Below are 104,067 nucleotides of genomic sequence, written 5' to 3'. Positions count from 1 at the left end.
CAAAAGTTGAATAAAAGTCACATTTTGCATTAAATCTGGTGTGTTGATTAAAAAATTAGTTTACATGTAAATGTGGGACATTTGGGGGAGAGAGTGAGAGAGAGAGAGAGAGAGAGAGAGAGAGAGAGAGAGAGAGAGAGAGAGAGAGAGAGAGAGAGAGAGAGAGAGAGAGAGAGAGAGTGTCGCCATTACTGTCTCTCTTCTCTCGCCGGAGGAGGAGGAGGAGGAGGAGGGACTCGGACTCGGGAGCTCGGCTCGGCTCACTGAGGCAGGTTTCGCCTTTCAGCACACACCAGCCAGCGGCTCCAAACTCCCCTAGAACCCGGGCCAGGCGGCCGTTTGGGACCCCCGCGGACCGCAGCGCTCCCGGACCGCGTCGGAGCGCCGCTCCGGCCACTCGCAGTGGATTTTATCGGGACTTTGTGGATGTGGGAATGCTTTCTCCTCTGCTTTTCCGTGGTATGTGGATCTGGGAGCGACCATGTTATTAGGTGGGTAGGGGAATGCGCTGGGACTTCATTAGCTCAAATATCACTCCTCACCGCAGCGACCCGGGACAAAGAGCCGCGTGCACGGCTCCCTAATCCCGGGTTAACCCGAGGTGGGAATAACGAGGCCGGTTTGGTAAATTTAGCCCAGGTTCTGATTTTTTTTTTTAACCCGATGTGTTTCCCACGACTCTGAAGTCAGATTCCGTTTGGGAGCTGCCCATCCGCCGCTTAAGGGGGGATTTAAGGGAAAACTCATCGTATGAATAGATGGGAAATGACAAGCTTTATTTAAATTTGTAAAACATACATTAACTCACGTTAAGGTTCATGAATCGTGTGTATTCACTTGTTTTACCGTACATTCTTTTCTACGTGTGATGCGTTCAAGTACCTGAGCTGTGGGAAAGTTCCGAGTTGGGCCACTCCCATTTCCCATTTTGAATTACTCATAAGATTACATGAAATGTGTAACATTAAAATATGCAGATACATTCCCCACAATTTATCCAGAACACGGGTTGAACTGTGGCTCTGAAGTCGGATGTACCTTCTACCGGCAGAGTTAAATAGGTTAGCTGGGTTAAAATTCTTTAATTTCAGTGCTGAGTGGTGTCATATGAGCCTCCAGTTTGGGACATTCCCAGTTGGTCAATGCTCATATTTTAAGGATTGATCAGTGGCTCATTCTCACGTTGCGGTGTGAACTATTACTGGTTTCAACATGTTACGTGCTCATTTTTTGATTGTGGAGGTGGAATATCTGAAAGGTACCACCTGGGAAAGTTCTGTTTTCCATTCTGGATTTTGATATGGCTTTAACAGGTTCACGTTTAGATAAATGACAGCTCAAATAATACAACACACAGGTGGAATTATGTTTTTAAATGATAGATGCCACTGCTGTAGGTGTGAGAATATTTGTAGAAGCAAGTTAACTATTTTACCTAAGTGAATTAAGGTCACATGTTTTTTTTTTTTTTTTTTTAATCTATCTATCTTTTTATGGGGTGTAATAACCTGAAATACTATTCCCTACCTCTACATACCAATGCTGAGGTGTCACGCTTCGCTCTCCTCTTGGAGCGAATTCAAATCTGAACTGTTTCACTTTCTCATTGAAAGGTTATCCGTTGCTCAGTGTTGAGTTGAGTTGTTGAGCCGTTCCACTTCCCTGTTTTCCCAACTCTTCCCTGACTGTGGATCTTGGTATTTATTGCATGTTTGTAGATCTACAAAGTCATTTTTTTGTTCAAATCCCATTTCCCGGATTGGACCATTGAAGTGACACCCTGGAGTAGATAGCTGATAGCACGTGTGGGACTTTCCCACCTGGACCAAAGCTGGACTTGTGCAGTCGTAGACCTGTCGTAACATTCCCACTTGTTCACTGCAGATGCTGTCATCAAGCTGGTAGTTCAGGAAGTGAGCAGCGTGTAAAGTTGGAAGCGTTCCCACGGCAACAAGAAAGAAATGGCCAAAGAATCGAATGCATGAAAACCTGCAGAAAGACGTTGTTACGATGTGTGCGAGCCACAAGGGATTTACAAAAAAAAAGCCTGTAGAGTTGATATCTGGAAGCTCTGCGGAAATACTGCGTCTCATGCTAGCTAGCATGCTAAGTAGCCTGGCGTAGTATTTCTATGACGCAGTAGTAACAGTCAGACTCAACATGTAGCTGCACAAATATCAACGTGTTGATGCATGTTTGATGAGCTGACTGGAACTTTCCCACTTTTCCAGTTGGAAATTCCCACTTCAGCAGCGCTCAGTCACATGTATTCTATATTTCCCGTTTATCTTGTCTTTCCAGAGATGGAGGATGGACATCGTTGCTTCACTTCCTTGAATCTAGGTCAGGATGAAGGAGATCCAGTATCTGGTTAATTAGACTCATTTGTTCTGCTGATTACGACATAAATGACTTTTTATTCTCCAAACACAACGAACCAGATTCAAACCTAAACCCCATTTTCCATCTGAGGATTACCTGTCACATCTTCAGCTTCATTAAACAGTCATACCTCGTCAATATTCCCTTAAAAATGCAAAAATTGACATTTTTTTTAGAAGACTCAGTTGGATGTTGTCCTCATGGAGAGCTGAGAGATGATAAATAAACCAGATTGTAATGAAAAACACCATCATGCTTCATGTTGAGTTGTAAAAGAAACAACTTTCCTGGACTCCTTGCATGTAGCTCACATGAGAATCAGTCCAAACTGAGTTAATTAATCCCATCCAATCTTGATTTGGCCACAAATTCATGAGAACTGACTTTTCTATTGAGGAAAACTGTGATCTGAATCTGTGAAAATACAGGAAATGGTGTTTTATTTTAACATGAATGCTTCCTGTTGCATCATTGAAGAGTGGATGAAGATTAGTTTACTTCCGCTTACTGATTCCTAAAATGTCCATCTGTTCAGTTACGATTCCAAAAGACAGAAAACAGCATATTTTTTGCAGTGTTCATGTCACTGTATCAGGTCTAAACCAAAAGCCCCGATTCTCGCTGCACATCTTGATTACTTTATCTGAAATGGACTGTCGATTTCCGTCAATACAGTTTGTTACACTTAAATCTGATTGACAACTTTCTTTTAGGAAGTGGGCGCATCAGCTATTTGCACAAGTAGAACCACACTGAGCTTGGTTTAAGATATGATCTGCCTAATTTAAAAATGTCAGAGGAGCGGGATTATTCCCCGAGAGGTTAAGAAGTGACATTAAGCATGTCCCTCTGCAGCTAAACCGGAATAATATTCCCTGAAGATTAAACTTTGAAGTTTACATTCATTGCAAGTATTAAATCCTTAAAACCAGTACTAGATTAAAGTTAAGTCACTTCTTTGATAAAGTTGTGTCGTTAAGTTTTAGTTAAGAGTTGATAACCGACATGCAGACATTTTTTATTTATTTATTTTTTTTTTAGAAAATGTAGGTAACAGCTATCAGAGCTTGCTAATGCTAATCACAGCTACTGTTGATACAGGCTACGTCAACAGATCTGAATTAGTTCAGGATTATTGACTTTCTAGTAAATAGTTTAGTGAAACAGTAATAGAGATGATGCTCTATTAACTGGATGTTAGAGGGAGGAAGATGCTCTATATAGAGGACGATGCCTCAAATAAACTTACAAACATTTTTTCCAGTTATCTCAGGAAGCCAAACAAAGGAGGCTGTACCCACCCAACACATAAAACCTTTCAAAATAAAAGAACTGGGTGCTTTCACAAGTGTTTTGTTCTTTTATTAAGTCTGTGAATCGAATTTCACCTCGGAGCAATCGAAAACCTGAACTCTAGTGTCCTCTGCAAAGGCAAAGGCAGCATTCAAAGCAGTTTATACGTGAACTAATGGATAAACGAGCCTTTTTATTTCTCTTTAAATGCAGGTGTTATGAAAAACCAGGATATGGTGTGAATGACCAAAGGGGTCTTCCTGTGTGGAAAAATGAGAAAATTGTTTTATAACTGCAGTGATGTGAACACAGCAAACCTTTATTGCAGTGTGACTATTTATATAAAGCGATTTGATTCACGTTAGAGCTGCAGAAAAAAGTTAATTTTTTCCCCCTCATACTTTTCCCTTTAATTTTTCCCTTAATTTTGCCTGCAATAGTCCAATGGGAAGCCCCAATGAGAGGCCAACTTCAGCTCAGACTGCTGCTTAGCTTTAGCACGCATGCTAACTCACTCCGCTCGGCATGCTAGGCTAACGTTAGCTCGTTGGGGGCTCGGCTTGGAAAGGTGGGCTTCGTTTTTCGCCCCCCCTCATTCCGGGCCGGGCCGGGCCGGGCCGGACCGGACCGGACCGTCGCGTCGCTCTCCGCTCCGGGGACGAGCGAGCAGGCTCCGGGTGGGAGCGTCGCGGCTGCCGGTGTTAGCCGCGGAGCATTGACGCATTAAGTTCACGTTACCGTCCAACTCATTAACTCCCCCCCGACTCGGTGTCCCCCTCTCCCCGGCCGAGCCCCCCTTTATCCCCGCAGACTGCGAAGCCTCGCCGCCCTTCCACCGCAGCCCCGTTCCCCGAATCCCACATAAATAGAAACGAAGGAAGATAAACGAGCGTCGAAACGGGTCCGGAGCTTCACGCTGCGATGTTTAATTGTTCCCTGGAAGTTGCTGCTTTGCTGGTTTTTAGCCACATAATCCTGTGGATTAATAATCCAGATTTTTGACATTTTTTCTGCAGTGTTCTGACTTAATTCTGCCCATTCTCAACCTGACTGCCTGTGTGAAGGGTGGAAGATGGACCCCTGAAAAAACCCCTTCAATATTTCATCTTTTATCATCCAAAATTGGACATTTTGTACATTTATCAAATGTCTGCATTCAGATTCCTGGGTGTTAAAAAGTAAGAATATGGCTCTAAATGTTGTACAGTTGTCTGGAAGCATGACATAAAGATTGATTTGCACCTTTGTGGTGGTTTTCTAGCTTTTATCAGGATTTTTATTGATTTTTCTACCGTTTTGTCTCTGCTATTCTTTATTTAGTTCAGTTTGCACTTGGATGAGAACTTTTTGAGACTTTCTCTCCTTCTGTCAAACTTCACGTCACTAGTGGACTTTTCTTTATTTTTTTGCTCTCATCTGATGTTTTTCTTCGGTTTATAGTTATCTGTTTTCACGTTCAGCGTCATTTTGCAGCACTTTAACTCTTGTTTGTTGCACTCCTCTTGTCATAGTTGTGCATCTTTCTGTGATCATTTCTGGATCTTTCACTTAATGTTGTGTTTTCACTGTGATCCCATCGAGCTTTCCGTGGTTGTTTTGTCCTTGAAATCCAGGTTTCCTGGTTGTTTCTGGGTATTTTGTGTCCAGTCATCATCTATTGAACATAGATTTCTCATTTGTTGTACTTCTTTAATATCTATTATGATAGTTTAGTGTTTTGGGACCAGTTTTCATCACTTTCTATTGGTAAATTTCTTGAGTTTTCATGGCCTTTGTGGTGTTCTTGTGTATTTTTTGTTATATTTGGCCTGCTTTCTTGCTGATTTGACTGTTTTTATTTATTTTTTTCCATAGTTTTGGATTTAATTTAGGTTTTTGGACAATCTTTTGGTCTTGGTTGAGTGTGTGAATGAGGTCTTGCTGTTTCTTGTGCATTTCTAGTTAGTTTCTTCTTATTGCCTTTAGTTGTGGTTGTTTTGTGTTTCTGGTTTCTTTCTGTCCTTTTGACAGTGTTTTGTGCCTATTTGTTGTTTCTGTTCAGTTTTTTGTGTTGTGTCTCTACTGAAGATGTTTTATATCTATTTCTTTATATCTTTGAAAGTCATATTTCTCTCTATAAGATACATTTCTGTGTATTTGGGGGAGTTTCATGGCTATTTTGTGAATCAGTGGTTGTGTTCTTGTCAGTTTGACCCATTTATGTTGTTTTACATATCCTGTTTTGTGTGTCTGTTACCAGAACATACCAATTTAATTGAGGGCTTATTCCCCATTTTTTCAAATGATTTCGATCAGTATTTTGATAAAAAGTAACGTTCTAGCAGAGCCAAAGTGACGCTCCGTCCCTTTAAACTTGCACGTTGTTGCTTTCAGGTCAGCAGGTTCGTTCTGCTGCAGCGACTCGCATTCAAGGCAGATTTCACCTTTTCATTGCGTCCGTCCTGCTCCGTTGTCATTGGCTCCCGCAGACCTGCGGGTGTCACGTTTGCCCCGACACAGACTTACACAGATCGTTAAAAGCATCAATTATTACCGGGACTCATCAACGTTTGAAAAACAGCAATTAGGTTCTTTGTTGTTTCCACTCGGCACGCGCCGTCGTCTGCTTTCAGAGCTTTGATGGGACTCCTGAGTTCATCGCTGTCAGAGCCGCGTCAACCTCAACATGCCACAAATGCAAATGTTATCTCCTGCCAGCGTTGCTTTCTCGCACAAAAGCAGCGGGAATTGATGAAGTGAGACGTTTATGCAGCAAATGTCAGATCAGTATGTTTGCAGGGCAAAAAAAACCCTGATAATCTGAACCCTGAATGTTTATTTTTCCTCACATCCACGTACGTCACAGCTGAGCGATACAAACTGTGTGTGTGTGTGTGTGTGTGTGTGTGTGTGTGTGTGTGTGTGTTATCTAGTTTGATCTTAGAGTTTACTGCAGACTGATTACACGCTTTCACCTCCTTAAACGTGTTAAACCTCTCAAACACACATGTTTTTTGAACGTTTTCTGCCACTTCAGTAACAGGTACAGTGTAAAGTTTAGTCCCATTTTTCTCCAGGAAATGTGAGGCACCTTTTTTTTTTCATAGCATACTTGTGTGTAATCTTGTTGCCTGTTAAAAGCCTCCTGGGAAACAGTCACGCAATCAGAATTGATGGAAAATTGTGTAATTTTTGCATTTGAGCAAAGTTTAGTTCACAAATGCATGAATGGAACAAATGTGATGAACGCTGCAGGTTGTGTGTTCGATTACGAGCTGTGTTTTTCTGACACAATCCCACATTCCAGCTCATTTAAAGTCTCTTTCTCCACCTTACAGGTCCTCTTTCTGTCTATGTATCAGAAATGGGTTTCTAGTGTTGCAGTCAAGACGGGAATTGATAAGACTTTTAACAATTCCGATTTCATTTTGATTTTCTTATCGAATCTCATTTGGAAAAGTGCTTGAGGAGGCATTTCTGTAATGCTAACAGTAATAGCAGCTTTTACAATGAGGCAGTTAGGACGTGCTGATTGTGCTGCTGAGTTGAGATTCACTCCAGGTGGATGGAAAAAGCAACATTCACTGAAAGTTATGTCATGCTGTGTGTGTGCACGTTTTTGCACCTTGGTCGCATTTCCCTTGATGAAATATCCACTATGCAAGTAACGTAACCAAACTTTGAAATGTTTGTGCTGCTTTGGTGGCACTTTTCCTGCCGGCTGCGCTGGTGAATGATGCCGCCATGCACGTTGGGAAACTTGTGTGGTTGAAGTAATTTTGGAATCATGCTGGAATCGATTAGAGAATAAACAAAGACCATGAATGAACAAAGACCAAGACCAGAGCTCCCCATGAGCAAGACAACCAAGACTTTCGGAGTTCGGGACTGAGTGAAGACCAAGACCGGAGCATGCTGAGACCGGGCCAAAACCAAGACCTTGAAAATAGACTTTTCTGGAGTCCTGCAGCAGGAGTCTCCACATATGCAGATGATGGTCTGGTGAATGTTGATGAATGGACACTGTGCTGGAGAAGAGCTGTGAAACTCTGAAGAGCACAAACACTCTGAATCTTCTTTAGTTCTTGTCGGTGGGCTCGCAAGTGCAGATTTACTTTATACGACCGTAGTACTCTTGTGCAGAACTCCTGTAAAGAAGCCCCAGGCTCTTGGAATTCAAACGTCCTTGCTTGGAGAACACCATCATGGACATCCTACAGGACTTGTTCCCAACCTGAGTTCTGGGACTCCTTTTGTGGCACGAAGGGGGAAATTGAATCATGTTACGGGGGCTTCAGACGTTCATCCTCCTTCCCAGAGAGTCACATTGTCTCCAACACCAGCTTATATGAGACTGAAGGCTTCTGATTTAGTGTAAATAACTAACTGAATGTCTGTAAATTGGGTTTGTTGCATCAGTGTGCTGGTTGTTCGTTTCTTCCACCTGAAAAAGTAAAACAGTTGAAGTTATTTTGATTGATGTCTTGTCCACCTGAACCTGCACTGCTCTGGAACCTGAAACTTTTTTAAATCTGTGAGACCACTTTTGTTTTTTGGGTCGATTTGTGGTAATTTTGCAAAGTTTTTTTTTTTTTGCTTGTTTGTGGTAGTTCTGTGGCCATTTTGCTCACAGTTGTAGGTATTTTTCTTTTCATCCAGTTTTAATGATGTTTCATGTCTTTTGATAGCTGAGTCAGCGTTTACTGTAGTTCTTGGGCTCATTTCACACTTCATTTGTGTTTTGTGATTTTTTTTCTGGTTACTTTTCGTTCGTTAGATATTTCTCTTGGTCATGCTGTAGTTGTGCCGTTTGTTCACATTTTAAGCCGTTTTGATGGTTTTGCCACAGTTTCTCAGATAATTTGCCTCTTTTTTTGTGGTTGTTTAGTCTTTTCCATCATGTTTTGATTGCATTTGATTCCTTGTAGTTATTTTTGTTTCATCTGTGGTTGTTTTGCATTTTTATGGGATTGCCTTTATTTTTTTTTTTATCTCAGATTAGTTAGTTTAATTATATGTTTTGTGGTTGTTTCTAACTTTTTTTTAATCTTTTCCTGTGTCTTTGTGGTTGTGGTGTGTATTTGTTTATGGTGTTTTTTAATTTCTCAATCGTAATTTGGCAGCTTATTACAGCTTTTTTGTATCAATTAGTTTTAAATTTTAGTATTTTTGGTGGTGTTGTGTCTCTTTCAGTGTAAGAGTGGTCGTTTTCTGCCTTTTTGTGGTAATATTGTGCATCGTTTGTGCTTCGCTTTAGTTATATTGGAGATATTGTGGTTATTTGAATCTTATTTTTATACCTTTGTCAGCCCTAAAGGATCTTATTACGATCTACCCACTATCTTTATAAATAATCCTATGTTGAAACTTGAAGCTGTAACTCAATTTAGCTTTGTAACTTTGGCAGATTTGAATGGAAGAGGTCCCTTCCCTCCTTTCAAGTTGAATTTCTTGACCTTCTGAAAGTCTGATGTGAATGAGGGGTTTATTCCAGAGCGCAGAAACACGTATTGGTATTGGCGTTATGTTAATATTGTTGGTAAAATTCCAGTCCAGCGCTCGACTGTGGTGCAGCGCGGCGGTGACAAACGCTGTGAGTGATGACAGCGAGGATAGCGGCGGACGGCCCATAAACTCGCCCTTACATCATGGACTGGAGGACCAATCAGACGCCGCCTCTTCGGGTCCGGATCCGAGGCTCAGGGGACGTCACCAAGCTGTTCCGTCAACTCGGATTGCATTTCAGCGCTTCTCGAATAAAGGAAATCATCCATCAGCGGCTCGGCGTCTGCTGGAGAGTTCGGACTGAAAGTAATTGAAGCTGCTCCCGACTGACACCAAGGATGTTTTAAGGAGAATAAATGCGCAATAACATGACAGAGAAACGTCTCGGAAAGCTCCACATCTGAGTTTTCACACAGATAAAACAGAATTATTGATTGGAGAGCAGATTGGCGCATGCTGCAGGGTTTTAATCAGATCAGTTGGAGCCATTTCTCTATGATTATTCCCTGCATGTACACCGTTTTTCATGAGGGTTTTTACCTTCTTCATCTTTATTTCATCTGTTTGTTTGCATCAGACCCAAATTTTACTCAATCCAGAAACATTTCAACCTTTTAAAATCATGATGCTTGTTTACATGCACACAAACACTCTCTTAATCCGATACCTGGAGTTGTGGGATTTTTAAAGTGATCTTATCATGTAAGAGCGGAAATCAGAACTAAGTTGTTGGTGTATGCATGCAAATTTTAAATTTGAATCGTTCATTTGTTGATGTATTTCCTCTCTTTTGCATCTGCACTTGGCAGAATATAGAAAACAGAGGAGTTGTAGTCGAGGGATATAAGCTGTTAAAAGTGTTATTAATCGGGTTTCTGTTTGTAGATTTGGACATGAGGTTTGACTTTATTCCCTCTCCTGTATGTTTAGCAAACGTGAGTTTTCTGAACGCCTCCCGTGTCGACACACAGACGGTAATGACAGTGAGACAGAGCCGGGATGCTCAGCGGAGTGTTTCTCAGAGAGATGGCGTTGGAGCTGTTCTCACTGCGTTCAGCAGGACTGCAGCTCTTAATGATGATGGGTGAAACTTAAAACCCTGTAATACAGTTTTGCCGCTGATAAATGGCAGCGGCTGCTTTTGTTCAAAATGTTTCCGGCGTTGAAGAGAAGGTGAAGTGTTTGAAGTCTGATTTATTCTCCTGAATGGACCGCTCCTTCTTTCTCCTCAGATTTCAGGAGGCAGTTTGTGTTTCTCTATGGAGTTTTTTGATCCCTTTCTCCCGTCGGGAGGAGAATTCATCCTCGCTATAATGAATCAGCAGCTTTCTCCCTGCTGGAGTTTCGTTTTTAGATTCAGTCCGCCGCTATAAAAAGGTTTTATTTTTGAAGAAGTTTCCAGCCAAAGCAGCTTTTTAAAAGGTTTCTGGTCCCTTCCTGGCGGGGTGCAGCAGCGCTGTGTTTCAGGGCTTAACAGCATTTAGTCATCTCTAAAACAGGCCTGCCAAGTGATACCTTAATCCAGGCTGCAGCCGCGCTGTGAATGGAGTAATCACCATGCAGCGCCGCGCACTTTTAGCCGGAGCTGCACAGACGCAGTCCGGGCTCCGCAACAATAACGCCATCACCAATAACACGTCTCCGTCCAGGTGTCCACAGAATGGAGCTGATTGGCCGCTTGTCTCTGGTAAGACACCGGCCTCAAACAAAATGCAGAACAGATGCTGGGATCTGAGTGAAAGTCTCAAACAATGAGGTTTGGATGGGAGTCAGCCGAGGGAACGTACGGCCGCAATCATCGCTGGGTTAGCCCAACAGGGAGTTAATGGAGTTCACATTCTGTGAGTGATGGCTCCAGTAATCCCAGAAGTGAAGATTGAAAGTGTTTTCAGGTTTTGGAGTCACGTGTAGGAAGAGTTCACTGTGATAAATGTTTCTTTTATTAAATGTTTCGTTTTGTTTTGGCTGCTGAAAAGATCTGAAGACATAGAAGCATGGATATTTTCTAATGTTAATGACAAAATACATGAGAAACTCTGCATTTGAATCATTCCAAGGATTCAAACCAGGCACCTTCCTGTGTGACTGCTGCCCATTAATTTGTTTAAAGAATCTCTGGATGAACTCTAAAAATGTACACAGCGCAGATAGCCAAGCTGCTGTTATTCAGGCCCTGTTTACGCGATAACGGTGGTCGCTGAAAATGCAACTTTTTAAAAACCGCTCACTAAATGTACCCTCTCAAAAATGCTCCGACTCTGTGTCCGTTGAAATGGAAATAGCAAAAATTATGCTTATTTCTTGAAATGCCGTATAAATGAATCCTGAATCAAATTTTTCTCATCTTTATATCTCTGGAACAGCTGTAAAAATCTTCAGCTTGCAACAAACATGCGAAGTCTTCAGGTTCCTGTTACATCTTGTGTAACATTCATGTTCCTGGTTATATGAACCATAACCGGATATACATTGGTCAGGAGCCAAGTTATTCTAGTTCTACCCACTTATCTTCTATTTCTATCCCAAAAACAACTGTGAATACGTTTAGTTCAGATAATACAAGTAATGCCAATTGTAACATAATGAAGCTCAAGAGTTTCAGAGATTCATTCAAATATTTTGACTTCTTTGTGCTTCAGTAGTTTTCCTGAGGAGATTCTGATCATGTGGCCAACAGAATTTCAACAGTTGAGCTCATGTCAGTTCCCATGATAGTTTATTAAAGTAATCCCCGGTTATATCAGCAAATGCACTCAGCATAAGATCTGAGTTACTCTGTGTATATTTATATAGTTACCCCATTTCTTTTTTTTATATCACTCTAGCAGCTGTGAACGCTTTTAGTTTGAAAGAACAAATATAGCAAAATGAAGTCTGCACATTTCTGTGGAGTCTATTTAAATCGTATTTCCTGATCTTCAAGTTTCAAATGTTTGTTAAAAGAATCCTTGCTCCCCTTCTTCATATCTCTAGAACAGCTGTGAACACAGACCCTGTTTACACGACGACATTTCAAGAGAAAACGCACTGTCTTTGTGTCTCAGAAACGCTTTGCGTTTACGCGGCAGTAGCCTCTTGGTATTCTCTCCACTGTTTAACAGGAAGTAAAAAAAAAAAAAAATCAGAAGTTAGTTCAGCTGCTTTCCGTCACACACTCTCCGGAGCCATAATTCCCTAGCTGCAGCGGTGCTGCCTGCAGGTTCCTGTGCAGCGCTCATCAGCTTGCTCGCTCGCTCGCTCGCTTGCTCGTCCTCCTCCCTGCATTGCTGCAGCCAGGCGTGGCTGCACACAAAGAGCTGCACGGGAGCTGTTGTAGTGGCGAGCGGTGGCGGCGGGAGCGTTGCGCCCGTCAGACCGGCCCGTCGGCTTTCTCTCCTCCTCTGGGCGTGTTTCCAGCTCGTGTTCAGAGGCGTCCCAACTGTACATCAGGTGGACATTTTGCAGCTCATTTCCCAGACAGTTCTCATCCTTTTCCCACTGATATGCTGGCAGTTGTTCTTATTGAGACTGAATGAAGCGGCGTACTGGCTTCAAGCTGATCACATTTTGGAGTTTTGGGTTTGATACCAGCATCAGAAGGTGTAAATATAAGAAATGGCTCAGGAGGTGTTTGCTTTTAATGAGGATTTAGATTATCTTCAGTTTCATTGATTATGTTTCAAAACTGGTTCCTCGGGGACTTTTTCATATTTATTTTGTTATTGATGCTGTTTTCTGCCTTAATCTGGTTTTTTATTGCTTACATTTTTATGTTAATTCAATTTCTTACAATAATTTACATCTTTTTTATTATCTTAGATGCTGTTAATATTAATTTGTTTTCTTGTTTCATGGGAAACACACTGGACTGCAGACTTTTTGAAGTGTAACAAATTTCTTCTTCTTCACCTCAGTATACGTCCCTGTGGAACACCGCATCATAAATGATCTGTCTTCGAAACATAATACCTATTAGCTTTCCCCTGTTTTGAGATATTTTTTTAATTATTTCTAATTTTGGAAATTAGTTTAAGACTTCTTGAAATGAGCGAACAATTCACTTTAAAAACAGTAGCGGCGACAGTAGCTCAGATGGTAGAGCGGGTCGTCTCATAACTGGAAGGCTTGGCGGTTCGATCCCCGCTCCCGCGGGCGTAAAACTGTCGTCGTGTCCTTGTCGTTGTGTTTCACCCACCTTGCGTAGTGTGAAAGTGAATGGTTGGTGGTGGTCGGAGGGGCCGATGGCGCAGATTGGCAGCCTTGCTTCTGTCAGTCTGCCCCAGGGCAGCTGTGGCTACAATAGTAGCTTACCACTACCCAGTATGGAGAGAATGAATAATGTAATGTAAAGCATCTTTGAGTGTCTTGAAAAGTGCTATATAAAACCAATGCATTATTATTATTATAAAAAGAACCAAAAATCACGATGATAGTTATTTAGCACTTACTTAAAAAAAATGAAGCTGACTTTTAGCTCCAAAATCTCCCATTGAGTGTATTTGTTGTGACAACAGGTGGATGATGGGAGATCTTCCTCTTTGATTAGTGTTTCTTAAAACCCAGACATATTTTTCTTGTACCAGCTTAAGACTGTGGCTGGAGTTTATGTTGCTGCTCAGGTTCTGGCTCCTCTTTGTTATGCTAACGGTGACTCCTGAGCCTGTTTGGGCTGGGCACATTTTTGGATTTATCATCATGGAGTGATGAAGGTCTCTTTCTTCTCCTCCTCCCATGGCGCAGTGTAGAGACAGAGAAGGAACGTCCCGCTGTCTGTTGTAGGAGTTAATACCGCAGATTTAAGGATCTTTGTGTGAGACTGAGCGGTTTTGTTTATGAGCACACAAACGTTTAGCCGTGAATTTGTGGTCCTTTAGTGGCTTATTAAAGGTGTACAGCTGCCCACAGTTTCAAGACCGCAGTGTTTACATGCTGGTTAATACTTCTGAGAAACTCTGGGCTGAGATGGACGAATAGAACAAGAGAGTCCAATTCCAGGATACGCTTAAGTTTAGAATCTTGAATGAATAAAAAATGATAACTAACCAGCTTAATTGACCAATCACCTCACTTGCCAATCGTCGCTCTGAATAACTAGCTAACCAACTAATTGGCTAAATAACCATAAGACAAATAACTGACTAACCCGATATTGACTGACAAATCAACTAATGACTGGTTAAATTATCAACTTAGTAATGACTTGGTAGATGATGAGCCAATCAGTGACTGACTTACTCTTCAACTAATTTAACAACAGACTAACTTATCGGCCAACCAAGGACTGTTTGACTGACCAGTTAACTTATTTGCCAAGCAATCACAGAATAATAAACAGGTCAGTTGAGCAACTGAACAATCAACTAACTGACCAAACAGCTAAAATACAAGTTAACTGACCACCCAACCGTAGACTGAGTGTTCAATCAACTCCAGACTGACTGACAAAACAACTATCTAGCCAACTGACGAATGAATAATTTACAATGACTGACCAACCACGTTTAGACTGACTGAGCAATTGAGCAATAAACAAACTGATTAAACTGACTAACCAACAAAATCACTCACTGACCACCCAATCAATGTCCAATCAAATGTAGACTGACTTTTCACCTGATTGATCAACTAACTGACCAATCAGTTCACCAGCCGAGCAATAACCCACTGACTCACCGAATAATGACTAACTGACCGAGTGGACACCTTTCCAACTCGTTAATGACTAACCAGCTAATAACTGAGCTTACTGACTGAATAACAACAAAACGCGTTATCATTCTTCCTTTTTTTTGGCAAAACAGTGTTAGAGAATCGTAGCAATGAGCAGAAGCCGTCAGTCTTTCAGTCATTGTTTCTGTCCGGGTGCCTCTGTAAACGGTGCAGGGCTGCTTAGGCTCTGGTCGCCGCGGCTGCAGTGGATTCCTGCTCTGCTGCAGTTTCCTCCGCACGCCGTCGCGCTGCAGCTCAGATCTGCTGGCCGATTGCCACCGTCGTGTGAAAAAACAAAGAGCGAGCGAGAGTCTGTGTGCAGTTATCGGTTATCAGCCTGCAGTCAGGTCACGGCCGGGTTCAGGCGTGTCAGACTGTGGCAGATAAAACTGGCAGCGCTCTGCCGTCCTCACATCACAAACTGTTTGTCACAGTTCAAAAACAGAAAAACAAAACATCAAGCAGGAGCGTCATCGTGCTCCACACGTGCTAATCAGGTTTAACAACAGTCACCGGGATTATACATTTAGCTCTAATTACGCGGCCCGGGGTCGCGCTCGTGATGAAGAAGATGATGATGATGGTAAATCTGCGAACTGATTTATTTTCTCTGTTTTACTCTCACAGCAAAGCAAATCATTTCTAGGTCAGTGGCTGTCAAAGGGCTGGAGTTGCATGCCATTTTTATCCTGCCTCGGCACAAATTGGTTGAAAGCACTTTTTTTTCCCTCTCTCTCTCTGCAAGGGGAGAAGTGACATTGCCGAGCGCGCTCCGTGATTGAATTACCGCCCCCCTTCCTCCTCCTCCTCCTCCTCTTCCTCTTCTTATATAAACGTTACTGTCATTCTTTTGGTTTTTGTCCTCTTCGAACAACATTTTCACATTTGCATGTTTTAAAATCGCCCCAATTCCCTGTATAAATCTTAGAAAGCGGGTTGTATGCCGCCGTCTGTTTTTCTTAGAATGCACTCAGAAAAAGTCAAGTTGGAGCATTACAGGTAATCTAGGGGAAGTTGCTTTCTCTGAGCTTTATATGTGAGTCATTGAAAAGGTTAAAAATGGTTATTTTTTGCTGACATTCTGTGTGCAGTCATGTGGAAATCTGGATCGGAAGTTCCAGAAGAAGTGCTAATTCTCAAAATCTTAGTTAAGTTAAGAACTTCTGCGACTTCATTTACAAACCAATTTGGAATTCGAATTGGAGGGCGGAGCTTTTGATCAGAGGTCTCGAACTAAAACATTCTGACGAGCGCAAATTCGTTGTCATGTTTTGTCAGCATAACAAAAGGCTCCAATAGGTTTTGAGAGTAGTAGAACGTGTCTCAACTTCTGTGGTTCATCTCAGCAATATCTCTCAATTATTACTTATCATGTTGACAGAATTTTAGCTTCTTTTCAAACCTTCATCTTTGCTGGAAAAAATCCTTTCCAGCTACTCAATTAGTGTCAAATAAGCTTAATTACTGAATTGTGAACATTTAAAGGGTAAAACATTTGATAAACCTGGGAATAATCAGAATTTTTCCATCATGCTTTTTCAGATTGTCAATCATATTATTTTCCCATAAATACCATGAGCTATTGTTGCGTTTTTGGACAGAATATCAACCAGTGAGTCTCAGTTTATGTCCAATATAAGGAGCAACATTGATTCACTTTATTTTCCCCATGAATAAAACTCTCCTTTACTACAATGAAACAAGTGCATTTTCTAAACAAAAGACCAGTAATACAAGCTTAAATTACACTTCTCTAAACAGAATTGTAATTTCTTGGGTAGCACATAATGCTAAAACACATAGCACACATTTGAAATGTACTTACAAAAATCTGACTCACACTGAACCACAATATTGACTGCCTGAGCCTCATTTTTCTACCTCTCTGCAGATTTTCAGATGATGGACATGTAAACACAAATATTAACCAGGAAAAGAAGCCTTCCCAGCTACCTAATTATGCCAGTCTGTTGTATTATTTACACATGAAAGACTGCTTCACAACCTTATTAAACTTGGCCATTACAGAGGGATTATTTAGTCCTGTGCAAGTGTGATAATGTGTACGTTTGTCTCAATTTTCTGATAACAGTATGTAATGCCAGATAAACATGTGTGATTAGTTTTTAAATGTGTGTACACACATGTCCATACATGTCCCAGAGGGGTGTACTTCCAATAAAAGAACTAATTACATTATTGGCGATAAGGAAGTGCTCTGAGGAGAAATCGATGCAAATACGCATTTGTTTGTTTCTCCTTTTTATCCATTTCCTAATAGTGATTTCTCTGTCTTGCAGGCAGGTGATAAACGGAGAAGGCGGCTGATCTGTGCCAGCTTAAAGAAGACCTTGGACAGAAAAGAAGAAAGATACACAGAGACGCACACAGAGTTGGAGGAGGGGGCATTCAGTAGAAACGGGGGTAAACAAGGATGAAAGTGCCTCTGTACCACTGACAAGCAGAACTGGAATGATATCGTGACCTTATTTTCCCTGAAAGTGACCAAGTTAGCAATGAGTGGGGGGATATAATGGCCAAGAACAAGGATGCACGCCCCCCGACATTCGCCGTCAGCGTGGTTGGCCTCTCGGGGACGGAGAAAGAGAAGGGAAACTGCGGCGTGGGCAAGTCCTGCCTGTGCAATCGCTACATACGCCCCGATGCGGATAACTACTACGTGGAGCACACCTCGGTGCTCAGCACGATAGACTTTGGGGGACGTGTGGTCAACAATGACCACTTCTTGTACTGGGGGGAGGTGTCCCATCGAGGGGATGAGGGCCTGGACTGTAAAATTCAAGTCATCGAGCAAACGGAGTTTATCGACGACCAGACGTTCCTCCCGCATCGGAGCACAAATCTTCAGCCGTACACCAAACGGGCGGCAGCCACCAAGCTCCAGTCGGCGGAGAAGCTGATGTACATCTGCACGGATCAGCTGGGCTTGGAGCAGGACTTCGACCAGAAGCAAATGCCCGACGGAAAGCTGAACATAGATGGCTTCATGCTTTGCATCGACGTCAGCAAGGGTTGCAATCGCAAGTTCGACGATCAAATGAAGTTTGTAAACAGCCTTTACTCTCAGATCGTCAAAGCCAAGAAGCCAATTGTTGTTGCCGCCACAAAATGCGACGAGTGCGTGGATCAGCACCTTAGGGACCTTCAAGCCTTCGTTGCCAGCAAGAAGAACCTGATGCTGATTGAGACGTCGGCCCGTTCCAACGTCAACGTAGAGCTTTGCTTCAACGCCCTCATCCAGCAGCTGGATAAAACGAGAGGAAAGCCAAAAACTGTGCCATACCTGGAGGCCTATAAGATACAACGACAGCAGGTTGCCTCTGTGACGGACAGATTCGAGAAACTCATGGTACACACGGTGAGGGATTATCACACCACATGGAAAACGGTAGTGAATAACATGAAAGGCCAGTCTGACTATGACGAATTCATTACCTTGGAGGGCTCCCGAAAGGCGCGCAACATGTTCACAAAGCACATTGCACAACTGAAGCAGGAGCACATTCGCAGGAGGAAGGAGGAGTACCTCACGACACTGCCAAAAACCCTCAACAACCTCCTCAACAACCTGGAGGAGGTGGAGCAGCTTTCGTGGCCGGAGGCGCAGAGCATCATCCGGAACCGGCCTGATTTCCAGTACTGGTTTGTGATACTGGAACAGACGCCATGGGACGAGTCGGACCACATCAATACCAGTGACCGCAGGATACCCTTTGACCTCCTCGACACACCCGACGGTGAGAGAATCTACCACAACCACGTCCAGCATTTGCTTTCAGAAAAAAGACGAGTAGAAATGAAAGAGAGGTTCAAGAAGACGCTAGACAGAGTGCACTTCATCAGCCCCGGGCAGCCCTGGGAGGAGGTCATGTGCTTTGTAATGGAGGATGAGGCCTACAAGTACATCACAGAATCAGATAGGAGGGATGTTTATTGTAGACACCAGCAGGAAATAGTCGAAAGGGCCAAGGAGGATTTTCAGGAAATGCTTTTCGAGCACGCTGAGCTCTTCTATGACTTGGACCTTAATGCAACGCCCAGTTGCGACAAGATGACTGAAATACACAGCGTGCTGAATGAGGAACCCAGATACAGAGCGCTGCAGAAACTTGCCCCAGATAGAGAGTCGCTCCTCCTCAAACACATTGGCTTTGTTTACCATCCCACTAAAGAGACATGCCTGAGCGGGCAGAACTGTGTGGATCTTAAAGTGGAGCAGGTTTTAGCAAACAGACTGGTCCAGCTTGACCATGGCCGCTCGAACCTCTACTACAACAGTGCCAACATCGATAAAATCAACCTCTGCCTCCTGGGAAAGGAGGGCCTTTCACAGGAACTGGCTAACGAGATCCGAGCTCAGTCTACAGATGACGAGTACACCCTGGATGGTAAAATTTATGAGCTGGAGCTTCTCCCAGTAGATGTGAACTCCACGCTGCTCTTCAGCCACACGTGGGTCACAACTTTCAAGCCGCATGGTTGCTTCTGCGTATTCAACTCCATAGAGTCTCTGAACTGTATTGGCGATTGCATAGGCAGGATCCGAGCAGAGATAGCTCAGAGTCGGCGAGACAGATTTGCTCAGCCTCTGCCTTTTATCCTCATTCTGGCAAATCAGAGAGACAGCGTTTGCAAAAACATACCAATCCTGAGGCATCAGGGTCAGCAGCTGGCAAATAAGTTGCAGTGCACCTTTGTCGACATCCCCTCTGGGGCGTTTCCACGCAAGTTCACTGAGTTCCAGATCAAACAGGGGCTTCGAGCGGTGTTGGAGGGGCTTAAGCATAACTTTGACGTCTTAGCCCCACTGCCGTGCATCAAAGACATGTCGGAGACCGATCTGAGAATAGTCATGTGTGCCATGTGCTGGGATCCCTTCAGTGTCGACCTCATCCTCTCACCTTTTCTCGACTCGCATTGCTGCAGCGCTGGGCAGCCGGGTCAGCCCAACACGCTGATCCTGGACAAGATCATCGGGGACAGTCGGAGGAGGATCCAGGTCACCATACTTTCTTACCACTCTGCTATCGGAGTCCGCAAAGATGAACTGGTGCACGGCTACATTTTAGTTTACTCTGCCAAGCGCAAGGCCTCCATGGCAACCCTGCGGGCGTTCCTCGCTGAAGTCCACGATGTGATCCCAGTCCAGATGGTGGCAATCACTGATAGTCAGGTTGATTTCTTTGAGAATGATGCCATCAAGGAGCTAATGACAGAAGGGGAGCACATTGCCACAGAGATCGCCGCCAAGTTCACGGCTCTGTACTCGCTGTCGCAGTATCATCGTCAGACAGAGGTATTCACGCCCTTCTTTAACGAGGTTTTGGAGAAGAAGCCCAGTATCGAGAGCTCATTCCTGTTCGATAGCTCATCAAGAGAGTGCACCACTGGAGCCAGCGAAGATGTCTTCCCCACCTCGCCACATAGCCACTCCCCAGCCTACAACACCTACAATTACCCAGAGTCTGACGACGACAATGAGGCCCCCCCACCTTACAGTCCAATCGGGGACGATGTTCAGCTGCTCCCAACGCCCAGTGAGCGAGCAAAGTACCGGATTGACCTTGAGGGGAATGAGTACCCACTCCATAGCACGCCTGTCGGAGAACATGAACGCAACCACAAAGTGCCTCCACCTGTCCGGCCCAAGCCTGTACTCCCCAAGCCTAACGTCAAAAAGCTGGACCCTAACCTTCTCAGAACCATCGAGGCCGGCATGCGGAGCAACCGCAGGATGCCACGTGGCCCGACTACGCACACAGAGGAAGTGGAGGCGTCCGATAACTATGCAGACCCTGTGGACACCCTGTTCAGATCCAGAGGTTTCCACAACGACGACATTTACGCCGTGCCCGAAGACTCCCACAGTCGCTTGGTCAAAATCCGCAACTCATTCGGCGGGCTGCACAGCCTCCACGGAGGAGGAGGAGAGGAAGAGAACGGCTTTGACAGGAAGTTTCAAGCCGGCAGGCGGCCATCAAAATACAAGCATCGCTCTAAAATCCTGTTCAGTAAGACGAAGGCTTACCAAAGACGCTTCCACTCCGACAGTGATGGCGAGGAATCTGGCCCTGCAACACAAAAAAAGAAAAAGGGAAGAGCCCACCGAGGCAGTGAGGAAGATCCACTGCTCTCCCCCGCCGACCCTTGGAAGGGCGGCATCGATAACCCCGCCATCACCTCGGACCCCGAGCAGGAGGACAAGAAGATGAAGAAGAAGAAGCCTAAGATGCCAAAGGAACCCAAGAAAGTAAGTCCATCTGTGTCAATAAATTCATTTCTCACCTCTATTTTGCTTACAGTACAAAAGATGCTTTGAAAAAAAAGTCTGACAAATTTAACAGGGAAAGGAGAAAAGAAAGCCAGGTTACAATTGAGAGCTTCAGCAAAAGTCCCCAAGTGTCCATGACTCCCTCAGTTCTCCTTTCAGTAGAGCAGTGAGTTGTGTGATAATCAAAATAAATCGTAATCAAAATATCAGGAAATTGTTGAACATTTTGTCTCACACACAAACTATTTCGAAGTTAATCAATCTAACATGGTGAAAACCTCAAAAGAAAACAGAAGAATCAACTGAAAACAAACCCAAATCTTTATTAAGAGTTTTCCGTTAATATTTTTTTTCAGCATTTCAATTCACTTGATGTCCTTTCTGATAATTTTGCATTGCAGCAGTTTGTCATCTTGATTATTAATTAGTAATAAAGAACACAAAACATGATCTGTACAGAGATCCTTGTTCGACAATGATTCTCACCATTAGTGATCATGTCATCAATTATTTTCACGGCCATTACATCATCATTTGATTCCTGAGACGGCTAAAACTTCAATATGATCACATCTGATATTCTGCAGGATTAAAGGAACATGAGAAAAATCCTGTTTTGCAGCTTGAATCTGTGAATATTAGACTTAATAGTTGTGAAAATTAATACTATCACTGCCTCTTGCCCTCAGTGTGTTTCTGAATCCAGGAGAGAAACTGAATGAAAGTGCAACTGAAAGCAGCAGTGATAGTGTTACACTCCTGCCTGAGCAGATCGGCGTGTGTGGGGGTGTTTGAGCAATGAGCACGTTTCACTTTTGAATAGGCCCAAGACTCATATTGAGAACAAACTAATTTGATAATTGATTGATCAGCCGCGTTGCTGAAATACTTTATGAGCTTGCACAGCTCCTCGGGCTCCCACAGAAGCAGTAAAAGCGCCTGATAACACGCGTGCTGTTAAAAAGCAGCGGGGCTCCGGCGCTCTAATCTCCCAACAAGAGGCTGCGTCTCCAAAGCACGTCCACAAACACAAAAACATTTCATTCAGCCGCCTTCATCTAAATGCCAAGACAAATACCGCCTGCATGAATAATGTCGCAATTAAATCACCACCTTTTCATTGTCAGACGCACAAAAAAGCATACGTGCACCAGTCGGTGGTGTTTGAAATGCACGTAAAAGCGGATATTAGCATACAGAGCATGTACACCCCCACACCGTCTCATGCATCTCAAACATTACTTACCTGCAGGCTCCTGTGCATTAGAGAGCTACAAAAGACGATCCGTCTTCCACGCCGCTCTATCTAACGCAGGGCCCCGAGTTACAACCTGTTAGCCACTGTAAGTGGATCTGAGCTGCGTTTTTGGTTTGCTCAATCAATCTTGTCCTACAGTGCTGAAACAAGTGCACATTTTGAGGGAAAGGTTTCCGCTCAGAATATGTGAGTACTTGAGGTTTGTCTCTGGTACTGTAGCAGCATTCTGTTCTAGCAGTATATTTTGACATTTATATCTATGCACACACAAAACACTGAAAATAATGGTGTCAACATGTCAGGCCACAAGTTGGTGCTGCAGGTTGTTTTTTTTAGTGAAACCACACACGCATTCTGCAGAGAACAATACACTATCAACATTAACAATGGCAGAACACGGACTGTCGTACGGACATACCACCAGTTGACCGTCAAGTCTGAAACAACATTGAACAGAACAACTATTTACTCCGACAGTGGTGCGTCTGACCAGTCGCAGCGTCTCAGAAACAGTCTTTTCCCCTGTTTCTATGGAGTTGGAGCACTTTCATATAGTTTCGTTTTCCTCCGTTTACACAGAGACGGAGTTAGAGCATTTTCCAAATGTTGCACCTTCTGATCTATTTTTAAAAAGTAGCATTTTCAGTGACTCTGTACCTGTATGTAAACTGATCTCCAGAGCGCTAGCAAAGTGTTCCATTCCCACTTGAGCATGTCTTAGTGTAAACGGGGCCTTATAGTCAGGAAAATACGGCAACGCAGTCTGAAAACTGTCTGGAGTTCCTCAGTGAGTTCCGTATAAATGTTTCATCTATGTTTAGGCAAGATTGGTGAATGAACATGCCAGTGGTCACGCCCCATTTCTATTTTCACAGGATTGATTCCATCCACCTGACAGCACTGACCACGATTTACCCAAAACTGTTAAACCTAGTGGCTCAGATTTACAGCGGTGCCAAATTTACGAGCTTGTTTTGTAGCTTTTAGCTGTGACTGTAATTAACAGAAAAAAAAAAAAAAGCCCAAAACTTTGGCTTTAATTAAGGTGCAGTTCTCTGAGATGTAGCGGGTAATTTAAACTATTCCTTGCTAATTTGTAACCGTGTGTTTACGTTTGTTTACGGTTACCGAGGTTGAAGGAGGCAGCTCGACTTTTCCCTCTTCTGCTCAAACGGCAGCAACATCTGCTTGTGATTAAAAATGTTTGTAGTCTCTTAAAAATGTAAAACAAGCCAAAACAAGCCAAACCCCCTCCTGGAAAAAAAAACAAAAAAAAAACCCAACCCTGTAACAATGGTGGTGTTGAGCAAAATAACCCCAGCGGGACAGTTACTTGCAGCCGGACTGCAAAGTGGACTTCAGCACGTGTGCATCAGAGCGTGCCCAATCGGATAACGGCGTGCGAACCGGCGGCCCGCCGGCACGGCACGGGCGCCACGAGCGCCGGGCATTGTTGTAACGTTCAAACTGTCTTTGATAATCAGGGAAAGGAGGGAGAAGGAGAAGCAGAAGGTACAAAATGGAAGGTGTTTAGTCGCCGTCTCGGCCAATTAGAGAGGAGCCCCGACCGCTGTAGGCATGACAACACTTTGAAGAGCAGAGGACTGTGGGAAATCAAAGCCAGCGCGGCACCTCGTTACTCGGCCCAGCTTCGGTCTGTCTGTTGTTGTCTCCTCGTCTTCCTCCCTCCCTCGCTCTTCATCCCACCAACTTTCTGTCTGATGTATTCCCTCACCACCGTCCTCCTCCTCTGATATGTGCCGCCTCCTCTTCACCCTCTCTTTCTTCCCTCGTGTCGTTTTATCAGTTCCCTCGTTCACACCCCCCCCCTCTTTCACCCTCACATCTTTTTGTCAGTTTAAACTTTCCATTTCATGTTTCCTCTTTTCATCTTCTCCTGCAAGATGCCTCGTTTCCTTACTTCCGTTTTCTTTTTCCTTCATAGTTCCTTCTCGTTTCCCATCTTTTCAGCTGTCGGTCAGTGTTTTCCTCACTGTCCTATCAGATCTCTCAGTGTTGGCTCCACTGGTCGACTCATACAGAAAGAAAAATCCTATTAATTAAGGCACATTTGTAAAAGTTCTTCTCTAAAGTAAGCTCTGAAATATTCCTGTATTTTCTAGTTTCTTTGCATTTGTGATCAAAAGTCTATGAATTTCCATCAGTTTTAAACAATTTATTACAAGCATTCATTATTAATTAGTTGTAGCAATGAGATTTGATGACAAAATTAAATAAAATCGTGAAATATTTTTTTACCAGCTAATACTCAAGCTGCCTAGTTTCACAACATTGACGAGCCGGCTGTGGAAGATCATGGCTGAGCCGAGCGTTAAACGCCCTCATCTCCAGGGTCAAGCCAGACATGAAACTGGATTGTTTCGTGGTCTCAATAAGCTGCTTTCGCTGCGCTGCTTCAGTCCAGTTCTCACATTTCTCTGCTTGTTTTGTCTGGTAATGATGATTGAAATTGTGATTGTTGAAGGCGGTGATCTCTCCAAGCTAAACACTCGACTTCACCTTTGGCTCTATTACTTGGATTTTACACACATTAAAAACGACGTAACTGTTGTTTTTGTGTTACTGTGACGTGACGATGGTCAGATTTACCAGTCAACATTACAGACTCACGAGGGGTAAGTTTGATTATGGTTGACCAGCAGGATTTATCAAGATGTTGGCAGCTAATTGAGGCCCTTTTGACAGAATGTTACAAATTAAAATCTGTCGTTTGTGCATTTTTGTTTCTAAAAAGTTGCATGTACCTGTTTTGAAAACAGCATTCAGTCCCAGTCCAGATTCTCCCAGTCCTGTCACAGGTAAAGGTGCTTAAACTGCTTCACAAACTCATTGAAACAAGATCTAAAGACGACGAACTGATTACAACAAACTGAAATACAAGACAAAAAATAAAGTAAAATTTAAATAGTGATGAGCTGAAACGATTTTCAGGCCTGATTTAAATGGGATTGAAGGAGCCTGTTCCACAAGTAAGAAGCAGAATAACTAAGCTGCTTAACTTTGTTGGGTCCTCGTCCTGTAAACACGGCATAAACTAGTCCCAGATGAGCGGAGGAGTCTGGATGCTTCATAACGTGTAACCCTGACATGTACATTACAGGAGAGCAGACACAGTGAGGGACATCCGTTAGCCCGTGGGCTCTGCAGTGTCTACATGTGTAATAAACAACATGCTGAGCTGCCCACTCACACACCAGACTTAACCTCTCTTATCCCTCCCCACCCTCAACCCAACAGCCCCGAGCCAACAAACCCGCCAAGCCTCTCTACCCGCCCACCCGCCGGACCTGGGAGAGCAACTACTTTGGCGTTCCGCTGCAGAACCTGGTCACCCCCGAGCGCCCCATCCCACTCTTCATCGAGAAATGTGTCGACTACATCGAGCGCACAGGTGAGTCACACCCCTGGTAGTTTTCTCCCTGTTGCTTCTGAATCATTGGACGTGCTTTCTGTCGTCCGCCGGTGCGTTGGGGTGCAGCACACGGGTCTCAAATCGGCTCTGATGAGCGTGTTTTGTCTGGCCCGTCAGTCGTCCTGCCAGAGCTGCCAGTCAATACCAGTCAATTCCACTTCCATCAGCCCCACCGGCCGCGGCTCTGAGCGCTGCCGGGACGATCACAAAACAAGACGGTCAAAGATTACCGAGATCAGAAAAGTGATTACAGCATGGCGGCGGGGAGATTTACTGGGGAACGTGCGATCCATTAATCAGCCTCGACAGGAAGAGAGACGAAGACGGTCCAGACGGGGAAGTGTTTGGTGACTGTTTGGGTGCGTCGGCTCGTGTTGTGACTGAAAGTGGAGCTCGGAGTGATTATGGCAAAAGAAATTGTTGGTTTCAGCTGCTCAAATTGAGGAGTGTTGCCTTTTTTTTCCATTCGGGGGGGCTGTTGTTTGTGGACTTAAGAGGCTGCTATAACAAATGTCTCCAAATTGTCATTGTAATAATTAGTATTTTATAATCGCCGTGTAAAACAGGGCAATTTTCAATAACTGGCAGCTTTAGTTGTTTAGTTTTTGTTTTTATTTGATCAGGTTTTTCACAAACCCATGTCCGTAACTCTGAGTCATACAGTAGTTTGCCTCCTTTTCATTTGTTCAGAAAAGGAAATCCGTTCCATATTCTGCCACCAGCCAGAAGCACAGTGGCTAGCTCACTGTTCATAACAACGCGTCTGCTGCTTGGATGTATTGTACACCCAAAACACCACAAAGCAATGTTTGCAAATCCGCTGTACAGAGAGGCGGAAGCTCCGTCCCGACTTTTAATGCAATGAACCTCAGCAAACATTTGAAAAAGCGCCACATTAAAGGCACAAGGATTTTCAGCCATGGAGGGGAAAGACGGAAGGAGCCGGCAGGAATCACTCAGGGTGGAAGAGAGTAGTTAGACTCCGGCGTTGAGCTGAATCCAGGTCACCTTTAATGCCTAAACTCGCTGTTCTGATGCACTCTTTTGATAATGTGTGTGTGTGTGTGTGTGTGTGTGTGTGTGTGTGTGTGTGTTTAGGTGTTTACACTTATTACGCTGCTACATGAGCAAGAATATTGCAAATTTATGCTGTTTCAGCCGAAGCAGCTCTTTGTATTGTATTTGGAGAGGAGTAGTGTTGGAGAAATTTAACTTTCATGTGCATCAGTCTCGAATTTGATAGATATTGACAGTCCGTTTGAAACCCTTACAGTTACATATTTGTTTTAAATGTGGGATTTTTGACGTTAACAATATTTCTGTCTTTCTTTTCTGACCTTATATTTACCTAAAGTTGCTTTTTGAGTCATCGATTGGTACATTTCATATCTGCCTGGAGAGAAGAGTTTGTTACAGCCTCATATAAGATCAATGACAGCAATAACAATAATAAAGCAAACAGCTCTGGTATTGGAATAGTGTCAATATCAGTGGATATTCAAGAGATTGGAAGTGGGAAAAAAATGTGGATCGGTGCATCCCTCTGGCTCTTCATGATGTGGATGTCGGCCTCTGACGACTGCTCGTGGTGTAGAATATCCTGGTCACAGCGTGATAAAGTGTGTGTCCTGTTTGGACGTGTGTGCATGTGGCTGTGTGGCTGGCTCCCTGCCCAGCTGTCGTAAAGATGGCCTCTCCCACCGTTTTCAGAGATTCCTCAGTGAAGTCACGTAACCGCCTGACGGATATCTATACAGTCTGTGGAAGGCGGGCCTTTTTTTTTTTTTTTTTTTTTTACAGCCATTTGTTTTCTCAGAGTTGTGACCTTTAACCTCTTCAGATATTAAATGAAAGGCTTGGCAAACGCTGGACTTCCCCTCCGCCTCGGAAACTCTCGTGCAGTCAGTCAGAGTGCGTCTTTCTCCCTCCTGACGACCGACATGAATATTGAAGAGGCTGAATGTTGCATGAGTTTGTTGCATAATGTATCCACACGTGGTTCATCTCTCTAAACGAGGCCTCAGAAGTAACGGCGGCTCCTTCCAGACCACCTCGGAGTAACTTTCAAACGGCCGCGGTCTGATTTTCCTGCCGTTGGTGTGGTAATTATGAGCCTGTGAGTCGTTGAAGTTGCGGCTCTTTATGGCCGTTGTTTGTAATTGTAACCCTTCAGCCGTCAGCTTAAAAAACCACTTCAGCCCACACCGCCGAGCACTTTCCTCCCCCTCCATTTAAGGCCAAACACATCGTATGGAGAGTGTTCATCCTCTGTGAATGTTTCCCACACAAAGAGGGAATCACGATCAATGTGATTGAGTTTTTTTTCTTGACGGACTGCAGTTTCGTGCAGAACTCTTCACCTCCACGGGTCAGTGAATGCGTCTTGGCCGCAGCTGTGGATAGAACTGAAGGAGAGTCAAACATCTGTAGGGTTTTTTTTCCTCTCTCTGGATCTGCTTCAGTTTACGCGTCGATCGAACCCTTTTTAAAGTCAGACCATTCAAACCATTCACCGTGTTTTCTTTACAGTTGCTTCAGAAAAGAATAAAGCGTCTGCTCCCAGGAGGTTTGCCTGTCAGATTTCCAAATGAGTCATTCAAAAAAGGTGAAACCATCCAACGCGGTGAATAGTTTTAGTTTTCACTGGTTCACTTTGAGAGCTGCAAACATCCTAAGTCGATAAATCTGCAGATATTTAGGTTTTAGTTCCTAGTTGTTGCCATCCATTTCAGCTTAAATTCACTGACTCCATCTCCTGAAGTATTAAGAAGCTTTTCTGCGTCAGGATTATAAATTAAATATTCCTGTCTCAGACTCCAGAATTTGTCAAGGAAGCAGTCGTTATTGAAGAAAATAATTAGTTCTACCCTAAATCAGTAGAGTACAATCATCATGAGGGTCCGAGTTGAGATCCCTGTGGAACACCACACAGTGCAATAACAATGGTTCAACCATGATTATGCTTTATGATTAGATATCTTGATACATTTGTCCACTGTTTATCAATTTAACACATAATTGGTGACTGCTTAATCAACAGTCACAATAAACTGTGTTATTATTTGATTTCCTCGAGTTGTTCTGAGCTGATTATAAACAGAAGCCTGTGCAGGATCCTCTTTTCTGTGAATAAACTCAACATCTGTTCTTTGTGGACTTTCACTGGAGACAAAACAAGATTTTCCTGAGCCGTATCTCACGCTCCAATTCACATTTCTTTCACAAATTCCTTCTGTTTTCGAAGCCCAAACAATTTAAATGAGTGGAGAAAATAACCTTTAGCTGCAGCCACATTACGTGCCGCAGTATGTAGCTGCACCACTTTTCCCCGCGTGCTCGTGAGCAAGCTCTCCTCGTTGTGGAAGCTGTTAATTCCTGTCCTAAAAAATCCCTCCCGAATATGTTTTGATATTCAGCTGGATCTCCACGAGAGCTGTTGGTGGCTGCCAACCAAATTTAGCATTAATCCCAGCGCTGTGTGTGTGTGTGTGTGTGTGTGTGTGTGTGTGTGTGTGTGTGTGTGTGTGTGTGTGTGTGTGTGTGTGTGTGCGTGTGCGTGCGCGTGTGCGTGTGCGTGCGGATGCCTGCCAGCTGACAGTGGTGTACGGGAGATTTCATGGCCATTGCCGTGAAACCCTCTAAGTCCAGACGGTCTGTTGGGTGGATTTAACAGCTTTCTCGCCCTCCTCTCTTCTTTTTTTCTCAAATATCATTTCTCTCCAGACACCAGGGGAACATCTTTATTTATTTATTTTTTTCATGTAAACCTGCTGTTTTGTCAGGTGTTTCATATGCAGACGTTTTAGTAGCTTCCGGGACCTGATTAGACCTCTCGGGTTGTTTTGGTGTTGGGAGGACTGGGGATTTGTTATCGTCTGCCTGGTGGCCCGGTAAGATGTCTCAGGCTTAAATCTGCCTGTGTGACATATTTGAGTTTATTGCGGAGAGGGCGGGGTCTTCTCAGAATGCTTGTGGGTGTTTGGGGGGGGGGGGGACTGGGTGCAGCCCTCTCCCATCTGCAGATTCATTGACTCTCAACCTCCTCAATCTGCTTCTTTATCTAATCTCTGATGACGGAGCAGGTGATTGATTCGTCATTACTTTATTGTGTTATAGTTGCTTTTTATAGTAACAAAGTTCAAGGTCCGCTTCTCATCATGTTTCTTCCTCTGGATGAAGATTTGGTTTATCGGCATCGAATGAATCACGGAACAGGTCCTGATATCAATCCTGCTGTTTTACTGTAAACAACACTCAGGGTGTGATTTTAGGTGTTTTGGGTGAACGTCGTCATGTAATGTTGCTTACTGCACCTCGGACGGGTCAGTGTTGCCCCATCCAATATGGCCGACACGTGGACGCGTTGCGGTCTGTGTGTACATGTCTGCGGTCGAACGCAGCGAGGCCAGTGGCAACCGCAGGTAATGAGCAGCCAGCAGAGAGGTGATAAAAGCTGTTTGTGGTTTCACAGCAGAAACTGTGACGGTGTGTGTGAGTGTGAGTGTGTGTGAGACGGAGCGAGGCTGTAAATGTGACTCAGTGTGTGTGAAGATGTGAAGCTGCGACTTCTTTCATGTGTGATGAGGCTGAGTCATGTGGCCCGTCCCGGGTTTTTACGGCATCGACTCCACTCTTCTGCTAATTAACTCCAGTTTTTCTGTCTACAAACTCTTAACGAATCCCTGAGATAAAAGTTGAAATAAAATGAAATAAGGATGATGTTTGCTCTGCTCCGGCTGCTGCTTCTGTTTCTCATCCTCGAGATCTGCTTGTTATCATTTTTAGTGTGTTCCAGTCGCCGCTTTCTAATAATAACAGCACCGAGAGGCTTCCCGAGGGCCTCGCAAACCCATAAAGGTTTATAGATTTAAGGAAAATGAAGCGAAGGCTTCAAGGTTTTGGTGAAAGCCCGACAGCTCCTATCAGTGCTGCTCGGAGCCGAGCTGGAGCGAGACCGACCCGAGTGTTTTCTCCGGACTTCCTGTCATCCACAGCCACTTCTTTTTGTCTCCTTTCCCCCGAAAGCGGCAGCTCCGAGTCTGCTTTCATTAAAGAACAGGGAGGAAAAAAAAAAAGGAACTCACACACACACACGCACACACACACACCGTCCTTGACACAATGAGCGCGTCCTGAACTCGTCGGATGAAAGCGAGTCGGTTAATTACAGTGCGAGTGGTGGCGGCTGCCGTATGTTAGGAGACAGTCTCCACAGTAACACACGCTTCTATCAGCCCTCCGCGTTTCCTTCTCTGCGTCTGAAGCTTTTGAGGATATTTTTACCCGTCACTCGGTGTTTGGATATCGAGGACACCCAGCAGCTCAAACGTCCCTCTGTGTGAGTTAATTAAAGCAAATAAGCAGCATGGAGGGAAGCAGAAGGGCTGAAGAGTGTCGTTAGACGACACGTTTTCCACGACTACAAATGTCAGGTCAGAATGTGTGTTTGACTCTTAGACAGCTGTTATCAGGGAAACTGTTGTAATCTAATTGGAGATATAAAATGGAACATTTTCACCTTCAAAAGGTGCAAACCCAAGGTGCTGTTTTTCTTTAAGCCTCTCGGCATCAACAGAGCGGCTTTACCTCCACTTAATATGCTGAACCTGGATGGCGTGGTGCAGTGCACCAGTGTTTCAGGTTTTTGAAAGAACCAACATGGATGATATGATAAAGTATTTAAAAAGCGTTTTGAAATTAATTTTTAAAGCAAGAGAGGAAGCAGATAAAAAGATTGACCCAGTAAATATCCAAAGAACCTCTGAGTCATATCAAAGCAGGAAAAACAACAATCTAACAGTCAAACTGATAAGACAACTGAGAACACCATCTAACTGATAAGACTAGCCACCAACAAACTGTCCAAACATCTGTGACACATATACAGTACTAATGAACACACCAACTATACCACGTTTCCAGTTGATCAACCAATCTACACCAACGTTCACATTAATGTCTTACTAATAAACAAATCAGTCACCACTTAAACTTACAAACCAACACAGCAACCAAAGTAACCATCACATAACGGCCTGTCAGTCCAACCAACAAACCAAGCCAACCAACCTTGGAGCCCAAGCATTGGGCACAGTTCTTCATGTGAACATTATTATTTTTTAATAATGCACCAACTTTGAGTTAATTTCAACCATTTACAGCATCAGTTCTCTGAGAATCTGTTCCATATCCAATTAAAATGAGTACTGTAAGTGAAAAATCATTCACAGAATTTAAAATCATATTGAATGGAATTGGAGTCTTGTGAATCGTATCAAATTGATTTGGGGAATCTGAATTGATACCCAGCACAGGTTAGAGGGTTAGTTTTCCAATTGAATTTTCAGCATTAGTTCTTTGAGAATCTCTTCCATTACTCAAGAAAAATTGTTTTTGTTACTAACATATCGATATGGAATTGTATTGAACCAAATCGACAACCTCGTATATCAGAATCATCTCTGTTAAGGAGATGTATATCATCTCTGTTAAGGAGGATTGTATCAGAAGCCTCAGTTCATGCTGTTTTGCTTCATCTTAAGGGCGACAGTAGCTCAGTTGGTAGAGCAGGTCGTCTTATAACCGAAACGTTGGCGGTTCGATCCTCGCTCCCGCAGGTGTAAAACTGTCGTTGTGTCCTTGGGCAAGACACTTCACCCACCTTGCCTAGTATGAAAGTTGTGAGGGTGAATGGCTGGTGGTGGTCGGAGGGGCTGATGGCGCAGTCTGGCTACAGTAGTAGCTTACCACCACCCAGTATGGAGAGAATGAATAATGCAATGTAAAGCATCTTTGAGTGTCCTGAAAAGCGCTGTATAAAACCAATGCATTATTATTCTCTTGTATTTTTTAAATTCTAACATGACCACAACAGACGTTGGCCACATTGGGAGTGTCTGGTGGAATTAAGTGAGATGAAAATTAATGACGTTAAATCAACACAATGATATCCAGGTATTTTATGGTCTTTACATTTTGTCTTGTTTTGCATAAGCCATAAGAGACAACCAAAAAACTGGTTGAATGGAAAACGTTTGATGGAAGTGAAAATACCTGATCAGTTTGGACTCGTCACCTCCAATCCACATCGTTCATCTTCCTGCAAAGAAAACGACTTTTTTCCATCTACCTGAGTCTGTGCCAGTGACAATGAAAGGGCGCCTGTGCAGCTGAAAGCAAAGGTTTGACTGAGAGTGCCTCGGCTCTGAGATGTCTCTCTCTTCTATTGTGTGTGTGTGTGTGTGTGTGTGTGTGTGTGTGTGTGTGTGTGTGTGTGTGTGTGTGTGTGTGTGTGTGTGTGTGTGTGTAGCCTTTTGAGCCCATAAAAAGGTCCCGACCTCACATTTCTCCGACACACAGCAGTCGGGCTTTCAGATGGCCGACAGTACAAGGGGCTGAGCGCAAACCTGCGCTCTGAATTTTCACCGTTAAGCTCTCGGCTGTTATCCCGAACGACGTACAAGCCGGCCCGCCGGTAAGAAGTTCAACTCCCGCTCGCGTTCAATAGAAGCCAGGTTGAAAGGTCAGAGCCGCGGGGAGCCGATAATACGCACGAAATGAAAGCCGGGAAGATCGGAAAGAGAAGAAGGTGAAAAAAGAAAAAGAAAAAAGGTGGCGTTAAAGAAAGATGAGGATGAATAGTCAGCGCAGAGAACATGAGGCACTTAGGAAGTTTCCGGCCCACGCATTCTGCCGCCGCCACCGCCGCCCTTCTCAGCGAGCTCTCCGAGTCAGACGGCAGCCGCTTCAGAGAAATGACAGCCTCAGTGAGCCGGATGGAGTCTCAGGTGGTCGCCGTCGGTTCGCCGGGTACAGGAGGCGTCCCGCGGACAGAAGGTCACCTCAGCCCGCCGTCCATGAGGGCTTCATGTGATCTGTCTTCATGAGCCAGTCAGCAGGGCAGGGGAGGGGGGGCTCCCAGACGAGTTCACGCTCTGAAGGATTTTGTAGGATTCAAACCAACTGCAGCTGCTTCTCCGTTCAATCCGGAAAGGGACTTTTTCCCACTTCATTCAACTCTGAACCAAACACATCAGAGTTTTAAGGTGGTTTTAAAGGGATTTGAAGGTTATTTTCAAGATGATTTCAAGGTTTTTTTCATGGCGTTGCCTGCCAGAAAGAGAGAAATTACTAAATAACTCATGAAAGAACAAAATATATGAGCAATAAAGTGAATCACTGAGTATATATAGTGCATAGGTAAATAAGTAATGAGTTAAATTAATATATCAGTCACAAACTAAATGGGTTAAAAAAATTTTTGAACAAGGATGTAAATAAGTAAACTAATTATAATACCTTAAGTAAAGCCCTGGAGATATCAACAATAAACTACACAAAGGGATCATCTGATAGAGAAATAAATTGTGAAAAAACTGAGGATATGAGCAAGGAAGTCGATCAGTGGATGAAAATTAGAAAATCGAAAGATTAAATACTAAAGTAACCAAGTAAATAACCGAAGCACTAACCCACTAACAACTCGGTTGTTAATACGGTGCAGTGGTTTCTAAATGTTACTGGAACAAGCTTTGGAGCCAGAAGTTCACAGGTGAACCTTGAAGGCAACACATGAGGCTAATGTGGCCGTGATCAGTTTGTAGACTGTTAACCAATCGAGAGGTTTGGGCACCCATCTGTCCATATGTCTACGTGTCCTTGAGCAAGATGCTGAACCCTCAACTGCTCCTAATGCATGGACCCCAGCCAAATATCGGTCTGAAAAATCACCCAGTGGACATTAATCAAACCAAATCAGAACACTCGAAGCATTGTTTTAGATTTTCTTTATCTAGATTGGTGAAAGGTGCTTCAAGTGTTCACTTGAGACAAGAAAACTGCGTTTATTTCCCTTTTTGGCTGTAAATCCAGCAGAGTATAAAAGCAGCTGTGCTATTTCCCACTTTCATCTGAATCCTAAAACCATTTGACTAATATATACCACGGCGGTGAATAATTAACGGCGATGTCGGGCACTAATGCAAATTCTGCACGTTCTCCATGCCGACCCTGTTTCCTTTTAGTGAACCAGCTGTGGTACAAATGGCATCTTATTACATGAAAAAAAAAAACTGCACCGACTCGCTCATCGTCTTCAAAAAGTCGCTGATGCTTTGGCATTTAAAAAAGGACTGAAAAACCCACATGCTTGAGGCAGTAGTCTGCACCAGTTGTAGTTTCCATCTGGTGTGGGCGAACTTGTGTTTTAAACCCCGGCAGTCGGTGGAGTATCAGGTTGAACCGTATCAGGACGGACGCAGGAGCCTCGGCGGCTCCTTTCAGCCACAACCCGGGCCTGAAGCCAGACGCACAACAAGGTCAAATCTTTTTGATTTTGTCGAGTCTGCTTAGATTAAATAATACCCCTCCCCGCCCCGAAACGGGAGAGAGGCCTGGGAGAATAAAGGCCTCGGAGGAGCTGGATGCGGGAGAAGAATCGGAGGCTTTGAGCTGACGAACACACGGCGAGGACACACGGCTCTTTACCACCCAACTCGATTAGAGAAGTTTTATTAAATGTTTCCTGCTCCCCTGAGACATGAAATGGTATTTGGCACGAAGGCTGGAGGAAGAAGACAGAGTGAGAGAGAGAGGCAGAGGGAGCAATGATTAAATGGCTTTTTGATGTTGATGCATTTGGAAGTCCCATTGGTTGTTATCTTCCTCAGCACTTAGTATAATGCGAATCGGGACGGATGGAGCAGCCGCTCTCTATTCTACCCGTTTCTAAAGAACTTGCGGCTATTTCATTTTAACAAAACAAATCTGAAACAACATTGGCTTGTAGAAGAATTGCACTTTTATCGGTTTCTTACAATATTTTTCTTCCATGTATTTCCCAAATTTATTCATAATTTCTTCTGGTTGTTCAGTGATTTCTCAAGCAAGATCCAGACGCCCGGAGCGAGAATCGTTTTACCGTCTGATTCGGTGCTAACCCATTTAAAACAAATAATCCAATCAGTTTCACATCTGTTATATTAATGTAGTTAGGACTGCAACACATTAAGTTTGACTCAGAGGAGCTTTAGAGCCAATAAACACCAAACAACACACTCTGTTCAGTTATCTGGAACAAGCCAAGCTTCAAATAAAATGTAATTATTACTTCTCACTAAACACAGTTTTATTTCTAGAGCACTTTGAAAACAGATGAACAAAAAGGCTGTGCAGACATAGACATAAAAATCTAAAAACATGAGGTTCAGTCGGTAAAAACATTCATTGAAAATCGATAACAAAAACAATTAATTTCAATAGAACAGCAACTACTAAAACAGGAACAGAGCCTCAATCTGGGCTTAGAGCCAAGAATTCTAAACAAATGCAGGTTTAAAACAGATGTAAACTTTAATATAATCAAAATATTGTATTGTTAACATTTCTTTATTTTTTTCCCCCCCGACTGCAAAAGCTTTAATTATTCAGGGTTGTTTATATCAACAACAATCCTCACTCTTGAATGTTGTCTCGAAACGGTGTAGTTTCCTCATGTTTTCTCCACAATATTAAATAACTATCAGAAATTCTGATGTGAGGGAAATAAATTGTAAGTTATCAATATCAAGAACCTCAAACACAAAACAAGGCAGTTTCACAGGAATCATCTCTGTACCTCAGGCCCCGCCCCTTCCCCACGTCAGCCAATCCGTGCAAAGCACAGCTGGAAACACTTCTGGGGTTCAGTGATTGGCTGAGGCCAGAGTGATTGCCAGGCTGAATGCTGGAATCGTGGCTGTTTATCTTCAATAGTATTAGCATAATTTAGCATGCGTAAGATTGAAGTGTTCACATCTTTTCAAAAGATATAAAGAGGAAAAATGTGTTTAAAATGTGTTTTTGTGATGCCTTCTCGTAAGAAAGGACCGATACAGCAATGCTCTCAGGAAAGCTGTTGTTTTGAATGTAACTGCTGATCTTTCATTGTCTCTCTGGAAACGACAGACAGACGTTCACTTTATAGCTGCTGTTATGCTAAGCTAAGCTAACTTGATGCTCAATGGTAACCAGATATTACCTTAATAGTTGATAGCTGGCTCTGGTGTTAACTTGATCTTTTTTAATAAATGGCTCTGCTCTTACAGTTTGATTGTAACTGATGAATGTTTTCCTTTGTGTGAGGATGCTAGTTCGTATTTGGTTCGGGTGTTTACTTGATGCTTTCACCTTCAGGGAAACTAAACTAGCAACCACTGTCGCACAATAAACATGATATCATGTGTTTCCCCTTCTTTTGTATGTCTGTCGACGCCACCTGGAGGGGAAAAGTGTCCCAACGGCTGGATGTGTTGCATTTCCTCCAGTGCGTTTCAGTGGAAAATGACAATTGGAGCCATTTTAACAGCAGTATGTTCGGGGATCCTTCTGAATGTAACAGTGCTGATTTGTGCCAGCTGGTTTCATTCTGGGAACAGCAGGGATACCCACGGTGGGTTCGGTTTTCAACTTCCAGTCTGAGCCCTGCTGGAGAATTATTCGGCAGCCGTGTCAAGCAGACTTCATACAAAGCTGATTATTGGCTATTTTCAGCCTGCTTTGAAGTCAGATCTCCAATCCCGACTTCGCAGCAGTGCAGAGGGATTTTCACCGGAGTCAAATAGATTTCAGAAAAATAATTCATTCTTCTTTTTTTTTTAAAGTACCTCTTTGAGATTGTAGTCATTCGGCGGAGTCGGGAGGGGGGGGATGGACAGAGGGAGCTCAGAATCATATAAGAGTTGACAAAAACACCACTGACAGCAGATGACAGCGGTTCTTAATACGCAGTGCTGGTTTCCCGGCTCCCCGTCAGTCATCCCCTCCGCCTGCAGCGCCACAGAAATCGGACGGAGCCTGAAGAGCGAAGGATTGATCGCGGTCCGGATCGTGGCCCGTTCTGTACGCGCTGCTGTAATTTGTTTGTCTGTGCTCCCCTGACGTCATGTCCGATGGAAACATAGCCGTTCAATGGCCAGAGCGGCCACGGACGCGTGTGACGGCGCACGCCGCCGCAATCTCAACTTTTCTGTCTGAAACGAACAGAAACGGAGCCGTAGGTCTGAGAAGCTCCGGCGACTCCTGTCAATCCGCACGCCGCTCTGGATCCGTCCAAATAATTGATTATACAATGGAGGAAAATTGTGACCCACGGCTTCGCTGAATGGTTGAAACAATCAGAGGAATAAATGTTTTCTCTTCACAGCTCGGAATGCAAATGCACAATCACTAACAAAGACTATTGATTTGGTGGAAATCAGCTGATTGACTTATTGTTGTGGCTCCATTGTTGGCGTCTATAACAAATGAGCTGGAGTCGGGTGACTGGTTGCCGGTTTTGTTCCCTTCGGAAGCCCTCTCTGACACCGTATTTACCGAAACATCTGCCCATCGCGCCGAGCGGCTGCCGTTAAGCGCTCCATCGAACAGAAACGTCTCTCTCTTCTCCAGAAGAGGAGGTGCGATTGAGTTTTCCTCGCCGTGTTTCTGAGCTAACGCGCCGTGATGTTTCTTGGAATAGATTCATGTTTTCTCCGTGATCCAGATTGAGTGAAACATTTCTCTGCAGCCGCTCCGTGTTACAAACTGAACTCCCGACCTGTGATCCTCTGGAGCTTCTCTCCGCCGAGCCGCGTTTTCTCCTCACGGCCCTGACCTTTTCCCGCTCCATCTGGGTCACCGTTCCTCTTTACTCCCGCTCGGATGCTCCAGAGCCGCTCCGAGGTCGGACATCCTTCGGCCCCCGCAGGTTTTTGTCGGACGGGGAGCGTGCAGTGATTACCTGATTAACGTCCCGCTGCCGTGGCGGATATAAACTCCTCTGATTAACCCGCCGCTGTAACTTTTGACCTTTTTTTTTTTTTTTTCCCCCATTGCGGAGGCACTGCTCGTGCCTTGTGAGTCAGAGCGAGTCGCTGCTCGGTGTTTGAGGTAATAACCAGCTGAGACGCTCGGAGACACACACCAGTCTGGTGCCGCCTGTGGTTTTCAGCTCCACACACACCTGGAGATAATGTGAGCAGCAGTGTGTGATCCAGAGCGAGCGTGAATACACACCCGGTTTCACTGCAGCCAGAGATGCATGTAAACGGGAATTTCCATTCGTGAGTGAAGTGAACATACTCGGTGTTGGAGCATCTCAGTATATCATTATTATTCCCATTTTACATCTTAATTCATAACATGTTAACCAAAAAGGGTTCTTGTATTAATTTTTTTTTTTTATGCTGTATTTATAATTTTGTTGATTCACATGCTAAATTACAGTAATGAAATATTTCAGTTCGTGTGCAGGGGACATAAAATCTATGAACCCGTTTCTATTTCTGTTGTTTTTCCGAACACAGAAAACCACAGTAAACGCCGAAAGCTGTGGGGTTTTTTTTATATCGGGCTTCAACAGAAATGCAACAAAAACAAGAAGACATGGCAGTAAAAACTTGCACGACGGCGCTTGTGGACGTGAAGGTTTGAAAAGAGTCGCTTGTGTGGAAGAAGAACTCCTGATTAGAGTCAGTTGATTGTAAAAACCAGTAGAAACCGGAAAAGGCTGTCAGCGTGTGTGGCTCCCGCTCAACCCTGTGATCCTCAGTTGTTGTGTTGTTGGTTGCCATGGTTACGTCATGAACGCTCCATGCGTTGGAAACACGATTTGTTGCAGTTCAGACGATCGTTCACGATAAATAAGTCGTGATGATGTTGAGCAGCTCCGGCGGATCAATACGCCTCATTCTGGATTCAAACTGTGAACTGATGAAATATTTCACATTTTTTATGATGGATTATTGTGTAGTCGGATACACACATGCACCACATGGTGTGTATGTGTGTGTGTGTGTGTGTGTGTGTGTGTGTGAATACTCCAGCGGTCACTGCTCCTTCATTGCTTCCGTAACTTCCTTTTCCTCCTCCATCATGTCCTCCTTCTGACCCTCCATCACCACCTCCTCCTCCTCTTCCCCCCCTCCTCCTCCATCACCTCCTCCCCCCTCTCTGCTCCACCTCTCCAGTTTACCTCCTTCAACATGTCGCCTCCTCTCTCTGAGCCTCGCTCCGCTCCAGACTGTGACCTTCACTGACTTTCTCTCTCCTCTTTACTTTTACTGGGTTCGCCTTCAGATATCATCTCTCACATCTCAAATCTCCCGACACGTGTCACGTCTGCACCCGTGCTCTTATCGAATCGTTCTCCAACGTTGTGCATGTTCTTCCTCTTTGCGTCTAAGAACGACCCGGAACACAACGGTGGACGTTCGGTGTCGTCACACACACTGACCGTCCTCACTCCTCTCCCTCTGCACTCTGCTCACTGAGGGGACCAATGTGAGGATTAGATTAAGGCGATTGGTTCTGCCCCCCGGTGTGTGTGTGTGTGTGTGTGTGTGTGTGTGTGTGTGTGTGTGTGTGTGTGTGTGTGTGTGTGTGTGTGTGCTGCAGAGCATTAGGGGCCCCTGTCCAATCACAGCCACCCTGAAGGCGATGGGCAGGCGAGGCCAGTGTGAGCCGGGCCGGAGGCAGTGTGTGTGTGTGTGTGTGTGTGGTGTGTGTGTGTGATAAGAAGAAATGCTCCAAACACTGTGTGTGTGCATTTCCATCCACACACGCACACATGAGTGTGCTCGAAGGGATGGAATGCTGCAAAAAAGTGTGTGTTCATGTATGTGTTAGAGGCTGTGTGTGTGTTTTTGTATGTCTGCTCATGGAGTCTATATAATGTGTGTGTGTGTGTGTGTGTGTGTGTGTGTGTGTGTGTGTGTGTGTGTGTGTGTGTGTGTGTGTGTGTGCGTGCGTGTGTGTGTTAAAGGGAAATGCAAGAAATGCCCCCAAACTGTGTGTATGTGCAAAGAAGTTTGTGTGTGCGTTATCTGCTCATGTGTGCACGAGTGTGTGTGATGAGATGAACTGCTACAAAAATGTGTGTGTGTGTGTGTGTGTCTTTGTCTCGGGGGCAGGCTGCGCAGAGAAAGAGGAAAAAAGGGTGAGAGTGAGTACGAGTGCTGCGCCACCTGGCTCCAAGGCAGTCATCTGGTCTAATGGGGCTTGTGTGTGTGTGTGTGTGTGTGTGTGTGTGTGTGTGTGTGTGTGTGTGTGTGTGTGTGTGTGTGTGTGTCCTGTGGCTGTGTTGGAGCAGTCCTGTCCTCCATTAGTTTGCCTTGATAAAAAGCCCTTATGTTGCCCTTCTCTCTCTCTCTCTCTCTCTCTCTCTCTCTCTCTCTCTCTCTCTCTCTCTCTCTCTCTCTCTCTCTGTCCTTCTCTCTCTTTTTTTTTTTAATCTCTGTCGTGTTTGGTTCCTCAACGCCGGCGGCCACAATGTGAGCGTGCTGACAACAAGCAGCAGGCGGAGGAAGTGGCCTCGTCAGAACACACTTACCGACACCAAGAGAACCACAGCACCTGTGTGTGTGTGTGTGTGTGTGTGTGTGTGTGTGTGTGTGTGTGTGTGTGTGTGTGTGTGTGTGTGTGTGTGTGTGTGTGTGTGTGTGTGTGTGTGTGTGTGTGTGTGTCACCTCAGTGCCCATTCATGTTGAATAAAACCAAGAACAATCGATGCGAATCGGCCAAATCAGAGGATCTTGGAAACTGGAACTCAGAGAATCATGGATTTGCTTCTTATTGATGGCAGTAATATCTTTGCACCTTGAGCCTTGTGTCGGGTGAAAGGCCATCAGTTTAACCACCGTCCATTCACTGTGAGGTTAGAACACACACCTCCCAGAATGAGGAGGAAAACATGGTGATTGTCATCCGATCGCAGTGTTTGATCCCCAAGCTGATCGCATGCTGACGTGCCCTTGAGCAGCACATTGAAGCGATGGAGCTTGAGAGCCTTTTTGTGTTTGAAAGAGTGAATGCTGGAGTGGTGATAATCTGCTGTATCAGTGAAGTCCATTAACCATTTACCCTCATTAAAATGATTATGTCCTCACCTCTGAGTGGGCTGCACCACCAATCAGCGGCCTCCAGAACATTCTGATTGCGTCGTTTTTAGATGCTCGTCTGCTTCATCCAGACACAGTCGCCGGTTATGGTGGGTTTCCTTCCTGACATCGGTAGTTTGTTTTTTTTCCTTACAGATGTGTTGATGTGAGATTATCCGGTAGCAGGTTGCCGTAGCTTTTGTTTTTTGCGTTTTGTCGTGGTTGAATTACGGTTTCTCCCCGTCTGGTTCAGTGATCAGACGACTGATCCGTGGTCCGCTGGTGGAAAATTCGGCCTGAGGGTTTCCTCCTCCTCCTTCCTTAACATCCTAAAAACAGCCTAAAACCTCTCAGGCCTTGAATACCGATTCAGCCCTGAGGTCAGATGGGTGGTAAAATCCACTTTTATTGAACCAACAGAGGAATTCAAGGCCGCTCCCATGAAATCACTTGATTCAATTTATTGGTTGAAGCAATAAAAGTTAATTAAATAACCAGAAGTTTTACAATGTATTTTGTGACTTTGTTGGAAATTGTGTTTCTCTTCTTTTCCCTCAAGCCTGTTCTGCTGCCTGTACTGACAAAGAATGTTCCTGGAAACTAATTTGTCCGTCGACTAAACAAATTCAATTAAGACGAGTCGGCTTGTCTAAAAAAAAAAAAAAAGCTCTCAGAAAATTCAGCAAATGTTGTTCCTGAAATATATTGCATGTCTAAAAAAAACCTCCATGTCAAGCTTTGAATCACAGTTTTACGCAACTTTATCAGACTTTAAAAGCTGCTGAGGTTCAAGACTCTTTGCTCTGTGCAGCATTCCCGCAGTTAGCATTTAGCATTTAGCATTTAGCGTCCTTGAACCATGAAATCAGGCTCAACGTCTTCTGATCAGCAACATCCTGAAGTCTAGACAGCTTTAATACGTGAAGGGGGAGCAGTTTTTAGAGCTGACTGTAGTGAAGAGCTGTGTGATCCGCTACTAACTGTTACTACTAAAACAGCTGAATTTATCACCGGGTACAGGAAGTAAACAGTACGTATGGAAACCAAACAAATCTCAGGTGGAGCCAATCCAAGGCCTTGGCTCAGTAACTGTTTTCCAGCAGAATTTGCCAAAAAGTCAGTTTTCGCCTATATTAACAGACATCTGTGATTGGTGGGTTTAATGACAGTTTTCCTGATTCCTGTTTTGGTGTTAGTGCACGTCAGTGTGTGTGTGGTTTCGCTGTGTGACTTTTAAAAGCTGAGTTTGAGGTGGAGGTGGTCGTCATGTCGTGTCGCAGCGAGGCCAGAATTTTCAAGTCCGGCTGTGACGGATGTGTCAGACTGTCGCCTCTCTGAGAGCCACTGACCTCATACACACCTTCCTGCAGGCGTTACACACTCGCAGGCACACACACATACACACGATTATGATGACGATGACGATGCAGTGGCTTTGATGAAGGTCTCTAGAGGGCTTTTTGACGGCCATGTTGCACAACACAAGTCGCTGACTCTTTAATCCTTTCCTTCTTTACATCCCATTCACCCCCCATCCCCCCCCCACACACACACACACTTCTGTTTTGCTCCTCCCCCTCACCCCATCTCTTGTCTTGATCTCATCTCTCCTCCCTTCACCTCCTTCCTTCATATCGCCACCATCATCTCCTGTCTTCGTCCTCATCTCCCTCCCTGTCAACACGTCCCAAAATAAATGCATGTTTTGTGTGTGTGTGTGTGTGTGTGTGTGTGTGTTCTTGTATTTCTATCCTTGTCGGGGCCAAATGTCCCCACAAGGATAGCAAAATGTGGAACGACGTGCCTTGTGGGGACCTTTTTTCCGGTCCTAAGTAGGAGAAACAGTGTTTTCTTGACCATGTTGTTGTTACTGAAAAAAGTAAAAGTGCAAAAACATTTCTTTAGGGTTAGGCTTTGTTGTGGTGTGGGTTAGGGTTAGGGTAAGGGTCAGGGTTAGGGGCTAGACATGAATGGGAGTCAATGGACGGTCCCCACAAGGATAGAAATACAAGACTGCGTGTGTGTGTGTGTGTGTGTGTGTGTGAGAGAGAGAGACTGTGACAGACAGTGACAATGACAGAATGATGCATGTTTTGTTGCAGACTGACTCATTAATGTCGTCATTGTTGGGCGCCTCTCCCCTCCGTTGTACTACATGTGAGCTCTGAAGCTTGTTGTTGTCTGGAAGCTTAAAGGAACATTCCACCATTTTTACTCTTTCTGCCAGGATGAACTGAAAATATGTTTCTGTTCGTCTGTGGTGCAAGTTTTCAAACTAAAAAAAAACCAAAAAATTCAAGATATTTCTGTACAGCAAAGCAGGTTTAAACCTTTGCTGTAGTTGTGCAACATTGCGTGTGTGTGCGTGCACACACATACGCAGCCTAGTCTTTAATATTTTAGTAATTAAATGTTTTGCTGAGACTGCAACAGTTTGTGTTGCTGTTGGACCTCGTTATAATTCATCATATTGTGCTGCAGGACGCAGAAATAATCAGAAAGAGAGCTGGAATTATGAAAGGAGGGAAAAGAGAGAGAGACTGTGTGTGCGTGTGTGTGTGTGTAAATAGAGCAGTGGCTAGGTAGCTACAGCTTGACGGCTCTATTTATAATACTGGCCCATCTGTCTCTGTTACATTAGAATTTAGTGTGTGTGTGTGTGTGTGTGTGTGTGTGTGTGTGTGTGTGTGTGTGTGTGTGTGTGTGTGTGTGTGTGTGTGTGTGTGTGTGTGTGTGTGTGTGTGTGTGTGTGTGTGTGTGTGTTGACAGTGGGACAGATGTCCAGCTTTCAGCCCACGACAACACACACACACACGCACACACACCCTCAGTCAGAGCCCAGTCCGGCTGGTACAAGTGTGTGCGTGCTGACTTCTAGTTGTAATGATTAAAACTTCAACATGTTGAATCAAAACAGTCTGAAACATGAATGAACCTTCCTGGTCTCTGGTAGCATTAGCATTAGCTTCAGCTCACATCCAGAGCATCTTCCTCCACTAACATCCATATATTAGAGCATTTACTGTTGTAACTTCAGCTGAACTTTGAGTGAATTATTCATTAAACTGACCCACGCAGTGTTAGCAGCTCAGCTAATGCTAACGCTGCAATAATACAGACATGTCAACACTTTTGATACTGTCACTTTGCTTATCAGCAGCTTTGATAATCATCTGAAAGATAGACCTGAGTGTGTCTTCCTTTGTTCTCCTGGTGTGCTGTGATTACACGCGTGAAAAGCAGCTTTAGCGTCAAAGCTACGATGCAAAGAGAAGCTGTGATGTAACAACGATACCGACTGTATAACGGATTCTGAGATGTCCCGTAAAGATCTGTGAGTGAGGGCAGCCTGCAGCTGTGGCTCAGTGCCTACTGGGACTGTGTGTGTGTGTGTGTGTGTGTGTGTGTGTGTGTGTGTGTGTGTGTGCGTGCGTGCGTGCGTGCGTGCGTGCGTGCGCGCGCGTGCGTGTGTGTGTGTTCTTGTATTTCTATCCTTGTTGGGGCCAAATGTCCCCACAAGGATAGCAAAACGTGGAACGACGTGCCTTGTGGGGACCTTTTTCCGGTCCTAAGTAGGAGAAACAGTGTTTTCTTGACCATGTTGTTGTTACTGAAAAAAGTAAAAGTGCAAAAACATTTCTTTAGGGTTAGGCTTTGTTGTGGTGTGGGTTAGGGTTAGGGTAAGGGTCAGGGTTAGGGGCTAGACATGAATGGGAGTCAATGGACGGTCCCCACAAGGATAGAAATACAAGACTGAGCGTGTGTGTGTGTGTGTGTGTGTGTGTGTGTGTGTGTGTGTGTGTGTGTGTGTGTGTGTGTGTGTGAGTGAGTGTGTGTGTGTGTCGTTGCCCATGGTGCCCACATATTAAATCATGCACACACACACACACACACACACACACACACACACACGTACGCACACAAACACTCTGCTCCAGCCTCCATATTGATTTATATTGACCCATGGTTGTGGTGGGTCGCTCATTAAATTAACACACCAGTGGAGAAACTGATGACTCCACCAGACCACAACGTCCTCCTCAGCAGTGTGTGTGTGTGTGTGTGTGTGTAGAAAAGACAAAAAAAGTGCTCACCTTAGGTCATTACTTGCACATGCAGCGTGCACTCGCTGCCTCTCTGCAGGGGCTGCACAATGACTTCCAGACCACGGAGCTCAGCTCATTTCTCAAGCCCGAGGATTGTGGGAAATGCTGCGTTCAGGTTCCTATAGGGAATAAACCCCGCCTCCTTTACCTGCTCTTTTGTCTTTCCCCATAGGAGTCGGCGCACGTTAGTGTGTCACTCCCTACGTGGAAGGATGAGACCTCAATATGGAGAAAGTGGAGCATGTAGAAATGAGCTTGTACTGGTTAATTTGTGGTGTGTGTGTGTGTGTGTGTGTGTGTGTGTGTGTGTGTGTATGTGTGTGCGTGTTTCATTTTTTCATTCCACAGCTACAACATATTCACTTTTTTTAATCACGCAGGACTGAGGTCGCCTAAATATATTTGCATTGAACCAATTGGATGAAAGAAATCAGAATGATTTTATTCACTCCTTTTCTGTTCCGGGGTTTGAACCCAGGACTTTATTGCTGTGAGGCGCTAATCACTGTAGCCCATTAAAATGATTTATAAAGTTAAGAAATAAAATAGCAATTTCCAAAAAAGACTAAAACACACACAATTGTCTAGCAACTGCTATTGAGGGTGCTGAAAAGACAGTTGTTTTCGGCTGTGGTCTTCCTCAGGGATCCGTACTCGGACCCTAGAACTAACCAGATTTTACCTTCAACTCATGTTCATTTATTAGGAATGATTCATTTATTTGTGCCCCCCAGCATGAACATCTTTTTCCATAAACTATTGCGTTGTTCTTGATCAATGTGGAAAAACGGCATTAAAAGGAATTTTCATCTTTGGTTGATGTTTTTTTTTTGTTGTTGTTGTGGTTTATAAGTTTAAATGGTGAAATAATGTTAAATAAATGGGAAATTATGCAAACTATGCTGTCACGACTCGTCTTCATGCTGCAAAAACTATACATTTACATTCTGGTGTTCCCCGGGGATCCGTAGTGGGACTCTTTTAACATTATGCTTCAGTTTCCATTTTCATTGTTTTTCTTTTCATTGAATTATATTTTGTACATCACTTTAAACATTTTCACTATAAACCATGGCATTAGTGTTAGAGTAAGAAAACGGGACAAACAGGATTTATGATACTTGATTCATGGCTTTATCATAGAAATCTGAACACAAAATAATAGAATTCATTGTCCATATGCAAGTATATCACATGGTACGTCAGCGTTTTGATGCTTAATGATGGAAATTTTTATTATTAATACAAGTTAGAGTGGTATAGTACAGTATACATTAAACCAAAAAATTTAACTGAGTATTCCAGGAAAAAAATGGAAAGACTGAGATTGCTGAGTCAGTTGATTATTTGTTTTCTGAGCTGTTCTAATCAGAGAAAGTCAAATTTTCCAGAAATGTGAAGCCAGAATGTTTGGATTTAAGTGGCAGAAGATGATTTTCCCTCTCCTCTCCTCTCTGTCCCATTAATCTTGTGGAGACCCCTCATATCCACCTCGGGGGGTCCTGATCTGGAGGCTGCTATCTGCTGAATAAAACATAAATCACAATCCTCACAGCTCCGCTCTCTCTCTTTCTTTCTTTTTTTTTAATCTTTTCACCCGAGGAAATTACCCGAGCGCGCTGGCGTAAACACGTCAGCTCGTTCGCCTGTAATCTGATTACCTGTCCATCCCGTTCTATCAACAGCAGTCATTAGCGTAATGAGAGCGGCGCGCTGCCCTGTGAGCGCTCGGGCCCGGCCGCCTCGTTGGAAACCTGCTCAGGTCAGAGACGTGAAACAACCGCAACTTCATCTCGCTCCGTCCTGCTTTATTTTTGGCTGCTTCGCCGCGTCGCGCTCGTTCACATGTTTGCTCTGCACTTTGTTCCATTATAGAACAAAAAAACTCTGCTGCAATATCTGATCCAGTTTTCACTCAGAGAGACTTGAAAGGAGGAGGCACGTTCGCATCCATCCCAGGGTCTGCGCTCCAGGATTCATTCAGATTCTCCTTCTTACTCTGTTTTCTAACTGAATCAGTTTGGCTTTGAACTATATTCCACATTGGTTTTATATTATGGGAAGTCTTCAAGGTGTTTTTAGAATGGCTTTTGAACTGATGTCAAAGTGCTGTGGGACCGTTTTGCTCTTAGTTTATGAATTCTAGAGAGTTAGCATTGTTTCACGGTAATGATTGTGTTTCGTGAGCGCGTTTCTGTCTGATCTTGTCCATGTGGACTTTGATATTTCTGTTTTCATTAGATTTGATTTCACTCAAATGAGAAGTGAAGAATGAGAACTTTTACTGTAGAACGATTGTATACCACCAAGCAGGCAATAAAGGATTGTTTGTGTGTGTGTGTGTGTGTGTGAAATGCCAGTTAAAAATAGCCAGTGATTGACTTTCACTTATTGAACCAGCTTCCTGTCTCCGCCCACAGCAGATGGTTGTCGTGGCGATGAAATAACGATGGCAACTGGCCAATGAGGAGCGAGAGAGACAGAGGTGCAGGAAGATAAGGAGGAGATGGAACGATGTGTGTGTGTGTGTGTGTGTGTGTGTGTGTGTGTGTGTGTGTGTGTGTGTGTGGATATTAAATCACACCACAGCAGGACAAGTCCTATCAGATCCCAACATGCAAACATGAGCTCTGCTGCTCACTTCCTTCCCCTCGCCCTGCTGTGTGTGTGTGTGTGTGTGTGTGTGTGTGTGTGTGTGTGTGTGTGTATACAGTGTAACTTCCTTCTGTGAATCAGATGTCCTCATGAGGACACAGAAACGTTGGAGGTGGAGATCTCTGGTCTCAGGGTGTCGGAGAGGTCATATTAAGGTCACAGGAGTAATGAGGGGAACGGTGTGTTCAGGGCACGTGGGAAAATAGGAATCTTGATATCAGGATTATCAACTAATCTCGACAAAATTGACTGAGCTACGGATCGTTAACTTGTTAGCTCTTGTGGATTAGTCTGTAACATCTAGATTTTTCTTTTTTTTTTATGTTTGCAGTGGCGTATTGTTGTATAAATGGTTCGTCAGTTGAGCGGAGGATGAAATGTGTGTGAAGCTGCAGTAGGTTGATCGCGTTAGAGGAAGCTGGCGGATAGAAATCCTCCTCATCCTGCGCTCCGTCGTCGACGTCTCGATGTTCATCTGACTGTGAGATGTGAAACTTGGCTGTATCGACGCCAAGTTGAAGTGCATCCGACGTGACAGAGCAGGCGTCGCACGACTTGTGACCCGGCGCGCCGAGGCGTCGCTCCTGCGTGTGATTTCTGCGCTGGCGGCGGGCCGGCGGGCCGGAGCGCCGGAGTCCTCACACAGGCAGCAAATCAAACAAGGGATGTGCAGCAGAGCTCATCTGAAGGCTTCCACCCACTCTGTTTACTGAGTGTGAACACACACACAACACGCACGCACGCAGCACACACACACACACACACACACACACACACACACACACACACCTTGAACACGCAAACTCGGTCAAGTAGGCTGCTGATTAGTCGGAGGTCATGTAACAGAAAATTGCTGCTTTCCTCAGATTTCATGTTTTAAAAAAAATGCAACACTTAAAGCAGAGTCTACACACACACACACACACGCACACACACACACACACACACACACACACTGCTCACAATTGACACAATTTACTTGAATCCATTAAAGCTGAATTTACATAATACTGTCTCGGCTTAAATGCCTCTGCAGGGACACACACACACACACACACACACACACACACACACGGCAGCATGCCTACTGCGGAGTGGATGACCTTGCAGCAGCCACAGAGATTGTGTGTGTGTGTGTGTGTGTGTGTGTGTGTGAGGGTGTGTGTGTGTGTGTGTGAGATGAATCTCTGTGCTGCTCTCAGCTGGTTTTGAATGTTTGTGTTTGGAGGCTTAAAGAAAAGTCGCCTGCAGACCTGCTGAAGCCTGAAAACACTCCTTCATTTGACTGTAGCTGCCACACACGCACACACACACACACACACACACACACACACACACACACACCTGTCGTTGTTCTCAGACAGCTTTAATCTCTCACAGTTCTCTCACGTCTCACTTGTGGCTGATTTGAGTTTCATAGACTCCCTATGGACACAGGTTTCATCCACTCAGTGTGTGTGTGTGTGTGTGTGTGTGTGTGTGTGTGAGTGAGAGAGAGAGATTGTGTGTGTGATGATGCCTCCAGCAGATCACACATGAGATAGTTTTGAGGACTATATTTTCTGAACAAGTGTCACTTTATTTACTTGTTTAGCTACTCTGATAGAGAGAAGCGATACAGTCCCTCTGTGATCTCCACACGACGGCCAAATGCTGCCGAAGTACCTCAGAAAATCCTCAACTGTATTACAATAACAGAACAACAAAGAAACATCTGCAAAACAGAAAGAAATGTAAAAAAGCGAAAATATGGAGCAGATGTTGAAAATAAAGCTGATTTAGTCTGTGGGTGTTGCACAGGGATCCATCCTGGGACCCTTTAGCAAATTGTTTTTGACTAAATTGACTTCAATTTACATTTTCATTGTTTTCTTCTTATTGACTTGTGTTATGGCTTTCTACCTTAACTTCTCTGTCATCAATTTTGGCATTGCCATTAGAAACAGCATCAAAACGGGATTTTGGATACTGGATTGTGTGTGTGGTTTTTTTTTTTTTTTGGCTGATTATATGCATATGGTAATTTTTAAGATATTGGTTGATCACTTTTATTTATTTATTTATTGATGGATTTTTTTTAAACCTGTACAGTTGATGAAAGCCCAAACTTCGTTTTAATTTCCTGGGCTAATAGATGTGTGGTGTGTCACTTCGGAGAGCTTCGGCAGGAAGCGCAGCATTAAAACATAAAAAACAGAAATCCTGGTGATTAAACTATTTTAGTTCAAATATTAAATTCCATTTTAAAGTATTGTTTTGACAACAAGTATTTTTAAAAAATCTAAGATTTGTGACGGTTCCACACTTTGCATGAGGAGCTCTCAGCTGTGGACGTTTCCTTTGAAGACCTCTGATCTGCGGTGATGAGAAAAGGCCCCCGCTGGCCCTGCTGATGGGCACACGCTGTTCCGCAGGCTTGTAAATCCTCGAAAGAGAAATTTCTTGGATAAACACGCAGCAGAGCTGAGCAGAGCTGTGCCTCTCTGGGCCCGGATCCCACATACTTCTGGTATGTGGTTACAGGAAACCGCGTTCGATGAATTACCCTGCTCCCGTTGGCCCATCTGGTTCAGTTCAGCTCCAACACTTTTTTTTTTCCCTGCACACGAGCCGTTAGTGACTGTACCTGTTGTGTGTGTGTGTGTGTTTGCAGGTTTGACGACGGAGGGCCTGTATCGCGTCAGCGGGAACAAGACGGACCAGGACAACATCCAGAAACTGTTTGACCAAGGTAAGGACGGGATCTGGAAACCCACCGGCCGCCGCTCCTCGCTCCTCTCGCTCGGCCCGCCGAGCGGCGGATTGATTTGAAATGCGGCCACACAGCAGAAGCTGTTTAAGGAGAAACACATGGGCTGCAGCACCGGGCCCTGAAATACGAGCTGGATTGATCCCGTTATTCCCCCTTCTTCTTCTGCAGTTCATCGGTTATTAAAAATTCCCTGCTGATAGAAGCAGAAATATTCACACACGTCTCGTCTTAAAGCCGCAGCCTGTTGGAAGCTGCAGTACCACTTCTGGGCACCGGGGGCAGTGATGACACACTTTCACTTTAAAACAGATTTGTGTGATCAATTTTTTATTCATTTTTGCATATTTTTACAATGATACATTGATTTACATTGCTTGTGTTTTTATCCCCGTCCCCCCCCTCCCTCCTCCCCTTTTCCCAACCAGACACCCTCACACCCACCCCATGGGACATTAGAAGACTGTAAATGATGGCAAAATAATAAAAATAAAACAAGTAATAATAATAATAAAAAAAAACTAAACTAAAGAGAAAAAAAAACAAAAAAATGTAGGGAAAAAAAACCAAAAAAAAAAAAACAGATTTGTGTCGCACGAGTTAGGACAGAATTTTTTTTTAAATCCTTCTTTTATCATTAAGCAGAATGTTTGGCATTTATGTTCATTTTACATATTTTATTCGTGATATATAATTTACTTGTTTTATAATCAAATTTCTAATTGTTTTAAAAAGGTTTTTCAGTCATGATATTGCATTTTTATCATCATATTGTAGTTTTTATCATTGTAAATAATCTTTAGTCTTTTGGTATTTTATCATCATCATATAGAATTCTTGTGTCTTTATAGTTTATAGTGAACATGAGAGAAATGTCTATATTCCCATCATCGTCTTTATCATGACACAGAACAGCAGACTGACTGAAACAGGCACTGGTTAGTTTATTGGAGTTTCTTTTGTCCTGGTGGTGGAGCGGCTGCTGCAGTTTGATCAGCTCATCCAGCAGCTGCCGGGTGGAGCATCCATCCTCTTGGAGGATCGAAGCGCCTCCGACCTTCAGGCTGACCTTGTCGATCTGTTTGCCCGTAGATCACAACATCGACTTCGTGGCGATGGACGTGGCGGTGCACGCCGCCGCCGGCGCGCTGAAGGCTTTCTTCGCCGACCTGCCCGAGCCGCTGATCCCCTACAGCCTACACCCGGAGCTGGTGGAGGCCGCAAGTAAGAATCCGTCATGAGGAAGTAGACATCGGCTCAGAACCGCTCCTCTGGGCGAGTTTAGGATCTGGTTTAATTACATTTTTTTTTTCTACTGTTTTGAAACTACCATATTGGCCCGAATATCAGACGACTCTGATTATAAGACGACCCCCTATTTTTCAAATATCATTGTGAAAATAAAAATATGTTGAAGACAATAAGGTTAATCATAAGAGAAGTTTTTATTGTATAATTATTCTAAACCGAAAAACTCACAACAGAGATAACATTTCACGTGATTTAAGATTAAAAAATTACTGCAGTATTAAATAAAAAATATATTCTCTTTCTCAAAACAAGCAACAATAAGCAACAGTTAAGTACCCTCAAAGGTTCAATAACTGCATTGATGATATAAGTTCTTCTCTTTTACTGAAAAAACGGTGCATCGCATCATTGAACATATCACCACGTCTTGCTGCTAACACAATTACTTTTGTCTATTTTTTTTGTATTATTGTAGTTTTGTACTGTTACATTTTAAGTCTAATCCGTCCAATCTAGATCATTTAAATTTTGTACATTTGATGCAAGCATTAATGATGGCAACAGCATATTTAGCATCATAACTTGAAAATAATGTTTACATTCTCAAGCACCTTCATCATCGCCAGGTGGTTTATTTAGTTTTTTAATCTTTTATAGCAACAAAAATCCTCAGGGCTGTAAACCGTCACACTTCAAGTAATGATCGTTCAGTTCTTCTCTTTTAATGAAAAAAACGGTGCATCGCAAGATTTTATTATCTTGGTGCTAGATTTTTTTTTTTTCCATTTACTGCACTGTTAAGTGAAATCGTTCTTATATTTTTCTGTTTATATCATTTAATTTGCATTGCTATTTGCTTGGTTTGTTAACAAAATGTTAAACTATTCTATATTTCTAGTTTTCAGTGCAGATGCTTAGACATAATACTTAACATATCATGATTATAATAAAGATTGAATGATATGGAAAAAAAAATCGTGATCATTTTTTTTGCCATATCGCCCAGCCCTAAGAAGGAGTTCCCCTCTTCCGTGCACGTACATGGACACAAGCCACAGACATGAGCGCTTCACTAAGCTGCAGTTACGCGCAAGGCCTCAAGGGGCCGTTGTTTCACATGCAACGTGCAAACTCCTTAATGCACCTTTAATGTCAGGCTGATTTTGACTAGTTTGTTCCTACTTTTAGGCTGTTTGTATCAAATGTTGGACGAGTATTCAGCTGGTGTGCATAGAATGTTTGACTAGTTCTAGGTTGGTTGGTAACAGATTCCAGACGACTTTCAATGTAGGCTGTAATTATTCCCAATCTGGTTTAAATCTCATGCTGATTATTTCAAACTTGTGTTCCACCACCCGTTTTTCCTTCCATCATAGTGATGCATTTATTTTACTTCTATCATCACGTTTGTATTAAATAGAACTCAAAGCAGTTTTGCTGGAGTTTAGGTGAATTTTAACACCAGTTTGGATCTGAAGCTGGAAGGGCTGATGTGAAATTGAGGCTCCTCCTCCTCGTCCTCCTTTTTGATGAGTTTATTTAAAAGTCATCAGCTGCTTCGCTGCATAATGTTTCCCGTTAAAAACACCGTCAGTGTGTGACTGGAACCTGATACCCAGACACAGATTAGATCCTGATGGTCCCACTAGAACGTCACAAACACGGAAAATGAAGCTGCTGTCTTCACTTTACACTCAGAAGAGGCTTTTTACAGCTGCAGGAGGCTGTCACCAGTGTGTGTGTGTGTGTGTGTGTGTGTGTGTGTGTGTGTGTGTGTGTGAAACCAAGCTGACGGCAGCAGATTAATGAGCCAAAAATACACACCAGGAGAACTGTAAAGACTTGATACCCTCCAACTCATGTAGCGACGTGACAGAGTGACAGTAGCAGAAGAGGAAGAATGGAGGCAGGACCTGTGTGTTAGTAATCCTCTACTAACTCAGTCCTCCTCGCAGCAACATGAAGGATTTCCCACTGCGAGCAGCATTAGCAGATTTATTCCAGATGTCAGCAATTCTGGAACGAAACACTTTTTTTTTTTAAATAACAAAAACACAGACTCAGCAGTTTGTCAGTTACTCAAGAGTAACTATTTCCTGATTAGATTCCTTGTTATGATCTGTGTCGTAATGCTGTGGCATTAGAGGGAGGAAGATGCTCTATAATCTGGATGTTGTAAATAAATTTTCAGGGCATTTTTCATTGTTGCTTAGTGATTATAGTCATAAGATCAGGATATTTAAGGGTCTAAACTGACTCTCAGGAGGTTTTGAAAGGCGTTTTATTCATTCCTCTGATGGATGTTGAGGTTTCATGGGCGACTCCTTTAAATGAGCGACTCCTTTAAAGCGCCCTCCTCGCCGCCGCGGTCATTAAAGCTTCATATCGGCGTGTTCTTCTCTTTTATCGACCGTGTTCGATACCAGAGCGTGGAATTGTTGCGCCGGTCCCAAGGTAAACTGTGAGGAGGCCTCTGACCTCCCCGGGCCATCGCGTCGTGCGAGGCTCCTCATTAAGATGATTGATGGTGACAGGGTGAATAAATCAAACGCCCCCCGCAGGTCCTGGAAGGTGCGGAGGATCCTGGAAGGAGCGGCGGCGTGTTGAAGCTGCTCAGTTGTGACAGTGTGAAGGTTGAAGCTCTGCTCTCACTTCTGCTCCTTTAAATGTTTCATCAGGCAGGAGAGCGACCAGGAGACGCTCAGAGATCAGATTAGAGTCCATCAGATTATCAGATTAAGATCTGAATTCATCACTCGGCCCCGAAAATGATGGAAAAAAACCTCATCAGACCATCGTTCTTTAATTGTTTTCATCAGTCGTTCATGCAAATGTCCAGTCGTGCTTCCTTCACAATCCACTTCTTATCTGTCCTCACACACACACACACACACACACACACACACACACATACACACACACTCACACACTCACTCTTTGGGTTGTCTTACAGTGGGATGGTTCAATCCAAGTGTGATGTGCATAAAATATAAAACGCCTTCTGTCATCTTTCCTTTGTGTGTGTGTGTGTGTGTGTGTGTGTGTGTGTGCCTCAGAAATCATGGACTACATCGAGCGTCTGCAGGTCCTTCGCGAAATCGTGAAGAAGTTTCCTCCGGTCAACTACCAGGTCTTCAAATACATCATCACTCACCTGAACAGGTAGCGTGCGCGCACACACACACACACACACACACACACACACACACACACACACAGAGTTGTGTTGTTTCCACCGTGTTTCTTCAGTTAATCTCCGTCCAGCAGCAGACGTGGTTCTCTGTAAACCAGCAGTCGCGTTTCGTGGCTTTTTGCTTTCCGAGTCAGCAAAATCAAAGCAGAAGTGCGATCGAGCAAACGTCAATCACAAAATAAAATCAAGGATTTGAGATACAGAAAACCTTGACGCATTTTTGTCTGGGTAGAAACACAGAGACACAAAACTGTGATTTGTTTAAACAAAGTGAAGGAATTAATCGTCTTTTAGCAACAAATGAAATACTTAACTAATGACGTAAAACTCAATTTTTCTGTAACTTCCCTGCTCTTGGGGGCCCTCTGGTGGCCACCGGCCTGCTCTGCCAGCTCCACACACAGTCGCGTGTTTCTCCTTGTAATCAGTAATGTTGAGGCAGTTTGAAGGTCTGTGGACATTTTATTCTGACCCCCCCTCCCCCCGGCTGTTCCCCCCTCCCCCCAGGGTGAGCCAGCACATCAAGACCAACATGATGACGGCCGACAACCTCTCCATCTGCTTCTGGCCCACGCTGATGCGCCCGGACTTCGAGAACAAGGACACGCTGTCCACCACCAAGCTGAACCAGGCGGTGATCGAGTCCTTCATCCTGCAGAGCGACTACTTCTTCCACGGCGGCGAGGTGGCGGAGAGCTCCAGCAGCGAGGGCACGCCGCCGCCGCACTGCCACAACATGGTGGAGGCGCTGCTGCCGCTGCAGCTGCCGCCGCCGCTGCAGCCGCAGCAGATCCAGCACGCGCTGCCCCCCGACCCCCTCATATAACCACGCCGGCAGGGGAGGGGGGGTGCAGCGAGTCTGAGGAGTGACGGCCGCACGCCGTCGGCGTTTTTTCCCCGTTTTTGGCACATCCGGGGGCCGAATCCAGCCCCCCCTCCCCCCCTTTCCCTCTACCCTGATGGAATAGCACACTGTGGGCGGTCCCTGAGTCCCCGCCCCCTTCTATAAGCCCCGCCCCTCCCCTCTGACTCGGAGAGCTTATTAAAAAAAGGGAAGTGAAATCCTCTCCGAGCGACTGATGGCGAGTCTTCCTCCGGCGGGTTTCTTCTTCTTCTTCGTTGGTTTGACCTCTTGACCTCATACAGGCGACGGAGGCGGAGCTCCAGCTTGAACCCCCATCCCCCCTCCCCCTCTCCCTCCCACCCGTGAACTCTGACCCCTGTGAACTGACAGCACATGCACGCTTCTTCATGTCGAAGGTCGACGCAGCGATTTCATTTCATTTCTTTCCATTTGTTTGTTTGTTTGTTTGTTTGTTGACGAGGACACACCCACTTTGGAAGAGGCCACTCAGAAGGGAACGAACTCCACCAACTCTCTGTGCGCGAGAGAACTGAACTCCGAATGCAACACCCCTCCCAACCACCCCTAATTACCCCCCTCCCCCCCCCCCCCCCTCGACTGACGGCACATGAGTGAGGAAACCACTAACGTCGCGATGCGTTTACTTCCCCCTCGTTTTTCCCGGTTGTTCTGTTTGTTTTCCACTTTTCGTTGGGAGCCTTCGCATGTCTCTCTCTCTCTCTCTCTCTCTCTCTAAACGTAAAATCTTAAAAAGCGGAAGCGAGGAAGAGCTTCGCCTCATTTCATTGAAAAAGGGGGGAAACGTTTCCCCCTCCTCTCGTTTCCTCTCACTGTCATGCAGGAAATCAACTCTTAATATCATATTTTTGGTTACACGTCGAATAGTTTTCCCTAAAAAAGAAAAAAATAGAGGAAAGAAGTATATATAAGTATAAATACATATAAATCTCTATGAATTTATGGCGGTGTAGTGAACGACCGCGGGGTACTGGACTATAACCTGTCAGAAGATATAATCATCTTTCTCTGTGGCTCATGGCCGACGTGAGGCCGTCTGCTTTTCCTGACGGCGAGTGGATGAGCGAGTGTGTGTGGAGACGAGGAAGAGGAGGAGGAGGAGCGAGGAGGAAGAATGATTGGAAACCGTCTCATCTGGACAAGTGGCAACAGTTCCACTGAAGCAGGTGTCAAATTACAGCCTCCGGTGCTTCAAAGTGACGCAAAACCAGCAGCGGTATAATGTGAATATTTCTCTTTTTCTTGACACACAGTCTGCTCGGGTTCGGCGTCTCCCACGACTCGAGGCTCCGTTTCTGAGCAGCTCCGCTCAGATTTCATCCCCTCCCTTCACTTTTGCAGGAATTCTTGCATCGCTTCAATTAAATCCACGTCTTTTTCCCCACAAGTGCACCAATCTGAGGAAATGGGATGTTTTTGGTTGTTAAAAACATCAAATTTACACCAAATTGCCAAATATTTGCTCTTTGCAACTCTCAAATGGGACATTTGTGCAATTAATAACCAAATCATTTCAAATATTAGAGCAGCTGCAGCAGCTTTTTTCATCAAATTGTTCTTTAAAAAGAAAAGTGAGAATCTCTTTAGAAGCTGTGAAATTAAACTTAAAGAAAAAAGAATGCAAAAAAAAAACAACTTCATGAGCTATGAAAGAGGTGAAACCTTCTCAGAAGATCATTTAAGATTTGAGCCTCGAACACACCGCAGCTGCTTTTTACGACACTTTGAACGCCTCGCGAAGCCGACTCGAGTCTCAAAAAGTTGGCGCAACGTTTTCAGTTTGACATTTCTTCGATTTCCTGAACAAGAATCACGTTTCGCCACTAGGGGGCAGAACAGACATTCATTTATTTCTCAGCCGTGGAGATATGACCATGAAACGTCTTGTTTTAAAATTCAGAGCGAATAATAATTCATTAGCGCCGCATGCTAATAGAATACTACGACCTTTCTGAAACTGGCTTTGAACGTATTTTTTTCTATTTTGATTCCTGAAAGAAGCGAGTTTGGAATGAAAGCTGAGACAAGTTGCTGAAACCGACCCGATCCTGATCTGATCCGACTCCTCGTCCTCCTCCTTCTTCTTCTCCTCGTTTTTTTAACCTCTGGGCTCGGGGTGGGGGGGTGGGGGGGGGGCTTCAGCAGCTGCTAGATGATAAAAGATTGAAGCTGTTCGTCTGTAGTTTTTCCATCAGTCAACAGTTGTTTGTTTTAATAATTTTTTTTGTTTGTTTGAACTGGGATCTGCTCTCATCCTGTCACACCGGTGTACAAACCACGCCCACTTTTAACATCCGCTGTGTATTATAGTAAATAAACATGATTTTCAGAAATGGAAGAAGAAGAAGAAGAAGAAAAAAAGAATTCTAAAACATTTTTTGGGTTGTTTTCTCTCCATAATGTTTCCAAATAAAGTTTCTTTTTTCCAAAACGGCTCTGTTCTCCGTCTTTAGACGCCTTTTATTTCACCCTTGACTGTGTCTGATGTGTTTTATGGAGCCGTTACAGCAGCATAAGTGTGTGTGTGTGTGTGCTGACTGTGTATCCTCATGGACCTTTAATGTGTCTTCCCCTCCACCTGGAATTCTCCACCTGGATTTAGCTGGAGTCATAGAGAGTGGGTTATTTTGCCCTCTCCGCTGACTGCCAGGCTCGTCTGCACTCGGCCACGCTGGTTACTGGGGTAAATGAAACTAGGAACAACCCACCATCCAAACCTCGTATCTTCACAAACCGACACATTTTCAGATCTTTGTGGACTCGGACACGTCGCAGATTACACAGTGCAAACGCACTTCGAAATATTAATACACACACACTCACACATTTCTTGAGTGACTCACAAACACACATCCCTGATCAAAACAACTTGAAATGGTTAAAAATGGTCTCTGTGTCAAATCAACCAGACATCAGGAGGTCAACAAGATGGCCGATGAGTTATCCAGTCATCATTAAACAACTCATCAGGTAAGAAATCGTCACCCAGGTAACCAGTCAGCCGTCAATCAGATGACATGCTATCTAGGTCACCAGTGAGTCAACAGGTAGCCGACGAGTCAACAATTAGGTAATCAACCAATCCTCAACCCAGTAACCAACCAGTCATTCATCAGGTAGTCAAACAGGTGACCGATTGGCAGCAAGCCAATCACCCAGGCGACCAAGCAGTAAACAGGATAAACAACTATATGACCAGATAATCAACCAGTGAGCCAGTTATCAACCATGTAACCTGATTACAACTAGATTAACCAACAAGCCAAGTCATCAGTCAGAAAACAAAACGGTGAAATTGAAGTAAAATTTAAAATAGATAGTGAGGCAGGCATGGTCCACTTAAACCATAACCAATCAGTCAACAGCTAGTCATCAAGTTAACCCGCCAGTATTTAACAGTCTACAGTCATTTAATAATGCAGTAATGACCAGGTGACTCATGAAGCAGATACCAACCAGGTGACCAGGAGGACTGGGAGGAGCAGAGGCCTTCATCTGTTCAGAAGGTAAACAGCTCCCTCTGCTGGTGGAAAAGAGCAGCAACATCAAACGTGGAGCTCAAGAAGTTACTGTGATTGAAAAGTTACTAGTTACCTGATAGTTACCCACCAGTGCTACTCTATCAGCTTCAGGCTCAGTTTGAGTTCAAACTGATGGAGCAGTTTTGTCGTGGTCTGAAAAGGATTTGGAGTTCTTACTTATGTATTTTATTTTGATGCTGCACACTTGTTTGTTGTGTATTAGACTAGTTTGGATGGGTTAATTAGCTTAGACAGGTTTTACACTGGTTTTGACTGGAACGACTGCTTTTTTTGAGACTGTGATACTTTTGGACAGGTTTTGTCAGTTTGACTGTAATGTGCTTTTATGTTGATTTAAGACGTCTGTGAAGCAGTTCTGAATTGTTTTTATTTCATTTCATTTATTTTAGTTTAGATTGTTTGAGACGATCGGGATGCTTTTAGAATAATTGTAGTTGAAACCTCAATGGACTAGTTATGGACTATTTTGAGATTTCAGCTGAGTCAAGGCAAATTTGGACTGATTTTGAAATTTCTGACTTGTTCTCGACACATTTATGTGTGTTTTAATACCTATTTGTGCTGGTTTTCAGGTGACCGGCTGTCACTTTACCAGCTGGACTCTCTACTGACCCAAACTTCTCCAAGTTGCTCTGATCACCGTGAAACGGCAATCAAACCTTATTTATAAAGTTTTCACAGCCTCTCGTTCTGATGTTTCATGTTCTTGCTTTGAAACACTCTCCTGTTGTGTTTTCCTGTTGTGTTTTCCTTCTCATCCGGAGGTGTTTCTGCAGTTTACCAGCAGGTGGCGCTCTACTGCTTATGTTGTAAATAAACTGAATATGTTCTGTTTCGCACTTTCACTGTTTCGTTCCTCTTATTTATTTGTCAGTTAATTCATCTGAAACTGACTTACTCATGCACAATGAAAATGTTATAAAGTTTTATTGCTTCTTTAAAAATGGTGCTGTTATCTTGCATTTTTCTATTTTGACTGAAATACATTTTTGTTACTTTTCTATAAAAATTTAAATAAGTATCAAAAGTGGACTCTACATAATTTGTAAAAAAAAAAAAATCATAAATCGGTAAAAATACACTATAAATCAATGTTTTAATAACACATGTATCTTTCATCATGAGCTTAACTTTCAAATCAATCTGAATAATAAATGATAAGGTTGATTTTGTTACATTATTTCTTTTTGTGTGATGTGAAATTGTAAAAAGCAAAAGTTCTATTAGAACTGTTGACAGGAAGATTTCTACCTTAAACTTAAATTTCTACACTTTTGTGTTTCAACTCAGACTGTTTGCTTTTAACTGACTTTTTAATGCAGGAACAGAAATGAAGTGAAAATGCAGAGAATGTTTAAGGTCAGATGGAAGAAAATGGATGGATTTTCCAATACAAAACCTGAGAGGAATTTAATTGATCTTGCAAAATGAAACCTGAAAAAAGCCAACAGTAACATATGGATGGATAGCATTGTATTTTCCATTGGAATGTCATGATCTGAGAGTAATACTGATAAAACTACAACATATAATTACATTCATATCATATTTATCAATATGCAAATAATTTTAAGAATCTGCTAATCATAAACAAATAACTGGAATCATTACATGCAGTTCACATGCTAAAGTAAATAATGGAATGATGTTGGTTTGTTGAACAATATTTAAATGGATATTAAAAGTATATACTGCAGATTGTACATGTCAAAAAGGAAAAAAAAAGACATACACGACCTGTGTGCATGCCATTTAGAGATTCGGACAAGTGGTTTATAAACTGAATTCCTGCAGTTGTGTGAGTAAAAACAACCCAAGCAGGTGGGAAACACGCGTTTGCCCGGTTCAATATGGCGGCGACGTGAACGTAAGACGGGGATTAAATAGTTCGGAGAAAAATCAAAATTTTAACTGGAAAACCACCTCATAAGAACATTAACAACATTAATATGATTTAATAAAAATAAAAAATTATTTAAAAAAAATCTAAAATTCTCGGCGTGAATAAAGTTCCAAAGAAAAAGTACCCGGACGCTAACAGTGTGTGTATCCTTCCGCCTCGCCGTCACAAGTGGAGCTAATGAAAACATGCTTAAAACTTTACACTCAGGGGAAAATACGGAAAAATCGACGGTTCAACGTGATGGAAATCACCATGGGGATCTTTAAAGTAAGTATATATGTATGTAGGAATAGGAAATTGTAATTTTACAGTTACGCTATTGTGAGATGTAATAGTAGATATAGGAGATATAATACTTTTCAAACAGGTTGATAACGACGCATTCACGAAGCTGGGGAATAATGGGTGTGTTAATTCATTACTGTATAACTCAAAGAATTGAGAAATGGGCTGAAAATGTCTTAGTGAGCATTCTTTCCACATTTACCTACCTTAAGATGACTCGCTGGTGTGAATTATTTGTATCGTCAGAAAGATATTGATGGAAATATCGTGTTATTGATGTCTTCACCCTGATACGTCAACACGTCTGCCATATTGGACCGGGCAACAATGGCCTCCATATGGTAGAAATGGGCAAGTGCAGTTTTAGAAATATTTCTGGTTATATCGCTGTTTGGCTAAATGAGATCCTCCTTGAAAAAGATAATAATAATAATAATAATAATAATGCATTGGTTTTATATAGCGCTTTTCAGGACACTCAAAGACGCTTTACATTTACAAGATGAAATACATTCTAAGTCCAGGATAATATGAATTATATGCTCTAATGAGTTGATAATGCCAGCTGGACAGTAGAGCTCGTACTTGTTATCAAGGGGAAAAAAATGTTTAAATAAAGATATGGGAACTATTTTTTGACAGAAAGTAGACCAATCTTAGCTGCCTGGTTCCTTTCAATTTAATGCTGTTGATGGTTTTCCCCCCAGCCACAGCTTCTCCTTTCATTTTGTCTGAAAGGTCACCTAATTGATGCTTTGATTGAAAAAAAAATTAAACAAATTTGAACATTTCTGGTCCCAAATATAATCAGTGACAATAGATAAACCAGACTAGAGGCTGGTTTATTAACTTTAACAATTAATAACACATCAAAATATAGAAGAGAGTATGTATCGGCACTATTTATGCTTTCTTATAGACATCCAAAGAGGTAAATGTCCCATTATTGCTAAAAATTATAAAATATGTGCAATTTATCTCAGTTTTACTCTTTAAGTTTTTTTTTTTTTTTTTTTTTTTAAGAGAAATAAGCAACATAGTGGGTTTCATTGTTGACTTTTGAGACTTAAAAAGGTCTTGGGAATAAAAGGATTGTGAAAAGTTTGTAGAGTTAAAACGTATTGAAATGGACCCTTTAAGAGCAGAAGCCTTTTTTTACTTTTTAAAACAAGGGGTTTGACCAGGCGAAAATACCACAGAACCAAAAGATTTAATCAATTTGAATAATAAAATGACACTTATTGGGTCAAACGTGTTTTGGGATTTTTGTGACCTTGAATTTGATGTGAGGGAAGCAGCTGCAGTTCTGATTGGTCCTCAAATTACAGAATTGACACGAATGCTTCACAGTCTTGCTGCAAAATATGAGAATCATGTGTACTTCATATATTCCTCTTTCCAGTGTTTGTTGGTGCAGTTCCAGCAGTGTCCTTTAGGGGGCGGTGGCGTCTCCATGTCATCCCTGTGCAGGTTTTCCCTCTTCAGCCACAGAAAAAGAGACAGCAGCTGCTCCTTTGCTCTGTCATCCTCCTCCTCCTCCTCCTCCTCTCAGGACGGGGAGCACCACATCCTGTCAGCCAATCGCAGCTCGGCTCCACCTCCTCCATCACATCATCTCAGTTTCCAAGGCAACAGGGCGCCCCCCTCTCTCTCTCTCTCTCTCTCTCTCTCTCTCACTCGCTCTCTCTCTCTCGCTCTGTTTCCACTCTGAAAGGTGCCGCATCATCATCAGCATCATCCTCCCCTCCGCCCGTCCCACGGCGAGCTGCTGGTGTAGCGTTAGCTCGTCCCTGCTAGCATCACCTCTGTGTGTCTCCGCAGCGGAACAACAACGCCGCCGACACCTCCTCTGCTACCTGCACCTCCCGGGCCAGGAGACGGAGGAGAAGACGGGGGAGACGTGGAGCGAGCGGCAGCAGCAGCAGAGATGTGGTAGGTGGTGCTGCAGCCGAGCGGCGTTTGGGTCGTGTGAATGAGGGGAAGTGTTTGGACGTGTTTAATCCTTCCTGGAATGCAGATTTAATGAGCGCTCCGACGCTCCCGGGATGATGCAAAGGGAAGAAAGAGAGAGGGATGAGGAGAGGGAGGTGACTCCCAGTCCCCCTCTCCCTCTCTCTCTCTGAGCTTTTGTTGTGGAGGCCTGCTCTGCAGAAGCTGCCTGCTGCATACAGAAAGAGGCCACCACCTCTCCTCTCTGCTGCCTGGGAGGTTACAACCTGCCTCCCTGCCTCCGCTCAGCGGCGTCACGCCTCCATGGAGGCTTCCCGATGATCGCGCCGGGCCAGAAAGCTCTGTAACTTCCTGTCTCTGAGACTCTGCGGCACTCCATCCTCTAATGATCAGACGACAGGACATCCTGTCGAGCCTGGAGTGCAGGTGAATCTCGCCGACCACACCTGCAGCGACTTGAAGGTGTGGCTCAGACTCTGCAGTGTGTCTCCTCGTCCCCATGAAGGGCTGGTTTCACTGCCACTCGGTGTGTCTGCTCTCTGTTTTATGTCCCGTTCAGGCTTCATATTCAGTGAGAACATGTTTCTGAAGCATCTTCAGTGTCTCTGTGTGGGTGTAGATGAGGAAATGCACAGTGGAGGATTTGTCTCTGTTAGCTTTTTAATTTGTTTTTAGGCTGGTGCAGCTCCAGATTACTCGGAAAAAAAAAAATCTTTTAAATTCAAACCAAAGTGTCTTAAAGTCAGTCTGAAGACCAGTATGAACCCAGTCTGTTTACTTTCAGTCTGCTCCTCAGACTGGTCCAAGCCCAGTCTAAACTCCAGTGTGAACCCGTCTCTGAACACAGACTAAAACTGGAGTAAATACAGTCCATGGTCCCGGTGTAGACACTTAAACCAGCCCGAATCTAGTTTTATCTGGTCCAATAAACCATCCCAAGCTCAATTTAAAAGCCAGTTTACACTCAAAGCAAAACTCTTCAAGGCCACACAACAACACAGAATAAAACAAGTCTAAATCCAGAATAAACACAAACTGAAGCTCTTCTCAACCCAGCTTGAAGACATATTGAATTTATTTTAATTTGCTCCACAAACCAGTTTAAACCCAGTGTGACAACCAGTTCAAACCCATCTCTGAACACAGACTAAATCCAGTTACTTTCTAATCTAAAATCTTATATAAACCCACATGACGACATTAAAAAAAATAAACTGTTGAAAATACATCCAAACCATAACTGAACAAAGAATAAAACTGGTGTAAGAAAAGCCAAAAACCAGAATAAATCCAGTCTTGAAACCTTTCTAAACCCAGCCTGAACGCAGACTGCACGTTAAATTTAGTCTAAAGACCTTCAGTTCAGACAGATGTACAAATGTCAAATATTGGCGTAATTTAGCCGTGAAGTGGTTTGACTGTGGAAGATGTTGGGAGACGAAGGTTTTGTGTATAAAATATTTTAAATGCAGCAGCAGGTTCCTGCTCCTGTTTGGAGGTAAGAGGAGGTGGACTCAATGGCTTTACTTGATGATAAATCCAGCTTTTGAGATGCCGGCAGGCAAAACCTCAGCGTTAATCTGAGAGCTGCAGCGGAGATGTGGGAGAGAGGCTTCGGATGGAAACGCACTGACGTGGATAACATGGTTCTCTGTCTGGTGATGAAGAGCAGGAGTCTGTTTCCAGCACAGCTCCAGTGGTCGGCCTCATCATCTTCCACTCCACAGGATGTGATGTAACCACACACACACACACACACACACACACACACACACACACAGCGAGGAAGGATTCGAGGGTGTGGCCTTCTCGTGTTACCGATGCCTCACAGGATTGAATCTGAAACGGAGAGAGAAGTTATGAGGTTAGGACACCCATGAGATGTGTTGGACTGAATAATTCTCCTGAAATCTCCGTAATAAGAGTAGAAAGGAGTGAAGGCATTACTATACTCATTTTTTTTTAATTTTCTGTGGGCTGCACCTTCTGCTTCTGTTGGTGTTTCCTCTGAATTCGTGTGGAATTTACTATAACACGTTGTGTGTAGACCCACTTTTTAATTACCTGAAGCACTTCCTAAAAAAAAAAAAAAAAAAAAGCTGAAACAACAAGAAAAAAACTAATGTGAACTCTGTCTGAGAGCCACACCAAACCCAACACAAATGTCTTCAAAATAAAAGTAGTCTCACTTCTGGTGAGTAACAGCATTAAATCATGTAAAATCTGGATGAACTCATCTCTTTGTTACTGCAGCAACTCAGTTTTTTTCATACGCTTGTTCCACTGAAACTAGCGCTAACAATTGGCATTTGCCTCCGTTCCCACTGCCTGCATACCCGGGTCTAACGGCCTGCAGGTGAGCTGTGTGGCTGCGTTTTCCCGCGCTGATGATGTCCCACGTTGATGACATCATCAGCGCCACGGAGCACAGCGAGGTAAACAATGCAGAGGAGCACAGTTCCCGTTACCTGTGGACGAATCTCCTCTTCTCCACGAGTCAAGAGAAGCTCTCTGCTCTCGCTATCTTGCTATTGCTGAGTCATCTTAACGGGCGATATCTCACACTGTGTCCAAAACAAGCGTGCTAACGTAGCCACGCGATCGACCCGGTTCGGAATGCCGTTTAAACCCTTTGCCACTTCCATGAGGAGCCGATTATTAGCAGGTTTAAACGGGTTTTTTGCTCGTGGGAAAGCAGTATCAGATTACCTCCTCGAGTCTTTCAGAAGAAAAATAAAAAAGCCACAGTGACACAAGAATTGATTCCTGAGGAACGCCACTTGGCACCACAAGGCAACCGAAACCAAAACAAAAAGGATCATTTCTGTGTTGCAAAGTGTTGTGTGTGTTACTGAAAACTCACAGTTGTTTAGTTATTTTCTACATTGAAAAGTTACTTTATCTGTTGTTTGAAATGCGTAGTAACTATAGTTACCTGGTAAAGTTTCCGCATTAATAATGTTTGCGTTTTTGTGTTAGTGTGACACATTTAAGCTGTCTGCTCTGTGTGGGTCACATAATCTGGAGGTTAGTGGATGAAGATGCTCTTTAATCTGGATGTCAGTTGGAGTTACTTATCTCACTAGGAGGAAGATTCACACAGACTTCAGTTACTAGTTCTCTCACTGCAGTAATCAGTGACTTACTAGTTACAGCAGTAATTCATCATCTGTTTCATCGGGATATAAAGTTGTACCTGGTCGTCATTTCAGCCGATGTTAAACCTGTAAAGTCTTCCCTGAAGGGAATGGAGCCGTTCTTCTTCTCTGCTCGTTGATGGGATCATTGGCGTTAATGCAGGAGGCTCCCTCCACCCATCAGCGTGTTTCCACCCCGCCGCTGCAGAGCCGTGATGGATGCCTCCAGTACATCTCAGCAAGGCGTCGAGCACAACTTTCTTGTTCTGGCCTGGGTTCGCGTCGATCTTTCAGCCGTGACGTTTCCTCGCCGTCTGGCTGCACCGACACGGCGGCGGTAATGAGTGAGTGGAGGCTTCAGTGCAGATGGAGCGATTCCCACCGCACCACCTGTAATTAGCCGGGAGCCTTCGTATTTACTCGGGTCAAATCAGGTCACGTTCACGTGCACAAGACTCAACAAACACACCTGGATCCACTCTGGAGATAAGAAAACACCAAAAAGCCAAAAAAAAAAAGAGTTTTTAAGAAGCTTCTGAATGTCTTTCTAACAAGATGTTGTTCTTGCCTCTATGTAAAGAGATTCATTGCCCCAAAACTATTTCCTTCTACACTTTTACCCTGGATCACATGATTCAACATGCAGACTTCATGATTACTGGAACGTTCAGGAACTATACTTGAAACATTTTCTTCTTGATATTGTGCTCCAGGAGGACCGACGGGCATTGAGAGTTAATTTTGGTTGATGAAGCAGAAACTCGGACTGCTTCATGATCTCAGACTCAGGTCAGGGTTCTCTTGTGTTTTCTCTACACTTTGTATAATTTTATCACAGTCGAGAAAACGACTCCAGTGAGTTTAATTTTGTTGGTATCAAACTGAAAAGTGTTCGACCTCCTTCTGTTTTCCTCTTTGTCCAGGCAGCTGAAGCTCCACTCTCTCATTTGGGAAGACAAATGGAAAAAAAGTCTTTTTCCTGTCTGCCGTCTTTTTTTAAGTCCTCTCGCATCTTCTTCAGTTTTATTGTGTCTTTTTCAGTCTCCCCCTGTTGTTTCAATGTTTTCCAGCGTTTATCAGGCTTCTGTCTTTTTCAGTCTCGTTCAGCACATTCTTCTTCAGTCCTTTCCAGTCTTCAAACGTCTTTTTCTTCAGTCTTGTTCAGCATGGTCGTCCTCGGCCGTCCCCAGTCATCCTTGGTTGTCCTCGGCCGTCCCCAGTCATCCTTGGTTGTCCTCGGTCGTCCTTGGTCGTTGTCCTGCAACAAAGTAGATTTGCACCAATCAGACGCCTCACTGATGGAATAAGAAACTGAGACGATACTTCAAATATTCATGGATTTTCTCCTGTCTGTGGTTTTTGATCACATCTATCAGAACCACTGCATGTTCAGCCTGACAACACAGAGTGACGGTCGAAGTGTTCATACCCTCCTCTAGCACAATAGAGCTCAGTGAGGGGTTAGTGTGTGTGTGTGTCCCTCCCTCCGCCATGTTTAAATCCCCCTCAGCGTGTTTGCGTGTGAATTTGAATCGGGTACCGCATGATGAGGGTCAAAGTTCATTCTCTTCACTCCATAATAGCAGAGCGTTGGGAGACACATGCGTGAAGGGGGGATGGTGCGTCTCTGTTCATTCATTCTTTTTGTAAAAGGATGAAAAATGCATTTCCGTGCTGCTGCTTTCAGACTGTTGTGTTTCTGAGTCGCAGCAATGCTGTTGGGTACCAGATCCCCTCCTGCTGCTCTCCTGCTGAAATGGGGATCGTTGTGTTTATGAGATGAGCAGACCGGCTGCGGTGCCGTCGCTAAAACCTGTTGTTGAAATGTCTCCTCAGAGCCAGACTCACAGACGGGCTGTTCCTGGCTTGAAGTTCTCCCCACGTCTCATGAATGCATGTTCCTTCAAGATGTGGCACTTTTATAAAGGAGGATTAAAAAAAAGTCCTTGTATCCTGCTCGAGCTGATGTTTGTACACCAGAGGAATCAAACGGGTTTTAGTTCAGGAGCCACATTCCCCAGGTAAACTCGCCTCCTAGCCACAACAACCTTCAGATTTACTCTCTGAAGTTGTTCTTTGTTGTGGCACGGAGTATACGTGAGGAAAACGTCTATTTTTACAAAACAAAACAATTACTATGGAAAATAACTACAGTTTCAACATAAAGCCAAGTTTGATGAAACCTTCTGGTTTGAAATGAAGCGAAATGTCCCCAAACCTTCAGATCTCCCTGGTGCATTATGGGTGTTTTTCCAAACTCACCCTGAAAGCATGGCTTTGACGCTAGTTTAACCAGGTAGCTAGGTTTCACGGCTGCATAATCAAAACCTCTGCTCAGGCCTCAGTGTTGTTGTCTCATGTCTGCTACTCTTAAGAAGAAAAAAAAAAGGATATTTTCTGTGAAATTTTGATGGTTTAGTGGTCTGGATTGGAGCTTCTTGCGGACCACAGGCTTTATGTTTGTCACCCTTGTCTTACAAGATCCGTCACGCCATTTCTTCAACAACACTGAATGAATTTACAACAAATTTCAATTGATCTGTAAATTAGAAACAAAAAAACAAAGTAAAACCAAAGGAACTTTGTATTTGTGTGTGGGATGCAGGGATCAGTGCAGCCACCTGACGGTGAACCTCGACAGACGTATTGAGCAGCGTTAGCTTGAAGCGACCGAGCGTGAACCAGACAGAGGCGAGGATTTAACAGGCTTCCCAGACAGAAGAATCAATCTTACCAGGAGGCCGTCCTCTGGTTCCACCTCTCCCTGTCGCTGCCCCATTATTTATTTTTTTTCTTTCCAGAGAAACAGAGGCCTTTATCGGCTCCTGCAGAGCGAACGGTTGTCGTTCGGGTGGGGGTGGGGGGGGGGCGCTGTCCTGCGCCCGAGTCGCTGGGTGTGATAGCGTCAGCACTCCGAGAGGAAACGCCGCGCTGTAATATCATCCTAATGACTGTTTCCGAGCTCCGATGCTTCAGTCCGGCTCCGCTGGGAATCCAGAGCCAAGAGTCTCGGAGGCTAATGTAGCATAATGCAGACGGGAGAGGATGAGGAAGCTCGTAGATCACAGTCACAGTGCTCTTTCTCCTGCCCCATGTACATCAGTTTAATGATTTTAGTGTGTTTTGATCACATACACACCTGCAGTACTCATCTGAATGAGAACATCCAGCCAGTGGCATCAAGACCAGGGCTGATGATTGTAGTAAAATAGTATAACAATCTTTAAACTTAAATTTTAATGTTTTCTTCTTTGTATATGTGGTGAAAATGTTGATACATTTTCACAAAACAAAGCAAGTATTGTGAAAAGTGACTATAATCTCAACATAAAGTCAAGTTTAATGAACTACTGTCGGGGCGACAGTCAGTTGGTAGAGCAGGTCGTCTTATAACCGGAAGGTTGGCGGTTCGATCCTTGCTCCCGCAGACGTAAAACTGTCGTTGTGTCCTTGGGCAAGACACTTCACCCACCTTGCCTGGTATGAAAGTTGTGAGAGTGAATGGTTGGTGGTGGTGGTGGTGGTGGTGGTGGGAGGGGCCGATGGCGCAGATTGGCAGCCTCGCTTCCATCAGTCTGCCCCAGGGCAGCTGTGGCTACAGTAGTAGCTTGCCACCACCTGGTATGGTGTGAATGAATAATGCTATGTAAAGCGTCTTTGAGTGTCCTGAAAAAAGCGCTGTATAAAACCAATGCATTATCATTATTATTATTATTAATATCTGGTGCAAAATAAGTGAAATGTTCAGAAAAGTGTTGCATTCTGCCTGTTTGTACAAACTCACCCTGACAGGATGGCTTTGAGTTTTATAGCTACGAGGGAGCGAGATTTAAAAAAAAAATCAATGTTTTCTTTTGAATTTCTTGAGATTTGGTTCTCAGCTTTTATCTCACACCCCTGATGTTTGACACCCCTGATCTCATCTGTCCTACTTATCAAAGAGCAAAACACAACAGAGCTAACTGAGACACACACACACACACACACACACACACACACACACACACACACTTTGTCCAACCAAAAAATAGTACAGTAAAACCTTCCTCGCTCATGGCTCCTTGGCGTTTCTGATCTCAGGCTGCAGGAAGCCACACACACACACCTCACTCCGGTTCATAGTGGAGCTCCAGTGCTGTTGGTGCAGTGAGGAAGTCATCATGCTGCTGATGAAGCCGTGAAACGTGACAGAGTTTGATTTATTTCATTTATTTCTGTTCCTGATCTCCTCAGTTTGAATCATAAGACAAAGATTAACGAGCAGAAACGGCAGATCCTCCTCACATCCTGCTCCCTGCAGCCCTGTGATATATTATTCATACTGGGGCAGGGCTGGGGACTCCAGGGACACACACACACACACACACACACACACACACACACACAAACACACACACACACACGCTCACGCCCTCTCGCTGCAGACTGTCTCACGTCTGTATTTTCTCTCTCAGTGGTTTATTTTTGCGTTTGGGTGTCGGGGTGAGACACGCCTTCCCTTCTTTGACTTTTATCGGAAGCGCTGGCTGTGCGGTGAATGATTTATAGCGTGGCGCCAGCGGAGAGCCGAGCTCACCCCGAATGCCACGCCACACGGCATTGGGCGTGGCCAATAGACGAAGAGCTGGGTGTGTGTAAGAAGGTGAGGAGTCGGGTTTCATTAGAACTGGAGACACCAATTAAACTGGAAACGGAGCGAAGCGTAACTTTTTGAAAATGCTGCTTCTCCGTGGAAACGGGCTGAACCGCTGTACCCTGCACATGCTCACCACCATCGTAGCAGATAGTTCTTCTGCACATGTGTGAGTGTGTGAGTAGGTGAACAATAACAACAATGGCCGCCTGCAGAGGGTCTTGAGTGCTGGGTTCTGCTTCTGTTTTCTCAGTAACTAAGATGCACCAATATGAAAGTTTAGACTGACGTTTGATATAAAGATTGGCTGATAGACAATATTTCCCGATATAACAAACTGTAGTTAACGTAACTTTTGTAACGTATGTAATGTTACAGTAAATGTCCAAACACTGGAACGATTTGAGGAAGCCACCATTAAAAAAATTTAAAAAAAAATTATGTTGTAGTCATTTTGGTTAAATTTAAACCAATACAAATCAGGTTGACTCACATCTGTGAAACTGTTAAAATATCACAGCCATAATTGAACTATCACTTTTTTTTGCACGTTCACCAAATAAAAGCAACCCTAACCCACACACGTAACGGCAACAAGGCGGAAATAAATATCGACCCTTTAATATTACCAATCATCAGCATCGACAGACACTGATATCAATGCCGATATATCGTGCATCCCTTTCAAAAACAGCAGTTATCAGAGTAATTTGGCTCTTTTTGCTGGAAGCATTTGTTTTACAATGCTGGTGAGAGAGAGTGAGTTTCTGCAGTCGTCACAAGTTCAAGGATTTGTTTGCAGGTTTTCTAGAGATATGAGTGGAAATCAGAGGAAGGACAAGTGAAAACTAAAGTGGCTGTAATATTAATTTTCTGCAGATAAATGAAGAAATGAGAGATTCTGCATACTTGAGTTTAACCACCAGTAAAAGCATGAAGTCTGCACTTACTGTGGCGTTTGTCCTGTTATATGAAGTGCAAACATCTTGTGCAGTCAGTGGATTCACATCCGTGGGCGAATGTGGTGTTTGCGTCTGTTTTTAATCATTTCTCAGGGAATTTCCCGTACCTGCCTGACTGACTTTGCTTGTTTTGCCTCCCATATCAGAGCATCCTTTCTTCAGGAACTTCAAGGGCAAAGTGTGACTTCGTGTTGTCAGATCTGCGTCGTCTCGTGCGAGGAAACGCCTCCGTTCTCCGCCTCAGCTGGTGAAACATCTGTCGCGTTACATAAAACAGCACGGCTTTTCATCTCCGCTCCGCTCTAATCTCACAAAACGAGACGTGAAACGGATCCCCGTGTAAAACCGGCCGCCGCCGGGCCGCAGACCGCCGAGTCACAGCGGCCGCCGCCGCCGAGCCGTGAATCGCCAGATCAGTGGGGATTAGACGTCACACGCCGTGTTTTACGGGGGGATTCCTGCAGCGCCGGCGCCCTCGCAAACAAACACCAGTTCAGAGAAAACACTCTGGAAACAGGAAAAGACTGGACAGAGATTAAAGCCTCGCTTTGATTCATGCAGGGATGAAAATGACTGAAGGTCTGATGATGATTGTCCAGTCACCGTCCCGCTGCATCCAGCTTGTGTTTACTGACCTGGAACTGTCAGTTAGTGGGATTAAACTTTGTTCACAGAGTCGTGCTGATTATTGGCGTTAAAATGAAAATGTCTCTGTGTTATTTGAATCTAAACAAGTTGATTAAAGTAAATGGTTGAGTCCTGATCACACGTGGACGTCCTGCTGACTTTGCTCTGATTTGCTGAGTTTTTTTCTTCAGCGATGTGTATAAACACACACATACACACACACGTGCGCACACTGGTTGATGCGCTCACGTGTCCGGCCTGCATGTCCTGTTGGCATCCGTACAGAAAACTGACCTATTTGCTAATTAAACCCCACACATCTCAGTTCGTTGGAGCGAACTCGTTATGCGAACAAACGGCTTTGTGTTTACGTCGCTGCCGTCCGGGAAAACACTGTGATCCTGATCCAAGCTTCACTTTCACCTCCTGTAATCTAAAACCTCATGTCAGAGCTCTCTCTGAGTATCTGAGGCCTGATGTGAAGCATGAATCACATTTATGATTCAATGTGTGACTCAGGGACGTCACTCCAGGAGATGCTGCCTTTTTTTAACCACAAGCATTCGGTCATCGCCGGCTCCGTCAGCTCTGCTCACTTCCTGTAACTCCTCCCTCATCCCAGCAATGCATCCCTCTCTACCTCTGTGTGTTCAAGCTCTGAGAGTTACAGGCTGCAGCTGGTAGGTACTGGAGTGTTTCTGTCACAAAGTGTCTCAAGAAGAGGAACAAATCATACATAAGTGACATTTCTGCTCCCAATCCAGATGTAACTGATGTAACCAGATGTAATCCTGGAACTGAAGCTTTTGTTCTCTGCTCTGAGCCACGAGTTTCTCACCAACTCTGAACTCCTTCTGCTCTGTACAATTTTTTTTTTTCTTTTTTGTGATTTGTTCTTGTTCTGTCAGTGAAATCCAGCGGTCATGGAGGTTTTCCTGCAGCAGCATTCTGCTGTCAAACAGAGACATCAAGTGGTCATAGGTGCTAATCACATGAGAGCAGTGCTACGAAGAGATCCCTGAATTGGCCTCTCACATCTGTTTCTCAGTGTGTGTTCACACTGGATGAATGAATTCTGTATTTTACTGACAGCCTGGCTCGGATGTGATGTCAAGTCACCATCGGCTGTTTTCACGTCCACATGCAAAATGGCTGCTCGCCGCAAAAAAAGGACCGGTCACACAAAGAGACATTAAGTGGAATTACCGTGTGTGTTGAGCCACAGTATCTCACTAACACTTAATAGTAAGGTTTATGGGAAACGCGTGGTTTGGGTTAAAATGATCACTCTTAAGGCGCTATGCGGTCACCATGGCAACAGTAAATGTGTTGAAGTCGCAGCGTGACTTGAGCGTCGTCGTCATACCGTGCCGTCAGGATACCGGGCCGTCACGGCGTTTGGATCGAGTCCGCATCCTGCTACGCATGTCATTCATCATGATGTCCTCTGGAATCCCCCTCTTCTTCTTCTTCTTGGTCTCATTTTGCCATTTCTGTGAAACGGTCCGTAGTCCGACTCCTGCATTTACACCTAAAATGCTCTCAGTAATTTCCACCGCAGCCTCCATGATTCAACCAGAAAATAGAAAAAAAAAAAAACCACAACTAAAATACCCCCCAGACACTGAGGTGCAGACTCCTACGGGACGAGCGTGATCACAGGACGTTGGCAGTGGCATTTCTACTTGGCAAACTACAGATGTGGCACATTCACTACAATCATGTACAAATAAGGCAGTGAATCTTTTGTACAGCTGTATTTTGATATGTATCGCTTTTTGATACGTCACATGAAAAGCTAAATAACTTAAAATGAAAAGTTCCAGTCATCCATTCAGTTGAGTTGAGAGACTTTATTTTCTTTGCTGTCGAGAAAAACAACAAAACTTCATAGGATGCAAATCAGTCACCAAATAATAGTAAAAGAAAAGGATCAGGAAAAGTTTCAGTAATGCAGTATTCCATCCATCCATCCATCCATCCATCCATCCATCTTCTGACCCCTGAAGTAACCCACAGCATTGTTTAATGTGCCAACATCTAAACTGAATTCGTCTGGACTTAGATTATTAGTTAGGTATTCTTTTCAGTATATTCTCCACAGTTTCACGGTGCTGAGCTGAGCTGAGACTGTGGAGAAGGGACTCTCCCGCCGGTCTGGTCGTGGTAGTTTTTGGCACATTGTGACTGAACACACTGACACACAGCCTGTCTGTGTATCCAGTGACCAACTTCCAGATAGTAAAGTCTGCCTTACTCAGATCCATTAAAAAAAAAAAAAAAAAAAAGTCACCAGAATCCAGCCAAGTCTAGTTTTACACTAAACTTCCTGCTCGTAGTTTGAGTCATGTTTTCCTCCGTCATGTTCTGGCTTCACGTGAACGATACGCCCGCCGGCGGCCGTTACTGAAGGCCTCATCAGAGAGGGATCTTGTCTCGTAATCAGTTCTGCAGTGGCAGGTGAAGTCCAGGGTCAGTCTCCGTCTGCTCCGGCTCTCCTTTCTCCTTCCAGGCCGGTCGGCTCGGCGCCGCTGCTCCACTGACATCCTGACATCCTTTATCTGCTGAAGCTCATCGATATGGAGGCTGAGTCACTCCGCACTGCAACACGCCGCTGGGTGGAGGAACCTTCTCTTCACCTGGAGCACCGTCACTGCATCTCCATCAAAAGCTGTCGACATTTCAAAGACATACCGTCATACCGAAGCTGCCACTTATTATATAAAGTGTATTCCTCTGTTTTTGCCAACATTTTCTAGACCTTGGTCTTGACTGGATCTTGGCTCCTTAAGGAAATGACACCCCGCCATTTTCAGCTGTGAGAGAAGAGTCGTGAGAGAATGGGGGCGTCACCGTTGATGTCCGTTTGAGCACATCAGCACTTTGAAACAATAATCAGTGCTTATATTCCGTCTTTTTCATTGTTTTATTGCTGGCACCGATGCTTTTAGGCTTTTGTGTCTGATATACAGCACTTTGTCACAGCTGAGGCTGTTTTTAAGATGCGTCAGCCTCTCGGTCGGTCCCACGTCTCACCATCAGACGGGTTCAGGGACGGCTGTTGTTACAGTGTTGATGAAAGACAACCTGAGAGAGAGTTGTGGCAGTGTCAGGAGTCTGGGGTCACGGCGGCTGCTGCTACGACCTCCAGCAGCTAATTAACCAGTAGAAATGACACATTGTGGAGGACTCTGTTCATGTTTCGCCGAGGATGCATGACGGCGTACGATTGTGTGTTTTATTGTTGTGCAGTGACGTCGACTCACCTCATCAAAAGCTTGTTTTATTCGTGTTTTCTGCTCACAGCAAACTTCATGCTGAGTCCAAACTTTATTAGAATCCTGTAGAGATTGATACGTATATAGAGCAACTTTGTAACCTGAGATTTCAGATGGTGAGAACATGTGGAACCTGATTTGGGTCTTTTATTGTGTTGGACTGGATTCCACTGAGGGAACTTTCCTGAGGAGGTGCTGAGTCGTGTTTCTAAAATAAAGTGAGAGTCGAGCGTTCAGACAGAACTGAGAGCATAATTTATTCAAAGTCAAGAGAATATGAATAAAACATTTTATTTGTGTGTGTGAGAGTGTGTGTGTGTGTGCCGTGCCATGCTGTGACAGCTCCAGTGTCTCTCAGACAGAGAGAGAGAGAGAGAGAACAGAGGGAGGAAACAGAAGGTGAACACAGAAACATGGACGCCGCTCGCCGTTCAGTCCTGATTCTCACCCAACCTGCGTTCACTTCCAGGGATTAATGAATCCCTCCTGAAGGAAGGCAGGCAGAAAGGTACGATGGGATATATCTGGGTTTCTGTCTGGGGTCGGAGTTTTTCCACTGAGAGCCGGCGGAGTTTCAGAGAAGGGAAAAAAATAGCATCAGCTTAAATTCTAAGTTTGACCATTTATTGATCTTATTTATATTTGACAATAAATAATTGCTTGTTATGAATAATTTGACTCAAAGTTAAACAATATATTAAAAATTAAGGAATTCTTAAATTCAGAAATTTAAAATCAAACCTTTTTTCAACTAAAACGATGGTGGGAAGAAAAACCTTAAATACTACTACAGTTAATTTTTACAAGCAACATGTTTTCATAAAGTGAGCAAACATTTGATGAAATAAATACTTAAATATTGGAGTTATTTTAAAAGAAGTGTTAACATGTTTATTGAAAAATACTTTTGACTCTGATAATATTGAAACAAGTTCAAAAAATAACACCAGCTGAGAAAAGATTTGAATTGGCTGATAATTTTTTCTTCAAATGCATCATAAAACACGAAGGTTCGACGTTCAAGTCCATCATTGAAGGAGTGAAAACGTCCTGCAGGGTTTCCATTTTGACACAGACTGATATGAGAGGATGTCTGGACCAGTTTCTCTCTTATCTGTACAAAACACACATTTTTTGATAAGATTTTATTTTCTTTTTATCCCTCCAGTTTAATGATTATCTCCAACTTCATCCGGATAAACGGAAACATTTAAAAACGTGAGTGAGGGTTTGGACTGAAGGAGCTTGGAGGGAAATGTTTTCGACGAGACTTGCTGCATCAGCATTACCACGAAAAGAAACTACGTTTTGTTGCTCGGGGTGGTTTTGCCATCAACAGGCTTTGGTAGGACCAGGGATCACCAGGTTCACATGGTGGATTAATGGAGGCGCGTCGCTGTCTGCGTCGGCCGGACTTTGTTTCAGTGTAGATGGAGCTTGAGTGAGACAGGATGACAGATCTGGCCTTTCTGGGCATTCTGAGTGACTGTAAGGCAAAACAAGCTACTGCAGCATTTTCTGAGACGTTGGCAGGTGGGGGGAGCGTGTGCACTGGGATGGGTGGGATTGAATGGGGGGTGGGGGAGCGGGTGGAGAGGGGAGGCTCGTTCTGGTCGCCCTGTGATTGACTGAGAATTGCTCGCTGAGGTAGTTGCCTTGGAGCCCCTTACCAGTCCTGCTTCTGGGTTTCTGAGCGTCGGATTGGCCGTGGATGTCGTGGCAGGTTTGATATTGGGGATATGAAGTAAAGTTTGGTTGACCACGTCCATCAGTCTGTCTGAGACGATTACTACTGCAACAACGCATCATCAGTAGGGCGAAACTAACCTGTCTCACGACGGTCAGGTCGGTCACATGTTGCAGCCTCTCAGGAAGACCTGACACTTCTCCCCTATAAAAACGCCTCATCCAGGCTCTTCAGTGAAAGGTTCGGCGGGAGATCTCCAGCCAGAGCCGTCTTCTCTCAGAGCAGGCGGTTGGGTGTTATACTGTGGATGCGCCAGCACTCCCAGCAGGCTTTGCAGGAGCTGTGGCTGCACTCCAGGATGATGGGATCCTCAAAGAGGTGCGGCAGGCCGGACAGCAGAGGTTCTCCTCGGAACTCACCTTCTCTGTGTGGCCTCTCGTCTCTGCAGCTCCGTCATTCAACTCATACGGATCTACTCAGTATCTGCTGTCTCCACGTATGCAGATGACAGTGTAGTAAATGGTCATGAGTGCTCATTTTGTTGGAGAAGCACTGTTAAATTCTGGAGTGAGCCACACAAACAGCTGGCTGCACATTTGCATTTTATTTCAAATTGTTTATTTCCTGACTTATGAGCAGAGCTTCTGGAAACCGTTGCACTGTGGTTGTTTTTTTAACTGTTTTTTTTTTGACACTGGAAACCGTGTTAGTAATCTAAAATAACGGCCGAAACATGACCGACATTTCCAAAAACAAAGGTTCTTTTCCAAAGACCAGATTGGCATTTAGTTATTTACCTGACGGTTTCGGCAGCTGTCAGTTGTCTTCTTCTGTCTGTCTGGAAAAGAACCTTTGTTTTTGGATTATAACTTGGAAGACCAATGAACCTTTTTGGACTATGACCGACATTTACTGTTTCCTCTTGAAAATGTTGTGATCAGAGCCTATTGGTGGTTCACCAACAGGCAAAACACTTCATATCAATATGTATTAAAACCGGGATAAAAATATCAGTGTCACCTCTCACTCTCAGCAATAGTGACACACTTATAACTGGAAAGTCAAACTTGACTCAAACAGACTTACAGACACAGACCACAGACGTATGAATCGGAACCAGCTATGCATCCTCTACATCAAACTCAGCGTTGTGAACTTCTGGAGTCGAGGTTCTAATCAGTCAGGTTTTCAGTCAGCATCTCTTCTTGTGATCGGATCCCTGCAGAGCTTGATCAGGTTTTCTTTTATTAGAATCAGGGGTGTTGGAGCCTGGAAACATGTTTTGGTTGTCGGAGGTTCATTCTAATCCAGTCCCTTAATTGTCAGACAGTATGCTTTGTCGACATGTTGAGTCCAACCTTCACCTCGATTGGTGCCCAACACACACACACACACACACGCACACACACGACAGGCCGGTCAACAGGAGTGTATGTGAATGATCATGTAAAAACGAGCTGAAGTGGCTCAATGTGTCCATGAAGAAATCAACCGAAAGACCCAGTCTGCACACACTGGTAGATCATCTCATAACGGATTCTCGTGGACTGTTATGCCAGTGCCGTAATGTTTCATCTGACTTGATGAGTCTCCGATCTTTAAAATACAGTGAATGATTCAGGTCATATCAGAAGAGCCCGAAGCTGTGTTAAACATAGGGTCCATGGGCCAAAGCCAGGACTTCACAGTGTTAGGTCTGTACAGTGGGACGACTGTTTATATGTTTAGTAGCAGCACTATTGAAAGACACACCGCTCTGTGTTTCACACCAGGATACAAAGTTTAGAATTAGCATCATGTTGAAGTTGTCATTTTTTTGACGATGTTACATTTTCATGCATGTTTTCTATTTACTTACACTAAATTATTTGTATTTGTCTGTATCTGTCTTATCTGTAAGCTCACCTGGAAATGAACAGAATCAATGTAATGAAAGCAAGAACTCTGTCTGTGCCTTTATAATGGAGCACAGATGCGCTTTAGGTCTCTGTCTGCGATGAAACAGGAATTTGAACAAGGTCACTGAAGTTTTCCTCCTCTTCTCTCTCCAGTTTCCTCCCGTGACTCCCGTCCAGTCGCATTAGGAATCCTGGTCCTCCACTCGCCGCCTCTCGCACCATGAGCATCATCGCTCTCTCTCCCGTGGCCCCCGAGCCCCCCTCCCCGATGCTGACCTCCGTCACCCCCGTCACCCCGACCCCGGACCTCCGAGTCTCCTCGCCCCTTGCCGGGAACTCCGCCGATCCCCTCAGCCCCGATCCGGAGCAGAGACCACAGGATGGGGCCTCCTCGCCGGGCCCCGGGCCCTCCGGGGGAGGAGTCCACCTGGGGAGAGACCCCTCCCACAGGTCTGAAAGCACAACGTTTTTGTTTTTAGTAACTTGTGTAACTAATCCCCACCTAAAGAAAGAATTTGTGTTCGTAAACAGGAGTTTTGGTGAAATTGTAACTGTGAAGACGGCAGCTAATGCTAAAGCTAACAAAAACCTGGAAGTAAAACTCTCTATGGTTCTGAGACACTTTATCAGAGGACCGTGTTTCAATAATTGTGTTCGAGTAATCAGACACTTTGTGTCCGTGTTTTGGAAAACCTTGTAAACGACGTTGCTGCTGTTGCTCCAGGTCGAGGAAACCTCCGCCTCTGAACACCGGCGCCGACTGGAAGGTGGTCCTCCACCTGCCGGAGATCGAAAAGTGGCTGAGGGCGACGGGCGAGCGCGTCACGCAGCTGTCTCACTCCGTGGGTCAGGACAGCGACAGCAGACACGTGGACGTCCACCTGGTGCAGCTCAAGGTAAAAACAGCAGCTGTGACAGGAAGTGGCGCCGTTTGTGTTTCTGGAGGTGCACTGAGCTTCCTCTAGGTCAAGAGTGTGTGTATGGACATACACGTATCAGTAGAGACATGTATTAGCAGTTTTCTGGACCTCTCAGCCGCTGATGGCGTGACCTTTGACCTGCGGCTTCAGGTTTCTTCTTGTCTTTGAGTCAAAAGTGAGTGATAACGTTGTGAACTCTCCGTCTGTACATCAGCGCTGTCGCCTCGGCTCGTCTGCTCTGTGTGACCTTCACACACACACACACACACACACACACACACACACACACACACACACACACACACACACACACACACACACACACACACAAGGAGCCATCTTACGTTGGACTCATTTGACCATCGGTCCGTCCTCAGGCAGCTCATTTCCCATCATGCCTCGGTGTTATGTAAGCTTCCTGCGGTCACACAGAGGTTTTTCTGCTGGTTTTCTTTATGTAATAAAGTGCAGTCGCCTCTGAAGTCAGACTCTAACAGCAGAAACACACGGCGCCGCTCACCTCTGAAATATTTACCTCCTCTGAAAGTTTGAGCAGAGAGACGCCTGCTGCAGTGGAACATATCAAACAGCATGTCACAGCAGTGTCCACTGACGGCGGCTTCAAGAAGTGTCCGTCGAGGTTTTCACAAGTGTTCATGGCAGTGTTATTTTCAGATTTCGGTGGATGTTTGCAGGAGTGATCACAGACACTGGTTTTGGCACATTTAGTTGTTTTTTTTCTTGAGGTTTATGTGCAATGGTTTCCAGCGTTAAACAATTTTCCGAAAATTAGATTTTGCTTCAAGAAGCTTGTAAATTGAACGGCAGTGAAGTTCCGTCGCTCGTTGCTGCAGGTAGAAAGTAACTGTAGCAGAATAATGGTGACTCTGTCTCTCATTGAGTTGGTCTGTAGCTCCATCATTCGGCCCTCATTTCGGGACCCGGTTCCAGCTGTTTGCTCTCCAGCGTCACCGATCGGTTCTGCTTCTGGACAGTGTGAGCAGGGTTCTGATATTCTGAGAGGGTTTCTGGCCTCAGCAAATCAGATCTGTATCGGGGATGTGTCAGTGCGTCTCTGACGTAATCAAATCTGCGATCATCGGGGTGATTTTTTTCTCATGAATAACGAACATGCAGTAAAGAAAGGAGAAACAGGGAGGCTGCTCTGCAGGAGGATAATCCGGCACTGGGCTCAGCTGAGGAGATTCAATTCCTTCTCAGCATTTGGGAAGGGGAGGAAATATAAATATCTGCAGTATATTGTAACAGCGACTGTGGGGTGCCGGTGACGGTGCTGTGGTGGGCAGTGCAGAGGATTATGGGATGTTATTTCCCGGGACTTGTTCTCTGACTTGATTGTAATTCTTGTTCCTGTTGGTTTGTGTTTGTTGTTGTTGTTATTGTCTTATCACCATTGTTGTGACCCTGTTCAGTGCTGGTTATGTTGCCACGGTGTAACATGAGTGAGGAGTGTTACAGCCGAGCCGGATGACTCGTTTGAGTTCATCTTCATAAAGTCCAAATTGTCAAAATCCTCGACTCATTCATGGCATGCCCTGCCAGCACTACGGTATAAGATATAAGATACAAGACGCAGTTCTGGCATTTTTCCTCCTCCTCTGCCTAAAAACCCTGAGCAATATCTGAAGAATGTATGATCTGGATGTTAGAGGAGGAAGATGCTCTATAATCTGGATGATGAGCAATTTGTTTTACCTGCAGTTACACAGCAATTTCCTGTTTCCTGTTTCGGTTGTTTTAGAAACTGATGAGTTTTATTTATTTTTATCATAACGTCATCTTTGCTGTGGTTGTTTTGGCTTTATTTATTTTTCTACTCTGGATTCTATCAGAGTGTTTGATTCTGGTTTTCTTTGCCGTGAGCAGATCTAATCTGAACGATCTGAGGTCAGACGAAGCCCTGGGCCCTCCAGTGATCCACAGCGTCTCCTAAAGGGGGTCCTGGACCTCTGATTTGGAAACAGTGCTGTAGTTGACCTCAGCTGTTCTGTCGTTGCCTCTCCTCACTGCCATTATTAGAATTCTGGCGCCCTCTTGTGGCGGGAACGTGTCATCGTCTCTAAAAGTGATGATTCTCCTTCAGTGAAATGACACATCACTTCACTGCTTCACATGCAGGGCCGAGAAGGCCGAGAAGGCCGAGAAAGCCGAGAAAGCCTCACATGAGGAAGTTACTGGTTGAGAAATTCCTACTTCCGAGTTGGGAGCGTTCTCATGACAGCAAGGAAAATGTTATATTTGCAACATACCGTAATCCACAATGAAGTGAACACAGTCGCTTTAACGAAGGTAACGGATGAAGAACGTCTCCCTGCTGGTTGTTCTGAATCTCATCAGGAGTTTTTCCTTCTTCTCTCCCACATCCTGGTTGGTCTGGAACTCAGACTCGACGTTCAGACGACTCCGTCCGTCCACAGCTGGTTCAAGGTTAAAAAAAGACGAGACGCCTTCTGTTAGTGTGACTCCTGTCAGATCTCATCTTCATCACTCAGAGGAAAACCTCTGACAGGTTTTCATCTTAGGGTTTATTGGTTAAATACATCTATTTCTAACCTGTCCACCTTCACATAACTGTTTCTGCTTAGAGAACAGGAAAAAGGAGATAAAACAAAAAAATAATGAAATTGATCTCCATGTTATTTTTATTTAAAATCCTTATTTTCAAAATAAGTAAATCAAAAAATGTATTTTATTGTACATGGCTTATTATATTCATTAATATCACCAATATATACTATATTCAAATCATAAAGTTTAATATTGTACAACATCAGAAACCCAAACCTTGCTCCAAAAACTCAAAAAAAAAAGAATTAAATAGCTTAAAAATATATATTTAAGCTGTGTTATACATTTCTGTACTTTTGTGACTTTTTTGTATTTATTGAAATGTCTTTAATTTTTTTTTTCATTTTTCCAATTAGTTAGTCTCATAGTATAAAAAAATCCCACGTTTTAAAACGCACTCAGTTAAAAAAAAATGTTCAATCTGTTTTTATCTCTTTATAATTAATGATTTTTTTGTATTTATTTCAGTATTGTTATGGTGTGTTTAACGGTTTTTATTTTGTGTTGTTTTTGAAATAACTTATATTGTGATTTCATTTGACTTTTTTGCAAACATTTAGTTTGAGTTAGGAAAACCCCTGAATCAATGTGACTCTTTAAACGGTCTGTGGGCTCCCTCTAGCGGTAGTTTTATGGTATTGCAACAGAGTTGTTAATTGATAAAATAAAATATTGAGTATTATTTGAATCTCAATGAATTGAAATTGAAATAATTTAAGCAATATTTTCACAAGGAATTCAAATTCTGGAATATATTTTTTGTCAGAGAAAAAAAATACAGTAAATATTCTTTAGTTTCTATTAAAGCATTTTCTTTAAATTCCTTTTTTCACACCACTGTTTAATTTATTAAATCCAGAAAATTAAAGAGATTTTTTTTTTTTTAAATAATCCACTCATGTTTCCTGTTGGTTTTGGGGAGGCTTTATAGTCCATATGTATATACATACATATATATATATATATATATATATATATATATATATATATATATATATATATATATATATATTTGTATTTGTATGAGGAGCCTGAACAGTAAAATAAATCAAATACCGTAATAAAGCACACTTCAGGATAACTACAAGTGTTTCCTTATTTTCTGTGCAGTGAAGTAGGGAAACATTCATTAAACCACTTCTTCAGCTGTAAATATCTGCAGTTTTCACACAAATTTAGTCTCTTTGTCTTTGAAAAGGTTTGAGAAATGTACTTTTTTTCTAAGCTTCTGGTTCAAAGATCTTAAAGCAGGAATAAATTACATTTCGCTCCAAAGCACCGTCTTTTATTTCAAATATGGTTTATTAATATAGATCTTTTATCTCTGTTAGACAAAGACAAAAATCTACACAAAAAAACAAACAGGATAAAATCTGTGAAAACAAGAAAAAACTGCAATACATACTAAAATTATTGAAAAAAATTCAAAGGTGTTCAGAAAAATAGATACTCCAACTTTGTTTTGGTGATTTTATTTACTTATGTCTCACTATTCATGATAAAATGATGCACGCATGTGTGTGTGTGTGTGTGTGTGTGTGTGTGTGTGTGTGTGTGTGCGTGCGTGTGTGTGTGTATACCCACGCATGCAGACACATGTTTTCTGCAGATGTTTGAATCAAGTGTTATTTTTCTGTGATTTCTGATTCAGAGCAGTTTGAATACAAGCAGTTTGTATTTCCTTGGATGTGAGAAGTGCCAAAAAACAAAACAATACAAAAACATGCTAATTGTCCCTAAACTTACCTAACTAGATGGAAAAATAGGAAACAAGACAGTTTTCTGAATTATATCTTTCAAAACAAGAAAATAAGATCTTCTCTGAAACTGCTGAAAGTGCCCAACTAAATAATAGTGCCAATAATAACATCTCTCTAATTGAACACAGTTATCAGAGATAAAGTCACACTGATTTACTTCCAGCAGGTTCACACACACACACACACACACACACACACACACACACACACACACACACACACGATAACACAAACACAAACCTCCAGCTTTCTGAAGAGGAGCCAGAGCTTTAAAAACCCCGGCAGTGAGCCAATCAGCACTCAGCACCAGGCTGGCAGCAGCCAATCACACTGCAACACACACACACACACACACACACACACACACACACACACACACACACACACACACACACACACACACACAAACACTGCAAGCTATTTATCTGCTCTTTTATTGCAGATGACTTATAGAAAATGATCCACATTCATTTATAATGTAATTGTCATCGATCAGTTGAGTTTATTTTGTCATTTCCTTCGCTTTCGGAGTCGCCCTCTTCTCGGTCAGCCGCCACTGCTAGACGGAAAACCGAAATACTCTAGTGTTTGCTTATCGTCGTGTAAATGGAGCCTAACCGGACTCAAGGATGTCAATTTGGGGAAGATTTAAGGAAACTGGAGAGTTGATAGTGGTCGGGTCCATCAGTCCGTCCTCTGAATGAAGACTGTTCAGATTCCTCCTCATGGAACAATGAGGCGCTCTGGAACTTGAACGATCCTTCTTCAGTTTCACCCGTTAAACACACTCCTGTCGGAGGAAGCGGTCCGTCCGTCCAGCGGGCTCCCGGCCGGCCGGCCGGCGCTGCTGGCCCTGCTGGAGGTTCTGGAGCGAGGTGCTGCTGATGTCTGTGTTTGGATAATGAGCTCCTGGAGGCCGGCGGACCTGGATTCACCTCCGCCGTCCCGCTCATCCCGCCTAATTGCAGGCGTGGCGGCGGGTGCGTGGCGGCCGGCAGGCGCGGGGAGATGGGAGCGGACAGATGGGCAGACGGCCATTTGAAATGGTATTCATGCCTGCGGTGATCTCTCTCCTGCTCTGCTTTGTTTCTCTCCTTCATCCCTCCTTCCTCTGCCTCGCTCTGTCAGATTTCCAATGCGTTTGCCTGCAGGGCTTTTTTCTCTAACCTGACCTTGCTGCCGAGCCACTGTAGGACACGATTATAGTGATGCAACAACTGTGTGTGTGTGTGTGTGTGTGTGTGTGTGTGTGTGTGTGTGTGTGTGTGTGTGTGTGTGTGTGTGTGTCGGTATGCCAGCCTCTCAGCCATTCTTAGCATTCGGCTGCAGGCGGCGTGTAACAGCTGCCTGGAAAATGGCCTGGCTGCTCTGAGAGGGGAGAGGCTACACACACACACACACACACACACACACACACACACACACACACACACGGTCTAACAAGTGGGTGTAGAACATGCAGACTCCATCCAGAGGGCCCGTGGCGTCTCATTTTGACTCAATGTCCTTTGTGTCTCTCTAAGTCGAATAAAACTAATTTCCCACATTTGTGTTTTTTGTGACTGAATCGGTGAAGCTCCACAGTCTGATCCTCCTCTCCTTCTCCTCCTCTGTCTGATCCATCTCTCCTTCCTCTCCTCCTCTGTCTGATCCATCTCTCCTTCCTCTCCTCCATTCAGACTGTTCAAATCAAATCAACCTTTATTTACAAAGCACCCTTCATACATGAAAGCAGCACAAAGTGCTTTACAGCCTTCAAAAAGAAGAAGACATGACAAAATAAACCTGCCGCTCCCACCCACAATATACTGTATACATACCACACACACATGCACACTCACACACTCACGGGACACACTTTAGTGAGACATGGCGTTGTTATGAATGTAAACGCTCTCCAGCAGCAGCAGAGTCTCCCGGCTGTCTGGGTATTTTTCCTCCCGTTGACGTCGTTCACGCCGGGGATCCTGGGACGATTTCCTCCATGACCAGGTTCACTCAGTTCAGCTGACAAGACAATACATTTCCCACAATGCACCTCTGCAGGAGGCCATGTGTCTAGAAGCCGAGGAGTCCAGGGTTGAAGTTGATATTTTCTCAGATGTTTTGACCTCCTGACCTGGAGTGGGAATCGGTGACGCTCAGCGTGACAAGACAAACATGAGGGCGGAGGGGGTTCTCAACCTCTGGATCGCTGACCCCGGTTACACACATTTACGCGACAGAAATATTGAAAACAGGATTGCAGCACTGTTGTGTGAACAGGAACTGTATTTTCAGTCTAATAACCTCGATTCCTGTATGAAGAAACGGGATCATCTCAGATTTGTGCAGATTATCACTGATTGAACCTTACTACAAACTAACAGTTACAGAAAATATAAAGTAACTAAATTACTCACAACACATTTAGAGTGTGTGTGTGTGTTTGAAGTGGGACAACTGGCACTAAGGGTCTGTGTTTGGGTGTGTTTCGGGGGGTGAGGTTGGTCTTAAAATAACCTCCCCAACTGTTGTCACCCCTCCTCTCCCCAACACCCTCCTGCAAGAAGCAGGTCACACACACACACTCGCACACACACGTTCGCCGTCATTCGGTCACCATTTCCACACATGGGAGCCGCATTGTGGACAAACTTTCTAAGTTTGTGTGTTTTGTTCTTTTTTTTTCTTGACTCTATGGATTCAGATTTGTCGCTCTGCGATGTTAAACAGATCCTGAAGTTAGAAGGTAAGACAGAATCTTATTGGAGGAATCATTCTTTTGAGAAGAATCCAGAGTCTGTGATCTCTGCCTTCATGTGAGGAACGAAGAAGAGAATCTTTCTTACTGCTGAAGTTGTGTGGAAAAACAACAAGCTGTGGATCTTTAAAAGTTTAAACTTTAGTTCCGATGTCATAATGCCGCTTTGTAACTGGATTCAGCCAGTTTTACCCATCTAAATACAACTGGAAATATATCTGTATCAAACACTAAACGCCTGCACTTTAGACTGAAAACACGTTGTTGGTGTTTTGGGGGTCTGTTTCCATGACAACGGTGCTCGGAGTACCTGAAAATGGAACTGATTCAAAGTGCTCTGACTTCTCTTAATGTTTATATTGTATTGTTCTGTGTGTGTGTGTGTGTGTGTGTGTGTGGTGTGTGTGGTGTGTGTGTGTGTGTGTGTGTGTATAGTTTCATTACAATAACAGCCCACAGCGCCCACTACTGGCCCAACATGCTAAACTACATCGTTTTCAACATTAAACGACGTCGTTTTTGAAACGCCGCTCGTCAGTGTGAACCTTCTCTGGAGCCTGGATGGAGAACAGGCAGACTCCACACAGGAAGTCCAGCCTGGAACCATGAATCCTCAGCTCCACCGCCATGCACACACTTCACATGGTGACATTGAGGCCGGGGCTGGGCAGCGGTCAGGTGCGGGGGTCTGCCGCCGTGTTGTTGGCTTCGTGTCGTTCAGATTCGTTCAGATTCGCAGGTGAAGCCTCTCAGATGTCCGTCAGCCGAGTTAATGTGGACGCAGGATGAAAAAGAGACGAGTTTGGAGTGGGTTTCTTTCTTTCTTTTTTTTTTCTTCTTTGCAGAAGCTACCACTTTGAAAAAATTACTGGAACAAGCCTTTGTATCGCAGCAGCGGTCCGGGTCGTCTTTGAAGCGCCTTTAATTTGAATACTCCAGAGGGGGAAGGAGCGCGCGCTATTTGATCTCCAAGGTAAAACACGCGGCGCTGATGGGCTGAAGTGGAGGAGTTGAAGGTTATTAGATCGAATGGGTGCGGATGAGGCCGAGCTGTCGCGGGCGGTTTGAGCGCGGCCCGTCTGAGGCCCTTGATGTCGGCCGTGATGAGGGTGAGCTGGGATTGGAGCTGAAGCCCGAGTCCACTTGCTTCAGATTGATTTTAGGCAATTAGAAACCCTGCTGGATGTATGGACTCTGTGATTGACAGGTCATGTCTTCACTCTACGTGACTGGAGTGCCAGAGTGTGTGTGTGTGTGCGCGCGCGTGTGTGTGTGTGTGTGTGTTCAGATGATGGTGTGTACTTGGGGAAAAGAAGTGTGGCGAACTAAATATCAGTGTGCTATGAATGAAGCTTGTGGAGTTTTCAATACATTCTTTAATACTTATTGTCTTGTGTGAATGTTTTTGGAAAACACACACTCGCTTTCATTGTTTTGGTTCAGGCTCAATATGAACTTGGATATCTGGAGTGCTGAAGTTTAAAAACTGAGAGAGTTTGATTATTTTCTTTGTGGACACTTGGGAGGAAGATCCTCCAAATCTGGTTGTTAGTGAGAAAAAGATGCTCCAAATGGTGGATATTAGGTCCTCCACTGAACAGGAGGTGAGTGAAATCGTGTCGAGACGGCTTTGTCAGATAATAGTCATGCTTAACAGTAATCAGCACAGAGAGACAGCAGCTCTGCAGCTTCTTCATTGTTGTCACACTTCCACCAAAACCTGTTTTTACGCTTGTTCTTATTTTCTCAACAGCATCTTAGTGCCTGATGATGCCAACGGTGACCTCGGACAGAAAAACCACACACACACACACACACACGCACGGTCTTGTATTTCTATCCTTGTGGGGACCGTCCATTGACTCCCATTCATGTCTAGCCCCTAACCCTGACCCTTACCCTAACCCTAACCCACACCACAACAAAGCCTAACCCTAAAGAAATGTTTTTGCACTTTTACTTTTTTCAGTAACAACAACATGGTCAAGAAAACACTGTTTCTCCTACTTAGGACCGGAAAAAGGTCCCCACAAGGCACGTCGTTCCACGTTTTGCTATCCTTGTGGGGACATTTGGCCCCGACAAGGATAGAAATACAAGAACACACACACACACACACACACACACACACACACACACACACACTCATGACAGCATCTCATTAGCTCTGAGCGGCCCGGGATCGAAATCTTCTAACAAATGACTTGAGATTGAAATGACTGACTTGGTGTTAATTTATTGAGACTGTGTGTGTGTGTGTGTGTGTGTGTGTGTGTGTGTGTGTGTGTGTGTGTGTGTGTGTGTGTGTATTAGCATTTGAAAGCTGTGTGTGAATTATTGAAGCTTCTGAAAGACACCAGTGACATTTTCACCAATGTTTTAGAGCGACATGACAGCACTTTCATGACGAAACTGCGTGTGTGTGTGTGTGTTGTGGGCTCTTGTACAGTGTAGCTGGTTTACTCCATGTGTTTCCCGTGGTAATTACCATCCCCTCCAACTGCCCTCCTTCCTTTTCGGTGCTGGTCTTGATTTCCCGCCGGGGCGTTCCTGATGAGGCGCCTCGTCCCCTCGGAGTCACGGTTTGCTTGTGAGATGAGAGGCTGGTATAAATCCCACATTTGACTCCAGATATCCTGATTGAGACGGACGCGGCGCCCTCTTTGTTAATGTCTTCGGGGACGAGCTTTGTGAGAACAGAAACATGGCGAAGGCCTCAAACCGGTGATCCCGGTCTGATGCAGGGTTTTGCTGGGTCTGATCAGTACGCTCACATTAGGATGTATGTCAGTGAAATCTTTTGATTGACAGCTTGGTTCATAACAATGTTCTGTACATTTTTTATATGTACAAATTTTTCTCTTTTCACTCTTATTTGCTTGAGCAAAGTTTAATTCCATTTCTGACTTTTTTTTTTCCTCTCATGCATATAAATGACTCGGTGGACCCGAACTGTCCCTACTGACCCCGTGGTGATTTCTGGTGACCCCTAGTGGCCGTAGTTGTCCTGGTGGTGACAGTGGAGCGATGAGCAGTCTTCTTCATCCTGCCTTCAAACCAGGTGCTGTTACATGTGGGCGACTGTGTCCACCGGACATCAAAGATGATATAAAGCAGATGAGACGCTCACGTGCAGAGATCACACAGTCTGTGTCCAAATGAATGGAACTTTGGCTCTGATTCACCAAAAATTCCACAACACTGGGTGTTTCAGTCAGGAGGGAAGACAGGAAGTGAAGCAGAAGACCACAAACACAGTACCTGGTGATTTAATAGGAATTAACAGCTGGAAGTGACTTCTCGCTGGGCCTAGTTTCATCCTTTTCGTTAGTTTGGCATCCCTCAAGGCTCCGTCTGAGGTCCTCAACTCTTCTTCCAAACATCCACTTCATGCATTTTTTCAGCAGTTTCATATAGAAAGGCTCATGTTTTGTTGTGGTTTCATTGTACTTTTGTTTTTTTAACAGTTCTAAAGATGTGGGTGGCTTCACCTACTGGAACGACGGGGTCGCCATCATGGCCTCTGGAGGTCATTAATTAGTTATGATAACTTTATTACAGAGAAGGAGGAGATGAAGATGGAAGAAGTTTTCAAACTTCGTTTTATAAAACTTTGATTTGAATGTAGGCAGCCTGGATAAAAGTAGCGAGAAAATTTGCATCACCACAGTGCAGTTGTTCAGATCTCTCGTTATGTGTTTTAGGTGGCAACAATCGACGAGCGGTGATACTTTTCATTGTAGCTTACTCGGTGTAACTTAATGATTCTTAGTTACTGGACAATTCTCTATGAATGGTTGGTTGCTGAGCAGAGTTCTGCATTCGACCCATCTGGGTCCAGACTCGTGATGAATGTCAAAAATGGGCTGAAAGTTCATTTTTCCTTCCCGACCTGCGCAGCTGAAGCCGTTTACCTCATCGTCCCTCCTTCATCTCGGCCTCATGCTATGGCGGGGCTGCAGCCTCATGTACAGTAGCGGCCCGTTTATTTTGGAGCGCCGCTCAACGGGTCACGCCGCGAGCCAAGCTGGCAGCGTGTGTGACCTACATTCTGGCGTGCCAGCCGCGGTTTGAATCCAGGCGGAGGTGTTGTGTTGTCCGGGGCAGGTCACCACGGAGCGGGGCGGTGACTCAGCGGCCAGAGGTGGATGTAAATTATCTGCCGTGGGTTCAATGCCAGGTCACCTGCTTCTTTAAAGGTTGTCTAATTTTAGCTTGAACCAGTTCTGCAGCTATGGCGGAATATTATTCATATGGATTTCTGTTGCACTGCAGCTCATGCCTGACTTCTCCAGGTAAGACCCAATGGAAGATAGCATCAATTCTTTGTGTTTATTGGAGTTGTGCTTGAGAAAAAAATGCTTCAATCCATTTTTCAGAACTGTCCTGAGGGTGTGTGACATTGCTCGACCTTTAAACCTGCAAATTCTGTGTAAATGGTGCAATTTTCACTGAAACTTGTAGAAAAAGGAAGATTACCACCAAACACTACTTTAGCCAAAAAGCACCCATTGTCCAGTTTAATCTGAAGCCCATGTGTCCGTACAGTGTGCTTACAACCAAAATTAGCTTAATGTGACTGTCAAAATTAACTCTCTGATATCAACTTTCATGGGTTTCTGAAGGAAACTCTGAGAGATAAGGAACGATAGTAAAAGAGCAAGTTTCAATGCTCATAAATGCATAAAATAAGTAGAAAAAAATGCATGAAATCAGTGTAATGCGCTGACCGATGGCTGAGTAAATGTCTGCAGCAAGTTGAGCTTGATGCTATTCTGCACAATTTATCCAAATAATATGAACAGAAACAGAGATAGAGACACATTCATACTGAATTCAGATAGTTCCATTAAAAGTCTGAACACCAGGAGCTTTCAGAAGTAGAGCGTCATCAGTTTCATGTCCATAAGCTTCAGCTGAATGTGTGTGTGTGTTCGGACTAGCCGCTGTTATTTTTGCCCGGAGTCGGTCAGTCTGTCTGTGTGTGTGAGTCCGAGTACTTTTACTGCATCTGAATTTAGTTTGGTAACATATCAGCCGGCAGCCAGTGTCTTGTGGAGCTGAGTTTCTGTCTGACATGGGGATTGACGTGAGCTGGACCTGGTTGATCCTGGTTGGACTTGACGGGACGACCTTCCTGTACTTGGCCTGACTGGTAGAGCCGTCTGGTTTGGACTCGACTCAACAGGAACGGATGTGATTTGAAAACCGGCCTGCCTTGGACGAGATGATGTGTTTTCTGGAGGCTGGAACTGGTCCCACATGGAGCTGACTCACGGTTAAAAGTGGAGTCGTGACGTCAGGACACTTCTGCTTTTCTGTCAGTTTGTCTCGGCCCATGTTTTCGGTCCAGTGCTTCTCTCCTGTCTCGGGTCAGCCGCTGATTCTCTGTCTTTCTCTTCAGGACATCTGTGAGGACATCTCGGACCATGTGGAGCAGATTCACGCCCTGCTGGAGACCGAGTTCTCCCTGAAACTCCTCTCCTACTCCGTGAACATCATCGTCGACATCAGGCGAGTCTCTGGCTTCATTCTGGACTTTTGATTCCCTGCTCCTGGACTGGATGGGTGCATTAACTGCCTCTGTGGGTGTTTCCTGCTGGGGTTCAGGACGGTGCAGCTGCTGTGGCACCAGCTGAGAGTCTCGGTCCTGGTCCTGAAGGAGCGTCTGCTGCAGGGTCTGCAGGACTCCAACGGAAACTTCACCCGGCAGACCGACATCCTGCAGGCCTTCAGCCAGGACCAGCAGCAGGTTGTTGTTAAAAACCATCCACGGTCAAACGGCTGCAGGAAACCACTGATCACACCATTTTACACAGGAGCTGTGGGATAAACATCAATTCAATTGAATGCTGATTCAATTAAATTTGCTCCTTATAAACACTTCAATCTGATCATATTTGCACCATCTTTCTGATTGAAGTTCGATCGGATCAGAGAGGGTGGTGTAGTCCGGGTTTTGATCTGATCATAGTCCATGTAAAAAGCACATCAGGTTATCGATTGGTTGGAGTGTTGTCTGTGACGGCAGTTCACCGAACGTTGTGGCGTGACTCTAAAAAAGCTTCCTGTGCTCATTTTTTCTATGAGAATCTTTCTTTGATGTTGCGCTTTCAAAAATGATGACAAAAGAGAGACCACAAGTGTAATAACTAATTAATTAGTTAATTCCCTTTTTTTATATATTGGCAGACTTCCAGGTAAAGCTGGTTGTGGAATTCTGTGTGAATGTCGCAAAATGCAAACATCACAGAGCAAGGCATTATGGGATTGATCTTCTGAAACATATCGGGTCATGTAAATTACAACTAATATAATATCATGTAAATACAAATTATAAGTGTTTTCAGTGTTGGTGGGAGCTTTGAGAGCCTGGCAGCCAACAGCATGTTAGACTGATGGTTCTTTCTCTGAAATGTCTTTTGAACGCTCCGATCTGCAGACTCGTCTGGACGCTCTGACGGAGGTGGACGACTGCGGCCAGCTGACCATCCGCTGCAGCCAGGACTACTTCTCTCTGGACTGCGGCATCACCGCCTTCGAGCTCAGTGACTACAGTCCGAGCGACGAGCCCGAGGCCCAGGAGGCGGAGCCTGAAGGCGGGGAGGCGGAGCCTGAGGCCCAGGAGTCGGATCACACCCAAAACCCCACCCAGGAGGGCAGGAGCTCCCCCCTGGCGGACCAGCAGCTTCACACCAGTCTACCTGAGCTCTGCGCTGCTCCCGACCCGTCCGCTTCCCAACACAGCCACAGCGAGAGCGCCAAGCGCCCCCTGCAGGGCGTCAGCCTCAGCACCGACGTGTCCCCCACCCAGCCGTCCCTCCCCAAGAGGGCCGCCCTCTTCTCGGAGGGGGGATCCAGAGCGCGGGACTCGGGCGGCGCTTTGAGGAAGGCCAGCCCGCTCTCCGGACTGCAGTTCCAGGCCGAGCTGAGCCGGAGCACGCCGTCGCTCATGGACCCTCCGGACCGCTCCAAGTTCTGGCTGGAACTGGACTCGGTCTATCCGGAGAATGTGTCGCAGTCCTACGAGAGCCTGCAGGTTCGTCAGAATGTTTGCTGTGCTTCAGATTCCTCGCTGTAACCCGCGTCTTCACTCTTCTTCTTCTTCTTCTCTCTCCTCATTCCCCAAACAGGTCATGAACGGGCGAAACCTGCACAGAAACCGGGCCGGCTCCAGACGCGCGGGGCGCCCGGAGGGGGGCGCGCACCGGCCGGCGCCCGAGCGGAGGAGCTCGTCTGGGGCCAGACCCACCGCCGCCGCCCCCCCGCCTCCCCGCCACGGAGCGCCCGGCCAAATGGAGAGGCCTCGCCGGAAGACACACGCACACAGTGAGGGGGACTCGGACTCCTCCCCGCCCTCCCCCATGAGGGAGCAGCTCCTCTCCTCAGACATGGAGGCGTCCGGAGAGGACTCGGACCCCCGACCGCCGCCCGGCAAGACGGCGGTCTGGATCGTGAAGCACCAGGAGCGAAAAGTGAGTCATGATTGGTTCTGCTCAGGAGGAGAGATTGGAGAGCTCAAAGTGTTTTTTTTTTCTCTAACATTTCTTATGTTGTCTTAAACAATACATTAAATCTTCAACTTTTCTTCTTTTTCTCCAAGTTGTTTCAATCTTTAACCCTTTAATGACTCGGCCTCCTGGATTAATGTTGATTTCAATGGATAATTAATGACAACTTCTGCTTCTTTTTCTGAGATAACTTCAGTTTTAAATACCTGCCGTCGGAGTTCTGAAATTTGAGTGTTTTTCTACTGAAAGTTTTATTTTACAAATGTATGACACACTGCAGAATCTGCAATGAATCAACTTGCAAAGTGTGAAAATACAAATATTAGGACATTTTTTATCTGCTGTTCCTGATTTGTTCGCTAGAATGTGCACTATGACAATAAAAGAAGTTCCTAATTGAAAACTGAAGAATATATGTCATGAATAGATGTCATCATGTTTCAGAGCACCGTTGACTCCAAAATGCAACAGAAGTTTTCTGTTTTCACTGAAATGAGCAGGTTTGGATGGAGTTTCTATTCTCACTGATCATGGCGTGTCTCCGTGGCAGGAGGCCCAGGGTTCCTCCAAATCCAGCCCGGACAGGGAGCACTGGTACGGGTCGGAGGAGTTCCTGGCTCTGCCCGCTCAGCTCCGCAAGACAGAGATGCTGGCCATGAAGCTGGAGAGTCTGTCTCACTCCGTCCCGTCGGTGAGTCCGCGTCCTGCATCTGTCCTTCTTGTAAAACCTCGAACACCCTCAACTGAATCACTGCGTCCTCACCGCAGAGGCCGGGAGACTTTACCCAGGAGGCTTTGCAGGACGTGGACGACTGGGATTTGACGGACTGGGAGGTCGGCGAGGGCGTAGACAACGGGAGCAGCGTGGGAGAGAGCGGGGATGAGATTCCGTCTCCTCTACCGTCACTGGTACCACATCGTTCTGTTCGTCTCTGAACACTGATTCACCTGTTTTCCCTCAGCGTGTCGCGTCGTCTGCCGACAGATGTGTTGTTGGAATAATTAATGACAGGCGCAAGTTCTGTACTCGAAAGGTCGAATCATTCTAGATAAAAGGAAGCTAGTTACTCGGTAACGTCCTCTGTTAATTGTGGTGATTATTTTAGTGTTAGCATTAGCATTAGCTGACCTGTCAGCGCTGTGTGAGTCAGAATAACTATTCACTCATTTAGTTCAGTTTAGGTTACATCAGCGGAGGAAGATGCTCTGTGGTTCTGGACTGAGATTTTTTTTGGACTGGAGTTTGTTGGTTGTCGTCATGTTCTGTGGTTTCCACCGAGAGTAGGAAGATAGCGCTCCATAAGCCCTCACGTCAGTGCGAACCACTGCTGCAGCGTTCCGCTCCCTTGTGCCCTGCAGCCGCCCTACCGACGGACCCTGGCCTCCCGCTTCAGCCCCACCTCCTCCAGCGACATCGCCCCGTCGCTGGACGACAGCATCGAGTCCGGCCCGCTCAGCGACCTGCAGTCGGAGGACGACGAGGGCCGCAGGTCCGCCGACCGCCCCCCCCTCCGGCCCGCGGCGCCCCCTGTGGACGGGCGCGGGTGCGCCGCGCTGGTGCAGCAGCTGCTGGAGGACATCCAGAGCCAGGACCGGGACCCCCACGTGTGGAGGAAGATCGAGGTAATGTCCGCTCGCCTTTCCGCAGACGGGCTGCTGTGTTTAATCCTGGATGACGGGTCGAACCCTCGCCGGCCGGCCGGCTCCGCGCCGCCGCGGCCGTCTTGATGGATTGGAGGGCTGGTATTGGATCGTCCCGCGGCCCCGTTAATTCATCACCCCTCCGCTAAAGGTCACGTTTGATTGGCAGGCAGATTATTGATGAGGCTGCCCGGTGAACTAATCAGTCATATCTGTCATATCGAATATGGTGAAATGTCAATAGCTCTGGGGATTCGTTCCCCTCGCGCCGCTTTTAATTAGCCGCTATCGAGAAGCACCGCTGCTTTAATTCTTCTTTTTTATTGTTTGGTTTCATTTGCCTCTCCGGGTTTTATTCCTTCTCCAAACACCTCCGACTCCTCCGGTCGGCGCTGCCTTCAGGGATCGATGAAGCCGGCCTGCCGGCGGGTCGGAGCGCGTCGGACCGAGTCGAGCCGTAATGAGACGATGAGCGAGGAGCTCGGCACGTTTTAGCATCAGTCCGTCCTTCAGGAGGAGGAGCAGTGACCACAGAGGTCAGGAGCGCCAGACATCTTCAGACCGGGCTGATCAGCCAAGGAAACAAAAAAAAACAATTTCTGGTTTCTTCTCTTTAAAAGACTCCTTTATTTTGGAAACAGGAAGTACCTTTTTGTTTTTTGCTTTTGCTTTTGCTTTTTAACAGCTGTTAATGATGTCTTTCCATTTGGAAACATCAGGAAGTCCAACATTAACACACACACACACACACACACACACACACACACACACACACACACACACACACACACACACACACACACACACACACACACAGTCCTGCTCCTGGTTAATTAGCTGATTAGCTTCTTAATTAGCAGCATGTAATCATGGTGATGGATGAATCACCTCATTGAGGACGAGGAGGAGGAGGAGGAGGAGGAGGAGGAGGAGGAGGAGGATGAGGAGGAGGAGGAGGACCACTCTGCGTCTCCTCCTCTCAGTACAGGAGTGAGGAGATCCGTTCAGGAGTCCAACAGCAGCAGCAGCTGGCGCCTCGTCCAGATGAGTCCGTCTCACCGTTTCACATCTATCAGGACAGCGGCGCCAAGAGTCCGGATTATTCCAGATTATTCCGAGCTCTGTCTCAAACTCTTCTCTTGAGCCGTATTCAGGATTTTACTCACATTTTTTTTCCTGCATTTAGATCAGATATACATATGAAAAAATATAATTATGGACAATTTGCATAAATAAAACCTAATGAGTGAAATAATTGGATGTGAAATGAAGCTGCAGTCCCCCGGGGTTCAACACACACACACACTCAGTCTGTTTACTGACGCTCCGTTTGAACAATGTTTCAACTGACAACACATCGGTTCCATTTCAGAACCGTTTCCATGGAAATCCTAAAAACGATGTCGTTAGTGCTTTATTGTTAACGGGAGTCTGATCAGATTAGCAGCATCTTTAGCTTCCATCTAAATGTTTCCTCCCATGACAAGTTACTAACTCATTAAACTCCTGTTTAACTGCAGGAAGAATCTTGGTAATCCTGGAATCTCTATGAGAAGAAACTTTACCAAACTAGTTCATTTTTTCACTTCACCAATTCAGTTTGAAGAAGTTTCTTTTTTTTACCTGATTTGATTATTTTTATGATTTGTGGAGTTTTTTCTCTAAAGTTTGATCACTTTTCGAACTGCCCTGGACTCTGGTGTTTGTGTGTGTGTGTGTGTGTGTGTGTGTGTTTTTCTGGTCTCGGACTCCTATTCTCTCCGACTCTTCTTCTTCTCGCCTCGTCCGCGGTCGGACATGAATATTTTATCCGCCTTTCCGGCCGGTCCCCCTTTGACCGTCTGGACCGCCGTCGGCTCGACCTTGACCTCCACATCATTTGCGATGTGCGGCGCCGTCCTCGCTGAATCAGCGTCCGCGTCACGTCGCCGTGGAGACATCCATACGTTGGCAGACGCCGAAAGTTTGTGATTGCGCTGCGTGAGACGCGAGGCCTGAAGAGCTTCCAGAGCCAAGCAGAAAGCAAAGAAGGCCGTCCGCCGCTTAGATAAGTGTCCTGTGTGCGTCATGTGATCAGTGTGTGTGTGTGTGTGTGTGTGTGTGTGTGTGTGTGTGTGTGTCTGCGAGCTGTGGGAGACAGACAGACAACACACTCACATCAACAACCGTCTGATTGGCCCAGCGGGGCGACGCAGGGACGCCCACCGACAGCTCGGAGGATAAAGAGGCGGCGGGGTGTTCGTCTCCTCTTCTGTGTTTCTTTAGATAAACAGCGTGGGGGGGGGGAGAGGCGGGCAGAGAGAGAGAGGGGAGGTGGGGGGGTGAGGGGGGGTGAGGGGGGGAAGGCGGGCGCCACCACTAAAGTTGAGACACAGAAAATACATTTTGAAGTCGAGTGTGGAGGAATCGGATCACTGCTGCTCACACATGAAATATTTCCACTGATGAAATGTTTTGGTTCAAATAGCTTTATTTTATTTTTACATTCATGATTATTAGTGAAAAATTGAAAACGCTTAATATGGTTATTATTATTATTATTATTATTATTATTATTATTACTACAGCTCCATTAACCTCTCGTTAGTCTTTAATCTTTATGCTTACAGACATATTTATTATGATTTCTTAAATCTATAACTCTACTTTTTAATTAATTTAAAATTAGATGAATCCTGCTACTCATACATCTGCATTATTCTTGATTTTACATTTGCTTTAGTAGTTCTTCATTCATATGAATTTTAGTTCTTCTGATTATCCTTCAGTTTTGCAGGTTATATTGTCAGAGTGAGTTTTCTTTATATTAATGTTGAATGAGCCAAATCAGAATCGATTAAGATAATGCAGAATATGTTTAAAATAATAACTCCAATGAAAATTTAGTTAATTTAAAGAGCTTCAGTTTTGTCATTACAAAATGTATTTCAAATGTGAGTTTGTGTGTTTGTTTTTAAAGCTTTAATCAGATTGTATGAATGAATATTGAACACACACTTGAAGGAGAGGAGGTCTTTTTATGCATTTCATAACCGGGAAAACCAAAACAGGAAAAAAAAAAAAAAAAACGTAAAAAAAAAATGTGTTAAAACTGAAATGCTTCACTTCATCAGACCAGGAAACTGAAATATTGAAATATGTTTAGGAGTTAGGAGTTTCAGTCACAACATTCAGCTCGTCCTTAAAGATCTGGTTCAAGTTCAACATGAGTTTGATGAGATTTTCAAATCTCTGCTGATTGTTTTCTTTACATTAACTCAACCTTCTTTTTTTTGAAGTTGGACATGAACTCTGCTGTTTCTCAGCAGCTTCAGCATCAGATTGGAGGTGGCGTTCGGTGGACGGCGCTCCATGTGTTTAGCATGACGGGGGTCTTTTCCCCGGCAGACTCTCCTAATTAAAAGTACAAAGCGGACCTGGGCTGTAATGCAGCGTGCAGCCGGCTGCAGACTCTCCTCCCGAATCAGCCGCGCAGGTTCCATGTTTTCTATTAAAAATAATTTAAATGAATTTCTAATCAAACTTTGCTCCCCCTCCGGTTCTTTAATTTCGGCGCAGCGGTGTGCGGCGGCGGCTCAGACACGTTCGCCGATCTAATAACTGAGCCTGCTGTGGAAAATTATCCGTCTCACCTGAAAATCCCCCAAAATGTTTGTCAACGCGGGAAATTCTTCCACACCTCGCTCTCTTGTCGAGTTTCTGCTCCTCTCATTCAAAACTGTTAGCGGCTAACGAGCTCAGCTCGCCTCCAGTGAGCCCATCAAGCAGAGCGCCTCAACTTCTCCTGACTGCAGGAACACATTTCTTCTTTAAATCAGGGAGCAGAGAATCCAAACTCTGGAACACCATCCTGCTAACGTCCAGATTATAGAGCATCTTCCTCCTTCGATACGTGAATAAAGCAGTAATGAACTTCCTGGGCTTCCAGCTGTTGCCAGCAGTGTATTGAAAACGTAATCCTGCTCAGGTGAGCAGGTTGTCTGTGTGTGTGTGTGTGTGTTGTTGGGTTAGCGTGTTGCTTGGTGTGCACGTCGCTGAGCTGTAAGGCGTTAATCCCGGCAGCACGGTGTGGGCGTGGCGCGTCGGGAGCCGCCGTCCGGATCCGTCAGCGTCGTCCTTCGGAACGCGTCGTCTGCTGAGCGCTAAATAACGGAGCCGCAGGAGGACCAGATGAAATGCTGATGGGCACTCTCAGCGGGCCCCGGGGGCCTCTGGGGCCTCAGGGGCCTCATCAAACAGGCTGGAGGCTGCCCCAGTGCATGCTGGGCCATATACAAACCACACTGCCTTCATCACCTCCTCCACTTCCTCCTCATCTTTCTCCCCTTCCTTATCCGCATCCTCTTCCACATCATTTTCTTCGTCATTTTTTCCCTTTAACTCTTCTTTTTTCCTTTTTTCTTTTTACTTTCTGTTCTTTTCTTTCTTTCCTTCGTTTTCATTTCATTGACTGTTTCCCCTCCTCATTTCCTTATTTGTTTTCTGTTGTTTCATTTCAGTTCCTTCTCTTGCTGCCTTTTTTTGTCATCCCTTCTTCTCCTCTTCATCCTGGAATCCATTTTACTGTCTGACTGTTCCTCCTCTTCATCTTCTTCCTTCTCTTCATCTTCCTCCTCCTCCTCCTCTTCCTCCTCTTCATCAATACTTTTGATTTCCGTCTCCTCTTCATAACGAGCCGAGCGCAGATGGACAGAATCATATCGATGTCTTATTTATTTCTTTAAGGGTCATGCATGCAATTAACATACAACTGCCAATCACTCAATGTGTGATACACACACACACACACACACACACACACACACCTCTGCTCACATACATGTAAAAACACAAACATGCAAACATCCACTGATTAACACACACTCGCTGGTTTCTACATCTGTGTGTGTGTGTGCTGCATGCACACACACATGCTTACACACAAAAACACTCTCTTTTGCTCCGTGTTTCTGTCTCTCTCACACACATACACACACCCAAATCTCTCTCACACACAGAAATGACGGAGCGCATGTTTCCCTACATGCATGGAAACACAAACATGTTAACATCCGCTCATCCTCTGCGGTGTGTGTGTGTGTGTGTGTGTGTGTGTATTTGCATGAGCCGAGTGTGTGACGAGCCGTCCGTCCCTCACTTGTTATTCCGGAGCTGATCTTCTGTCCGCGGACGGCGGCGTTGCGACTCCTGGCTGTTAGAACGGTTTGTGAGGCTCTTCAGGTTTTATGGAAATCAGCCGGCCGGTCTGAATCCAGACTCTGCGCTCCTGGCTGACCTTTGTCCGTCTGTCTGCGGAGCTCCGGCTGCAAACTCGCCCAAACAATAGAAATCAACATGCTGGGTTTAGTGAGCAGCGGGAGGAAGCAGCTCCGCGACTCTTCAACCGCTTTCAACAAACAGAAGCAGACAAAACGTCTGTCAGCAAGTCTCTGCAGGAGGAACACAGTCCTGTCCAACACCGTTAAAGATACATCATGTAAACAAGTTAATTTAATAAAGAACATAAACTTAAGAACATAGATCACGCCACGATGAGTATAATAAATGTCTGTAATGGATGGATGGATGGTTAGAAAAACAAAAATATGGAAAACGCCAAAAAAAAAAAAACCCAAATTTTATTCAATAGTTTTTGAATTTATTTTTAACACATTTCCTAAGAGTAACAAATAAAAAGATAAAGTTAAATAGAAATTTCTAAATATAAAACTAAATGTTTACCTGTCAAACAATAAAGTCCAAAACTCCCTCCTACCCCCCCCCCCACACACACAATTAAATAGAGTAACAACAAATTGAGTTAAACATCAGAAAACAAAGTTCAATTAAATCAGTTTTTGAGTTTGCTTCGAGAACTTTCACTTCTTCAGCAATTTAGTTTAAAAGAAAAAAAGATTTTTTTCTCAGGTTTCCGCAATTAACGGAGTGAGATCAGATCAACAGGTTGGATCAAGATCACCTGCACCTCAGCGTTCTGAAGCTTTAATGAGGAAAAACGGGTAAAAAGCTGCTGTCGAGTTTTCACCAAAATACCAGAGATGAGTTTGTTTTGACTTCCTGTTGAGAAAAATATCTTTTAATGAGTTTAAAAAGGCTTTTATCCTCCGTCTGTTAAACTCTCTCTTTTCTGGGATGACCAATGGAAGTGTTCTCTCCTCTTCCTCCTCGTCTTCCTCCTCTCTCTCTCCTCTGGTGAATTTGAGGAAGTCGATGGTTCGTCAGAAGCTGTTTTCTCAGGATTCTCCTCAGTTTTTCCACCAAACGGGACTCGAAGCGTCTCCTGAACCCTTCTGTCAGGAGGTCTGAGCGGCTGAATGCTCCTCTGGGCCAGTAGGTGGCAGTGTCTCTCCACTCAGCCACGAGCTGCTGCTCCTCCTCCTCCTCCTCCTCCTCCTCTCCCGCTGATGAAGGCCAGCCTGATGGAGACGTTGGCCTCCGTTT

The 104,067-nt window shown here is 44.5% G+C and overlaps 2 protein-coding genes across 3 annotated transcripts in view; both read left to right on the top strand.

Annotated features, from left to right (window-relative positions):
• Positions 1–229: 229 nt before the first annotated feature.
• On the top strand, positions 230–58,898 carry arhgap5 (Rho GTPase activating protein 5). 2 transcript variants are annotated; one of them, XM_030116485.1, is made up of 7 exons: positions 230–459; positions 17,148–21,118; positions 25,656–25,809; positions 51,138–51,215; positions 52,326–52,457; positions 55,541–55,646; positions 56,185–58,898. In XM_030116485.1, exons 2-7 carry the CDS (start codon positions 17,381–17,383, stop codon positions 56,501–56,503), a joined length of 4,527 nt encoding a protein of 1,508 aa, XP_029972345.1. In that variant the 5' UTR covers positions 230–459; positions 17,148–17,380; the 3' UTR covers positions 56,504–58,898. The 2 variants fall into 2 exon arrangements, with proteins under 2 accessions (XP_029972345.1, XP_029972344.1); XM_030116484.1 differs by having other exon boundaries at positions 230–491.
• Positions 58,899–80,638: 21,740 nt separating this feature from the next.
• The window catches only part of akap6 (A kinase (PRKA) anchor protein 6), a 136,233-nt gene continuing 112,804 nt past the window's right edge, over positions 80,639–104,067 (top strand). The window contains 9 exon segments of the mRNA XM_030117540.1: positions 80,639–80,912; positions 81,187–81,358; positions 93,879–93,988; positions 94,085–94,226; positions 94,917–95,513; positions 95,608–95,949; positions 96,545–96,676; positions 96,754–96,894; positions 97,345–97,608. Coding sequence (XP_029973400.1) covers positions 80,683–80,912; positions 81,187–81,358; positions 93,879–93,988; positions 94,085–94,226; positions 94,917–95,513; positions 95,608–95,949; positions 96,545–96,676; positions 96,754–96,894; positions 97,345–97,608 — 2,130 coding nt within the window. The 5' untranslated portion in view covers positions 80,639–80,682.

The sequence above is a fragment of the Salarias fasciatus genome, chromosome 19, assembly GCF_902148845.1.
Source record: "Salarias fasciatus chromosome 19, fSalaFa1.1, whole genome shotgun sequence".
In the NCBI taxonomy this organism is placed as follows: domain Eukaryota; kingdom Metazoa; phylum Chordata; class Actinopteri; order Blenniiformes; family Blenniidae; genus Salarias; species Salarias fasciatus.
The sequence above is the reverse complement of the archived record's forward strand: the minus strand, read 5'-3'. Positions and strand labels throughout refer to the sequence as shown.

Excerpts from the sequence above, each read along its gene's own strand:
- arhgap5 (XM_030116485.1), top strand. The coding sequence starts at position 17,381 with ATGGCCAAGAACAAGGATGCACGCCCCCCGACATTCGCCGTCAGCGTG. Across the intron at positions 21,119-25,655 it reads TGCCAAAGGAACCCAAGAAA|CCCCGAGCCAACAAACCCGC; the intron begins GTAAGTCCATCT and ends TCAACCCAACAG. Across the intron at positions 51,216-52,325 it reads CCAGAAACTGTTTGACCAAG|ATCACAACATCGACTTCGTG; the intron begins GTAAGGACGGGA and ends GTTTGCCCGTAG.